General features: G+C 49.1%; 3 protein-coding genes across 3 annotated transcripts in view; 2 read left to right on the top strand and 1 right to left on the bottom strand.

The window, feature by feature from the left end:
* The window catches only part of AQP2 (aquaporin 2), a 14,367-nt gene extending 276 nt beyond the window's left edge, over positions 1–14,091 (bottom strand). The window contains exons 1-4 of the mRNA XM_038378772.2: positions 13,655–14,091; positions 4,350–4,514; positions 3,375–3,455; positions 1–1,393 (exon numbers count right to left, since the gene is read on the bottom strand). The exon at positions 1–1,393 is cut by the window's left edge and continues 276 nt beyond it. Of these exons, the coding sequence (XP_038234700.1) occupies positions 1,178–1,393; positions 3,375–3,455; positions 4,350–4,514; positions 13,655–14,017 (825 nt within the window). The 5' untranslated portion in view covers positions 14,018–14,091 and the 3' untranslated portion in view covers positions 1–1,177. The remainder of the gene's footprint in view (positions 1,394–3,374; positions 3,456–4,349; positions 4,515–13,654) is intronic.
* Positions 14,092–46,087: 31,996 nt separating this feature from the next.
* On the top strand, positions 46,088–81,537 carry FAIM2 (Fas apoptotic inhibitory molecule 2). The gene is made up of 13 exons (XM_043506635.1): positions 46,088–46,516; positions 50,081–50,270; positions 58,414–58,517; positions 59,275–59,339; positions 59,866–59,919; positions 63,323–63,373; positions 64,120–64,159; positions 65,536–65,573; positions 66,739–66,826; positions 67,686–67,781; positions 72,549–72,602; positions 75,723–77,970; positions 78,183–81,537. The coding sequence occupies exons 1-12, from the start codon at positions 46,502–46,504 to the stop codon at positions 75,870–75,872; spliced, it is 945 nt and encodes a 314-aa protein (XP_043362570.1). The 5' UTR covers positions 46,088–46,501; the 3' UTR covers positions 75,873–77,970; positions 78,183–81,537.
* An 18,469-nt stretch (positions 81,538–100,006) lies between these two features.
* Positions 100,007–105,814, top strand: BCDIN3D (BCDIN3 domain containing RNA methyltransferase). Its single transcript, XM_038378947.2, has 2 exons — positions 100,007–100,251; positions 104,437–105,814. The coding sequence occupies exons 1-2, from the start codon at positions 100,048–100,050 to the stop codon at positions 105,028–105,030; spliced, it is 798 nt and encodes a 265-aa protein (XP_038234875.1). The 5' UTR covers positions 100,007–100,047; the 3' UTR covers positions 105,031–105,814.
* The last annotated feature ends 33,882 nt before the right edge of the window (positions 105,815–139,696 follow it).

The raw sequence follows: 139,696 nt of genomic DNA on the forward strand, positions 1-139,696 counted from the left end.
CAGTGAGAATTAAGTTTTCCTTAGGAAAGTAACTAAAATAAATATTTTTTTAAAAAGAAAAGAAAATTGGTGATTTAAATGATATTGTTTGCAACTGACTCAAATCACATTTTAAATCAGTGAACTCTATCACTTTAGTTCAATCTACAGAGAGACAGGGCAAGTTTTTTGTTTTTGTTTTAAAACTATTCTGAATGGAAGAAGAGGCTTGGGGGGCAAGGGGCCATATTTTTAGTCCTGACATAGAACGGGTTAAGCCACCGCTGCTTTACCTGCCGGGGGAAATGCAGCCACCTCTGGGGTGGGATTTAAGAGCCTCACAAGGATGCCTGTGACAATTTAATAAGGAATAAGAAGGAGATTGGGCATACAGTGAATTAGACTTGGAGGCAAATGTCTAGGGAACAAGCTGGGAGATGGCTCTGGGGAATACAGAGGGGCTGTAGTTCTTCGTAGAAACATGGGAGCTGGCACACTGGAGGAACCAGCCAGATGAAGTTTATCAAAGCTCTCCTGATAGGATGGATGATGAGACGCTTGCTGCTCGTTACATGGGACACACTCCAGTCTGGGTCCAAGCAGCCATAGCAGTGAGAGAAGTGTGAGATACCAGGGGAGCGGACCAGAATAGGTAGCAATCTCCCTGCTCCATTAAATGGCAACAGTAATAAAAACAACGCTAATATATAGCGCTTTCAAGTGCTCAGCAAATGTTAATCCATCACGAGAGCTCAGTGAGGTGGGAAGTAGTATTACCCTCCTTCTACAAATGGGGAAACTGAGGTATGGAGAAAAGAAGCGATGTGCCAAATTACATTTGGTGGCAGAGATAGGAATCGGGCCCAGAGGTTCTGCCTCCTGGGGTTGCCATCCTGAGGCCGCTAGGGGTCAGTATGTTCTGTAGGCAGAGCCGATGTTTGGTTCAGGCAAGGGGTTGTTGACAGACCGTAAAGGTGGAAAGCTGGCAAGCATAGGGAAGGTTAAGTGAATTGCCCAGGGAATGGGGCACAGCTAACAACGGGAGTAAACCTTTTACGGCTCATTGGGGCAACTTCTGGCCGCTTTACTCTGCGGCAAACGTGGGGAAAGTGCATTTGTCACTCGTCCGAACGTGTGCTGGTCTAAAAGAGATGCCGGAGAACATGGCTAGCTCCTTTTGAAGCCCATGGGGGCTTAGCTAGACTTTCTCTGTCACCCCCCTTGGCAGAGTCTGCGGGGAGTGCAGCTCCATCGACTGCCTCCGGTGAACATCACGCTCTTCCCAGTCCTCCTCAGGCTCAAGGCCTTTGAAGATGGCGAGTCTTTCTGATAGGGTCTTGGTGTGTGGGAAGAGAATATAATTGTAGATCAGCGAGGCCACCACTGCACCAGCCAAGGGCCCCAGCCAGAAGACCTGGGCAGATGGAGAGAGAAAAAATAAGGCTTCCGAATGAGCTGCAGGACTCAGAAATTTAGCTGGAAATTGAGATGAACAGCAGATATTTATGGATCTGAGTCTGGTCTTCAAGCCACCTAAGCTTGAGTTCTCTCTGCATTTGGGAACCAACGGGGCTCAAAATTTGCCCATCGCCATAACCTTTTCATCCCAGTGGGACACATACATACATCTATATTTGCTTCATCTTGATCTCCGCTGCTGTTTGGACCCAAAACAGACCCTTTTGTCCGAACTACCATCCCCCAAGTGCTGGTGGTTCTGATAAAATGTATCTGAAATCAACCCTGGTTTTTTTAGTGGTTGGTTTTGTGGAACCAAGATCAAACCAATGAGCTTTTGCAACACTAAATCTAAGTCTGCTGTAAACTCTCTGTGCAGCCGCTCTAAACCGGTGAGAAAGCTCTCCCATTGACTTAATTAATCCACCCCCAACTTCTCATAGTGGTGCTTAAATTGGCATAAATTATGTTGCTCAGGGGACTGGCTAATTCATGCCACTGGAGTGACATAATTTATGTCGTCTTAAGCTGTAGTGCAGCCATTGCCCAAACCTGGTTTAGGGATTGTGATGAAACCAAAACTTTGGAAAGTGGTGCAGGTTTGTGGTTCAAACACACTACTGAGCATTTAACCTCTTTGGTTCTGTGCTCAGCTGTAGGAGGGACTGTGCTCTGCTGGGGAGAATAGAAGATTGGGAATTGTGACTCTTGGGTTTTCTTCCCAGCCTTTGTGGGGAATGTGGACCAGTGGTTAGATCAGGGCTGGGATTGGGAACCAGGACTCCTGAGTTCTAATCCCAGTTCTGGAAGGGAAAGTGGTCTAGTGGTTAAAGTAGGGAGGCAGGATTTCTTTTCTTTTCTCAGTTTGAGTATTAAATTGCTCTCTGATCTAAAGCAAGGCACTTCCCCTCTCTGAGGCTTGGTTTGTCCATCTGGGTGATATTGTAGTGATAGTGATATTACCCACCTTTATAAAGTGCTTTGAGATCTTTGAATGTTCATTAGATTGCATCAGTAGATAAGTGCATCAGTAGATAAGTACTAATTAGTATAACTTCAGTGTTATTTATTTAGTCACCTTAATCACCGTGGTGATTTGTGTAAAATGAGACTCAGGTGACCACCAAACTCGGTTTGATTTATGCAAAACCCCAGACTGAACCAATGCAGTTCTGCAAAACTAAAACACAGTTTCCACGTGTTCCAGGACTCTAGTTCTGAATCTGCTCTTGGCAGGCACATTTTCCTGGTCAACATGCAAAAGAAACATTTTTCAAGATGGCTGTTGCCTCACCTCTGACCCAGGAAGTCGATCAAACTCACAGACCTTTTGCTAAAACTTGCCAAGAATGAGCAAAGCGTCTCTTCCTCTACCCCTTTTCTGGTTCACTGAACACAAACCTTGGATTCCAAACAAATGCTGACCACATCTGATGGAAAAATTGAACCACGCTGGTTCAGACTAGAATTGGGAAAGATTAGTTGGATAATAACTAGAGTTAAAGTCTCTAGGTTTTGTGCTTACTGCCAACTCACATAGAACGAACCACATACCCTTTTCCTGTTGCAACTTAGCCAGTTGGTTAGGCAATTACAGGCTATGGTTTGCTGCATCTATTGCTCCCAATCTCTAGATCTTTCTTCCAGGTGGCAACCAGAGCCTGGTTTGGATCATATTATTATTACCCTTCTCACTGTCAAAATGCCAGCAGCTAGGCTGACTCTCGAGAGTTCTAGAAATATTGACGCGACAGTGCCCGGGCTAGAGTTGGGTCTCCTGGAATAAGAGATGACTCTTTCATTAAAGGTTACGTCATGTGATGAAACTTCCAGGAATACGTCCAACCAAAATTGGCAACCCTATGCACGGCAGCTTGTCCTGCCAAAACTGCACCCAGATCTGCAGCTATGAGGAATGCGGGGGGCTGAATTCTTACCCAATGGGAGCTGAAGTCTCCTACTATCACAGCTGGGGCGAAAGATCTGGCGGGGTTCATAGAGCAGCCGGTGTAGTGGATCTGGGGGGTGTGGGGGGTGAAAAAGGGGCACGGTTATTATTAACCACCAAACTCTTTCAGCAACAAGACTATTTTTAAACGCCTTAGCCTGTTGTTAGCATGCTTCGTTCATTGGCACAAGCCTTTAGTCCTCCAGGCAGGAAAAGAATGACTGGCATCTTTCACCAACCAGTTGTGAGCTAAATTCTCTCATTGCTCCTGCTGGATGGGGCTGGGCCTTGAGTAGCTGGGAATTTCCCTCCAGCTCTGGGAGCTCTTATGGAAAGCATGGTCTAATGGGTAAAGCACAGCACTGTTGCCTGCTCTCCTACACAGATGTTGGGCAAGTCTCCTCAATTTCTTCCCCTGTAATATGGAGATGATACTGACCTAGATCCAAAAGGGGGTCATTCATGTTTGCAAAGGGCTTCAAGATCCGTGGAGGGAATCTGCATATTAGTCTCTGCTGCATCTCTAGCTTGGGGAGTCTGGGGCTGGAGCGATCTATGTTGGGTATTTATTATTTGTAGTATTACCATAGTGCTTTGGAGTCACGCACATGACCACATTGTGCTAGGGACTGCGCAAACACAGAATGTTCTCCATTACTGTAGTATCTTAGCACCTCACAACCATTAACTGACTTAGCCTCACAACACCCCTGAGGGCAGGGAATTGCTACTCTCCCCCTTTGGGAAGGCACAGAGAGGCTAAGTGACTTGCCTAAGGTCACACAGGAAAGCTGTTGCAGAGCAAGGAATCAAAACCAGCTCCTACAAATCCCAAGCTGACACCCTAGTCACTGGGCCATTCTTCCTCTGCTTGGTAGAGCACCCAACCTAGTGAAACTATCTGGGACATAGGCATGCTTGTGTCATGGCTCTAAAATGCAAAAGCCAGGCCATTGTGTCGCACCCCCAGTAAGTGACCCACGGCGACAGAAAGGCCGATGGACAAGGCCGGAGAGCCGACATTATCGCTTCTCTGGTCATCGGTGGAAGCAAAAATGCACAGGACCAGCTGAAAGGTGAGGAACAGCTCGACGGTGACAGCCTGGCCTGGAGTCGTGTCGTTGTGTAGCTGAAACGAGAGGAAAGCAGCTTCTCAGTAATGAGCGCGCGCCCTTCCCCGGTGCTTTAGGAAGAGGAACAGCTCGCTGATTCAGAGACATCGAGATGGCTTGGTGAACTGGGCACAAAAGAAAACCATATGCGTTTTAATACGGCTGAATGTAAATGAAAACATCTGGGAGCAAAGCACGCAGGCCAGACTTACAGGGAAGGGGAGCTCTGTCCTTGGAAGCAGCGACTCTGAAAAAGATTTGGGGGTCGTGGTGGGGAATCAGCTGGGTCCGAGCTCCTCATGTGACATTGTGGCCAAAAAGGGCTAATGCCATACTAGGAATCACAGACAGGGGAATCTTGAGTAGAAGTAGAGACATAGGCGCCATAGAGACAGGGCTGGAGCACCTATGGGAAAAAATTAGCACCCACCGGCAGCCAGCTTCCCCCTTTTGCCCCCAGCGCCTCCCGGCCACCAGCAACCCTGCCGATCAACTCCTCTCCCTGCCGCCGACTCGCAACAATCAGCTGTTTCATGGCGTGCAGGAGGCTCTGGGAGGAAACGGAGGAGTGGGGATGGGGTGCGCTTGGGGGAGGGGGCTGGAAAAGGCGGGGAAGAGACTGGGCAGGGGCAGGAAGAGGCGGGGACTTGAGAAAAAGGGTGGGTGGGGTGGGGCTTGGGGCAGAGCGGGTGCAGGAAGAGGCAGGACGGGGGGCTTGGGGAAAGGGGTCGGGTGGCAGCAGGGGTGGAGGCGGAGCTGGGGTTGAGCACCCCCAGGGCCCAGAGGAAGCCGGTGCCTATGAATAGAGAGTTTATTTTACCTCTGTATTTGGCATTGGCAGGAGCACGGCTGGAATCCTGTGTCCAGCCCTGGCTCCCAGAATTCAGAAAAGGGCCAGGAGAATGATTAGAAGATTGGAAAACATTGAGATTAAGTGCTTTGAGTCTATCTATTTAGCTTGCAAAGAGAAGGTGAAGGGGGACTGGATTGCACAGTCTACAAGTATCTCCACGGAGAGCAAATATTTAATTGTGGGCTCTTCTGTCCAGCAGAGGAAGATCTAATGTGATCCACGAGCTGAAAGTTGATGCTCGCCCCGCTCAGACGGGAAAGAAGGCATGCATTTTTAATGGTGAGAGTAATGAACCCACTGGAACCATGTACCAAGAATCGTGGGGGATTCTCCATCACCGATCATTTTTAAATCAGGACGGATTTAAATATTTTGAGGGAAGTTCTCTGGCCTATGTTATCCAGAAGTTCAGATTAGATGATCACAAAATCTCCCTGCTAAACCCTGCCTGGTCCTCCATCCGGAAGGCTTGGAGAAAGTACAGCGTAAGTACAGGCTGTGTAAGCTGCTCCACAGCTCTGCCAAGGCACTTTGGTCTTACCAGCATCACCCCCTGCAGTCCCAGGTCCCCACACAGCCCAGCTGATGCCCTAGTATCCTGCTCTGCAAAATCCCTGCTCTGTCAGCCCTTCCTCCACTCCAGCTTTGTCAGTGCATCTCAGTCCTCACTTGTGCTCCTAGTCTGTATCCTTCCATCTCTGTCAACATATCCTCTTGACTTGCAAGGAACATAGGAACTGCCAGAGTGGATTGGAGTCAGGGCTCCACCTAGGTTTTTTTGAGCCCTTCAAAACTCCTTGGTCTCAATACTACCTTGTGGCAATGAGTTCCACAGGCTCATTGTGCATTGTGTGCAAGAGTATTTCCATGCATCGTTTTGCAGAGTTTGCTGCCTTTCTGTATCAGTCAAAAGTCTCCTTGTTCTTGTACGGTGCTATTCCCGTGCTGTGCCTCTTTTAAGGAGATCCTGCCAAATGTCTAGTAGTTGTGAGGTGTGCCGACAAGGACTCTAACGAGACCCACAAAATTCATGTCACTTGAGACCCGAGACAGTATTTGAAAAGTTCAACTGTCGGGAAATGAGAGTTTTATTTTTCAGAATGGTAATCACTTATTTGCTCTCTCTCTCTCTCGTACACACACCCGTACAATATGCACTTAGCATGTACAGTTTCCAGGTCAGCCTTTCCAAGCAGTCACTTCTGTGCTCAGCAATTGCAGTAAACCTAATCTGACCACACTTCGAGTTAATATCTCCAGTGTACGTTTTGCAATATAAATGGCAGTTCGTGTTTCCTTAATCCAATGTAAGTGGCGGTACCACTGGATGTTGCTGGTTAATTGACCAATTTGCGGTGCCACTGGCGCTCTGGGGTTGGCTGAGATCTTATCTATGGTCCAGCTATGCTGCTGGAGCCTGAGACATGCACTGTTAAATACTGAAATCTAGATGTTTTAGACAGAACCAGAAATTCCACCTGCAGTTTTTTTTTCCCCCTCACTGTATCACCTCTTTGCCAGCCAGGAAGGTTAATTCTGATCTCCATTGCGCTGGTATAAATCCAGGGATTGCATAACTCCGGATTTACACTGGCATTACTGAAACCTGGATTACACACTGCTGTCGGAGGTGTGACCACAGACACAGCTCAGCTAGCTTGGATCTAGTCACTAGAATAGCAATAGCAGTGACGTAGTAAAGTGGTCTTCAAAGGGTTAACTAGGTTATTCCCAGTACTCTGGGTTGGAGCCCTGATCCACTTCTCCCTTACTTTCTGTTTAGTCCATGGGAAGGTTTCCCCATCCCCCGCTTCTATTGTGATGCAGTTAAAAACAAAGAAACAAGTTTCCTGCCTGTGGTCCTGTGAGTCGACTGATTTTTGTTGCACTGAGCGGTCCCTTTACAAAATCCGGCGAGCTGGATTCTCTGCTATTGTTAGTGGCTCTAGCTATGTCCAAACTAGGGATGTCTGTCTACATGTGTGGCAAATTAAATCACACCTCTGATTGCAGTGCAGACTTTGTGCAGTCATTTCGGGAATGTGATTCCTAGTCAGACTGGTACAGCTCCTCCTGTCAAGGCAGTTCTACGGGTCTAAAAGTGCTTTATACCAGCATACTTTATTCCTCCTCCCTTACCGGAATGAGTCATACAGGTATGAGGATTTTTATATGGGCATAACTGCATTCACATTGGAGCAGGTTGCACTGCTTTCACTATGTCGGTATAGTTAAAGCAATGAACTTTTGGGTGTAGACAAGGCCTGAGAAGAGAAGCTAGCCCCCCTCTTCAGCCTTTTAGTCCAGTGTTGTCAACTCTCATGAGTTTGTCATGAGTCTCATGATAATTATTGTTTTCCTTAAAGCCCCAGCTCCTGGAATCAAGTGAGGATTTCAGCCTTTGTTCTTCATGAAAAAGTAAGTTTCTAGCTTCAAAATGTGACCCCCTAGTTCATCCCAAAGGCTCAAAAAGCAGAGGCCAAATAAAAAGAGCAGCAAATCTAGTATTTTGACTTAATCTCATGATTTTAAAGCCAATCTCAGCATTTTTGGTGCCCATGTCTCATGATTTGTGAGCATTTGGGCCTGGCAATACTGTGTTACTTACAAACCAGAGCTGATCCTTTCACCTCCCTGTGTAGCGTGAGGAGCTCTATATGTCACAGGCATGTTGCATCCTGGGGGGAGAGTGATAGAGCTCTGGAACGGCAGGCATCTGTCTGTGCCCAGGACAGCAAAAAAGAAAAGGAGTACTTGTGGCACCTTAGAGACTAACAAATTTATTTGAGCATAAGCTTTCGTGAGCTACAGCTCACTTCATCGGATGCATAGTCTCTAAGGTGCCACAAGTACTCCTTTTCTTTTTTGCAAATACAGACTAACATGGCTGCTACTCTGAAACCTGCCTAGGACAGGTACATGCAAGGAGCAGCGGGACGGTGCAGGCTTCTCCTACCTTGCTCACTGACCTGGAGGGGAGCTCAGTCCTGTAGTCCTTTCAAATGTGCAAAGCCTAGCTCTATGCATCCTTGCTGCTCTGGGTGATTTCATAGCATAAACACGGTGAGCACTACCAGAGGGCTCACGAACTATTTAAAGGGATAGTATGCTATTCCTACGCATGACAACAGCTGAGAGATGCTGTTAGCTTTCTGTCGGTCCTGACCTGGATTTGATTCAAATTCCTAGATCACTTGAAAAATACAGGGCCTGATGCTACTTGCCCTTGCCCTTGAGTAATCATTCACACTTGTATAGACTTTAAGGTCAGAAGGGACCATCATGATCATCTAGTCTGAGTCCTGCACATCGCAGGCCACAGAACCTCATCCACCCACTGCTGTAATAGACCCCGAACCTCTGGCTGAGTTACTGAAGTCCTCAAATCACGATTTAAAGACTTGTACAAAGGCTACTATCTATTTAAGGTACTTGTATGCCCCTCCATTATTGTACTATCCAAAGTCTTTAAGGTATTTATCCTCACAGTTCCCCTGTAAGGCAGAAGTGTGCTATTATCCCTGTTTACATATGGGGAACCTGAAGCAGAGTGGCTATGTGATTTATCTGTTATCACACAGAAAATCTATGACAGAACAAGTACTTGAACTCTGGTCTCCATCATAGGTCATGTTTTCTAGATCATTAATCATTTTGGTTGCTCTTCTCTGTACTTTCTCCATTTGTCCATCTCTTTCCTTAAATGTGGTGCCCAGAACTGGACACAATACTCCAGCTGAGCCCTAATCAGCGTGGAGTAGAGCGGAAGAATTACTTCTCGTGTCCTGCTTACAATATTCCTGATAATACAGCCCAGAATGAAGTTTGCTTTTTTGCAACAGTATTACACTGTTGTTTCATATTTAGCTTGTGATCCACTTTGACCCCCCGATCCCTTTCCGCAGTACTCCTTCCTAGGCAGTCATTTCCCAGTTTGTAGGTGTGCAACTGATTGTTCATTCCTAAGTGGAGTACTTTGCATTTGGCCTTATTGAATTTCATCCTATTTATATCCCTTGGCCCACGCTGCTTCCTGCGGCCCCCATTGGCCTCGAATGGCGAACCGTGGCCAGTGAAAGCCACGATTGGCCGAACCCGTGGAAGTCTTCCACAGTATTCTTGCCAGCAAGTTAAAGAAGTATGGGCTAAATGAATGGACTATAAGGTGGATAGAAAGCTGGCTAGATTGTCGGGCTCAATGGGTAGTAATCAATGGCTACATGTCTAGTTGGCAGCCGGTATCATGCGGACTGCCCCAAAGATCGGTCCTGGGCTGGTTTTGTTCAATAACTTCATTAAGGATCTGGAGGATGGCATGGATTGCACCCTCAGCAATTTGCAGATGACACTAAACTGGGAGGAGAGGTAAATATGCTGAAGCGTAGGGATAGGATACAGAGGGACCTAGACAAATTAGAGGATTGAGCCAAAAGAAATCTGATGAGATTCAACAAAGTCAAGTGCAGGGTCCTGCACTTAGGATGGAAGAATCCCATGCACCGCTACAGACTAGGGACCGACTGGCTCGGCAGCAGTTCTGCAGAAAAGGTCCTAGGGGTTACAGTGGATGAGAAGCTGGATATGAGTCAACAGTGTGCCCTTGTTGCCAAGAAGGCCAATGGCATTTTGGGAAGTATAAGTAGGGGCATTGCCAGCAGATCGAGGGACGTGATCGTTCCCCTCTATTCAACATTGGTGAGGCTTCATCTGGAGTACTGTGTTCAGTTTTGGTCCCCACACTACAAGAAGGATGTGAAAAAATTAGAAAGCATCCAGCAGAGGACTGGAACACATGACTTATGAGGAGTGGCTGAGGGAACTGGGATTGTTTAGTCTGCAGAAGAGAAGAGTGAGGGGGGATTTGATAACTGCTTTCAACTACCTGAAAGGGGGTTCCAAAGAGGATGGATCTAGACTGTTCTCAGTGATAGCAGATGACAGAACAAGGAGTAATGGTCTCAAGTTGCAGTGGGGGAGGTTTAGGTTGGCTATTAGGAAAAACTTTGTCACTAGGAGGGTGGTGAAGCACTGGAATGCATTACCTAGGGAGGTGGTGGAATCTCCTTCCTTTGAAGTTTTTAAGATCAGGCTTGACAAAGCCCTGGCTGGGATGATTTAGTTGGGATTGGTTCTGCTTTGAGCAGGGAGGTTGGACTAGATGACCTCCTGAGGTCCCAGAATATTCTATGATTCTACCATAAGTGGCAGGTAAACAAACCATCCCAGCCTGCCAGGAACTTACCCTGACAGGCCGCATGCCAAAGGTTGCTGATCCCTGCTTCAGACCATTTCTCCAGTTTGTCCAGATCATTTTGAATTTTAATTCTATTCTCCAAAGCGCTTGCAACCTCTCTCAGCTTGTTATCCTCCACAAACTTTATAAGTAAAAAGAAAAGGAGTACTTGTGGCACCTTAGAGACTAATAAATTTATTTGAGCATAAGCTTTCGTGAGCTACAGCTCACTTCATCGCTCACGAAAGCTTATGCTCAAATAAATTTGTTAGTCTCTAAGGTGCCACAAGTACTCCTTTTCTTTCTGCGAATACTGACTAACACGGCTGCTACTCTGAAAACTTTATAAGTGTACTCTCTATGCCATTATCTAAATCATTGATGAAGATATTGAACAGAACCAGTCCCAGAACTAATCTTTGCATGACACCACTTGATATGCCCTTCCAGCTTGATTGTGAACCACTGATTACTCTCTGGGAACAGTTTTCCAACCAGTTTTGCACCCACCTTATAGTAGCTCCATCTATATTGTATTTTCCTAGTTTGTTTATGAGAAGGTTATGCCAGACACTATCAAAAACCTTACAAAATCAAGATATACCACAGCAACTGCTTCCCCACATCCACAAGGCTTGTTATCCTGTCAAAGAAAGCTAGTAGGTTGGTTTGACATGATTTTTTCTTGACAAATCCATGCTGATTGTTACTTATCACCTTTTTATCTTCTGAGTGTCTGCACATTGATTGCTTAATTATTTGCTCCGTTATCTTTCTGGGTACTGAGGTTAAGCTGACTGGTGTGTAATTCCCTGGGTTGTCCTTAGATGGACACTATATTTGCCCTTTTCCAATCCTCTGGAATCGTACCAGTCTGCCATGACTTTTAGAAGATAATCGCTAATGGCTCAGATCTCTCCTCAGTCAGCTCCTTGAGAATTCTAGGATGTATTTCATCAGGCCCTGGTGACTTGAAAACATCTAATTTGTCTAATTTTTAACTTGTTCTTTCCCTATTTTAGCCTCTGAGTCTACCTCATTTTCACTGGTATTCACTATGTTAGATGTCCAATTACTACTAAACTTTTTGGTGAAAACTGAAACAAAAAGATCATTTAGCACTTCTGCCATTTCGACATTTTCTGTCGTTGTCCCCCGAGTCCCCACTGAGTAACGGGTTTACTCTGTCCTTGGTCTTCTTTGAAAAACTGCCAACTCTCTTGAGCTGTTTTTCCCCTTAGACTTGCTTCCCAAGGGCTCTTCCCCATCAACTGTTTGCTTAAGTCTGCCTTCTTGAAATCCATTATCTTTATTCTGCTGTTTTCCCTCCTCCCATTCCTTAGAAGCATGAACTCTGCCACTGCACGGTCACTTTCACCCAAGCTGCCTTCCACTTTCAAATTCTCAAACAGTTCTTCCCCATTTGCCAAACTCAAATCTAGAAGAGCCTCTTCCCTAGTGGTTTCTGTACCTTCTGAAATAAAAAAATTTGTCTCCAATACAGTCCAAGAACTTGTTGGAAAATCTAAGCCCAGCTGTGTTATTTTCCCAACAGATATGTGGGTAGTTGAAGTCCCCCATCACCACCAAGTCCTGTGCTTTGGATGATTTGGATGAGAATCTGGTCCAGGGATATCAGACTAGTTTACATAGCTGAGAACCTGATCCATAATGTTTTTGTTATTAGGGGCATGGTAAAGGAGAGTCCACATAATGAGAATGCTGGAGTTAACAGCTGTATTACCAACCCCAAGCATTAAAAGACACAAGTCAGGCCTCCAAAAATCATGAGATTTAAAAATATTAATATATTTGGGGTTCTTTTTGTAGCCTTTTAGTTTTTGAACTTTTAGGATACCCTAGGGTCATTTTCAAACTTTTCTTTGCAGCCATCAAGGCTGGAAACTTACAAGTTTTAAAAATAAAAACTGCCTCTCTCAAAATCATATGACTCCAGGAGCTGGGGATTTAAGAAAGACACCAAATAGCTCAAGACTTGCGATCAAATTATGAGACTTGGCAGTGCTGTTATAGATGCTTTTCTTGTCTTCCTAGGACAGCATGGGGCCAGATTCTCCACTGGCTTGCAACCTGGTGTCATTTACACCTTGCAAAGTGGATTCATAATGCTTATGTTCTGATTTTGTAGCTGCTTAACCTCCCTACCCCACCCTTTTCCCAGGTGTCAATGATGGCACAAAATGCAAGGCAGTGGAGAATCCGGACCCGATGTGTTAATGACAGGGCATCAGCTGAGGTTTCTAGGTACAACTCCCCAAGTTCCCTTGTTTTTCTGCCTGTAAGTCAGAGCTTTAATGTCTCCCTGTAATTTGATGTTGCACAGTGTACGAAACCAGAGTCAAATCCTTCTAACTTGTTACAGACCAGGGCAGGTGAGGCCGCGCAGTGGCACTGCCAGGGCAGGGGTCTCTACCGGACATTGTGATTAACCAGATGGGTCCGCTACCAGCCTTTGAAAGTAGAGCATTGAGTGGCATTATCTGATGCGAAGCAGCGATTGTATTTAAAAAAACCCGTCGTACCAACTCTGATGCCTGGGTGCCTGGAGTGGAACCAGCATCCTGGAAATACTGGCAAGACCTAACGTGGCAAGGAGACAGACTACATATTCCCACACCAACAAGGATATTGTAGAGGTGGTGGAATATGCTCCCAGAGAAGGATTAAGCATGGCAGAGCTAGGAACTCTGCAACATCTCTTATGTCAAAATGGCAGCTTGGCTGTGAATTTCATGACTCTTGTTGGTTGGTCTCATAGGCCGCACTGGGGAATGCTTAGAGTGGGGGGAATTGGGAGCCAGGACCTCCAAGTTTTATTCCCACAGCTAGAAGGAAGCATGGTTTAATAGTTGGAATGCAGTACTGGGTGTCAGGACACCTGGGTTCATTCCCAGAGGCAGGTTAGAGCAAGGGGGGTCTGGAAGGCAGGACTCCAGGGTTCTATTCCCAGCTATACATGACCTCGCTTGACTTGCCTTTGTTTCCCCAAAAGCCCTACCCATCCATCAATCCTTTCCCCCTGAGAGCTCATGCATTGGTGGAATCCTTACCCTGTTGGCGGCCAAGTGTCCCCGGATGTTCGGTGGGGTGAGCTCATGCAGGAGAGCTGCCCCGGCGACTGCCCCCAGAAGCTGCGCCACCACATAGAAGACAGCTCTGAGGAAGGAGATGTGAGAGCCTACCAGGCACGCCACTGTCACCGCTGGGTTGATGTGCGCCCCGCTGATGTGCCCTAGGGCCTGGACCAGTGTTGCGATGGCCAAGCCGAAAGCCAGCGAGATCTGCAGGACATCTGGGGTGGCCAAAGGCCAGTTGAGGGCAGAGCCCAGGCCAAAGAAGATGAAGAGCAGCGTGGCCAGAAACTCAGCAAAGACAGCCCGTGTGAAGGCTACGGAACGGAGCTCCCACATCATGGAGTTTGCCAGGAACGACCCTAAAAGCTGCTTGATTGCTGCTGCTGTGGCTGCTCCCTGCAAAGGTGCTGGTGTGTGAGATATCTATCTATATATGTCTATATGCAGAAAATCCAGGGATCTGCAGCTGAAGGAGGTGGGGTTAGGGTCTTTGGAAACCTGATGCTTTTTTTCCTCTTGTTCCAGCTGTATCTGGCTTCAAACCCTGCCCCCTCTATTAACCTGCGAATGTGGCATTTGCCAATTTCAGGTGCTTATAAATTAGCCTCGAGAGATTCCATAAAACACAAAGCTGAGCTGCGTTATTCCTTGCTTTTTACTACAGTCCCTCTTCCTGTGTCAGTCATTCCTTTCTCCCCTCTCTTCGCCTCCACTGGCCTTTTCAGTGGAGATGGGAGAATAAGGAAGTGGTGTTTGGGGGGAACTAGAGATGGGTCTGAACAGCTTGTCTCAATCTTGAACATCCTCAAACTTTGGAGTTTGGATCCAGGTCCGAATATCTATCTATCTATCTATCTATCTATCTATCTATCTATCTATCTATCTATCTATCTAATTGTTTTTGCTTTCTTTCTTTCTTGCTCCTCGCCATGTCCATCTGAAGTTTGGCAGGACTAGACCATATTTTTTTACTGGGCAGAACTAGAAGTCCTGGGTCCCCAAGCCCCAGAAGTTTGAGAAGTTTGAACACGGCGCTCGAGCTGCTCTTTGTGACTCTGGCCCATTGCTGCACACAACCTCTCGCTTTTTCAAAGCCTGTGTTAGAACACAAACGGAATGTGGTTGGTGGGGTGTAGCCTTGTCCATAACGGGCATTTGTGTATGTATCCATAAACCACCAATCAATTTGACATGGTTGCTGGTGTCTGCCAAGGAAAGACCCAGAACTGGACGGATACAGTGATGCCAGCAAGTCTCTTTTGCAGTGGCAGAATTGGATGGGGGCCCTGGACTGGGGGTGCCGCGGCTGAGGGTTGAGGTGCATTGGCAAAACTGTGCGTATGAGAGTCCAGGATTGGAATAGTAGGTTTGCATAAGGGAGACGTGTGGGTCAGGATTGCGGTGCATCTGGAGTTCTGGAATAGCAAGGGGCCAGGGGACTGTGGGTCAGGCCTGCAGTGCACTGGCAGAGACATGGAATAGCCCAGGATCGGCACAGCACTGGGGCCTCTGGATTGGGACTGAGCTGCATTGGCAGAGCTCGTCCTGCAAAGATGCATCTGTAATACCAGAAAGAAGCTGGAGTCTGAAAGAGCAACTATTGTCCTGGGCCAGCCATTCCAAAATCCCCACATGATAAAGACATCGGTGACCGCCACTAGATGCGTCTATAAAGAGAGATATAAACTCAATGGAGCTTGATTCAGCAGGCCTCCAGAGTGCATTATCTTTATGACCAAGGAATCCCTGTCTCAGAGTGCCCTACTGGTGAGGAGGGGTCAAAAGTACCAGGCAGAGATAGGACGAGGACTCTAAGAATGATTGGCAAGAAATTATGACCAGTGCAAATGATGCACCGTGGCTGGAGGGTTTAATGAACTTTTTAAAAGTTTCATTCAGAGTTGGGGGTGGGGATGGGGGTGGGGTGGGAAGGAGAATTGGAGGATTGAGCTGGTTCCTTTTTGGCCACCTGGGCTGACCTTCCCTCACCATGGCCTCGTTCTCAGAGTCACCATCACGTTTCCTGAGTGCATGGGCGTTACACACCCCATAATCGCCCTTTCCCTGTTGTTGCGATCAATTGCTCTGCTTCCTCAATGTGCAGGTAACGACTCAGCGTGTCTGACTGCTGAGATACTCAAGTCACTTACCACAATAGTCAACTACCCAGCTGTTCCTGGGGTATCCAGCATTGCTTTTGTTTGCTCAGGGATCCCGATGGCAGACATGGGTGATGCTGTTCTCTGTACCAGATTAATAGGATCATGCTGAACCACGGTGAACCCTACAGTTGCCAACAATGTATTTCAAAATGAAGGGACTATTTTCTTAGCACCTCTGCCTCATCCCACCTCCTGATATTATCATAATCATTATTATAGCCATCACCATTATTAATATTAATAATAATCATAATGAATATGCAGTGCTCACCTACATTCACCAGGGATATTTCCAGCTGCTTTTTGCTGGAACTTGTTGTAAAGAGATGAAAAAAATAAAGGCTGTCCCTTGTAATAAGAGATTGTTGGTGACCCTATGAGCAGTGCTTAATTTGTGCCAGGGCTGAGCCCTGGCACCTCTAGACTTGGCAGTTTATAGCCCCGGCACCTCTGGGCTTGCTGCATCAGTTATGTGTGTGAAAATTTCTGTTTTGTCTAAAAGCCATTTTTCATGGGAAAAAAAAGTTCAATGAAAAGGTTTTTTTTTTTTTTTTTACCAGCTCTGCAACAGATCCATCTTTATTTTCTATGGCTTGCTGAGACCATCCTAACCCATGCACAGGCTACACAAGTGAATGTATTCCTGATGGGCTTGGATTGATTTGTTGGGAACATGACACCGGTTCTCATGAGGTTTTGTTTTCTTCTTTCTCAAAGGCCGGGTCTGCCTTACAAAGTTAGATCAACGTAAGCCACTGTGCATCGACCTACTTCTGCACGTCTACACGTAGGTGCTAACTTTTATTTTTCCCCAGGGGTGCTCCATCCCCGATCTGACCCGAGGCCCCACCCCCTTTCCACCCCTTCCCCAGAGTCCCCACCCTTGCTCCACCTCTTCTTGCCCCTGCTCCAACCCCTCCCTAATGCCCCCACTGCTTGCTGCTCTCTGCCCGCCCCCAAGCGCCTCCCTCAGCCGCCAAACAGCCAAACGGACCACAGGTTGAAAACCACTGACCTGGGACCAACCTGTAGGGGAGAGAGCACATTCTTGTATGCTGTAGCACAGAGAACTTGGCGGTACTCAGTAAATAATATAATGATAGGCTATTATGTGAGATCATTAATATAAGCAATTAAACAGAATAACAATGGATCGCTCATGCAATTAATACTAACGAGTGGCTAGCAAGGTGGTAATTCATGAGTAACAGTTTGCTATTACAATTAATGAGAAGCAAAGCAGCATGAATTCTCTAAGTGCTTTTGAAAAAAGAAATCTTTATCGTTTGCACTTCCAAAGGGGGGTGCACCCAGGAGCCACCGCAGCTGTTGTCTCATCAGATGATCCAAGGTGTTTGTGCTGTGGATGAGTCTATATATGGCTATCAATGCAATGGATATAAGTTGTCTTCTGTCCTCGGATGTGATGGGTAATATTTAGGTGAGATACCGTAAGGACCAAACCAAACCTGGACCCATCTTGAAAATTTGGGATTCTGCTGGCACAAACCTAGAAGGTGACTCTCACTCCCCTAATTTAACGAGAGAAGGGAGTAGGCCAGTAGTTAAGGCTGGGAACTGGGCATCTAGGACTCCTGGATTCTATTCCCAGCTTTGTGAGTCAGGGTGCTCCAATCATTATTAATGATAATATGTTGCAATTTTCACCAATCTAACTTTATAATGGTGGTGAGTATCATTACTCTTCTTTTATAGATGGGGAAACTGAGGCACAGAGAGATGGGACTTTCTTTCATGCAGTGAGTCAGTGGGTGACTCAGGAGTTGAAACCAGGTTTACAAAAACTCCCAGTTCAGTGTTCTACCCCACTGTACCATGCTGCCTGCCTTATGCTTGCCACCTGGGGTAATATGAACACCTTGTTATTGGGTCACTGGGCTAGTGCTAGTAACTAGCCTGGATTCCCTAGGGCCGTGACTAGGAGCACACTTTCTCAGACAGCTGGAAATAGATCCCAGGAGTCCTGACTCCCAGTTCCTTGCCCTTTCTGCAGTTAGGCCATAACAAGGTTCTACCATTAACCCAATGGTCCAGTAGGGATAGCTGAGTTACTAATATAGCTGTGGGCCAATGGACCCATAGGCAACGACTCTGTGGGTGCTCTGGAGCTGGAGCATCCACGGGGGGGGGAATGGTGGGTGCTGATCACCCATCAGCTGCTCCCCCCGATCAGCACCTCCCCATCCCACCAGTGCCTCCTGCCCACCAGCAGCCCTGCTGATCAGTGTCTCCCCGTCCCTCCCAGTGCCTCCTGCCCACTGCAGATCGGAGGTGCTGGGGAAGGGGGAGTGGGGGAGCAGAAGTGAGAGCAGGGCGCGCTCAGGGGAGGGGGGTGGAGCAGGGGCCGGAAAAGGCAAGGCGGAGGTGGGGTCTGGGGGGAAGCGGTGGAGTGGGTGTGGGGCCTGGGGCAGAGCGGGGGGCTGAGCACCCCCCGGCTCAGTAGCAAGTTGGTGCCTCTGACTGGACCAGCCCTCGAATCCTGTAACTAGGTCAGCTGACTCCATTATTCTGACCAGTGAATCAGAAAAACTCCATATCAATGAGCCCGCTGATGCGTATCGCCGTTATCAGCTCTTAACTGCAATCAAACATTAATGCTTCTTATGAATGCTTCCTCTTGGTCTCTGACGTCTTGAGGGATGGGCAAGGGGCCGCTTGCTTCCTCCAACTGGCAGGGAATGAGGGAAACAGCCTGATAATGTGCTTTGTGCAAATTTATGTCTGCGAGTGCCCAGATTACTCAGATAGCCTGGCTTTGGGGAAAGCACAAACATCTGATGCTATCTCTTTTCCATGTAAAATACCTCAGGGGCACAAGGAATGGGATATTTATTGTATAAGTATTTGCTTTCAATTTTCCTGCTTGTATCCAATCATCTGGTTCCAGTGGTCTGCATGTTTGCTACAGCTCCTGCTCCCTGACTCTGTAGATAATGAAGGTCCTTGGTCCCTCCCACAATTTGCTCCTACTTCTCTCTGTCAAGAGCTGTGTAACAGTGCAAAGATAGCAGGCTATTTTTGACAGGGTTGTGCTTAGGGAAATGAGTAAAAATAAGGTATTTCATGGAGTCCCCCTCTTGTCTCTCTTCTGCATTCCTTTCCCTAGCATCGCTGGTTCTTTTTGCATCAGTGGAAACATCTTCTGCCTCTTGCCCAGTACTGTAGTTCCCCAATTCGGTGACTGTGACATTGCAGGTTCTTGGAAGAGCTCCACACCCCTCTTTAAAAATCTGGAGAACCCCATTCAGCAGGAATTACACATAGGCATTTCGACCGGGGAGACTTGAATGCATCTTGATGCTGTCTATGCCAGTCGTTTTCAACCTGTGGTCCATGGACCCATGGCGGGGTCCGCAGGTTATGTCTCAGGGGTCCGCAAAAGGTTGTCATTATCATAGAACAGCGGCCTTCAACCTGTGGTCTGCAGACACCTGGGGGTCCACAGACTGTGTCTAAGATATCATAGAGACTATCAGGGTTGGAAGGGACCTCAGGAGATCATCTAGTCCAACCCGCTGCTCAAAGCAGGACCAATCCCCAACTAAATCATCCCAGCCAGGGCTTTGTCAAGCCTGACCTTAAAAACCTCTAAGGAAGGAGATTCCACTAACTCCCTAGGTAACCCATTCCAGTGCTTTACCAAAAACATTTTTTTCCTAATAGCCAACCTAAACCTCTCCCACTGCAACTTGAGACCATTGCTCCTTGTTCTGTCATCTGCTACCACTGAGAACAGCCTAGATCCATCCTCTTTGGAACCCCCCTTCAGGTAGTTGAAAGCAGCTATCAAATCCCCCCTCATTCTTCTCTTCTGCAGACTAAATAATCCCAGTTCCCCCAGCCACTCCTCATATGTCATGTGCTCCAGCCCCCTAATCATTTTTGTTGCCCTCAGCTGGACTCTCTCCAATTTTTCCACATCCTTCTTGTAGTGTGGGGCCCAAAACTGGACACAGTACTTCAGCTGAGGCCTCACCAATGCCAAATAGAAGGGAATGATCGTGTCCCTCGATCTGCTGGCAGTGCTCCTACTTATTACAGCCCAAAATGATGTTAGCCTTCTTGACAACAAGTAGACTCATATCCAGCTTCTTGTCCACTGTAACCCCTAGGTCCTTTTCTGCAGAACTGCTGCCTACCCACTTGGTAGCAGTGCATGGGATTCTTCCATCCTAAGTGCAGGACTCTGCACTTGTCCTTGCTGAACCTCATCAGATTTCTTTTGGCCCAATCCTCTAATTTGTCTAGGTCCCTCTGTATCCTATCCCTACCCTCCAGTGTATCTACCACTCCTCTCGGTTTAGTGTCATCTGCAAACTTGCTGAGGGTGCAGTCCACACCATCCTCCATTAGAAATTTTTTAGGGGTTCACAAATGAAAAAAAGGTTGAAAACCAATAGTCTAAGCTATTCAGGAGGAAACTTATCTGGTATGTGGCACCATAGGCAGGCATTTGCCAAGGGGAAAACACCTTGTCTGTCTTCTCTCTTCATCCACTGAACCTTAATTCTGATCCATCTGAATGTGATGTGTCTGGTGAAGAGCCTTTTTACATTTGCAGAGTTAATCCAGAAATGGGCTGGAGTATGGGTGGATGGAGTAATGGAGCCATAGCTTCTAGGTGGGTTCTCATGACAGTGTCCTGAAATAGAGACAAAGGTAGTTTGCCCACAGGAAACCCTACCCCTAAAGAGAGGAAGGACGGTTCCCTCGTTAGGATGCTAGCCTAATTCCCTGCTCTACCATAGGCTTCCTGTGTGACCTTGGGCAAGTCACTTAGCTGTTCTGTGCCTCAGTTTCCCCATCTGTACAATGGAGATAATAGCACGGCCCTGCCTCACAGAGGTATTGTGAGGATAAAGACTGAGAGGTGGCCGTGGGTCATATAGTGCTATTAAAGGCAAGTATGCTTGCAACTTGAGCTGTGTTGGTCACTGATTCCTTGCTGACACACACAGGGTGGGTTTTGTTGAGTAGACAAGGCTTGTGCCTGTGTCATTCCCTGTTGCCTTGGTTGCTATTGATACCCGTGCAAAGCAATTCTGGCTCGCTAGCATTTCACACCCACTATGGATGGCCGTGTGCAGCAGCCCAAGGCGCAAGGTAGTGGAGAGTCAGACCTGGTGACTGGATCTGCTCCTTCGCTTCTATTTCCCTCCACGCTTTCTTCTGTCTCCGTCCTCCCGTTTTCTGGTTCCACCACAGGCGCCGACCTTTCCTTCTCCTTGGGCGTGCTCTCCCTCAGCTCCGCCCTGAGGCCCCGCCCCTTCCCCCAGGACCCTACCTTCTCTCCGCCTCTTCCTGCCCTTGCTCCGCCCCCTCCTCCTACCCACTGTCTACCCTCCCCCTAACCCTCCCCAAGCTGCCAAACAGCTGTTTGGCGGTGGCAATGCACCCATCAGGTTTTTGATGCACCCGATCAGCTGATGAGTGGGGGCGGTGAACAGCTGTGACTGGAAGGTGCTGAGCACTCACTATTTTTTCCCCATGGGTGCTCCAGCTCCGGCGTACCCCCAGAGTCGGCGCCTGTAGGTTTCCCCTACTAAGCCTGTGCCGAGTGATGTGCTTTCACTTGGATGTGCCGCTCGCAGCAGATTGTCCGCTGCTAACGCTTCCTGCAAGTGCTGTGCTGCCTGGCACCTCTCCAAGACAACTAGCCGGTTTAGGGAATAAGATCAAGCAGGAAAGCGGCTGTGGGAATTGGACTGTTCGGGCTACGGTGCAAGAGATGCACCTGGCGTTGCAGTGTAAGCACGGATGTGTTTATAATTGCATGCCACAATTGTAACATTGTTCTCCTCTCAGTTTGTTGGCACCAGGGGAGGAGAATAGCGGGAGCACAGTATCTCTTTGTTCTTTATGGAAAGGCGATAATCAGATTTATCCCCTATTGACATGCTGTATTAACGCAACACGTAGCCCAGGTCAGCCATGGAAAAAGTCAACAGTTTCTGTCATTTAAAGCCAAATCCTGAGTCCTGTAGGCTTCCACAGTGTTTGGTGTTCTTGTTTTAACAGTGACAGAAGGATTAATTCACCCCTGACTTACTTCAATAACTCCACTGATGTTGTACCTGAGGGTCAGCCAAGGATTGGGTCCGGTGCGTTAGCAAGACGCTTTTCTTTCCAACTCAGTAAGCTATAAGTCCAGTCTTGCATGCACTACTTGAGTCTAGGGCCGTCCCTAGCTATTTTGGTGCCCTACACAGCACCCCTGCAGGGGGCTGTGTGGGGCCCTAGGCCTCTATGGGGGGAAGCGGGGAGGGGGGCTGGCCCCAGGCCTCCACTGGTGAGTGCTGGGGGGCGGTTCCCCCCCTGCCCCCAAGCCTTGGAGCCAGGGGAGCAGAGCAGGCTGGGGCTGGGTCACTCCACTTTCCACAGGAAGTGGCCAGCCCCTGTCCCCCACGGAGGCCTGGGGCCAGCCCCCTCCCCACTCCCGCCCGTAAAGGCCTGGGGCCCCAGGCTGCTCTGCTTCCCTAGCTTCCAGGCTTGGGGGGAGGGGGAAACTGCGCCCCCAACACTTGCCGGCGGTGTGGCTGGGAGCCAGGGGAGCGGAGCAGGCTGGGGCCGAGTTGCTCCACTTACCACGCAATGAGTGCAGGGTCGGGCCTGGTTGCAGTCTTCAGGGGTGTGGGGGGAGGGCTGGGGCGGAGCAGGGGCAGGGAAGAGGTGGGGTGGAGATGGGGCAGGGGCCCTGGGGAAGAGCCAGAGCAGGGGTTGGAGCAGCATGCAGCTGCGCAGGGCACTGGGAAAAATTTGGTGCCCCAAATTTTCTGGTGCCCTACACAGCTGCGTGGTTTGAGTACGGGTAAGGATGGCCGTCCTTGAGTCTTTCTTGGTCAAGGTGATCAACAGCGCCGTATATTTGGAGTTGTGATCTGTAGCATGTTCTGGGTGACTGAGAGCTCCTTACATCAACAGTGCTGAGCTTCAGGAGCCATGAGCTTTCCCAATCAAGTAAGCTCAGTTTGGGTACTACGTGAGTTCTGCTAGTCCCCATCGCAAAAAAGATGTATTAGAATTCAAAAAAGTACAGACAAGGACAAGAAAAATGATGAAGGGAATGGAGCAGTTTCCATAGGAAGAGAGACAAAAAAGATGGGGACTTGTCAGCTTGGCAAAGAGACGACTAAGAGGGGATATGACAGAGGTCTGTAAAATCGTTAATGGTGTGGAGAAAGTGAATCAGGAGGTGTTATTTACTCCTTCTCAGAACACCAGATCCAGGGGTCACCTAATTAAATTAATCAGCAGCTAGTTTAAAACAGACAAAAGGCTGTGCTTCTTCACCCAACGCACAGTCAACCCGTGGAACTCATTGCCAGGGGATGTTGTGAAGGCCAAAAGTATAACTGGGTTCAAAAAAGAATTAGATAAATTCATGGAGCAACCAGCAATGGCTATTAGCCAAGATGGTCAGCGATGCAACTCCATGCTCTGGCTGTCCCTGGACTCTGATTGCCAGCAACTGGGAGCAGATGATAGGATGGATCATTTGATGATTGCCTCTTGTGTTCATTTCCTCAGATGCACCTGGCATTTCCCACTGTTGAAAGACAGGATACTGGGCTAGATGGACCAGTGGTCTGACTCAGTATGGCCGTTCTTATGGTATACACAAAGCATGGGCTAAACTCCCAAAGTCCTATCCCAGCCTGAAATGGCTTCAGTATACACTCTAGATTGGAATCATGAATCATAGAATATCAGGGTTGGAAGGGACCTCAGGAGATCATCTAGTCCAACCCCCTGCTCAAAGCAGGACCAATCCCCAACTAAATCATCCCAGCCAGGGCTTTGTCAAGTGGGGCCTTAAAAACCTCTAAGGAAGGAGATTCCATCACCTCCCTAGGTAACCCATTCCAGTGCTTCACCACCCTCCTAGTGAAAAAGTTTTTCCTAATAGCCAACCTAAACCTCCCCCACTGCAACTTGAGACCATTGCTCCTCGTTCTGTCATCTGCCACCAGTGAGAACAGTCTAGATCCATCCTCTTTGGAACCCCCTTTCAGGTAGTTGAAAGCAGCTATCAAATCCCCCCTCATTCTTCTCTTCCGCAGACTATACAATCTCAGTTTCCTCAGCCTCTCCTCATAAGTCATGTGTTCCATCCCCCTAATCATTTTTGTTGCCCTCTGCTGGACGTTTTCCAATTTTTCCACATCCTTCTTGTAGTGTCGGGACCAAAACTGGACACAGTACTCCAGATGAGGCCTCACCAATATCGACTAGAGGGGAACGATCACGTCCCTCGATCTGCTGGCAATGCCCGTGGAGTTGGATGACAACATCCCTTTAAGAATGTTTTTTCCCTTGGCAGACTGGTGGAGTTCATGGGTAGGGCATGGACTATTCTGCATAAGAATCTCTGGGGGACCAGTTAATAGAATAGCTTGTTCCTCTCAATCCATGAAACGGATAAGGCTGTAGACCAGGACTGCATGTTAAGCAGATTTTCAGATGAGATACACCCCTCCAGCCTTGCCAGTCCTTCTAAACAGTTTGTGCTCATTTGCTGCCTAGTCAGGCATGAGCCTTACTCCAGGTTAAAATCAAATTGCAACATCATTTCCAGGTGAGAGAAGCGAGAGCACGACCTCAGATTCACCCTGCTGCTGTGAATATACAAGGTCGTGTCTTTGTGAAATGACCTATAAATAATGAGCCAGCTCCCAGCTGACGTAAATCAGTGTCACTCCATTGGCTTTGATAGAGCAATGTTGATTTGCACCTGCTGGGGATCCGGACCAGTATTGGCCTTCCTCATTTAAATTGGTGTAAAAGAAAGTCATTGGAATCACACCAGTGTAAAACTGGGGTAAATGAGGGAGAATCAGGCCCACTAAATGAACGGCCCTGATTCCGATCTCATTGACACTGACGTAAATCAGGAATAGTCGCAGTGAAGTCAGTGGAGTTCCACCAATGTAAAAGTGGTGTAAGTGGACTATGTATTGGGCTTTAGATTTATACACATCACTTTCCATAGTGCATCTCCCTAACTTGGCCCTGAAGCAGTGGAATTCCACCAAAGTAGGTGGAGCTATATTGATTCACATGAAACAAGACTTGAGCCCTAAACTTCCACTCCTGCCAAAAGAGCCACTGAGTCTTTTAATGCCCCCACCTGCACCCAGTCTCAACTTTAGGTGGCATCTGGGGCGCTGGTTCAATGCTGTTTCTGACGTTTCCTTTATTTTACTAAATCACCAACCCCGCATGCATCTGGGCCTGGATTCGTCAGGGGGATCTCATGTATACGCAGTGACTGCTGCTGCTTAGCTTGCAAGACCTTAAGGCAATCAGGTCCCAGCCATGCTGGTGAGATGTGTTTTGATCTCGTAAGCCCTACATTGCCCAGGTCAGGAGTGGCCGACCTGGGGCTCCAGAGCCACATGCGGCTCTTCAGAAGTTAACACGTGACTCCTTGTCTAGGCCCCAACTCTGGGGCTGGAGCTACAGGCACCAACTTCCCAATGTGCCGGGTGGGGGGAGCCTCACTGCTCAACCCCTGGCTCTGCCCCAACTCCACCCCTTCCCGCGTCCTCCCCTGAGCCTGCTGTGCCCTCGCTCCCCCCCCCCCCGAGCCCCTGCACGCCACAAACAACTGATTGGGAGGTGCAGGGAGGGAGTGGGAGGCGTTGATTGGTGGGTGGTGGGGCGCTGGGAGCAGGGGCGAGCTGATGGGGGGCTGCTGGTGTATTACTGTGGCTCTTTGGCAAGGTACATCGGTAAATTCTGGCTCCTTCTCAGGCTCACATTGGCCACCCCTACCCTAGGTGTTCCAGTCAGTTATTCACTAGGAACTGAACTAAAGAGAAATGACTCTTGGGGTCTCTGTCCTACTGCACTACTGGCATATTGGGGGAAAAAATCGAAACCCAAGAGGCATGAACTTGCCACAATAGGGATCATGCAGCAGTTGAAGTGTCTTTCTGTTACAGGGGACAGACTAATCTTCTTGAGTTGTATATTTTAGTGGCAGTTGTATATTTTAGTGCCCCAGGTACTCAGGGCCTGCAGCTCATTGGCCCCCTTTGCTAGTGCGTTGCATGAGCACAGGTGCACACCTTTCCTCTTTTCATTTCGGCTTTCCTCCAGGTGGATGGAAACGCCCTGCTATACATGCTGCAAATTTCAACTCCTCACGAGGGCAACATCATCACGTCCTCTCTGTGGTGGAGCAGCTATCTTGCTGACTTTGCTGATACCTTTGTTGCTTTGTGGGTCAAATCCATCCCCCTGTCCTAGCTTTGCACTAGTCCAAGGGCATAGGACTTGACTATTCCCAATGTATGGGTGCGGCAGTATGTGTGTTTTCTCACGATCTGTGCTAGAGGTTTCGCTGATATGTGTATTGAGTCCATCGGCTACCCCGGGGGTGATTTGTCTGCTATCTCGTTATCTTTGCTGGTGGGGAGGGCTAGAGTGTGTCTAGTCACCATGCCTCTTAGAGGAGCTAGTTATCAAACCATCTTTGCCAAAGGGAACTGTTGGTGTGTGCCTAGACACAGTGTCTCTAGGAGAGTTGGTAGGTGTAGGATTGCATTTTTTTTGGTGTTGGTAGCTGTGCCAGGCAAAGGTGCTTGTTCACATGGCTGTTGCTAAAATCTCTCTGAGTATTGACTGGTTGGAGATCATTCTCACATGTAGAAAGAGGCGGATTTTATTATCAATGTATTGGACTTGCAGCCTCGCAGGTCACCGCCGCAGGCCTGTGATACACAGCATATGCTAGGGGTAAAGGTGCCCAAGGGCTTGGGCTGCTGGAAGTGGGGCAAGGCCAGGCAGGCCCCCCGGAAACCCTGGTTTAGAGGCCAGCCCTGCAGCCGTGGCAAGGAGGAGCAGACCTGACCGTTCAAGTTTGGCCCCCACTGTCCCCCCACTGCAGAGAGATACAGCACCGCTCACTTGATTTTGCCCCCTGTCATGACAGAGGGCTGCACGGCCAAACCTGAATGGGCAGTGGGGTGGCCAATACTGCTTCTGCTTGACATGGCTGTGGGGTCGGTTCCTGCACCCGGGCTTCCCCACCAGACCCTTGAGGCCTGCCTAGCCGCACCCTACTTCCAGCAGCCTGTTTCCCCCCTGCTGTGCCCAAAGGGCTCACTCAGCCTCAAGACCTGGTGCGAGTACTGGGAGTTGTGGTGAGTGCCTGTTTAGGGGAGCTGGACAAGAGAAAAAAAGTGGGGAGTTGTGCGTCCCGTGTTGTTCTGGGCCAAGGTGCTCAAAGCACCACAGGCCTGGCAGAAGTACTCTGAGAAAAACGAGGCTTACACACAGCTGTGAGTTATTGGCTTTACTGAAGGTTAGTGACTCACTCGCAACGGGGACTCCAAGCGTTGCAGTCACGGAGGCGGGGAACCCAGCACACTGTCTGCCTGGGACGGAGGCAGACAGGCAATGTTAATAAGCATTACACAAAAACAGCTCATGAATATAAAATTAGGTGCTTCTTAAAGGGGGGTTTGTACTACCTAGCGAAGAGCCATGCAAAGCAGCTGTGTCCTTCAAAAACTGTCTATCCTGCCATAACACAGCAGCTGTGTCCTTCAAGAACTATCTCCTACAATAACAAAGCAGCTATCTATGTCTCACAGTAGCCTCTCGACTCGAGAAAGCCAAAGTTCCCTAGCTAGGCCATAACAAAGTCTTCCGCAGTCCCTTACAAGTGTGAAAAATTTGTGGGGGATGCCCCCTGCCCATGTGAATTAAGCCTGGCACTGTCTAGGTCATTGCTGTTATCCTCCATGTCATAGCAAGGAAAGGGAGCTTTGTAAGTAACTTGCTTATGATCACAGAGTGAGTCAGCAAGGGAACATGGAGCAGACCTTCAGGGTTAGATGCAGGAATCACTGAATAAGATCCTGTTGGCTGTGTTATGTAGGAAGTTAGATGAGCGGATCACAGTGGTCCCTTCTGGCCTTAGAACCCAGGCATCCTGGATCCCAGGCCCTGCTCTTTGTGGATTTGAGCCTTCTGCATTTTGTAAATACTAAATAAGACTCTGCATGTATAGCACTTTTCCCCTCTCTAGATGCCAAAGCATTTTACAAAGCGGGGTAGCCAGCGGCATTCACAGAGTTGGTCAGGGATTTTTCGAAGAAACATTTTGTCACCAAAAAATACCAGTGCATCAAAACCGATACTTTTCGTGGGATAGCATCCATTCTGGGGAATTTCTGGTCTTGAAAAATGTTTGCCAACTAAAAAAAAAAAAAAGTTTCCAAATGTGCCGTTTTGATATTTTTGAAATGAAAAACGCCTGGTTTCCCGATTGCAAATGATTTTTCGTTTCAAAATGTAAAGTCATTAGATTTAAAACGTGCTTTAACAAAATGGTCACAATCCAGATGAAAAGTTTCAAAGCGATTGAAATGAAATGGTTAGACTGACCCCACCTGAAATTTTTCTCAGATTTTCAGTGTGTGAAAATTTTCGGGATTTCAACTTTTCATCCCAGTTTGGAGTGGGAAAAATGTTCACAGGATGGCTTTGTTTCCACCACTTGTCTCTGGGTCAAAAAAACAATGTTTCAGAGCAGAATTTGTTGCTCTTTCTCACCCAACTCTAGTTATTCTCCTTTTACAGATGGGGAAACTGAGGTACAGAGAGGTGATGTGACAGAGAGGTGACGTGAGGTTACACACGAAGGGCTAAAAAATTAGTTTGACCGAGCTACGTTGTTCAGAAATCCACATCCCTGAGTGACATAGTTAAGCCAACTTAAGTCCACCTATAGACATTGACCTAGGTACCACCCCTGAGGGAGGTGGATTTACTACAGTGATGGGAGAACCCTTCCTGTTGGCGTAGGTAGTGTCTACACTGAAGTGCTATGTTTTAAGTATAGACATAGCCATAGATCATTGACAGAGTCAGGAAGGGAACACCATCACCGCTGATCCCCAGGTACATGATCGAGCCTGTAGATCTCAGCTTTGTTTCTCATGGCTGTGTTTGCAGGCAGCTGGGGAATTCATTGTCAGCATTAGGGTTACTGCATGGGTTATGACTACTAGAAACAGGTGTGTAGGTCACCTCTTTGCACAGGTGAAAGTAAGCTGGTCTGGTCCAGCGTACTGGCAAGAAAGTACCGACTGTACTGGCAGGGCTGGTGATAGGGGGGAGAGGCAAAAGGGGCAGCTGCCCCGGGGCCCGGCGATATAAAAGGGCTCCGGGCTCCCGGCCCCCACTACCCCGCAGAGGTGGCTGGGAGCCCCGGGCCCTTTAAATTGACAGCCAAGCCCTGGGCAGCATGGGCTGGGCAGCGCTGAAGGGCTGGCTGGGGGATTTTGGCCCCGGCCCCGCCCCTTCTGCATGAGGCCCCACCCCTCCCAGGGGCCCAGAGCCACCCTCCTTGCCCAGGACCCCGGCCGCCCTGCATACCGGTATGTTTTCCTCCTTCCCCCCCCCCTGCTGCTGGTGATGGCTTATCTTAAGTGATCACTCTCCTTACAGTGTGTATGATAAAACCCATTGTTTCATGTTCTCTGTGTGTGTATATAAATCTCTCCTGTTTTTTCCACCAAATGAATCCGATGAAGTGAGCTGTAGCTCACGAAAGCTTATGCTCTAATAAATTTGTTAGTCTCTAAGGTGCCACAAGTACTCCTTTTCTTTTTGCAAATACAGACTAACACGGCTGCTACTCTGAAACCTTTCACCCCTGACTGTTTGTGTGAATGTGATTTCCCATTCACCCTGTCTGTGCTTCTGATTGTTGTCCTAAAAACACAAGAACAGCCAGATTGGCTCAGACCAATGTCCCGCTAGTCCATGTCTTCCAACAGTGGGGGTGCCAGATGCTTCAGAGGAAATGAACAGAACAGGGCAATTATTGAGTGAGCCATTTTCTGTCCTCCAGTCCCCACTGCTGGCAGTTAGAGGCTTAGGGACACCCAGAGCATGGGGTTTCGTTCCTGACCATTTTGGCCAATAGCCATTGATGGACCTGTCCTCCAGGAACTTACCTAATTCTTTTTTGAATCCATTTATACTTTTGGCCTTCACAACATCCCCGGCAACAAGTCCTGCTTTGAAACATGTATTTTTTTTTGATCCAGAGCCAAGTGATGGAAACAACACCAGCATGAGCCCTCTGGGTTTTTCTGAATTGTATTTTCAACACTGGCACCATTGTGGAAGGTTTAAAAATAAAACCAGAGGGCAGAGGTCCCTCGCTAAGCTGCTCGTGCTTACTCAATTGTCTGTTAACTCTTCAGACCCAGCAGGGCCTGTCACTGAGAGCTGGGAGCCTGTGCCATGATGAGAGAACAGGATTCACTCCGCAAATGGTGAAATCTGTCTTTTGCAAAGCTCTCTGGGGCCAGGACAACTAAAACAAAACAACCAGGTGCCTGGAGAAGTGACCTGTAAGCAAAATTAATATGAGCATTGCAAACATTTAGCAAAATGAATAAGAGCTTTGCAAATACCAGGGGGAAACAGCTCCTCTGAAGTTGCACCCTCTTCTAGATGCCAGGTTATTTCTGGCGCCTACGTCCTATTAATTATTTGCAATGTTCCTCTCGGAATTTTTCATCCACACACTTCAGTCAGCCTTGTAAAGTTAAAAGCTGGTCTTCTAAACAGATGTGCTCCTGTTCCTTTGGGAGAAATACCTTTCAAATGGCCTGGCGTATGCCCTTGGGCAAGGCCCTTCCCTTCTCTTTGCCTCAGTTTACCATCCCATCCTTTGTCTGTTCTTGTCTATTTAGATTGTAAGGGACTTTCATATTAGGTGTGTGCATACAGCTCCTGAGAAAAACTGGGCCCTGATCTCAGTTGGGGCCCTCCATAAGATGATTAAAATTGAAATAAATTGCCCACATTTACACAGCAGAATTGCGACTAGAACCCAGGTCACTTGATTCCCACTCCAGTATGGTAGTCAATAAGTGGCCTCCCAATCTGAACCACTCGTAGTAATGCAAGAAAGAGCTTTTAAAAATTGCTATGCGTTTTCTATGAACGGTAGCACAGATTTTTAAAGATATTTAAACATTGCAAGGCCTAATTGATAGAGGATAAGGGCTTGTCTACACAGGAAAATTAATCTGTATGAACTAAAGGTCTGAATTTAAAGTGGGTTAGTTAACCCACATTAAGCTCCAGTGTAGACACTTTTCAGAGTAGCAGCTGTGTTAGTCTGTATTCTCAAAAAGAAAAGGAGTACTTGTGGCACCGTAGAGACTAACAAATTTATTGGAGTGTAAGCTTTCGTGAGCTACAGCTTACTTCATCGGATGCAGTAGACACTCCTATTCAGAATTATAGGACAAAAACCACATGCTTGGGAGTTTAAATTCCTAACTTTGTTAAAATCATGGTTTGGCAATGTCTACACTGGCAATTGGATGACAAAACTTTTGTCTTTCAGAAGTGTTTACCCCGACCCCCTGAAAGACAAAAGTTTTGCTGAAGACAAGCACCAGTATGAACAGCGCTTTGTCCGTAGGAGCACTCTCCTGCCAACAACGCAAACGCCACGCGTGGGGTGTGGATTTTTTTTGTGGGCAGGAAAGCTGACAAACAGCGTCTATACGGTGTGACTTTTAGTGGGACAGCTGTAGCGACACAGCCATGGCGCTAAAAGTGGTGTAGTGTAGACATAGCCTCACTAAAGACACCGGATTTATGCAAAAACAATGAGGAGTCTTTGTGGCATCTTAGAGGTGATGAAGTGGGTTTTAGCCCACAAAAGCTTCTGCCCAAATGAATTTGTTAGTCTCGAAGGTGGCACAAAGACTCCTTGTTATTTTTCCTGATACAGACGAACACAGCTACCACTCTGAAATGGATTTATGGTTTATTTCAACAATCTGTAATTTATGACTCTCCCCACCCACCAGCGCTATTTTTTGTTTTATGACTGCAAAGGTGTCAATGGGCCACTTCATTTTGAATGGTCTGTAGAATATGTGTTAACTACTTATACTAAACAATCCCACCTTGTATAGCTGTGACACTCTGAATACCTTTCTGGGACCCAAAGAAGAATTCTGTATAGCAAGAAAGCCCGTCTCTTTCACCAACAGAAGTTGGTCCAATAAAGGATATTCCCTCCCCAACCTTGTCTCTTTAAAAATTAATTCAGATTGACTTTCCTGAGTGCCCCAGTGTGGACAAGCCCTACATTTTATTTTCAAAAGTGAGATAGGCCCCATAGGAGCCGAAATCCCATGGATTGTCAGTTTGGCTCTTAAGGGCCTAATTCTCTTTTGAAAATGAGACATAGGCTCCTAAATCAGTTAGGCATGATCGTGATGAGTGAAGCAATGTCTAAATACCTTTAAAAATCTGAGCCAGTGTCTATTTATAAGTTATGAGTGTTTTCCTTTCAGAAATTTTCCTGTTATATCAGCTGAGAGTGACTATCTATCTATCTATCTATCTATCTATCTATCTATCTGCAGCTCAATCCCTTCCATGCAGATGTATGTCACATCACAGCCCTCCCTGCCCATGGAATGGGGCCAGGGCGTGAGAAACTGGCAGGGAATGTTTGGAACCTGGATGCATCCTCACCTCTGCTGTGCAAATCTGGGACTGCATAGCCTCGGGCATCTGAGAGCCATTGCAGGATCGGTAGTCAGCCCATACATCCCATGACTATCCTTATTAATAATGGCAACAAAGGCAGAGTCATCATCGTCATCCTAATTTTGCTGGCGCCCAAAGGCCTTTGAGCCTTTCACAGAACAAGTCTAACGTAATTACAAAGATAAGGGCTGTGTGCCCGACTAAATCCCTCGAGAGGAATCCACGCAACAGAATGCCAAGCTGTAAATAAAGAAGGTGAGTAACACATGCCCACAAGCCTACAAGATCCTTTGGATGGAACTCCAACTTTCTACCCTGTTTTAAAGTGGAGCTTGATACATTTATGGATGGGATTATTTAGCCGGGGATTGTAGGATAGAAGGGGGTTGGACTCAATGAACAAGGATGTCCTTTCCAGTCCTATCTACCTACATTCCGATGCTCAAATGTAAACTGAGTCAGAGAGAATTAGACAATTTGTCTAGGGGAAGGTTCTATCCCTTTTCCTCTCCAGTTTATCCCTCAGGAGCAGCAGGGGATCTGTTCCCAGGTGCCAAGATGGGATATCTGATGACTCCTCCATCTCCTTCTGTGGAAAAAGGCATCGATCACGCAGCTCTCTATAGCCGGCACACTTGAAAAGTCGGATGAGCCACAGTGAGTAGCCCTCAAGTGTAAGGTAGTAAGGATCAGGCTTTCCAAAAGGCGGCCATGGGTTCAGAGAAGAGTCCTGAGAACGATCAAAGGATTAGAAAGCATACCGTAAAGAGAGAGACTCAAAGAGCTCAATCCATTTAGTTTAACAAAGAGAAGGTGAAGGGAAGGATGACTCGATTACAGCCCATAAGTAACGACACAAAGATCTAATAACAGGCTCTTCAATCTAGTGGAGAAAGGTCGAATGCGATCCCATGGCTGGAAGTTGAGGCTAGACAAATCCAGACTGGAAATAAGGTGTCAGTTTTTAATGGTGGGAGTAATTAACCATTGGAGCCATTTACCAAGGCTCCGGGTGGATTCTCCATCACGGACCCATTTTAAAATCAAGACAGGATGTTTTTCTAAAAGATCGACTCTAGGAATTATTCTGGGGAAACCTCATGGCCTGTGTTACACAGGAGCACAGAGTAGATGACCACAATGGCTCTTTCTGGCCTTGGAATCTATGAATAGCAGGATTGTGCTTAACACAGGTGCCCATAATGCATTATCCAGTGACCAAGGGAATTGGGAGCCCCACTCAGCTGACTTTCAGTGGGAGTGGGCTGTCTCCAAAGCAACCAGAAGAGTTGGATCCTGACTCCCTGTTGGCTTTCAAAGGGATAGGGGGGTAAAAATTTTCAAAAGTGCCGAAGTCCCACTGAAAGTCACGCCTTTCGGAGAAATACCTCTCCAGTGTGTACCCTTGGGCCTGTCCCCTCTCTGTGTCCTGGTTTCCCCTCCCACCCTTTGCCGTGCCCTGTCTATTTCGATGGTGAGCTCTTTGAGGCAGAGGCCTCATCCTGTGTCTGTGTGTGTGTACAGCCCCTAGCACAACAGAACCATGATCTTGGTGTGGGCCTCTGCAAGCTGTTTAAAATGGAAAAGAATTGCCCATGGTCACCTTCTGATTCGCAGTCCAATACTATGTCCTTGAGACTGCCAGTCTGAACTACAGGGCATTTAAATATAGATTTGAATTTTATATCGACAGCGTCTATTTAAAACCTGTCTTTCTTTCTCTCGCACCCAACTTCTGTACTTCTACCATGTTCCCTGCAGATTAATCCCTTCCATGCCGATGTATGCCACCTCAGTGCCATCCATGCCCAAGGGGAATGGGCCAGGGCAAGTGGCAGGGAATGATGGGAACATGGATGTATCTGCAGATCTGGGCCTTTGCAATGTCAGTAGCGTCTGAGAGCCATCACGTGATCCTTAGTCAGCCTGTCCGTCCCAGGACTGTCATTAGAGATAATGGTAGCAACAACAGAACCCTCATCATCCTTTTAATTTAACCCTATAGTTCCCTGCCGGTTTCTCACCCACTGGCTCTACTGTGGAATACTTTGAAAGTCAGTGGGACTCAAGCATCTGAATCATTCGGGGATGTCTACACTGCAGCTGGGCACGGGTATCCCAGCCTGGGTAGACAGATGCTGCTAAGTCTGGCTCGCTCCCAGATGCAGCATAGACCTACGCTAAGGTGCTTTGGCAGTTTAGAGACCACCAAGCTGCATTTCGTTGAGTCCAGGTGGAATGGCCTTGGCTTCTGACTATGCCAGAGTGAAACTGCCTCCATTCCAGGAACAAACTAATCCAGAGAGGAAAAGAAAACTCCTTCCCCTCAGTGCAACCTGCCCCCCATGCCGCACTGGTACAATTCTTGTCAACTTGCTTGCAGCAAAGATCAATGAACATGGCTACTGCTGAATATGCCAACTCTGATGATTTTGTAATGAGTCTCATGGTCATTATTCTTTCCCTTAAAGGCCCAGCTCCTGGAGGCAACTGGATAGGGGATGATTTCAGCCTTCATTCTTCAAGCAAAAATAAGTTCCTAGCCCTCTTGGCTGTGGAGAAAGCTTCCAAATGTGACCCCAGTGCACCCTAAAAGCTTAAAAAAAAAGCAGAAGGCAAATGAAAAGAGTAGCAAATCTAGGATTTTAACAGGTTTCAGAGTAGCAGCCGTGTTAGTCTGTATTCGCAAAAAGAAAAGGAGTACTTGTGGTACCTTAGAGATTAACACCTTAGTCTCTAAGGTGCCACAAGTACTCCTTTTCTTTTTGAGGATTTTAACACAATCTCATGATTTTAAAGCCAATCACACGATTTTTAGTAAGCCTGACTCATGATTTTTGAATATTTGGGGTTGGCAATACTGTAAATAGGACACTCCCATTTCCCCCCCTGGCATGCAATATTGTTTCCATCTTATCCAGGCTGGGTTTTGACCTTAAGACTTGCATGCCTTCTGCTATCCAGCCAGACAGCATTTCTACACTGAGATGGCGTGGCCATGATCTGATGAATATAGATCTGGGATATCACCAGCATGCTGGAGGCATCTTAAGCTGTGCTGTGGAATATCAGGTCTCTGGGGGCTTGGATTTGCTGTGGGCACTGAATAACAATGGTGATAATGCTCGTCGCTGCAGGGTTCCATAATGGCCGACCCAAAGGGCCAATGAGAAATGATTTAGCACTGCCAATTGCACCTCCCCAGAAGCAATGGAACCGAGCAAGTCCTGCCATCCTAATACACACCTGTCACCATCATGAGGTGTAGCAAAGGCAGCCAAAATGCAGCCTATTGCCAGCATGGACAGCTTATCTGGCATCCATCACTCAAGGAAGATCATCTGACATATAAGCTAACCTTTTCTCTGTCCCATCAGCTGAAACCAGATAGTATTTCATAGACATTGTCCTGTCCATGCAGGGATAGCCCGGAGCTAACTAGCCAGCCCCATCACTGTCATCTTTCCACCTCAAGGGAGGTTTGAGACTAGGAGACAATTGCACAAGAGAAGACCTTGACGGCACAGGCTAAAGGTTAGCATAGTTCAGCTGGGTCAGCAGTTTCTCTTCTATCATGTAGGGATCTGCAGATGTCTCATTCCTAGCCCACGTCAGCAGTCGATATGATATGACAATGTGTGCATTTTCCAGAAAGGAGCAGCAGAACCTTAAATTGCGTTTGGGGCGCTAATGGTTACATAGGGCAAGTCGATAAAAAAAACCAGCGAAAAATTAGCAAAATGTTTGTTGTTTTTCATTGATTGTTTAAAGAAGAATTTCTACTAGCTCCAGAGGAAACTCTGTCCCCCTCTACTTGCATTAAGTAGACCTTACTATCTATCTATCTATCTATCTATCTATCTATCCCCATGCACCCCATCTATCTAATCTATCTATCAAATTTCAGGGTTTATATTGTTGCCATTCCTACCGTATACTGTAGGCATGCAAAACCAGTAGCAATAGCAAACTCCCTCATGGACTTCATGGAATCTCTGGCCCTTCTCCATTTCTGAGGGATAAAATCTCTACTTGGGATATATCTGTTTATTTGTCTGGTTCGTTTGGTTGATTTTTTGTTACAGTTTTTGGGGGTGGGGTGTCTGATAGATGGGGGTGTCCTTGCTGTTCTTGGTATGGTGGAAAGGCTTTTTGGAGGAAGGTATCTACAGTATTTCCTAAAGACAGTCAAGCTCTGCCTTCACCCACTCTCCTCTGGAAGCTCATTCAAAAGCTGGATCTTTCTTGGTAAACAACGGTTCATAGAATCATAGAATCATAGAATATCAGGGTTGGAAGGGACCCCAGAAGGTCATCTAGTCCAACCCCCTGCTCAAAGCAGGACCAAGTCCCAGTTAAATCATCCTAGCCAGGGCTTTGTCAAGCCTGACCTTAAAAACCTCTAAGGAAGGAGATTCTACCACCTCCCTAGGTAACGCATTCCAGTGTTTCACCACCCTCTTAGTGAAAAAGTTTTTCCTAATATCCAATCTAAACCTCCCCCATTGCAACTTGAGACCATTACTCCTCGTTCTGTCATCTGCTACCATTGAGAACAGTCTAGAGCCATCCTCTTTGAAACCCCCTTTCAGGTAGTTGAAAGCAGCTATCAAATCCCCCCTCATTCTTCTCTTCTGCAGACTAAACAATCCCAGCTCCCTCAGCCTCTCCTCATAAGTCATGTGCTCTAGACCCCTAATCATTTTTGTTGCCCTTCGCTGTACTCTTTCCAATTTATCCACATCCTTCTTGTAGTGTGGGGCCCAAAACTGGACACAGTACTCCAGATGAGGCCTCACCAGTGTCGAATAGAGGGGAACGATCACGTCCCTCGATCTGCTCGCTATGCCCCTACTTATACATCCCAAAATGCCATTGGCCTTCTTGGCAACAAGGGCACACTGCTGACTCATATCCAGCTTCTCGTCCACTGTCACCCCTAGGTCCTTTTCCGCAGAACTGCTGCCGAGCCATTCGGTCCCTAGTCTGTAGCGGTGCATTGGATTCGTCCATCCTAAGTGCAGGACCCTGCACTTATCCTTATTGAACCTCATTAGATTTCTTTTGGCCCAATCTTCCAATTTGTCTAGGTCCTTCTGTATCCTATCCCTCCCCTCCAGCGTATCTACCACTCCTCCCAGTTTAGTATCATCCGCAAATTTGCTGAGAGTGCAATCCACACCATCCTCCAGATCATTTATGAAGATATTGAACAAAACGGGCCCCAGGACCGACCCCTGGGGCACTCCACTTGACACCGGCTGCCAACTAGACATGGAGCCATTGATCACTACCCGTTGAGCCCGACAATCTAGCCAGCTTTCTACCCACCTTATAGTGCATTCATCCAGCCCATACTTCCTTAACTTGCTGACAAGAATGCTGTGGGAGACCGTGTCAAAAGCTTTGCTAAAGTCAAGAAACAATACATCCACTGCTTTCCCTTCATCCACAGAACCAGTAATCTCATCATAAAAGGCGATTAGATTAGTCAGGCATGACCTTCCCTTGGTGAATCCATGCTGACTGTTCCTGATCACTTTCCTCTCCTCTAAGTGCTTCAGGATTGATTCTTTGAGGACCTGCTCCATGATTTTTCCAGGGACTGAGGTTTGTCTTCTGCTCTTGCATGCTTTGTTCTGGGCTTTGGGATCTGCATTGTCCCAGATAGGACAGTCTCAACGATCGATTAGTGTTGGAGTATTTCCACTGAAGTATATAGTCTACATGAGGTGAATGAGTTACTCCTCAGCTTCAATGAGGGTAGCTGGCCCCTTATTGCTAGGAGATATAATGTAGTGTAAAAATCTCTGAATGTTATTTAAGACACTGCAGTAGCCACATGGTTTAGAGAATGTGCTGGCATCTAATGTCATTTGCAAAGTATTGTTTTAAACAAAAAAAATAAATTTTGGAATAGATTTTCCAAGGCGCTCATCTAAAGTCACCCACCTAAATCTGTATTTAGGGGAGAATGCTTATTTAGTAAATATCTTAGGAGCAAACGTCTAATTGACTTTCAAAGGGATGTGAGCGCCTGTATCACTGATAACAATCCTTAGCTCTTATACAGAGCTTTTCAGCAGCAGCTTTCAATGTGCTGGACAAACTAGATCAGGCACATTATTCCCATTTAACAGATGGAGAAACTGAGGCATGGGGCGGTAAAATGACTTGCCAACCATCATGCAGTGGCCCATGGCAGAGCTTGGAATGGAAAGCGGGTTTCTGAGTTGCAGAGTTGTGCTCCATCCACTAGGCAGCACTGCCTATGCTTAGAGTATGTCTCCAAGGCTATAAAAGACCTGTGGCAAAGCCAGCTGATGAGCTCGCAAGGGCTCGCGATACAGGGCTATAAAATTGCAGTGTTTTGGCTCGGGCTGGAGCAGGGGCTCTGTGACCCCACTGGGGGGAGGGTCTCAGAGCTGGAGCCCGAATGTCTACATTGCTCTTTTTAGCTGCATAGCCTGACCCCTGTGAACATGAGTCAGCTGACCTGGGTTCGGAGAGGTTTTTATCCCGGTGTAGGCATACCCTTAGGCACTTTGTAAACACATAAGTGCTTTTGACAGGCTCAGCCTCAGATGCCTATAGCTAGGTCTGCTTTTTGGATACGCTGAGCACCCTGAACTCCAGCTGAAATCAATGAGAACAGCCAGCGTGCATCACCTCTGAAAACAAGGCCACTTATCTAGGTGACAAAATATGGGATTTGGGTGCTTCAGATGGTCACATATAAAAATATTGACTATAATGATCAATGGCTACATTTCAGTACATCGAGCCGAATTCTGCTCTCAGTTAACCTGGTGTAAATCCGGAGCAATGTGTATGCCCACAGAGTGAATACTGTGTGCAGTTCTGGTAACCCCATCTCAAAAAAGATATATTAGAATTGGAAAAGGCAACGAGAAGGGAAGCAGAAGTGGATGGGAACCTGGGAGGCAGTGACCATGAGATGGTCGAGTTCAGGATCCCAAGGAAGAAAGGAGAGCAGCAGTAGGGACCCTGGACTTCAGAAAAGCAGACTTTGACTCCTTCAGGGAACTGATGGGCAGGATCCCCTGGGAGAAAAACATGAGGGGGAAAGGAGTCCAGGAGAGCTGGCTGTATTTTAAAGAATCCTTATTGAGGTTACAGGAACAAACCATTCCCTTCTATTCGGCATTGGTGAGGCCTCATCTGGAGTACCGTGTCCAGTTTTGGGCCCCACACTACAAGAAGAATGTGGAAAAATTGGAAAGCATCCAGCGGAGGGCAACAAAAATGATTAGGGGGCTGGAGCACATGACATATGAGGAGTGGCTGAGGGAACGGGGAGTATTTAGTCTGCGGAAGAGAAGAATGAGGGGGGATTTGATAGCTGCTTTCAACTACCTGAAATGGGGTTCCAAAGAGGATGGATCTAGACTGTTCTCAATGGTAGCAGATGACAGAACGAGGAGTAAAGGTCTCAAGTTCCAGTGGGCCAGTCATGCAGACTTCCTATATGACTGTGGGCCAGTCATGTGATCTTTCAGCTCCTTCTCTATAAATTGGGTATATAATGATCCTTCCTGCTCCCTGTCTGGAATGAAAACTCTTCTGTCTTAGGGCCTGTCTACCCAACAAAGAAAAACCTGCATCTCGCCTATGCCAGCTGGCTCGGGGGTGCGGGGCGCGGGCTGCAGAGATGTTTCATTGCAGTGTACATTTCCGGGCTCGGGCTGGAGCCCAAGCTCTAGGACCCTCCCACGTTGCAGCCTGAGCCCAGGTGTCTACCCAGCAGTCAAACAACCCTGCTGCCTAAGGTAGCTGGCAAGGGCCGGCAATGGGTGTCTACTTGCTGTGTAGACCTATGCCGGGGTACTAACACGACCCCACAACCACAGTAGCTGAGCACCTCACAGTCTTTAATGTGTTCCTTCTCACAACACCCCTTTCAGATGGGGCAGTGCTTTTAGTCTCATTTTACAGATGGGAAACGGAGACGCACAGGGACTAGGCAGAGGTCATGCGGGAAATCTGCAACAGCTCAGGGAATTCAACCTGCGTTGCCCAAGTCCCAGGCTATCACGCAACTACTGCCTCATCCTTCCTCTTTCTGGGACAGGTTTCAGAGTAGCAGCCGTGTTAGTCTGTATTCGCAAAAAGAAAAGGAGGACTTGTGGCACCTTAGAGACGAACAAATTTATTTGAGCATAAGCTTTCGTGAGCTACAGCATCCGATGAAGTGAGCTGTAGCTCACGAAAGCTTATGCTCAAATAAATTTGTTAGTCTCTAAGGTGCCACAAGTACTCCTTTTCTTTCTGGGACAGTGGCTGGCTGCCTCTTGCTGGGCATTTGTAATGGACCTCGGCAACAGGCAAACGTCTTGCAAACACCTGACTGTGCCTGAAACTCCTTTTGCCATTTCAGAGACTTACCTGGGGGAGGGGAGGCTTTGTTTTTGTTTTGTTTTGCTTCTGAACCTAAGGCTGGCTGTAGTCTGCCACCTGTTGAGCCTAATCTCTTTAAAATCCCTTGACAAGCGGGTGAGGCTCCTTAGGGGAGGACAGGGATTTAAAAAGCCAGTTTGTAAGTGACCAGAGAAGCTAGTGATCAAGGAAGATTAAGAGAGAGCATGTGAGAGCCAGATCTACCCCCTGCCCACTCTCCAATCCCCCCACAAACCACACACAGGAACAAGCAAACAAACAAACCCCATCAAGAGTAAAAATAATACAGGCAGAAGTCCAGCAGCAGAGTGGAGGCATAAACTGTCCAGTTTATTGCACTGAAAGCAGCATGTATGATGCGTCCCTGCCTTGTGGGCAGGTGGCGTATGTATGACTTCAGTGCAAGCATTTCATGGACCTCAGAGACAGTGTTTGGGGTCTTGAGATCAGAGTGGCTGAACTGGAGGAGCTAAGGGAAGTAGAGGGGTTATAGACGAGACTTTCCTGGACACAGCAGAGGGGTCCCACTCCCAGTCTGACAGCGAGGATTATGAAAGTGTTGGGGAAGGAGAACATCCAGCGGGAGCAGAGGGAGGTGATCCCATAGCTGATGGTATGGTATTCTTCCAGATGATGTCACGGTATCCTCTTGCACTGAGGTTACCTCTCCCGGGAAAGGGACCCCTGTTATTAGGAAGAGACAGGTCATAGTCCTGGGGGATTTGATTATTAGAAATATAAATAGTTGGGTTTGTGATGACTGGGAGAACCTCATAGTGAATTTCCTACCCCCTCTTGAGACATCTAGACAGACTTAGGTGCCGTGCTGGTGAGGAGCTGGTGGTTGTGGTATACATATGTACCAGTGACATAGGGAAAGGGAGGCAGGAGATCCTGGATACCAATTTAGGCTGACAGGTAAGCAATTAAAGTCCAGGACCTCCATGGTAGCATTTTCTGAAATGCTTCTAGTTCCACATGCAGGGCCAGTTAGACAGGCAGAACTGCAGGGTCTCAAAAGCGTGGATGAGACAACAGTGTTGGGAGGAGAGATTTCGGTTTCTTAGGAACTGGGGAATCTATTGGGAAAGGAGGAGCCTATGCAGGAAAGACGGGCTCCACCTAAACCAAAACGGAACCAGATGGCTGGCATGGAAAACTAAAAAGGTCAGAGAGGCGATTTTAACCTAACGGCTGGAGGACAGCCCACAGGTGCGGAGGAGCACACAGTCTGGGGAGACCCATCCCTTAGGGGAGGATTTATTAAAGAGGATGCTCTAGATCAGTGGCTCTTAAACTTTTTTACTGGTGACCCCTTTCACATAGCAAGCCTCTGAATGCGACCCCTCTTGTAAATTAAAAACACATTTCTATATATTTAACACCAGTATAAATGCAAAGTGAGATTTGGAGTGGAGACTGACAGCTCACGACCCCCTGAGAGGTCCCAACCCCCAGTTTGAGAACCCCTGCTCTAGATCCTAGGAAAGAAGAGAGGATAGACGTTGATAAAGTACAGGTAGGAACTGAAGGAAAACAATCAAACAAAAACCAGTCCCATTGCAATTAAACAGCCCCTTAGCCCAAACCCTGCGAACCCGAGTCAGCTGGCACGGGCCCGCCGCGGGTTTTTAATGGCAGTGTAGACATACCCTGCGTTTCTCTCTGAAATGCTGGATTGTGTTGGCTCTTCCTCCTGGTCAGAACAGAACCGATCCCAAGGTAAGCATCCGAAAGCATCGTCTGATTTATTCCCGTTCAGCTGGGGCTGGAGAGAGAATCCGAACTTCCCCAGCTCCTGGGAGAATGAAAGTGCTTGAGGAACTTGCAGTTATGGTCTTTTCATTGATGCTGAATGACCCTGACAGGCTGTCACAGCACTTGTGATAACTCGGTCTCTTTCCAGTGGAATGGTGCGGGACACATCTGTACAGATGCCAGCTGTATACGGCTCAGCTGCATTCTTCCCTTGCCAGCTGACGGTGTCTTTTTTTTGTGTGGCCCTTTCATTAAGCCACCCCTTTGCAGTGACTGTAACCGATGCAGGCTTTTCCCCCTCCATGCCGACAGCCTGTTATTATCATGACCATCATTCACATTATTTAGATGGAGCCTGAAATGCGCCAGACTTTTTTCGGTGCAAACAGAGCAGACATGACTTCATGCCTGCCCAGAAAAGTTTGTGATCTAATTTTAAACATGATGAAAGAAGGTAGTGTGACAAACAACAGTTGGGTGGGTGGGAACAATTGAGAAAGGACAAGGGTTATGCCAATGTTCCCTCTAATTTTTTACATCCATGTGTGGAATGAATTTTGTTATGTGCACCAATATGGAGGTGATGTGTGGCGGGGGTGGGGCCAAGGGGTTTGAGTGTGGGAGGGGGCTCAGGGTTGGGGTGCAGGGGATGAGGGCTCTGGCTGGGGGTGCAAGCTCTGGGGTGGAGCCAGGGATGAGGGGTGCGGGAGAGGGCTCAGGCAGAGGGTTGGGTTGTCGGGGGTGGTGAAGGCTCTGGCTGGGGGTGCGGGCTCTGGAGTGGGGCTGGGGATGAGGGGTTTGGGGTTCAGGCTGCCCTGGGGCTGTGGCGGGGAGAGAGGACTCCCCCAGCCTTCTCTTGCTGCAGCAGCTTGGGGCCGGTGGAGAGGCGCCTCACTCCGGTGGGGCTGGGCTAGGCCAGGGGAGGGGCACCTCTCTCCACTTGCGTGGCCTTTGATAGCCAGCCGTGCGGTCGCACAGCTTAGAGGGAACTTAGGTTATGTCAATAGATTGTGTGGTTATAGGATGGCTTGATTTGATCTATAGGGACACTTTTGTCCCTGTGCTGGCCCCTGTCCTGGGACATCTGGGAGCAAATTCAGCCCCTAGCACAAGTCTCCTGACAATTGTGCCTGGTTTCAGAAGGAGCACAGACTTGTAAGAATGCCCTTGCCACTTTCAGCTCCAGCAGACCAGCCATGCTCTCCTTGTAGAAGATCTCTTGTCCTGGGGAAGGGTCAAACACCTGCCCTCTGTGCCCAATGCAGAGTCTGATGTTTCTTTCATGTTGGTTTTGCTGCAGAGTGACTGCAATGACTTCACAGAATCATAGAACTGGAAGGGACCGCGAGAGGTCATCTCGTCCAGTCCCCTGCACTCATGGCAATGAAGTTCCACCAGATTTACACCCGTGGACGTGAGGGGAGAATCTACAAAATTGGTCATAGACTTAAGCTGTTTGAGGCAAGCACTGTTTATTTGTTCTGTGTTTGTACAGAACCTAGCACCCTGGTGTCCTGATCTACAACTAGAGCTGTTGCTGTAACACCGACAGACCCCAATCGTTGGCAGGTAGGATTGAATCTGGGGTCTCTGGAGCTAAATGCGTGAGCCTCTACTGCATGCGCTGAAAGCCACATGGCGCTTAGCTACAGGTGTAGAACAGACTCATTAATCTCTCAGTGGTCTCGGTGCCCTAGACGGGACAGAACACCACACCCAAGAGGTGTGTGGGTTACACTGCTGTGCTATTGCAATACAAATAAATATGAACACTATTCTATTACTGCCAGTAATATGCCAATCCCCACCCACACCCCAGTCCTGGGAGACACCCAGAAGATGCATAGTATTGATCATAGGGATATACTTGAACTGTCCTGTGAAGCAACATGTTGGCCCTCATTTCCTCACCAGCTTGCACCTTGCAAAGCCGCTCACCCTAGGGCAGTGTACTGAAATGCCTCCAGATAAGAAGGGGAGCTTTTTCAGACCCATGTTGCACAAATGACCATACAAGGTGCACAGCTAGGGAAGAGAAGGCCCATTAAGATAATTAAGTAACACTCCCAGGAGTGCCTCTTCCTTTGTTTCCACTGCTTATAGGATGAAATTTGCAAAGATGCCTAAGGGAGTAAAATCCCACCCTTACATTTTCTGGTTACACTTTATATTAAAGTTCCCGTGACAAGGGTAAAAGTGCTGCAGAGTGGAAAGGGTTAACCCTGCAGCTAGTCAGCATTCCTCTCTTGAAACTTGTTGACAGAAAATTGGGTTTTCGGCTCAGTGTAATTTTCAGGGAAAATGTTTGCTTTCCTTGAACACGTCTGATTTTTTTGTTAGGAAAATGAAAGCCGAAGATTTCAGCTGGTAACTGATTTTTGGGAGGATGTTGGCTCAGAATGGTAGTTTGGGTTATTCGATGAAAGGGTTGGAGTTACCCCAGGGCAGCGACATAGCATAGGGCCACTGTAGACCACCGTATGCTGACCACTTGATGCTTACCTCTTCTGTTCATTCCCTCTGGGACACTTGGCATCAGCCACTGTCGGAAGACAGGATACTGGGCTAGATGGCCCTTTGGTCTGACCCAGTCTGGCCATTCTTATGTTATGTCATGCTGCCCCTGCTATACAGCCTTAAGCACTGAGGTCTTGTTGGGGTGGAGTGTGATGGGTGAAGCTTTGGTCTCACCCCGAACATTCCAGCTGTCCAGGTGAATTCATCTGGGTAGCCGATTTCATCTGTCTTCATTCAAACTCTGTTGTTTCTAATTTCCCTCCAGATGATCGATCATGTTAATAACAATCGCTTCTAATGCAGCAGGCCACAGAGCTGGGGCCCCTGAATGGGAGCTCCAACCCTGGCTTGTGAAATCCCTGCTGAATCCCTCCTTGCTTTACAAAGGTGGGGCTGAGTTGGGCATGGGAGTGGGGGCTCCATCCCTTGAGCTGTGGGGTCCATGACCCCCTGCCTGTGTCACAGAGCTGGGTCTGAGCTGGGTCGGTCTGTGTGGGGGTTTCACCCCGTTGTGGTGAAGTTCCTGATCCCCTCCCTGTGCCATAGACCCGGGTTTGAACTGGGTGCTTGAGTGGGGGTTCATGATCCCCTCCCTGGGTCACAGAGCCGGGGCTGGGGTGACACTGGAAGCGAGCCGCACCGGGGCGCATTTCACTCCTCGGTCTCACATTATAGAGCTTGTCTCAGGCCTTCCTTTGAGCCCGGAGCAGCTCAGGGGCAAATCAGAGCCTTTCACTCCAAAGCCGTCTGTCCCTCTGCCAACAGGGCAGGTGGAGACGGCATGTGCGACTGGCAGGGCCGCTGATTATGGTTGGACGTATTCCTGGGGGTTTCATCACATGACATAATCCTTCATTAAAGATTAATCTTTAATTCCTAGAGATGCCAGGACAATCCTGGAGGGCTGGTCACCCTAGCGACGGCATTGCAGTGCCATGGGGAATTACTCCCCTCCTTCCTCCCCCCCCCCGGGGCTGCGATTGGCTCTGATGTGATGTAGCAGAGAAAGAGATGCTGCAGGAAGAGCATCCCTTCTGCATCCCTCCTTTCCCCCATCCCCCCTCAGCTCCATCCTGGCACTTGCTGGGTGGATTTTGTCCTGGCACGTGATTGCATCCTCCCCCCTTTTTGCCTGGCTTCCTTCCCCCGTCCTGTGGAGTGGAAATGGTACAGTCCTTTCTCCAGCAGACTGGCAGCTCGTTGGATGTTGCTGGAACGTAAGAGCTGGCACGTAAGAGCATCAGCACAGGCTGGCTTGACTGCAGCGAGCAAACCTATCACCAGGCGGGCACAAGAGAGGCAAGAGGCGTCCTCTCTGCTGCTGCTGCTCCTAGTGCTCTGCACCAGGGTTGGTGCCCAAGTGTCGGTGTTCTGAGCAGCAGAGCATCATCCGTGAGGCACGATGACCCAAGGGAAGGTAGGTCGGGACCCGAACACCAGGCTAACCTTTCTACCCCCAAACTTTGCAAAGGGGGAATGGGACTCTTTAGGCTCAGGGAATAAAAATCGTAGTGTTGAGATGGAGCCGAGACCTGGGCGTCCTTCCACTGCCCAGCTGCACCGTGCATGAAGCGGGGTCCTATAACAGAAGGGATCCAGCAGGGAAATGGAGTGGAGGGTTATATCACCGGGAGGTTATAGGGTGAGTGTACCAATACAGTCTGTATTTGTGCATAGCTCTATGGTATCCTGCCCATGCCGAGTTGAGATCCATCCTTAGGCTTTGTGAAGGTTATTTTTTCTGTACCACCAGCAGGTTGGCTAAAAAGGAGAAGGTATAACCCCTCGTCCCCTGGCATGTAATCAATGGAATGGGGGGAGGGGGAAGGGGGTTGTGCTTTCCCACCCACCCACCCCTCCCTCGAGAAATCAGTTGCCATGGCAATGCAGCATCCTCTGGTTACCACATATATATAATCCTGGATGCTTCTTGGCTGCAGGATTCTCTCTGGCTGAGTTTTAGTTCTGAGCCCACACGGACGTGATGTGCTGCCACTGTATGTACCAGATCAGTGGCTGCCTAGATGTAGATGGTGGCCAGCGACCCCAGTATCTGTGCTGTAGCCCCATATGGGCTGGTTACATAACCCCCGGCCGATATGTATCCGGAGGTTACATAACCAGCAAGTGGTCTGTCCTGGGACAGCGAGATATGTTTTCTTTCTGGGTCGCTATGGCAAGGATGCTCCTTGATTGGCAGGGGGAGAGTCAGAGCCAGTATTCTGCATGCAGTCGGTACCACATGCTCTCTCCAATGGGATGCAGTGGGAGTCTGAATACAGGAGAGGGTAGATGCTGGGGCGGGTACCAGCTCCTTAGACAAGAAATCATTGCATGAAAAGATCATTTTGCAAGGACTCTCTTTCTCTTCCTCACCTTCCATGGGCTTTTCCCCCATTTGAATGAGGTCATCTCATCCTGGCTCATGTGGTGTTGATGCAATGTCTGCCATTGGTTGACCATAGACAGATGTCATCTCTGATCGGTTTGTACTGGTTTTACCTAGCTGGCGATTGGTTCTTGTTGTGCAGTGACGGATTTATAGTGGCTTTTTCTAGCCAATGATTGGCATTGGTTGAGTTCACCTGTCCCATCATTGGTGCGGTCTGAGTTGAGATTGCCAGTGACTGATGCACGTTGAGATGACACAACTAGTGATTGGTTGATATTGGGTTTATCTAGTTGTTGGCTGGTGCATATGGAGCAAGCTTAGCCTGCAATTGGTGCTTAGTGAGCTGGCGTAGTCTTTGAGTGGTGTTTGTGGATACATACCAAACTGTGGGGCTGGCATGTAATGGGCTGGTACCATCTGTAGCTGCTTTGCCCTGTATTATGCTCATTGTCTCTCTCTATACAGGTACATTTTTGGCTCTTTTATAATTTTGGGATTGTTTATGGGCCCAAGCCTTCTTCCCTTAAAGTCAATGACAAGCTATCGTTGATTTCAATTATACTATTCAAGGATATTATTTCAGCAACTAGGATGGTGATAGATTTATTTTAAAATTAATAGCAATCATACTCATAATAATTCTTACTGATATAGCACTTTTCAATCCCAGATTTCAGAATGCTTTGTGAACTCGGTGAGTAGCATTATTCCCGTTTACAGATGGGGAAACTCAAGCACACAGAGGGGATGTGACTTGCCCAAGGTCACCCAGCAGCTCAGAGCTAAAAATAGACCCGCGTTCTCCTGGGTTCTAGCCCAGTGCTCTATCTGCTAGGCTAGAATGCTTCCTATGCTGGGCCAAATCAGGGGTGGTGTAGGAATATTTAATCCTGACCCAGCACAGAAGTTATGGGCTTGATGCAGGAATTACTAGGTGCAATTCTCTGGCCTAGGCAATGCGGGAGGTCAGAACAGATTAACATAATGGTTCTCTCTGGCCTTCAAATCTATTATTTAAATGGTAGTTTCAAAGAAACTGCTGATGAAAGTGGATCTGCTTCATGTCCAATTGTACGGGCCCCATTTGGGAACAGAAACAGAAAGTTCCTGGAGTGCTGGCTTAGAGACTGATGACAGTGGATAAAAAGCACCTAAGGGCTGATCTACAAATATATTTAGGTGCCTAACTCCCATTGAAAGTCATTTTTGAAAATCCCGCAAGGCAGCTATCTGCATCTTTAGGTGTCTAAATGCCTTTGTCAAGTCTGGCCCTAGGCTACTTTCAATAGGACGTAGGTTCCTAAATAACTGAGATGTTTCTGAAAATTTTACTCAGTGTAAAGTATGGAGGCCACATTTTTCAAAACTATCAAGTAGAGCTGGTTGATTTTTTCTTGTCTAAACTTTTTCCTTGTGTGGGGGAGGGAGGAGATTTTTTTTTTTGACCAAAAGAAATTTTTCATGGGTAAAATGTTTGGTTTTTAGTATTAAAAAAAAAAAAAAAAAAAAAGGGGTGGGGTGGGGGTGGGAATGGTGGTTTCTTTTTCTTTGTCAAAGAAGTGAACTTTTTTTGTAGGAAATGCAGGGAAAAAATCAATTAAAAAATGTCCCATGTACATTAATTCACATTTGGCATCCAGCACTAGTGCCTAGTGATTTTAGGTGCCCACCATGAGACACCCTAAGGCAGTGAGACTCAGACTGAGGCTTGGGAGCCGCAAGTGGCTCTTTAATGTGTCTCCTGTGGCTCTTTGCAGCACATGATATTAAAACACTATGTGATTTAATTTAACCAATCAGGATGCTTTTACTATGTTATTAACCAATTGTAGTTGATAAAATAATAATATGTGGTCAGTCATTTAGCTATGAGAATAATAAATATATATAGTATATGAAGCAATGAATTCACATGACTATGGCTCTTTTGGGTAATGTTGATCGCTAATTTGGCTCCTGAACCCCTGAGGCCTGATTATCACTGCTCTAAGGGTTCTGATGGACAGAAGACTCTCCCTCAGCCATTTCCACTGACTGTGCCTCCTCTCAGACTCAGTTGCTTATAATTTATTATCCTCTGTCTCCTCCCTAACTGATTTACATCATCTATGTTTTTTTCCTCTCCTCCTTTCCGATCTTTCTATCCATGGTTTGCCCTTTCTTCTCTCCATTTCTCTTCTCCCGCTCCCCTCTTCTCTCCATATATGTCCCTCGTTGGCCCTCTCTTCTCCTCCATTTTAGCCTCTCCCACTCCATATCTGTCCCTCGTTGGCTCTTTCTCCTCCTCCATTTCCACCTCCTTCCACCTTCTCTTGGGATGGAGCCTGGCGTGAGGTTCTGTTCACCCTCCACTTTCCAACCCTGAATGTTTCTGAGCATACTGGACTGATTCACCCAAGGGCAAGATCCAAAGCCCATTGAAGTCGATGGGTATATTTCCAATGACGTTGATGAGCTTTGGATTAGGCCCAAACCACAGATGAGTTGCCATCTGTGAAGTGTCAGCTGATGGTTCCAGCTGTGAGGTTGTTCTTATTCCCTGTTGTTCTACTGTGGCTATTTTAATCCTGATTTCTCTTTGCCACACAGCTCTCTGTGAATAACAAGCCTCCTAACTCCGAGGGACAGCAGGGACAGGGAGAAAAGAAGGACAATGCAACCGCCCCCTCGGCACCCCCGACATACGAGGAAGCAACTTCAGGGGAAAGGATGAAAACGGAGGCGTTCTCCCCTCCACCGTCTGTGCCCCTCCACCCCAGCTGGGCTTATGTGGACCCCAGTGAGTATTCGTTGCCCTGCATTGCTGTGAAATTAAGTTTATTGTCCCTGTTTTACTGATGAGTGAAGCTGAAGTGCAGGGACTTGGCCAAGATCACAGAGCAAGTCAGTGGCAGAGCCAGAAATAGAATCCGGGATTCCTGAACCTCTGCTCAAATCAGTAGACTCCACTCCTTCTCAGAGCAGGGGATAGAATCTAAGAGTCCTGACTGCCACTCCCCTGCTCTAACCACTAGACCCTACTGCAGGGGTGGCCAGCCTGCAGCTCCGGAGCCACATGCGGCTCTTCAGAAGTTAATATGCGGCTCCTTGTCTAGGCCCCGACTCTGGGGCTGGAGCTACAGGCGGCAACTTTCCAGTGTGCCGGGGGGTGCTCACTGCTCAACCCCTGGCTCTGCCACAGGCCCTGCCCCCACTCCACCCCTTCCCACGCCCTCCCCTGAGCCTGCCGTACCCTTGCTCCTCCCCAGAGCCTCCTGCAGGCTGGGAAACAGCTGATCGGGAGGTGCGTGGAGGGAGGAGGAGGTGCTGATCGGCAGGGCTACCGGTGGCGGCTGGGAGTGGGGGTGGGGGCTGCTGCTGATGTATTAGTGTGGCTCTTTGGCAATGTACATTGGTAAATTCTGGCTCTTTCTCAAGTTCAGGTTGGCCACCCCTGACCTACTCCCTCTAAGAGTGGGGGATAGAACTGGAGTCCTGACTGTACAGCCCCTGGTAGGGCTGATTTCTTAGTAAGCAAATAGCTGGTTGTGTTACAGTGAATCTCAGGTCTTGTCTTTGGTGGCTGCATCCGACTCCTGGCTTGTTTGGGTTGAATTTCCAGGGGTGTGTGTGTGTGTGTCTATGGGGATTATTTCTGTTACATCCTGTAACTGCATCAGTAGGGCTCCGATGACGGTAAAGGTGCGTCCATGGAGATCTCCCGCTGCAGGGAAGCACGGGGCTACTAAGTCACTGGGCTGTTTATCTGGAGCTCCCTGATGACACTTGCGCCTTGACTGCCTCTGAATCTTTCTCCCACATCCCCTTCTGCCTCGGTGAACGTGTCCGTAACAGAGAGGCGATAAATAACCTGTAATTGCAAGTTACAAGCTTATACATACACTGGGGGATTGCTTTGATCTATCGACTCCAGACCCATGCAGTTTATGAGCTTGGCAGGATTCCCACGCTGCAGCTGTGTGCCCAGTTGTATGTGCCATAATATGGAGTCCCCCCCACATAGCCTCTCCCTGGCAGCTCCCTTGCTGGCCACCACGTTCCTGTTATTCCAGGTCCCTTTCCTCTTTCTCTGATTTCTCTGACCCCAGCCTGGCTGCAAGCTGGGGGATCCTATCCCCGGGCTGTGTGTGTGTGTGTGTGACATTGCATTGTGTTGCATTGACAGGCGCTATGTGATGTACAAAGTACCTAGAGGCAAACCTAAATGCACTGAGCGGTGCAAAAAGTTGTGGCTTGGTTTATTTTAGCACGGGAGGGCCAAACATTACCTGCCCTGCCCTTGAACAGGCAAGAGCACTGGGTTCAACTTATTAGCAAAGTGGCCAGATCCCAAGGCTCTCACACAGGTTAAATTCTCATTGACTTTGAGTGTTTGCCTTGGTAAGCAGTGAGTTAATGGGCAAAGCAGGGGAAGAAGTGGCAGCGACTGGGAAGTAAGGAGGGAACAGCACCGGCTTCGGCTTGTAATTTCCCCTGAGGGCGCTCAACAACCACTCAGCCCCAGGTCCCGCCCCTGCTCCACCCCTTCCCCCAGCCCTGCCCTGCCTCTTCCCACCCCCGCTCCACCCTGGCCCCACCCCGCCTCTTCTCCACCTCTTCCTGCCCCCTCCCCTGAGAGAGCCCCATCCCCGCTCCTCCCCCTCCCTCCCAGCGCCTCCTGCACATTGCGGAAGAGCTGATCACGGCAGGTAGGAGGTGCTGGGAGGGAGGAGGAGGAGTTGATCTATGGGGCCGCCGGTGGATGGGAGGCGCTGGGGGAGTGGGAGTGAGCTGGTTGCCAGTGGGTGCTGGCGCACCCGCGGAGTTGGCGCCTATGGCTTAAATGGAAGGATGGCCTAATGCAGGGGTAGTAAATTATTTTTTGTCGAGGTCCAAATTTCTTGGTCAGGGTATAGTCAAGGTCCAGGCTCCAGAGTAAATAATAATAATAAAAATAACAATAATGATAACAAGTAAATAAAAAGTTTTCCGGGTCTGTTCAAAAGTGTCTGGTGGTCCAGATTTGGCCCGCAGTCTGCCTACCCCTGGCCTAGTGTTTAGGGTGTGAGCCAAGGATCTGGGTCAAGTCCGTGCTCTGCAACAGCCTTCCTGGGTGATCTTGAGCAAGCCACTGAGCCTGTCTGTGCCTCAGTTTCCCATCTGTAAATTGGAGCTCATATATCACCCTCTGGAGCAGTGTTGGGAAGATAAATGCATTATTGATGGCGAGGGGGGATTTGATAGCAGCCTTCAACTACCTGAAGGGGGGTTCCAAAGAGGATGCAGCTCGGCTGTTCTCAGTGGTGGCAGATGACAGAACAAGGAGCAATGGTCTCAAGTTGCAGTGGGAGAGGTCTAGGCTGGATATCAGGAAAGACTATTTCACTAGGAGGGTGGTGAAGCACTGGAATGGGTTACCTAGGGAGGCGGTGGAATCTCCATCCTTAGAGGTTTTTAAGACCCGGCTTGACAAAGCCCTGGCTGGGATGATTTAGTTGGGATTGGTCCTGCTTTGAGCAGGGGGTTGGACTAGATGACCTCCTGAGGTCCCTTCCAACCCTAATCTTCTATGATTCTACAAGGCGTTCAGATTGCCGGGTAAGAGGAGCTGTATGAGAACCACTGGGAGGTGAGTTTGCAAGCCTGGATGACAGGGCAGGTGATAGTGATGCAAAGAAGGAGGAGAGGAGAAGCTCTTTGGGGAGATATGAAGCTGTGGTGCTTGACACTCTTGTGTGATGGCTGTGGCCAACCCAGCAGAGACAGAACAGGGCTAACCAGGTGAGTCTATACAGTCTGAGCTGGCAGCTGTAACAGACTCATGTCCTCTCTGGCATGGGTGGGTGGGCAGAGCCAGCGCTAGGCATAAGCAGACTAAGCAATTGCTTAGGGCCCTGAGCAACTCAAGGGGGACCCCATCTGCTTTTTTATGTCTTGCGGGTGGGGCCTCCCCCAAGAATATTCCTGCTTAAGGCTCCCAGTGGGCTAGCACTGCCTCTGGAGCCGGGGGCAGGGCACACATTGACAAGGTGGTTTAAACCTTTGGAACTCACTGTCACAGGGGGTATCCTTGAGACCGGGATTCTAAAATAATAGACCATTCATAACATGTGCACAAAATAAGAGAATTACAAGGGTAACAGCACTTCAGGCCGCAGAGCATATGACAACAGCTGTTCTTGCGGGCTCCCTGTGGACCGTATGGTATTGCCCAAGATGCTCCATGCAAGGTGGTGTTTTTCACCTTCCCATGATGCCGTGGGCATTAAGCCCACTGGTAGGAGCTGGGATACAGACTAGACAATTAATTGATCTTTAAATATTCATGGTAAACAGGCCCAATGGCCTGTGATGGGATGTTAGATGGGGTGGGATCTGAGTTACTACAGAGAATTCTTTCCTGGGTATCTGGTTGGTGAATCTTGCCCATATGCTCAGGGTTCAGCTGATCGCCATAGTTGGGGTCAGGAAAGAATTTTCCTCCTGGGCAGATTGGCAGAGGCCCTAGGGGGTTTTCGCCTTCCTCTGTAGCATGGGGCACGGGTCACTTACTGGAGGATTCTCTGCATCTTGAAGTCTTTAAACCATGATTTGAGGACTTCAATAGCTCAGACATAGGTGAGAGGTTTATTGCAGGAGTGGATGGGTGAGATTCTGTGGCCTGCTTGTGCAGGAGGTCGGACTAGATGATCATAATGGTCCCTTCTGACCTTAATATCTATGAATCTAGATGGTTAACTGGGTTTGGCAAATCCAGTCCCTGAGCTTGCTGTGAGTGACATTGGAGGTACATTGTGTAGCATAGGCTGGTGCTAAGATGTGGTACGTTGGATTATGGAGGGCTGAGTTGAATTTACCTGCACCCTGGATCTGAGGCCGAGAACAGAAGAGTTACTGGACTTCCAGCAGCGAGGACTGCAGGCTGAGGCATTTGGGAGACAGGGACTCAGGATCCTGGGTTCTATTTCTGGCTATGCTAAATGTTCCCTGTGTGACCTTGAGCAAGATATTTAGGCACCTACATCCCTCTCTGTGCTTCAGTGTCCTCATTTGTAACCTCCAGATGTTGAGACCTGCCTGCATCACGAGGGGACTGTGGAGCTAAATTCGGAATTGCTTGTAAAGATCATGGAGAGCTTTGGGTGGGCCGGGCTAGAGATATGCAATATGGCCTTGGTAGTCTCTTGGTAAACACTTCCTTCTCAGTGCCAGCGACTCTCTCCATTTCCCTCGGAGGGGCTAGAGAGGTGCAGTATGCTCTTAATCTTTTGGTAAACTCTTCCTTCTCAGCACCAGCCCCTCTCCAGGTCACCAGCGACAAGATTTTTGTCCTCGGTCCATACCATGATTATTATCAACAGTGCCATCAGCTTCCAGTCAACTCACTTATTGTATTTACATCTCAGTGAATTATGTGAGATTGATCAGCCTCTGGCATTCATGGTACTTCTCTATCATCATTGTCTCTGTATGTGTCTGCCTGCCTATGTATCTGTCTAATTATGGTATTTCTCACTCTGTCTACCTGATCTGATGTACAGTATAGGATGGACTAATGGTTTGAGCACAGAGCTGGGAGCCTGAGATGACTGAATTCTAAACTTGACTTGTAGTCCTGTTCTGTGCCTCAGTTTCCCCATTTTGGTTATCCCTGATCCTCTCTCACTAGATGGCATTGTCTAGTGGCCAGAACACTGGACTGAGACTCAGGATGCCCAGGGTCTATTCCTGGCTCTGCCACTGGCTGGCTGGGTGACTCAAACAAGTCACTTCCCCTCCCTCAGTTTCCTCATCTGTAAAATGGGGATAATGATACTGAACTCCTTTGCAAAGTGCTTTGAGATCTAGTGATGATAAGAGCTAAGGATTATTATTCTGCAACAGCATCACTGGTTGCCACGGCTACTGTTACATCACCTCCTGCCCCCTACTGTCAACTCAGTCATCCAGATAGTCCCATGAACCTGAGGACTTCCCTGCTCTTAACCTTCCCATATATCAGGGGTGACATTTGCTGCAGGCCTGGCTCATGTGCACTAAACCTCAATGATGATCCACGGGGCAGGTTTGGTTTTAGAAACATAGAAGAACCATAGAATCATAGAAGATTAGGGTTGGAAGAGACCTTAGGTGGTCATCTAGTCCAACCCTCTGCTCAAAGCAGGACCAACACCAACTAAATCATCCCAGCCAGGCCTTTGTCAAGCCAGGCCTTAAAAACCTCTAAGGATGGAGATTCCTCCACCTCCCTAGGTAACCCATTCCAGTGCTTCAGCCCCCTCCTAGTGAAATAGTTTTCCCTGTTTGTGTTTCCGTATAGGCAAAGAAGGCCTCTTAATGAAGAGCTCTCCATGCAGGTTGTTTGGGAAAAGGTGTAGAAGGCAGTAAGGGACCTGGGTTCTCTCTGATCTAGCTCAGTGCCAACTCACTCCATGACTGTGGGCAAGTCAGTCAGCATCCCTATGTGTAACTCACACCAGGGGCAGGGCAGAGGACCTCCTTGAAAAAGCAGCCCGTGCCTCTGGGATGAAGTTATCTCCAGGAAAATGGACTGTCACAAGAAGTGAGGCAGGCACCTGTTAATCTCAGGCCATTAGACAGCGCCAGGGGATTGCAGAGCTAGTTTAGCAGAGTGCTGTGGGTGACGGGGCAGATGCATCCATGTGGGAGTATTTAATATTCAGTGAAAGGTGAGGCTTCCAGCCATGGCTGGAAAGTTAGGGTATAATCTGAGGCCTCATGATAGCTATTAAAGATCCCATGACATAGTTCACCCCGTGTCTTGGCCACACTTCTAGTTTGGATTACTGGATTCCACTTCTATAAATTCGCCCCAGAAACAGGATTCTGCTCTCCCTCTTGTTTGCTATTCAACAACTGCTGCGCCCCCTCCCCCCCGAAACTTTTGAAACTTTCTTTTGATTTTATTTTCATTTTTGATTTTCATTTTGATCATTTCTTTTGATTTCATTAAAAAACAGTCCAAAAGCATGAAAAATGTTTTGATTGGATCGATACAAACCAATTTGTTCGATACAAACACATTTTTTCTTTTCACTTTTTGACTTGCCGAACTTTTTCAAAAAAGGTTCGTTTTCTGTCCGCCCTGACACATTTCCCTGCCTCTCCCCCGACTTTTCAAAAGTGCCAGTGAACCGAAAAATCCATTTGTCGCCCCCCTCTGCTGTCTATCCCCAAGCCACAGGATACAGCCCGATGGTCAGGTTATGGAGCAATCTTCAAGTGGACCATTGATCTCCTCCTGGTGGGGCAGAACTCGTCTGGGCTCAGTGGCATTCCAGCTGGTGTTCCGAAGTTAACAGCTCTTCAGTCGAGTTTGTTTAACCAGAACTGGGACACACTTTTTCTTTTCTATTTTTGAGTTATGGCTTCGTTAATCAACAGCTGCTTTTTTTTTTATTACAGTAGATTGTGACTATTTATGTTGTCACATCCGGCAACTCCCAAACTGCTTGCTTAACAGACTTAAAACTTTCCATGCTCTCAGTGCTCAAAGGGGTGGAAGGGGAAGGTTTCCAGAAAGGTGCTCCCTTTCTAACAGTTACAGACCGCAGAGAATACAGGGCCCAGTGCTCAGCTCATCAAAGGCCATTTTATGCCTCTCTGGCAATGTAAAGTGGACTCACAGTGGGTTTAAACTGCCCCCTGAGAATCTGCTTTTGTGGAGGGCTTCACCAGCTTAGGAGGTGGATAGGGAGCCTGGCCAGAGGACACTATGCTGTGACAATTATCTCTTTTTCAGAGCCTATAGGGAGCCATGAGAGGATAGGGTAGCCCAAAGGCTGCTCTAATATATACTGAGACTGGGCAGAGCCCTGCACTGTCCCACAATACAGAGTGCAATGGTGGCCTAACGCCCTCTCACCATGCCCAAGTTCAGGTAAAGATAATTGGGTGGGCAGCGTTCTCCAGGGCTCCCATCCGTGGAGTGGGTCGCTGTATGATGTAAGCATTTCTGTTCCAGGACTCCCTCTGTGAGCTGAGGCACAAGGGTGTATGGGCCATTTCTTCTTCTCTGGGACTCCCACCCAAATGTGGTACAAGAGAAAGTGACTTGGGGCTCATCCGTGGGGAGCATGAGGAGTTGCCTAGCTTGGCCTTGAGATCCCCATCCCCACAACATACAACAGCTGAAATGTCTCCCAGCAGCCAGTTTGTCCCACGTCCTGTTGAAAGGACTCTTTCCTTCTGCTGAACGAAAGATGCCAGGCAGGCCAGTCATGTCCCGCAGCTCCTGGTTGGCACCTGATTTCTCTGCCTCGGGGTGTGTTACAATGGAGAAGGAAGTCAAGCTCCGGAAGTGGCTCTGCATTAAGTCCTGCCCGCCCACACACTAGCGTATGCAGTTGTTGCAGGGAGCATGCTATTGCTCCGATCCTTTCGGGCCAGGGCAGGGCTTGTGGTTGCAGCTCCCAGGACATCTGCACCTTTAGTTCTACTCCTCTGCAGAGTGGCCCTTAACACTGTTGGAGTGTGGACAGCAAAACACTTGTGCCTCTCAGCTAGGAGCTCCTGTGGAAGAGTCTTTTCTTCCCTTGCCCTTTCCTTCGGTCTTGATTTGTATCTCAGGCCAGATGTGGACTGAGGTAGGATCTGAGCTCAGGCAGGATCAGGAGGCAGCGGATAATTCAGAGTCAAAACCACAGGAAGATGTCCTTGATATGGTTGGCTGGGTAGGAAGATCAAGGGCTCAGGAAGACAGGGTCTAAGCTGGGATGCCTAGCGGAAGTATCTCCTTAGGCTGGCGGTCCAATGTGTGTGGGAAATCTTGAGGTTTGTGGGGGTAATCCAGGCCTACTATAAACTTTAATCCACCCCTGGTTTCAGACAACACCCCAGTGCCCCCTGGGGAAGAGGCAGGGCACAGCTGGGGTGACGAGCAAAGCTGGAAGGTGGTATCTGATGTGCCTTTCTCTTTCCAGGTGTCAGCCCAAACTACGGCAGTGGAGGGTACCCAGGGGACACGGAGCTACTCACGACCTTCAACTGGGATGACAAAAATGTGCGCAGAGTGTTCGTCAGAAAGGTACCACCTGGGACAGCCTCCCAAGCTTATGTAGGGATGCGCCAAACCCGGGCCGAAGCTAATGGGCCCCAAGAGGAGGCGGGGAGGCAGCGGGGGAGAATGAAGTAAGAAACAGCTGCACGGTCCCAGCCAGCGCAATGATGCGCTAGCCTGGTGCAGGGCTTGGATGGCTCAGGCTGGAGAGACCCAGCGAGCGCCGCGCTGCAGGGCCTTAATGCTAACGTCAATCGGGACACGTTCAGATCTGCATCTGAACTGCCTGGCTTAGGCCCACCTCTGCCCACTGTGGAGGGTGAGCCCCGAATGGTTAATTAACGGTGTCGTATTGGATCCTGGTGATACCGCAGGGCCGTCTCCATCATGCGTTTGGAACACATGTTCTTAAGGAGTATTAGGGCAGCAAAATGATTCCTGGGCCAGATGGTGTAAATCAGCATATCTCCATTGAAGTCAATGGACCTGACCCCCAACTGGGGTAAATCTGTGTAGCTCCAGTGAAGTCAACAGGGCCAGATCCCAAGCTGGTGTAAATTGGTGTCGCTCCACTGAAAGCAATGGGCCAGATTGCCAGTTGGTGTAAATCACACAGCCCAGTTGATGTCAATGGAGCCACGTACGTCACCTGAGGAGCCGACCGAGGATTTCCATCAGCGGAGGATCCAGCCTCCTTCCATAGGGGAGCATGGGGGCAGAGTCTGCCTCTAGCCAGGCGTGACTGTGACCCGCACTGACAAGATGCTGTGGTTTCTCGTTTCAGGTCTATGCCATTCTTATGCTCCAGCTGTCTGTCACAGTCAGCATTGTGGCTCTCTTCACCTTCTGGTAGGTTTCTGAGTTAGCAACAATCCTCAGCTCTGACGTCTTACTTGTGCACATGGGTATGTTTTCCTTGGGTATCGGTCACTCAGGTCCTTGAGTAGCTTTCACTTGGTCATTATCAGTTATTTGGTTACCTGGATAACTTTCCCTTGAGTGCTGTCTGTCACTCAGATACCTGGGTAGCTTTCCCTTGGGTATTAACTGGCATTGGTACCCGTGTATCGTTTCATTAAGCGTTATCTGTCACTCTGATACCTGGATATTATTCTCTTGAGCATTATCAAGTCAGTCCCAGATATGTGGGTATCTTTCCCTTGGGGAGTAGCTTATCTATACTCAAGTAAGCAGGTATCAGGCTCCCTGTAGCTCGGATAACTTAGTGTTTTGGGTGCGCATAGATCAAATTACATTTAGGATTAATAATAGATCACCATCACTTGAAAAAGTTCAGCGACTTGACTGTGAAGTAATTGCTGTTCCGTGTCCCGTGAATGACCCCCCCACACTTTTCTGTCTCTTTCTCCTGCAGTGAGCAAGTCAAAGGTTATGTCCAGTCTAACCCAGCCTGGTACTGGGCTTCCTAGTAAGTATCTAATGCCTTTTCCCATTCAGAAATGGTAGAGCAGATTGCGTACGGCTGAGTTTATTTGGAGGCACTTTTAGAGCCCGCTGCTGCATCTGAACACCTACCCCACGTGCAGGAGAGGAAATTCACCTTTGAGACGAGAACAAACATGAGCTTGTGAAAAACAAGAAGTGTACACAGGAAACCTAAGTGTAACCTTAGCTGGAGTGTTTGCTGCAGTGCTGAGATGAGTGCAAACAAAACACTTCACGCTATCAAATGTACTGCAGGGCACTTTAAACAAAATATTGTTAGGTCCCACCAGGCAGCCAGTTTCAAAATATCACCGGTGTTGTTGAATTCAGTCGAAGCCAGAGCTGAGAGGATTTTCCAAGCTGCAGAGTGAAATGTTCAAAAGCGCCCAAGTGGCTTAGAAGCCTGACTCTCATTGACTTGAGGTCCTAAGTCACTTAGGCACTATAGAAAAGTTTACTCATAATCTATCACTTTTTAAATTGATGAGAAAGACCAGGTGGCAAAATTCCACAGTGCCTTCACAAACAGGAGGTCAGACTAGATCAGAGGTGGGCAAACTATGGCCCGCGGGCCACATCTGGCCCGTGGGACCGTCCTGCCTGGTCTTTAGCTCCTGGATGGGGAGGCTTGTCCCCGGCCCCTCCCCTACTGTCCCCCCATCCCATGTCCTCACTGTTATTTTTAGTGAGCCAGTTAGGTCAAGCTAGTGTGGGTATGTCTACATGAGCTGCAAAATCACATCCCTGGCTGCTTACATGTGCTTTGCCTGTTGGCATATTGGGGCCAGATCCTCAGCTGGTGTAAATGGAAGTCAAAGATGCACAGATTTACACCAGCTGAGGTCTTTTTGTCTGTCAGTCATTAAAGAATGCAACAAGTATAAAGGAGGAACTGAAAAGTACGTATGAGTCTGGATTGGAGTGCACTGGATTCGAGCTCAGATCCCACCCATGGGGCATGCTGAACAGTCATCCGGCCTGAATAATCATGGAGAATGTATCTTTTTAGCTGAGCCCTTAGGTGTTAAAAATATTTGCCCATGCAAATTTCCTGTGTCCTCTGCAAGGTAGTGTCTGCATTCTGGCAGCTAATTAAGCAGGTGGAGTGTGAGATGCAAATGGCCATTAACAGGCCACGCTGAACCTGTTTCTTGTTAGTTCACACCCAAAACCCAGAGATGAGAAACTAGCTTAGAGAAAGTTGGAGAAAGACCCAAAATAGCAGCAGAAGGAGGAAGCTGGTGATGATGCAGTGTTCATGCCCTTAAAGGATAACATGTTCTCCTTAGCACTGGGAGCAAGGTTTGGTAGATCTGGGAGAGCCCCTTTTGAGAAGTGTGGATTCAGATCATGTTCCAGATCTGAGCTTCTAATTAGACCCACACTTGTTATCAAGGCAGGTTCCCCAGATATCTCTCCAGCTGCCTTTCCATCTCCTGGCTTCCTCATTTGTCCATATTCTTCCCTCGCAATTCAGGGAAAGTGTCTGACGCCAGTCAGTGTTCTTTTGCAACCACTACTTTGGGGAAAGGATCCTGGATCATGGGACTTCTGCCTTTCCTTTCCTTTCCTTTCCTTTCCTTTCCTTTCCTTTCCTTTCCTTTCCTTTCCATCCATCCACTCTACTTATCTATTCTTTCTTTTCTTCCTTCCTTCCATTCACCCACACATCATGTCTCTCCGCTATCCATTCTATTGATCCTGTTGCTTTATTTATTCCCTCTGGGCCTGATTCCCATATAAACTAAGAGCCAGTTAAACTGCTCTGGTGGTGGAAAGGTGCCTTACGGTGGTGTGATTGTAAAGTCCACCCACTTAAAGGTCCCTTTATACTGCCAGAGAGGCAGAATGAGGCCTGAGGGTAATGAGAATCAGGCCCTCTCTCTCCCCCTCTGTCTGTGGGAAGCCTCCTTCCACTCTTCCATGATTATTCCAGTCCCCAGCACTTCAGATCTATCAATGGCGCATTTATCAAAGACTTTGAGGTTTGCCTCCCCATTCACGTTCCTTATTCATTAGACACATGAGCAGCCAGTTTTCTGATTACCATCAATGCCTTTGGAACCTGCCTTTTCACCTACCAGTGGGTTGCCTCAGGCACTAGGGGTTATTGGTTTATTGTTACAGGATAGCTGTCGACCCTGTGGAAAAACACAGGGCCATGTGATGCTCTGGGGAGGGATGGAGGATCCTTTTATTGCTGGGAGAGGGTCAACTCTCTGGAGATGGTCAATTCTGGAGATGGTCAACTCTCTGGAGGTGATCAAATCTGGAGATGGTCAACTCTCTGGAGGTGATCAAATCTGGAGATGGTCAACTCTCTGGAGGTGATCAAATCTGGAGATGGTCAACTCTATGGCAATTTGGCTGCTTGGTTTGTGGATCAGTTTATTTAGTTGGGGATTGATCCTGCTTTGAGCAGGAGGTTGGACTAGATGATCTCCTGAGGTCCCTTCCAACCCTGATATTCTATGATTCTATGAATAGGTTTTGGGCTGTGTGGGGTATTCTCCTCTCAGATTCTTTTTCCTGTTGAATTTATTATTAATTATTATTATTATTACTTACTTATGTATTATTGTAAAGGCAGGAGAGTCTGGTGGTTGGGGCACTAACTTGGGATTCAGGAGACTTGGGGCTGAGTTCTTGCCCTGCTACAGACTTCCTGTGTGACCTTGAGCACGTCAGATAGGCCTAGATCCTCAAAGGTATTTAAGTGCCTAACTCTAGGAGCCCAAATATACCTCTGAGGATCTGGGCCTTCCTCCCTCTGAGTCCCAGTTCCCCTTCTGTGAAATGGGGGTTTATAGCACTGTCCTGCCTCAGAGGAGTGTTGCACTTGGACACTAGGGCAATGGATGCCATACAAATACCGTAGGGTACATCTACACTGCAAAAAAAACCCACGCCAGTGGTGAGTCTTGGAGCCCAAGTCAACTGAGTCAGGCTCGTTCTCCGGGACTAAAATAGCAATATAGACATTCAGGCTCAGGCTGGAGCCTGGACTCTGAGAACCACCCCTCTTGCCGGGTTTCAGAGCCCAGGCTCCAGCCCAAGCAGGAATGTTCACACTGCTCTGTTGAGCCCCGTAGCACAGGTCGAGTCAGCTGACCTGGGTTCTGAGACGTGCTGCCGTGGTGCTCTTTCTGCAGTGTAGATGTACCCTAAGAATAGGTCTTAAACCTCCTCCTTTCTCCGATCTGGATGGTAAAGCCATTTCCCAGGGTGTTCTAAGGGAGTTCGGCTGTATAGCACCCTGGTGTGTCAGTAGCAAAACACAGCAGGAACAATCAAGCCCGAGAGTGCTCCCTCTCCCATGTCAACCGCGTTCAGCACCAGGTTCTTCCTCCGTCACCCATCCTTTGTGTCTCTCTTCTTTCTCACAGTGCAGTGTTCTTTGTGACATACTTGATCCTGGCTTGCTGCTCCGGACCCAGGTAAAATACTTCCTTCTGCTTTAAACAACCCAATGAACTGACGTACTGGTGCTTTCCTATCATGGCTCAAATCCCGTATGTTCCTGACTCATGGGCTGCAGCACAAACTGTACATACCAAAGTTGTATCTCGGAGCAGACGCAGCCCAGATTCTGCATTGTCTGTAGCAGAGGGGTTGCAGTCATGTCTGAGTGCTGCGTTATAGCAGAGGTAATGCAGTTATGTCTCCTTGCCAGAGATTCATGGGGGCCATGTGCTCCTAGGCAGCAGACATGATGCAGTTGTGTGCTGATGCACGGAGCGGTCGTGTGTTGGTGCATGGCGTGGTTGTGTGCTGATGCACGGAGCAGTTGCCAGTTGCTGCATCCCAGAGCTGCAACTGGGTAGGAAAAGTCTAAGTTGGATTGTAACTGTAATAGCAGAGGTGATGCTGTTGTATCTCGGTGATGCACCGCCATAGATGCCGTTTATTATTATACGGTGAAAACACTGCCATCTTGTCCCAGAGCTGGAGATTCCTGGTTGCTTCACTGTAATATAGCGGATCCATTTGTGTTGCAATGTAGAAGTCCCCTGGGCACAGCGTTATAGTTACCCAGGAGAATTAATGTTGCTTGCCTTAACGGCATGTGCTGCACATATAATTAATTATGAAATTCACATTATGCAACACCTTATGCAATGCCTTTAAACCACTCTGCTCTTTGGATAGTGTTGCTGACTGGCTCTTTTCACCTCACTTGCAGGAGGTACTTTCCATGGAACCTGATCCTCTTGAGTATCTTTGTAAGTAATGTACCTGCACAGTGACTGCCCTGCCCTTTTGGAGTGTCGTCAATTTCACAGAGATTAAGGTGTCCAGAAGGGACCATTAGGATCATCTCGTTCACACAGGCCGTAGAGATTGGCCCAGTGATTGCTACCTTAAACTCAATCCCTGCTGGTAGAACTAGATAAATTGAGATGAAGGGGGGGGTCTGAAAAAAAAAAACCATTTAGGAGGAGGCAGGCCCAGTGGGGCAGAGGGGTATCTGGGTCCCATGCAGTCATGTGGAACTATGGAAGCATCATTCTTAGCCCTATGCATTGGGATGTGCCCTCTTAAACCCCGCTTGTGGGCTTTACCCTTAGAAGGTTAGCATCCATCATCCAGAAACAGTCTCCATTGGGGCACCTGTTAAAGAGGGTTCGCTGCCTTCTTGATCACGCTGGGTGCCACGACTGAAGGAACTGAAACACGTCTGCAATAAATGGGTGCCTGTCTCTGGACGGAGCCGAGCATCTGTCCATAGTAAGCGAACGCAGCTTGCAGCACCGCAGTAGCTGAGGGGGCGGATAGGGAGCAAAATGGGGCCAGATTCAGGAACGCCAGTTTCATCTTGGTTCCCAGCCTGTGGGATTGCAGCACCACCCCATCGCAGCTGACAGCTCCAGTCTCTGGGTCAGAATAGCTTCTGCTGCCCCTCCGTGACTCCTAAGTGGTCCACATAACTAGGGTTGCCAACACGATCATATTTAAAAACTGGACACTCCAGCAGGAGTGCCGGAACCTGCCTTGCCCCGCCTTTTCCTCCTGAGGCCCCACCCCTGCCCCACCTCTTCCCCCCAAAGCCCTGTCCTTGCCCCAGCTCTTCCCTTGAGGCCTCACCCTCGTCCACTCCTCTTCTCCCTTCCCCCAGTCACTCGCTGCTTTTCCCTTCCGACCCACCCCTTTCCGGGTCAGGATGGACTTGCCTGCCGAGTCGGGGCTGGGGGCTGCAGCCACCCAATGAAGGCAGGAGGCAGCCCTGGATGAATAGGGGCTGAAGCGGGTGATGACCGGGTGTCTCTCCACCTCTCCCATGTGCAGTAACTGGACTGTGGGTGTCTGGTCAATAGATCTGACCGGACACTATCAGGTCCCCTTTTCAACCTAACTTTCCAGTTGAAAACCAGGCACCCAGCCCACCTACATGTAGCCTCACCACTGGGATAGGCCTGGATAAAGCCTACAGCCTTAGTGGCCAAGGGAATTGGAAAGCCTTCTGCAAGACCACCATTCTGCCTTCACCCCCTTGCCTCCATGAAGGACAATTATGGGACATCTCTGAGTAATTATTCATGGAGTAACTAAGTGCATCTCCCAGTACTAATGGTTTCTCTTTCTCCCGCCCCATCCCTAGACTCTCTCCATGTCCTATCTCACTGGAATGCTCTCCAGGTAGGTCAATCCGTTGGGCATCAGATTTCTTTTCCTTAGTTCGACTCCACGTCCCAGCTCTTCTCTGAAGCCCCCTGCCTTGGCTTCCCACGTTAGAATGATCTGAGCGACACCGGCCCTTTGCTCCTTTCTGAACTGCTAACATAGCCAAGCAAAACCTGACCCTTCCTTTGACACCAGCTGCAACTTCTGGTGGCAGCCGGTGTGAACTCCATGTGTTTTGCCAACAGCTGGCTGTGGGGAAGCTCAGATCAACTCCAGCCCCAGAGAGAGCCCGACCGTCACCATGCGTTGTTGCAGGGGCATTGGCTTTTGGGGAGTCCACTGCCATTCCTGTTGCGGCATTTCCAAGCAGGAGGTGCTGTCAGGAGTGGGGTGGGAATGCTGGCTGTGGGGTGGCTCAGGGCTCTGCCATTCCCATCCTTTCCCAGCTGCTGTGTAGGGAGCAGAAGCAGTGTCTCTGGGACAGTCCCGCCTCTCTTAGTGCAAAGCACAGAAGGACTATTAACAGATCCAGGCTCCTGCTGGAACAAAGAGGGATAGAGGGAAGCAAATTGCAGGCTCAAGGCTGGCCAGTCTTCTTCTATCTATAGCAGAAGGAGAATCCACACATCAGTCATTTCTCAGGCTTTTCCATACCTATCTAGCCAGGAACCCCCACTGTTTATGCAAAAAGAAAAGGAGGACTTGTGGCACCTTAGAGACTAACAAATTTATTTGAGCATAAACTTTTGTGGGCTACCGCCCACTTCATCGGATGCATAGAATGGAACATATAGTAAGAAGATATATATGTACACATAGAGACAACATGAAAAGGTGGAAGTAGCCATACCAACTGTAAGAGGCTAATTAATTAAGTTGAGCTATTTTCAGCAGGACAAAAAAAAATTTTGTAGTGAGAATCAAGATGGCCCATTTAGATAGTTGACAAGAAGGTGTGAGGATACTTAACATGGGGAAATAGATTCAATATGTGTAATGACCCAGCCACTGTTTATGGGAAGTGCAGGGTAATCTCAACCCTGGTGCTTGTTTGCCTGACCCTAGCACCCTTGCTTTATCTGCACACCTCTGCTAAGCCCCCAGAGCTCCTAATTAGCTCTCTCCTTCCATCCATTTGTGGGATCTAATTAGAAATGGGGTTTCCGTGTTCCTTTTGCAGCTATTACAACACCACGTCAGTTCTCTTGTGCCTAGGGATCACAGCCTTGGTGTGTCTTTCCGTCACCATCTTCAGCTTCCAGACCAAGGTGAGACTATCCCAGCCTGTTGGGCAGGGAATGTATCTCAGAGCGGGGAGGGAGATCTCGGTAGGGAAAGAGGAGCTGACATTCATACAGCAAATGATTTGGCCAGGAAGTATGGATCTGGGAAAGCGGCTAAAGGCCATGGGGGTGTACAGGAGGGAATGTCTGACAGGGATGGGGGTTGTAGTATGGGTCCTGGGGGGTCTTGGATTTTGGGTGCAGTGGAATGACAATGCTGAGGTGCATAAGGATTGGATATAGGTGGGGAATAAACTGTATAATAATTATAGGATTTGGAGCTATAAGGTCCAGAGTGTGATGGGTGCTAGGCTACAGGATTTGGGGTGTAGGTGGGGTATATTGAGTCCTGGGCTATAAGGTTAAGGGTACAGGATTTGGGGTAGGATGAGTGCTGGGCTATAGGAGAGGGTTTGGAGTATAGGTATGGGTATGAAGGGTGCTGTGTATAGGTGGGGTCTGATGGGTGCTGGGTAAGGGGGTTGGGGTCGAGACAGGGTCTGATGGGTGCTGGGTATGGAGTTTGGGGTCTGGGCGGGGCGTGATGGGTGCTGGGCATGGGGTTAAGGGTCTAGGTGAGGTCAAAGGGTGCTGGATAAGGGGTTTAGGGTATAAACAGGGTATGATGGGTGCCAGGTTTGGGGTGTAGGTGGGGTCGATGGGTGCTGGGTATGGGGTTTGGGATATAGGTGGGTTAATGACTGACAGGGTGATGTGTGTGATGCTGGATGAGTGGCTGGGCAGGGGGCATGAAGGAGCCAGCACCTCATTGCTGAGTCCTGCCCTATCAGCCTGCACCTTGCCCCGAGCCAATCAAACCGACAGCCCCTTTTTACCTCCACAGTTTGACTTCACCTCCTGCCAAGGTGTCCTCTTCGTCATGCTCATGGTGCTGCTCTTCAGTGGGATCATCCTGGCCATTCTCCTCCCCTTCCAATACGTAAGTGACCTCTTCTCTCTGCGGACCCCAGGCCGCTCCCATGGTGCCTCCTCTGCAGGGAGGATGTGCTTGCTGCTCAGCGTCAGATGAGGATGGCCCGTGGTGCAAACCACGATGCAGCCTGATTCCTAGTTAGGAAAGACAACCTCTCTTATTTGGGCGTGGAGGTTAAAGGTGGGGAAGGACCTCCCTCCCCAACTTTGGCTGCTTCCTTCTCCAAACACCGGGCTAAGCTCATCCCTTGGAGTAATTTGGATGCATCTCCTGCTGGAGTCAACAGGTTCTGATCTCAGTTACAGCTGTGTCTACCCAACGGCGTCACACTGGATTGACACCAACGTAACCCCGATCAGAGTGACTCCAGGGGTACGTATGTGATCTGAGCAGCGAAATATTTCCCTCTAGCGGCCCGTAAGTGGGTGTGTCCCTCTAGCTACCCATCAGTGTGTACATAGGCGCTGACTCCGTGCGCGCTCCGGGGCTGGAGAAAAAGATTCTGGGTGCTCAGCACCCACTGGCAGCCCCATGGGTCAGCGCCTCCCCCTCCCGCCCTGCTCCTCCTGCCCACTGGCGGTCCTACCGAACAGCTCCTCCCCCTCCCTTCCAGTGCCGCCCGCCTGCCGTGATCAGCTGTTCCGCGACCTGCAGGAGGCGCTGGGGGGAAGGGGAGGAGCGTGGGCAGGAAGAGGCGGGGGAGGGGGCGGGAAGAGGTTGGGCAAGATGGGGGCTTGGAGGAAGGGGTGGAGTGGGGGTTGGGCCTGGGGCAGAGTGGGGGTGGGAGGAGGGGGGGCGAGGTGGGGGCTTGGAGGAAGGGGTAGAGGCGGAACAACCCTGAGATCTTAGTAAGTCGGCACCTATGGGTGTGTATGTCACTATTGCTACCTATAGCTACCCGTAAGTGGATACATCCCCATAGATGCCCATAAGTAGGTGAGAAGTGTGGGGCATCTGGGCACAGCGAGGCTCGACAAACGAAGTGACGGCTCAGGGTGATAAATGAAGACTCTGAGTGAGCCGGAACCCACAGTAATTTGCCCCTTTATCAGCATTTTCCAGTCGCTGTAGAGTTTCCACTGAGGATACATTGCTGAACGAGAGCTCCTGCTGGGAGGGGGTGGGCGGAAGCAGACACAAAGGCTTGGAGATTGGGGGCGCCGTCACAATCAATCGTGTTAATAATCGGGCCACCAGGAACTGCAAACAGCTGAGCCGCCAAACCTCCCATGCGTCAGAAACAGCTGCCAAGTGCGGGCGAAGGCAAAGGCAAGGAAGACTGGGGAGTCGCCCGGGGTGTCCTATCAGGGAATGAAACATTCCAGCTCCCCACTCAGAAAAGGGCCGGGGAAAGAATTGCTCCAAGCCACTGTCCGTTGGTGTTGCTGATTGGTTCAAACCGACTGGTGTAAGATTGGAAGCTCTGTGGGGCAGGGCCTATTTTATTGTTCTGCGGTTGTCCAGTGCCTAGCCCCGTGGGGTCCTGGTCTGTGACTTAAATGCATATAACAGTAATGAAAATAATGAATAACTCCCCGATATCCAGTCCTGCAGCGCCCCTTTCTCCTCCCCACAGGATCTGAGTAACTCCCCCTGAACTCCATGGAGTGACTCTGGATTTACACCAGTGTCACTGAGTAGCAGCGACTTGAACTGCTTTGGGGAAAAAAAATCCCCTCCCCACCCCTGCTTTGCTACTGCAGAGTTGAATAAACAGCTAAACCTTTTAAATCTGGAGCTGAATATCAGCTTAGTGATTGTATTCAGAAAAAGCTAAAGTGCTAGCACAGATAAGCTCAAGAAATTGCCCGTAGCTCATTGAATACAAGCTGGGAACTGAAGGAGGTGACAGGCAAGCCAGGTGTTGTGGGCAAATGTGATTCACTGTATCTAGCCCCATCTGGGGGCAGCAGTGTGATACTAGACTGGGTCTCAAGAGACCTGGGTTCTATTCCTCCTGCTAGGTGATCTTGGGCAAGTCACTTCCCTGCTCTGTGCCTCTATTTCCCCATCTGTAAAATGGGGCTAATGATCTGGCCCTCCTTTGTAAAGTGCTTTGAGATCTACAGTTTGAGAAGAGCTAGCTTATCATTATACATCTAGTTTTCTCATCTAGTCCCATACACATCTATCTAGCTAATTTTTCTTCCTATGCACTGAACCAGATTATGTCCTAGGGATTTTTGGGAGTAGCAGCCCGGAATACCTGGAGGTTCAGGTCTCCCCCCCACACCCCTAAATCCTCTAAACTATATAAAGCTCCATTCCCTTATGGGTGGATTTCAGCCGTCAAAGATGGACATGGGGGACTTACTAGAAATGGCCCCAGTGCCGCATTTCAGACTGTCCAATGTTGAGAAGTGGTGAGTAGAGAGCTGGGGTTGTGGTTCAGGTCCACCTCGAAAACTAACACCACATTGGAGGGCATCAAGACTGGGATTTTCAAAGTACCCTAAAAGAGTTAGGCACCCAAATCCCTTGAATATCAATGGGATTTCAGTGCCTAACTCCCTTAGGGTATGCCTACACTGCAGTTGGAGGTGTGATTGCAGCATATATAGACATACCTGAGCTAACTTTAATCTAGCTAGTGCACGAACCAGTTGCAGTGAAGCTGTAGCAGCACAGACTTCAGTGTGGATGAGCTGAGTACGTACACATGGGCCCAGATTGCACAGAACCCCATGCAGCCGTGGCTCCACTGGTCCCTGAGCTAGCTGGATTCAGGTTCGTTCGGGTTCGTCTGCGTATGTTGTAATCACTCTTGTGACTGCAGTGTGGACATGTTTGGAAACCCAGCTCATGTGTTTACAGTCCCTTTTGGATTAATGCCAGACAACCCCTCCTCATTCGGCCCAAACCTCTGCCCTTTGTGCCTTGCCTGGGAGTGGCACTGAGCCTAGGTTGACACTGGAGTAACCGATAACGAGATCTGCTCCAACTGAATTAAAGGATTTGTTCCTTCCTGGGAGATTGGGTTGGCTGAAAATGATGACCTTTGTCCTGGTGTCACCGAAGCAAAAGGTACCAGGGGGTCCTGATTCCCATTCTTCTGCTCTAATGACTGCACCACATTCCCCTGCCCGAGCTGGGACGTGAAGGCAGGAGCCCTGGCTCATAAATCAGCCGCTCTAACCAGTCCAGCACACCCCACTCTTAAAGCTTGGCTTAGAACCCAGGAGTGGGTTTCCTGTTAGCTGCTTTAACCACTGCACCATGCTGCCCCCTCAAAACTGGGTGTAGAACCCACATTTCCTTGTGCCCAGTTACATGCTTTAATCACCTTCCCTTCTCAAAGCTGGGAATGAAAGCCTGGAGTCCTGATGGCCAGTCCGCTGGTCTAACCATGGCACCACACTCTTCTTCCCATTCTGGGAACAGAACCCAGGAGTCCAGAGGCCCAGTCAGTGACTCTGACCCTTGCCCTGTATTCCCTTCCCTGGGCAGGGAATAGAACTCAGGAATCCTGATACTTAGGCCCCTGTTCTAGCCACTAAAGCACTGGCTACTGATCAGTGTGTTTGAATAAAACCAGCAATATCCGAGGGCCACATGTGTGGATTATTGTCACGCTCACCTACCTCGCCACCCTCCCGCCATCACCCCTTTGCCGCCATGTTTTCTGTCTCTTTCCGCTCCAGTGGATGCTTCTGGCACTCGACGCTGTTCACCAGCAGCAAAGGTGTTGGTTGTTCCCGACCGACATCCTGCTAAGGGTGGCAAATAACGGTGATTGATTGCAATGTGGGGGAGGGGGTGCTGGCATCCCAGCCTTTGGCGTCTTGTTCTCCATCCAGGAGCTTTTATTTTGCAATTCTTCGGCGCTGAGCGCTCAACGGACACTGGGAAATGTTGACAAAGGAAGATGTTGTCCAGAGTCTGGCAGCCTCCATTAATCACTTTGGGGGCTGCAGTTGTTTACCTGTATCCGACTGGGCTCTAGCGGCTGACCCAGGGTTCCCCAAGCAGCTGGGCACGTTCCTCTAGGCTGGAGACGGCTGCGTTCATCTTCGATCGCAGCTGCTTTAAGCAACTGTCAGCACTGGCCTCTGAATGGAACCTGTTCTTTCTTGGAGGCCACGTTCTTTAGCTCATGACTTGAGGACATGGAGCTACGAAGGCCAGTGATTTCAAAAGGGGCATCTGATGTGGGATGTCTCAGTGTGAGATGCCATGGATGGCAGAGCGTTCGCCATGCCAGCTGAAATCAATGGCAGCCTGAGGCATTGTGGGGGCACAATGTGGGGGCAAGCAGAGGCACCCCCAATAATCGTCAGGGGCACAGAACTCCTCCGGCCCTGGGGGTAGGAGGCAAATGGGGAGAGTGAGCTCCTGCTGGGGCAGTGTGTGTGGGAGGGATGGATGAGGGAAGAGCGAGCTCCGACCAGGCCTGAGGGGTGGGAGGGGAAGGTCCTGCCTCTGAAAGTAAGCTCTGGGTGACTCAAGTTGGGCACCCAAAATCCTGATCCATGTGGTCCTTTTTCTAACTGTAAGGCCTAGGTGTGTGTGAGATCATGCCACTTCTAATGGGTCATTGTGATCCTTATGTCACTGGCTCTGTGCTCAGTGTGGTCTAGTGGTTCACGTGCTGGTTTAGGAGACCTGGGTTCTGCTCCCATCTCTGCCACAGCCTTGCTGGGATACTGTGGGCCAGTCTCTGTGCCTATGCTTCTTTCCCAAAACTGTGTCCTCCATGTTGTGAGTCAAGCCCTCCCTTCTTGCTGGTCGGGTTTCTCCCTAAAGCTGACTGGTGTATTTGTATCTTTCCTTTAGGTGCCGTGGCTCCATGCTATATATGCTGTGCTGGGTGCAATTGTCTTTACGATGGTAAGTGGCGCTGAATCCCAAGGAATGGGAGCTTGAACTTGGCCAAATAAATCAATCAATCAGGTAGCAAGTCGCCCGTCCCTTGCAAGGCAAGACGGGCCTGGGGAAGGAGGTGGGGTGTTTGTACTGAAGGAGGTGGTGGTGGTGGGCTTTGTACTGCAGCGCAGCGGGGATGTGTTTCGGACTTTCCCTTCAGAAGACTTTCATGTCCAAATGTGGATGACAAATAACAATCCATGGGATCATCTGGGCCTGGTCCCTAGCGTGCCTGTGTCTTTACCACCACATCAGGGCAGCGTCTGGCCTGGCTGGTGGCCCTGATTTAAGGCCAGTCATGGTATGGAATAGCAAAGGGACTGAGGTTCATCAGCAGAGCCGGGAGAGTAGCTCAGGATGGAGGGGCCTTGGCAAAGCGGTGTGTATCTCTGGGGGTGAAGCGGTCAGGACTGGGGCAGGGAGGCAGCGAGGGGGAAACTTGCTGGTGACGGAGCAGGCTGGGAGGAACTCTGCAGAGTTCCAAGAAGCAGAGACCTTCAGTGTTGCCCAACAGGGGCAGGAGAATGATTGGTTTGGATATTGATTGGGAGTGGGAGCTACAGCTGGACCTTCGTTACCTTGAAAGGGGATCGAACTTCTAAATGTCCTGGCTGGAGGGGGACCCAGACCGAGACGGGCCACTCTGGGGCCAAGGAAGCCCAGTCACAAGGGGGCGCTGGAGGGAAGGGCCCCCTACAATCCTGCATCCTGCCCTAAGGTGGGGCCCTTGACAAGGGACACTAGCAGAGCTGTAGGTGCGGGCAGCCCGAGACTAGAGTAGCAGGGTGTGACATGGGGGCAGGATGGACATCACTTGGCAGAGCCATGTGTAGAATTTAGGACTGAGATAGCAGACGGAGAGGGGTGCCCTATTGCAGCCCAGGGAGGTGGGGGTGGTGCCAGAGCTGTGGGTCCCATGCAGAACTCCCTGCCCCCACTCCCGAGGCCCCTACCCTTTTGGGTCAAAAATACTTGCTTTATTACACCAAAAACAAACGCTGGACCCGTAGACGAGGGAGCTTCCAGGCAGCTTATCGAGCAAGTGTTTCTCCAAAGCGTACATTAGCAGAGTCACGTTTGCTGTTCGGAAAGCAGGAAGCACCCGCCGAAGGTGCCACCCCAAAAGGGGGGGTCAGGAGGACAGCTGCCTTGGGGCGAGGCCGTGCCATCTGGGCCTGCGGGAAAATACAATAGCAGTTGAGAAATTTTTTTAATAGCTAATAAAGTCAGTTATGAAGAACTCAGATGTTTTACGATCGCCCTGTAAAATGTGCCCAGGGTTAAATGGAATATAACTGGCTCGTAAACTTATACAATCAGATCCTCAGCTGCTGAAGCCGATGGACCGGGCCTCTAGGGTCAGTTATTATTTCTGTCACAGAAGTCCTTAGGAGACCCAGACCCCATTGCGCTTGGCATTGCATCTTCACACACGCTGCCCCAAAGAGCATAGTGCAACCAGTAAAGGCGCAGGGATGCGGTGAAAGTTGATAGACGAGACAGACGTAAGGTGGTAGGGGGAATTGGAGGCTCAGAGACAAGCCCAAGGTCACACAGGTTAGCAGCAGAGCCATTCAGGTCCCCGATTTCCCACCTCCTAGACCGGGTCCCCTCTCTGTGCCGTTTGGCAAAGTCACCGTGCAGGGAGGGGAAGGGTATAATTCTTTATAGCTGTAGCGTGACTGCACCTGGAATGTTGTGCTGGGTTTGGGACAGCACGTTACCACACGGGTATTGCTCAAGTGGAAGGAAATGCAGAGAAGAACAACAGAAACAATCCTGGGGCTGGGGGAAGGGACTCGCAAGGAAGAATCAGGCTCCTTGGCCAAGCAGCGACCAAGACAGGGCTGCGGGGGTGAGACGATGGAAGTCCCTGAAGGTAGTTAGCACCAAGGAATCGCTGGGGGTGGGGTATAACTGGGAGGAATGGAATGAAATTCAGAAAGGAGGTAACTTCAGCATAAGTTGCTTGACCATGAGACCTGTCCTGCTGTGGAGTTGTCACGCCAGGGGACATGGCCAAAGCTCCGTGGGTTGGAACCTGCAAACTGGACAAGACAGAGCCCTCGGCTGTACGTGATGTGGCTCGGGGCCGTGTCACTGTGGTGAGAGAGGGCAGCCCTACTGGGTGCAAAGGCAAAGGCACTGGCCCGATGGCATGTGAGCTGCCCTGGGGTTATCAGAGAAGTCCGTGGCAGAGGTGGAGCGGAATCAGGCAAAAGTTTAGTAATAACCTGAAACTCAGGACAGGCTCATAGAAACAGTTGCTTAAGGATTGCAAAGCTTAGGAGGTCATGAGTTTCAGTCGTGAGCCTGCAGGGTCCCTGGTTCTAGGCCCCCCTCACCCTTGTCCCCCTGGAACACAGTGACCCTGATGCTTTCAGTCACTCCAGTCCCCTTCATCTGCATGTCACCTTATCTGCTGCTGCTACCAGACTCTAGCAAGCTGGGTGCGTGCCAGGGTGGCACTCAGGCAAAGAGCTTTAGCTGACTAGTGACTGGCTGCTGTTTAGCCTGGAAATTAAGATTGGGTTCTCAACTCCCACCCAGAGAGAACCCTCCCTCCTTATCCTCAGCTGGAATTGAATTGCCCAGCGCTATGGGCAGGGCTGGAGTGAAGCCAGTTTGGGTCACTGTTGTGACCTGCTTCCATGAGCCATACTGGGAGCTGCATCCTTAACAAAACAGCGCATAATTCCTCCTGCATCTTCGACCACCTTGGGAATAATCCAATGCACTGCAGGATAATGGGCTGGTAGCCTGGCCAAATCTCCTTTTGGAGTGTAGCAATATCTATCCATCCCCCTACACAAGTCACCCAGCAGACCAGTGGGAGAGTAAGGACTTGAACTCAAGTTTCCTGAGTTCCCATCCACTGCTTTGCCCACTGGGCCATGCTGCCTCTCCATGATAAAGTTTTGAAGTGTTGTCATGGGATGGTAAACAGCAGCTGAGTTCCACCCAAGAACCAGCTGCATTTTAATAGTGGGTATAATTAAGCAATTCTCGTAACTGTTGATTGGGCTCTCCTATGGCAAGCATGCGATGTCTTTGCGGGTCTGTTTTCCCCCTCTCTCCCCTCAGTTCCTGGCATTCGACACGCAGCTGCTGATGGGGAACCGCCGGTACTCACTGAGCCCAGAGGAATACATCTTCGGAGCCCTCAATATCTACCTGGACATCGTCTACATCTTCTCCTTCTTCCTCCAGCTCTTTGGCTCCAGCCGGGAGTAAGTGCAGTGAGAAAGCGTCTGTCCTCGCCCGGCGAAACAGAAAAATGTTTAAAAAAAAAAAAAAAGAGGGGAAAATTATAGCCAACCTTTCTGGTCCCTTTGCCAGCTCCATTCCATCTACTGAGCAACCCCCCTGGTTCCTTCTGCAGCTTGTACATATGCTGTTAACCCTTTGTGACCCAGAAAGCAAACTGGAGTGGAAATGCTATGCTTCCTCCCACCCCCTGAAACCAAACCAGAGCAGGGTCGGTAGTGCCGGCGGGGCAGAAGTCTGAGCTCTCCCATTTGCAAAGGTTCCCCTTCTGGCTTCGGCACATTATTGCATGTAGGCACCTTACTCTGTGTGCTGCTGAGATGCAAAGCCTGGCTGTGAAAGGGGAAAAGATGGGGGGCTGGGAATTTGTTGGGGTCCCGGCAGGCAAACCAGCAGCTGAACAAAAGAAGGGAGTAAATTAGGGTTCCAGGATTGCATTGGTATCCACCTTCCCGCCTCCGTGCACAATCTGAGTCATGTGATTCCAGTAGAGATGCAGCCCAGAAGTGAATGGCGCCTCTTGGCAGTCCCATCATCCACCTGCTGCGAGAGGAGCGGCTCTCCATCAGGGTCAGCCCCCTAAGAGACATCCCCAGCATCCTCCAGGCCTTCCTGTATCTCCTTTCTACCAGACCACAAAACTGAGAACCCCCTTTCCTCCCATAATGCCTCCCAGGCCAGGCTGATCACTGATGTGAGACTCACCTACCCAGCCAGCTGCCTCAGGGGATGAGTAGATTGGAGCTGTCTAAGGGATGGGCCCCAGGCGGGATTGCAAACAGGTGTCAAGGGGTCATGATACCAGCTTTCCCTTTCTATATCACTAAATGGGGAGGGAGGGTGGGTCCCAGTTAGATCTTGGCTAGATGGGAGCCAGGTCCTGGGGTCCCAGGATGGAAAAGGTGGAGAAGCACCAGCCTATGCAAAGCCAGGATTCCTGTGTCCCTGGGGAAGATGGCGAAATTGGACGAAGACCCTAGGGACTCATTAGTGTCCTTCCATAACGGCTTCGAACTCTAGATGCTCCATCGTGCAGTGCATCTGGGGTCACCACCACCACAAATGCAGTTGTATTGCTTGGTGAGCATGCACAGCTTGGAAGGGCAGAGAGGTGTCTGCACCACACCCTGGTGGTACTGCACGGATGCCCCCACGCAAGCTCCCCAGGCTGCAGATTGGACAGCAGGTGCTGGAGAGGTCTTCTTTCTAACTACTGGAGAGCATCACATCCACCAGCAGGGTTGGGTGGCATTAATGCTCTTGAACAAGATTCCCTGACCCCCCTCCCTCCTCCATCGCAGCAGGGCAGCAGAAGGCTCCTTCTCCTGAGGCGATTTCTGAGATGCTGAAATTACGGAGCTTGTAACATTAACATTGACATTACATGAGTCACCCAAGAACAGGATGCCAGCTGCAGACCCCCTAAAGCTGGATCTCCATGCAATTGCGAGGCCTGCTACGTGTGAGCTGGCACAAAGCATGATGAGCCGGATGTTTCTCGCACTACCCTTTGCTGGTGAGCAGATGTTTCATCACCTCTCCACAGAAGGCACTTAGTACTCAAGGAACAATAGCTGACGTGTGGCCTGTCGCCAAGGAGGCAGGGTCTGATGAGTTCTGCAGGGACATAACCAAATGAAGTTGGACCAAATACCAATATCCCCGTTTAAAAAAGTCCATTCTACCAGCGTGAATAACGTGGCAGAGGAGCTGATCTAGGGTTATCCTGCCCCATTGTTGCACGTTCAGGGGAACCCAATGCAGTTTTGAAGAAGGAAACTGAGGGCTACACCCAGGAGTACCCAAGAAGTATCCACATCATTTAGTGAGGGCTACCCAGGTGGCATTTCGAGAAACCACTTGGAATAGAGTGCAGGTCTTAGCATGCTTGTGACAGGTTGTAGGACCCTGAGGACAAAAAGAGCTGTCCTGCTGACTCATCCTGGAAGCTAGATCAGGTGGATCCTATTAGCCTCAACCCAGGATATAAAAGGGATTTTTGAATGTCTCCCTGAGACAGAAAAAGCACTAGGGTCAGGAACAGAGGAGATCCTTCAGGGAGCAGGTTTCAGAGTAGCAGCCATGTTAGTCTGTATTTGCAAAAAAGAAAAGGAGTACTTGTGGCACCTTAGAGACTAACAAATTTATTGGAGCATAAGCTTTCATGAGCTACAGCTCACTTCATTGGATGCTGTAGCTCACGAAAGCTTATGCTCAAATAAATTTGTTAGTCTCTAAGGTGCCACAAGTACTCCTTTTCTTTTCTTCAGGGAGCAGTCGCAGAAACAGCAAAACTCATCCGCAAGCTCTGGTGAGAAGTTTCTATTTGTTGTTATTGACCTTAAAGGTAGAGGGGACACTAGGAAAAAGGGTAAGTTTGGACTTGAGCCTGGATGTGTGAGGAGAAAAGAGGGAATGCCCATGCTGCTGACACAGAGTGGCACCCTGAGAAATGCCCGCTATCCGGATGGATCACTGAGGACTACCCAAGAACCACCCAGGTGGGGCTCTCTCTCACAGAACTAACTGAAATGCCAGGTAGTGAAAGCAGCCCCTTTGCTATTCAGCTATTCAAGACCTCATTTTCAGCTCCCCTGCCCTCCAAGCTGGGCCCTTTGGATGCCTCTAAGTGCACCAGTATCTTTCCATCTTTGCCCTGTTAATATCCCCCATTTGGAAATCAACCGGCTAATTAACGGTAGGGCCCCAGGCTGAGATAAGATAAGAGGCATTTAACGCTTATTTAAAAGGCGATCTTTCTCCCGATAGGGCCCTTTATCTGAAATCTCCCTGGGAAGACCAGGGCATGTGCGTCAGCAGTTTGCTTCTAGCCATTCTAACCCGCTGGAGGGGGAACCTGTGCCAAGATCTCCATACTGTACATTCCTTCTCTGCTGCTGACCCGCGTCCCAGGCGTGCACACGCCTTCCACACGTGCCTCGGCCCCACGCTGGGCGAAGCAGAGGAAAGTTACTGTGCGCAGGGTTGTAGGAAGTAAATCTCGTGCTCCTTTACTGCACCTCTGCTGATCCCCCGTGTTCAGAGATGATCCTGCTCTTCCCACACCCCTGTCCCGCCCGGTTCCTTATTGCCTGATCCAAGGACATCACTTTTGTACACATTCAGGACACAGCACGGGCACTCTACCAGGGGGATGGAAGGCTCCCTCTGCAGGGACTTAGAGACGCTGCAAAGTGCAACCCCTCTGAGCTTCACAGCGGCAATGGGGGAGGGTTGATGGTGTCGTTCTGGATTTACAGCAATGGGGACAGAGAACAGGATTTGGCCCTTCTGGGTTGTATGTCGACATGTCAGTTGGAGGTGTGGTTGCAGCTCGGGTAGGCATACCTCTGCTGGCTTGAATCTAGCTAGCGGGGTTAAAAATAGCAGTGAAGCCCCAGCAGGGTGGACCCCGGCACGGGCTAGCAGTGTGAGTACCTATCCTGGGTTCCAGGTGGGCTTGAACAGCCCGTGCTGCTGTGTCATTACCGTTGTTTTTAGGTGTGCTTGGTGGTTGAGGGCAGGCCTACCTGCCACCATTACAGTATAGACTCAGGCTGGGTCAGGATCCTGAGAGATCTGCCGGCAGAAAGTGGCAGCTGTTTCCTCAAGTTATACTTCTTTGTAATAATAGTTAGCACTTACCGTCTTCAGAGCTGTTTACAGACATGTAGGCCAAAATCATCAGCAGTGGCCAGTGAGTTTTATTATTATTATTTGTGTTGCCGTAGCCCCTGGAGCTCACAGATCAGGACCCCATTGCTAATGGAAGGTTAAAATGCTAAGAGTTTGATTCCCTTACATTCTGGGGAGATCAAAATAGCAGAAGAGATAAAGTGCTGGCTGCAGAAGCTTTCCAAGCCGGGACCCAGTTCACCATGGCCCTGCAACATGACTCTTCATTTACACCAGTGCAAAGTGGGCATGAAACGCAAGTGTAAATGATGACACATGGTGCAGGTTTAGCAGAGAAGCAGGCCTGACTGCTACCAGTTGAAAGGAGACAGCTGGGTTCATACTGGTCCCAGTACAATTTGCTTCTTAACATATTCGCCCTGCCTGTCTCCTTGAGAATGAGTTCTTACAAAAGACAACCCCTAATCCACAGATTCATTTATTTATGAAATCCCTATGGCCTGCAAAGGAAGCTGAAAATAGGCTGTTATATATTGTAGCAAATCCATGATCACATTGGCTCTTCCTAGATGTTGCTGCACTGCACGCAGTGGCCATTTAGAACTTCACAGTGACAGTAGGGATAGACCATGCATCTTTCTAGTCCAAAAGCCCAACCCACTGGGTGAAAGGAGAATCTCCATTAGATGCTGTCAGTATAGGGCCTATGACACACAGATGAATTATGTTTCTATCTTGTAGAGTGCGGTGGTGCATGTATATATTAGCTGGGTCAGTGCAATATCTTGCACAGGATGCTGCAACCCTTAAAACAATATAGAGAGGAGAGTAGAGGAAAGGAAATAAGTGCCCTGACAAAGAAAATTATTGAGCACTTGGAAACAGGGGACAGATGGTTTAAGGGATGTGGGAGAAATTGTTTGTATCCCCCTCACCCATTCCCTATTTGAACCCCCTCTGCAAGGATCTTAGCAGAAACTGAAAACATTTTCCCTCATTATCTATCCCCAGACAGCTACTGCAGAAAAGGGCAAATGCTTCCCTCTGTACCTAGGCCAGGGCTGATTTTTGAGGTGTTAGCAGCCTCCTGAGTTGCAGTCTTCCGGCCTGAGAAGGATCCGGATGTGGATAGTCACATACTTTAGGGAAAAGTCCAGATCCAGGTCCAAACTTTGCAGCTGCCTCCTGTCTCTACAATGGGTTGAATCAGAACCCTGAATCCAAATGCCTCCTGGACTTTGGGTGAAATTTGGATCTGGCTCCTGGTCCAAACTTTGCCCCCCCTCTCTACAAGCAGCTTGATCCAGATGCCAGGTATACTTTGGGAGAAGCCCAGATCCAGATCCCAACGTGGCCACTTGGCCCAATCTCTTCTGCAGTGTGGAGTGATTCACCTTTCACCACCAAGGCCTGAGTTGCTACTACTGCAGTGGAAAACACCTGCATGGCACCTGCTAGTCTCTCTCCAGGGGAAAACAATTAAACCAGAATAGCTTGCTGCCCCTTTGTGTTTCTTGGTGGAATTGCAGGGGCTCCCATCCTTGCATGTCCCATCTGTTCCGGTTGCTGCTGTCACTGATGCTGTTTAGCCTCCTCTGTGGGTTTCAGCCGATCCAGCTCTCCAAGCAAGGGCCCGATCCTGTTCCCCGTTGAAGCCAGCCGCAAAAGTCCCTGGCGCTCAGATACAACAGGGATGAGGAACACGTTAGCACCGAGAGGGACGAAGTCTCTGTTGGTTTCAGTGATGCAGGATAGGGGCCCTCAGGGAGACACATCAGAGGGCCAGGGCTGGGTTTTCCCTAGGGGGGCTTGGGTGATGCGGGATTGTTTGTCTCCATCCATACAGCTCTCCTTGCTCTGTACTTGTTCTCTAGCCTCGAAATCCCAGCTCCACCTGTGACTAGTGCACTCCTCCCTCCTTCCATTCCTTTGATTTCATTGTAAATAAAATTTTGTATTTTCTCTGGACATTGCTAATAAATTGTTGCAAAACTGGGAAGATCCTTGTTTTTCTTTCTGGTGGAGGCTAGGGTGGAGGCAGAATAATGTACAGCAGGCTTTGTAGATTAGTTGTTTTTTTGTTTTGTTTTTTTTTAAGGCCAGAAAGAACCTTTAGATCATAGATTCTAAGGCCATATGGGACCACTGTGATCATCTAGTCTGACCTCCTGTATAAAACAGGCCAGACAATTTCATCTACTTACTCCGGGATTGAGCGGAGTAACTTGTGTTTGACTAAAGCAGCTCTTTCCAGAAAGGCATCCAGGCTTGATTCGAAAACTTCAAGAGATGGAGAATCCACCATGGCTGTTGGTGGCTTTTGCCCAATAATCACCCTCAGTGTTAAAACAAAGCGGGCCTTATTTCTCATTTGAATTTGTCTGGCTTTAACTTCCAGCCATTAGTTTCTGTTCTGCCTTTCTCTTCTAGACTAAAGAGCTCTTTAGCAGATGATATTTTTCTCCCCCTGAAGCATAGGCGCCGGCTTCCTCCAGGCCCAGGGGGTGCTTAACCCCCCCACTCAACCCCAGGCCCTGCCCCTTCCCCCACCCACTCCACCTCTTCCCACCCAGTTCTAGCCCCTCCTCCCAAGCATGCCCCATCCCCACTCCTCCTCGTCACTCCCAGAGCCTCCTACACACCACAAAACAACTGATCGCAGCAGGCGGTAGGTGCTGGGAGAGAGGGGGAGGCGCTGATCGGTGGCGCAGATTTTTTTCTTAGAGACTAACAAATTTATTAGAGCATAAGCTTTCGTGAGCTACAGCTCACTTCATCGGATGCATTCCGATGAAGTGAGCTGTAGCTCACGAAAGCTTATGCTCTAATAAATTTGTTAGTCTCTAAGGTGCCACAAGTACTCCTTTTCATTTTGCGAATACAGACTAACACGGCTGCTACTCTGAAACCTGTCAGATTTTTTTCTGTGGGTGCTCCAGCGCTGGGGTCGGTGCCTATGCCCTGAAGGTATGTATGCACTAACCAAGTCGCCTCTTCTTTTGGATAAACTAATTGAGCTCATATATATATATATATATATATATATATATATATATATATATAATTTTATTCTCATAGCAAAATGACTGATCAAGAATTATTATTTTATCAACTACAATTGGTTAATAACATAATAAAAGCATCCTGTTAGATTGGTTAATAGTTAAATCACACGGTGTTTTAATTTTTTGTGCTGCAAGGAGCTGCAGGAGACATTAAACAGCCACTTGCGGCTCACAAGCCTCAGTCTGAGTACCACAGGGGTGTGTGTGTGTGTGTGTGTGTGTGTGTGTGTGTGTGTGTGTGTGTGTGTGTGTGTGTGTGTGTGTGTGTGTGTGTGTATGGGTATGTTTTGCAGTTATTAAATGTGAAACCTATCATGGGACAGAATTCCTAGAAAAGCAACTGACCTGGGTCATTGCCATATAAACATCATTCTATCCATCACCATATATGGGAGGGATAATTAGGAACTCTCCATGCTGAAGCCGGTTATGCTCCTCAACAGAATAAATTGCTGATGACTCAGGCTGCTTTCGACACACATGGCTTCTTGAGCGGCAGTGCTAAGTGAGTTCGGTTTCACCCTTGTTGTGCCAAACGCAATGTATAATAGCCGATGATTCTCAGTGAGGGAAGGTGCATGCCTGGGCTCAAAGGAACTGCCATCTGGGATTGAAGCAGTGGTAGATCCTATGTCTGACAGAGGCCAGTATTAGCTGGTTCAGAGGCAGGTGCAAGAAATCCTAATATAAGTTAAGGGGTACCCTGTCTACTGGATTCCCCCTCAATTAGAGGTTGGTTTACACCCGCAAGCATGAGGGCTTATATCACTGTGCACTGAGGGGTGTACTACCTCGAGACGGCATGGTATGGAGCCGACAGCCAAGAGAGCTGGGGTGCAGTCAAGGAGCCCCCAGCTCTGGGCTATATAAATTGGAAAAGGAAGCTGAGCAAGGAAGGAGGGAGTAGGAGCCATGCTGGCTGCTATAGGGTGCAAGCCCCCCGGTCACTAGCCTGACCTGGGCCCTCGTGACTTTGTTCAGAGTAGAAGTTTGGTTGCTCCAACTCAAGGCTCTGTGGTAAGGACCCTGTGATCTGGGTTCAGCGGCTCCTCCCCTGGCGTGACACCGAAGGGAAAGGGAGAAACCTGCCTGCTCAGTTTGTTAAACATAAAATTACGGCTACACTGTAATTAGACGCCCGTGGCTGGCCCGTGCCAGCTGACTTCGGCTCGTGGGGCTTGGGCGAAAGAGCTTTTTCACTGTGGGGTAAAGGTTTGGGCTGTAGGACCTTGCGGGGTGGAATTGTCCCGAAACTCAGGCTTGCAACCAGAATGTCTACACTGCAAATAAAGACAGGTTTCAGAGTAGCAGCCGTGTTAGTCTGTATTCGCAAAAAGAAAAGGAGGACTTGTGGCACCTTAGAGACTAACACAAAGTGAAACTATTTCCCCATGTTATTTCTCCCCCCCACCCCACACTGTTCCTCAGATGTTCTTGTTAACTGCTGGAAATAGCCTACCTTGCTTGTCACCATGAAAGGTTTTCCTCCTCCCCCCCACCCCGCTGCTGGTGATGGCTCATCTTAAGTGATCACTCTCCTTACAAAGAAAAGGAGTACTTGTGGTACTTTAGAGACTAACAAATTTATTAGAGCATAAGCTTTCGTGAGCTACAGCTCACTTCATCGGATGCATTTGGTGGAAAAAAAAAGTGTTTTTTTTTTCCACCAAATGCATCCGATGAAGTGAGCTGTAGCTCACGAAAGCTTATGCTCTAATAAATTTGTTAGTCTCTAAGGTGCCACAAGTACTCCTTTTCTTTTTGCGAATACAGACTAACACGGCTGCTACTCTGAAACTCTCCTTACAGTGTGTATGATAAAACCCATTGTTTCATGTTCTCTGTGTGTGTATATAAATCTCCCCACTGTATTTTCCACCAAATGCATCCGATGAAGTGAGCTGCAGCTCACGAAAGCTTATGCTCAAATAAATTTGTTAGTCTCTAAGGTGCCACAAGTACTCCTTTTCTTTTTACTGCAAATAAACAGCTCCTTACCGCAAGCCCTGTGAGCCCGTCAGCTGGCACAGACCAGGCACATAGTTTTAATTGCAGTGAAGATATACCTGGATCGGTGGGCAGCGATTGATCCAGCTGGGATAAATCTAGTCTAGATGTGATAAATCGACCTCCGAGAGGTGCAGGCGGAGTCGACGGGGAGCAGCAGCAATGGACACACCACGGTGAAGACATCACAGTAAGTCGATCTAAGTACGTTGACTTCAGCTACGTTATTCTTATAGCTGAAGTTGCGTAACTTAGATCGATTTTTCCCCCCTCCCCCTCCACCCCCCTAGACCAGGGCTAAGAGAACTAGGAACTTTGCTAGATGGGATTGGTTCACAGGCCTTCTTAAAAGGAACCTGGGTTTTTTTTGTTAATTTGTTTTTTGCCTCCCCTTTCTCAGATTCTCTATACGCTTCTCCATTTTTATTTACTCCTATTCAGTATAACAGTGGATGGTCTCGTTTGCCACGGAATTCTCCAAACCTTTTCGAATCTTGCTGTGCTTTAGTTCACAATAGCTTAGGCCTGTGCTTCTCAACCAGGGATACATGTATCCCTAGGGGTACACAGAGATCTTCCAGGGGATACATCAATGCATCTAGATATTTGCTTAGTTTTACAACAGGCGACAGAAAATGGGCACTAGTGAAATCAGTGCAAACTAAAATTTCATACAAACAGTGACTTGTTTATACTTCTCTGTATACTATACACTGAAATGTAAGGAAATGAACTGGAATATGAATATTGGAATATTTTCTAATTGTATGGTAAAAATAAGAACGTCAGCGATTGTTCAGTACTTGTGCGCTCTGACGCTTTTGTATTTTTATGTCGTTTTTAAGTGAGGTGAAAGTTGGGGGTACACAAGACAAATCAGACTCCTGAAAGGGGTACAGGAGTCTGGAAAGGTAGAGAGCTACTGGCTTAGGCCAATGAGTTCCATTGACAAATTGAAAAGAATTCCTTAAATGCACAGAGCACTTTTCATCTCAGAGGATCCAAACCCCCAAGGCACTTCCCCCAACCTCTGAAATGCAGCTGCCTCTGGGGGTGGAAGGTAGCAGCAGTCTAACTAGCACAGAAAATGCGTGACAGAAAATGAGAACAATATGGAATCCAGCTGAAACTAAAGGAGAAAAGGCATGTAAGCAGGATGCAATGACCAGCATTGCCATTGGTTAAGGAGAAATAATACCAACATGCATATAGCAATAATTCATTGATTAACTGAACCAGTCCTTGGGAATAGGCCCTGAGAAGAAAGGCAGATCCTGGGGGATTTGAGAGAAGCTGAGTGAGTTGAGAAGGGGAACATTCCATTCGAATAACTGGATGCCATCTGTTAAATCTGGATTTATTGTGATTAATACAACAGGAGCATCGACGAGCCCTAACCAGGTTTGATTCCCCCCCTGTTTGTCACTTGATCCACCCCCATGCTGAGACTGCATGGGCTTTACCACTCCAATCTGTGATGCTAGTGTGCTTAACATTCCCGTAACATGTAGATTTAAGCATGCATTATACTCAGGGGTTAGTTCTTGTATGGGAAGTTAGTGATCCTCTACTCAAGCTCCGGGAAGGTTTTCTTTGCTGCCATATGGCCTGATTCAATGCCCCCTGTAACCACTGGGGTCCAGATCCTCAAAGTAGGTATTTAGATTCCTAACTGTGGTTGCTTTCAGTGAGAATTAGGCACCTAAATGGTCATTGGATTAGGTTTATAGGGACCTGAAATCCTTGTATGGTGTGGCCACACTTTGTGATTTCCCCTAACCTTCTTCCCCTATGTGATGGGGCATCTGCTCACACTGGCCCATAAGGGGTTAATAGAGCTGTAGGGAGCCTGCACAGGAGACAGCCAATTAGAGATGGGCTGCGAGGAGCAGCCAATCAGGGCCAGGCAGGCCCATATAAAAAGGGCTGCAGGGCAGAGCAGCTTCAGTTGCTCCCTGGAGCTTGAGGATGAGGACTTGCTGCTTTGCAGGAGGAGGAAAGATGGTACCTTGGACAGAGCAGTGCTGGGCAGGATTGGGGAGTGAGAGCAAACTCCTGGCTGGCTGCTAAGACTAGCATAGAAAGGCCTGGAGATAAGAGCAGAGAAGGTGCTAGGGCTGTGGGGAAGTGGCCCAGAGAAGTAGACTGTGGGGTTGGAGGGAACACAGCACATGGCTGCCATCTACAGGGTCCCTGGGCTGGGATCTGGAGAAGTGGGTTGGCCTGGGTCCCCTCCCCCTACCACTGAGGAAGCGGCTGGCCTGTCAGACTGCAGTACTGTGCCCCAGAAGAGGATGCCACGGTCCTTGGAGCAACACAGGTCCAGAAGCAGAAGTGACAGTGGGCAAGACACCACCGAGAGCCAACGTACCAACCTGTGGAGCTGGTCTGTAAGATGACCATCAGGAGGTGCTAGCATGGTGAGTCACACCCTAACTCCCACTTCCAATGGAAGTGGGCTGTGGAAAAATAAGCCACATCAACTTTCCCTGCTGCTGAGCCACTAATGTCAGGAGCTTTAGCTATGTGCTATATAACTTAGCAGGGCCTGGTATCTGGTAACTACAATGCTCTAAATATTCTATGTTCTAATATATTATATATTTGTAGGAATTCCTAGAAAAGCAACTGACCTGGGTCATTGCCATGTAAACATCATTCTATTCATTAACATTTATCTAGGAGGGAAACTCTCTGTAGTGAATCTTCTTCTGATCCTCAACAAGAAAAGGAGGACTTGTGGCACCTTAGAAACTAACAAATTTATTAGAGCATAAGCTTTTGTGAGCTGCATCCGATGAAGTGAGCTGTAGCTCACAAAAGGTTATGCTCTAATAACTTGTTAGTCTCTAAGGTGCCACAAGTCCTCCTGTTCTTTTTATGGATACAGACTAACATGGCTGCTACTCTGAAACCAGATCCTCCACAGAATCAATTGCTGATGACTCAGGCTGCTTTCGACACTTGGCCTCTTGACAGGTTTCAGAGTAGCAGCCGTGTTAGTCTATATTCGCAAAAAGAAAAGGAGTACTTGTGGCACCTTAGAGACTAACAAATTTATTAGAGCATAACCTTTTGTGAGCTACAGCTCACTTCATCGGATGCAGCTCACAAAAGCTTATGCTCTAATAAATTTGTTAGTCTCTAAGGTGCCACAAGTACTCCTTTTCTTTTTGGCCTCTTGAGTGGCCTTAGCTCAACTTCACCCTTGTTATGCAACCATTAGCTATAACAGCAGGTAATTCTCAGAAAGGGAGTGTGGGTGACCTGGCTCATGGGAACTGCTGTCTGGGATCAAAGCAGTGATAGGATCCTATGTCTGACAGTAGCCAGTAGCAACTGCTTCAGAGAAAGTTGCAAGAAACCCTAACGTGAGTTAAGCTGTCTTCGGGGGTGGATTCTTCCTAACCCTCTCAGTTAGAGGTTGGTTTATGCCCTGAAGCATGAGGGCTTATATCACCATGTGATGGGGTGTACTATCCCTAAAAGGTACAGTCTGGAGCAAAGTTCCCTCTAATTTTTGACAGGCCATGTGGGCAAAAAATTTCTTCTGTGCAAATTGTTTTGCTTCTGTGCAAACTTTTGTGTGAGTGGTGTTTCGCTGTGTGCGCAGGGTTTAGGATCTGTGTGCATGTGCACAGCTTAGAGGGAACAGTGGTCTGGAGCAGATAACCCAGGCAGCTGGACCGCAATCAAGGTGCCCCTCGCTCTGACCTGGGGGCTGGGCTATATAAACAGGAAGAAGGAAACTGAGCAAGGGAGGAGGGACTAGGAGCCATGCTGGCTGCTATAGGGTGCAACCCCCCAGATCACTAGCCTGACCTCGGCCCTCATGCCTTTGTTTTTCAGAGTAGAAGTTTGGTTGCTCTGACTCAAGGCTGTGCGGTAAGAGCTGTATGATCTGGGCTCAGCGGCTCTGCCCCTGACCTGATGCCAAAGGGAAAAAGAGCCTGTCTGTGCACTTTGTTTAATAATAATAAGGGCTGAATGTACAGTGACACAGCGACATCAGTAATGCAAAATCCCACGCCCCCTTAGAGACATAGCTATGCTGGTGTAGACAGCGCTTGGTCGACGGAAAGAATTCTTCCGTTGAACTAACTACCATCTCTTAGGGAGGTGGATTAACTACAGTGACAGGAGAACCCCTCCCGTAGCTGTAGTGAATGTCTACACTCAAGCACCACAGTGGCACAGCTTTAGTTTGTTTTAAGTGTAGGCATAGTCTAAGAGAACTAGGAATTTCGCTGGCTGGGGTTGGTTAGGAGGCCTTCTTAAAGGGGATATGTTGGTTTCTTTTGCTAATTTTGTTTTGGCCTCACCTCTCTTGGATCCTCTACACACGTCCACATTTTTATTTCCTCCTGTGTATTCTAATCTTCCATAGATTTCAGAGTAGAAGCCATGTTAGTCTGTATCTGCAAAAAGAACAGGAGTACTTGTGGCACCTTAGACTAACACATTTATTATAGCATAAGCTTCCATGAACTACAACTCACTTCATTGGATGCATAGAATGGAACATGTATACAGATAAGTTGGAAACGGAGTACTTGTGGCACCTTGGAGACTAACACATTTATTTGAGCATAAGCTTTCGTGAGCTACAGCTCACTTCATCAGATTGGAAGTTACCATACAAATTGTGAGAGACTAATTAGTTAAGATGAGCTATTATCAGCAGGAGGGGGAAAAAAAAAGAACTTTTGTAGTGATAATCAAGATGGCCCGTTTAGACAGTTGACAAGAAGGTGTGAGGATACTTAATTTAAGGAAATAGATTCAATATGTGCAATGACTCAGCCACTCCCAGTCTCTATTCAAACCCAAGTTAATGGTATCTAGTTTGCATATTAATTCAAGCTCGGCAGTTTCTTGTTGGAGTCTGTTTTTGAAGCTTTTCTGTTGCAAAATTGCCACCCTTAGATCTTTTACTGAGTGGCCACAGAGGCTGAAGTGTTCTCCTACTGGTTTTTGAATGTTATGACTTCTAATGTCAGTTTTGTGTCCATTTATTCTTTTGCATAGAGACTGTCCGGTTTGGCCAATGTACATGGCAGAGGGGGATTGCTGGCACACTGGTAGATGTGCAGGTGAACGAGCCCCTGATGGCGTGGCAAATGTGATTAGGTCCTATGATGGTGTCTCAAACCTTTTCAAATCCTGCTCTTGTTCTCAGTCACAGATGGGCCATAAGCCATTGTAGGCAATTGCATCACAGCATTGCCTCCATAAACATATCAAGTTCAGTCTTAAAACAAGTTAGGTTTTTGCCCCTACTACTGCTCTTGGAAGGCTGTTCCAGAACTTCACTCCAGCTTTGTTGATGAAGTGAGACCCAGTTAGCAGAACAACACCTTGTTGCGTAGTGAACTCTAGTCATCAAAGTGAGATTTAGGCCCAGATTTTAACTTCAGAAGTATTTAGGCACCTAACTCTCCCTGAAATTGATGGGAGTTATGTGCTTAAGTACTTTTGAGGATCTGGGTCCGCACATCTGGAGTGAGACCCAAACACCAGAGCAAGGCCCAGTTGCCATATTGCCAACCTCAAATGCTCAAAATTAATTAGCCAGACCCCCCAAGCATCATGAAATTGGCTTAAAACTAATGCAGTTTTTCAAGAATAATAAGTTTGGAGTTTTACTTATTCAACTCCTGGTTTCTAAGCCTTTAGGCTGCACTCTACATTTTCAAGCTTTTCTCTACAACCACAAGGACTAGAAAATTATTTTTCATTTGCAATGAAAGCTGAGATTCTATGCAGTCTCTTGAGGCTGGGAGCTGAGGCTTTAAGAAATTCACCAAATATCACAAGATCCATGATAAAATTGCGACAGTTAGCAACAGTGCGGTTGCCATAATAAGACCAAAGTAAGGCTTTACGGTCACCTGAGTGAGCCCTAGCTCTCCGATTGAGACCTAATGGCTAGAATAAAGCCATGTGTACACTACCGCAGTAAGTTGACACAGAGGCACTGACTTCTGCTCACACTGGTGGGTGCTTGACCCTGACTCTGCCCCTACCCTGCCCCCATTCCAACACCTTCCCCAAAGTCTCCGCCCCCTCCCTGCCCCTATTCAGACTCCTTTCCCAAATCCCTGTCCCAGCCCCACCTCTTTCCTGCCTCCTCCCCTGAGCGCGCCACATTCCTGCTCCTCCCCCCTCCCTCCTGGAGCTTGCTACACCCCTAAACAGCTGTTTGGCGGTGGCAAGGGCTGGGAGGTAGACAGAGGGGTGGGGATGTGGTGTGCTCAGGGGAGGAAGTGGAGGTGAGGTGGGGAGGAGAGCTTGGCTCCCAGTGGGTGCAGAGTACCCACTAATTTTTCTCTGTGGGTGCTGCAGCCCCAGAGCACCCACAGAGTCAGCGCCTATAAGTTGACCTACGCTATGCAACTCCAGCTACATGAATAATGTAGCTGGAGATGACATACCTTAGGTTGAGTTAGCACAGGGTCTACACCGCATGGGGTTGACGGGAGAAAATCTCCCATTGACTTACCTTACTCTTCTCGTTTGGGGTAGAGTATAGGTTGATTGGACAGCGATCTGCAGTTGATTTGGTGGGTCTTCACTACACCTACTAAATCGGCTGCGGGCGGATCAGTCTCCGAGCGTTGATCCCAGCTGTAGTGTAGACCTGCCCTTAAGTAGGTCTTCTGGTTGCCCAGCCTTTCTGAAATCTAGGCCCCTAGTGACTTTTGAATCAGAGGAATGCAAAAATGATCAATAACTAAAAACTAGATCAAGGAGAAATTTTTTTGGCGAATAGTAAATTCACCAAACAATGCATTTTTCAAGGCATTTGAAACACGTCATTAGTTCAGGTCAAATTTGGCAGTTTCAGCTGAAAAATATTTTGGAAATGACAACCATTTTGACAGTTTCAAAACAACTTTTTCAGGCTAGAAAAAATGTTGATTTGAATCAACATTTGAAACGTTTTGTTTGACCCACATGGATTTTTTTTTTGCAGTTTTTCATTTAGTTGAGAAAAATAAAAAATTCTGCTTTACTTTAAAGTGAACCACATTTCCCCCCCTCCAGTGGTTCTGCCACTGAAACACAAAATCAATTATTTGCTCAGCTCTTCTGAAACCTTTCAAAGTTGCCCATGCAACTTTCCTCTAAAATCCCGAATGCGACATCAACTAACGTACACAATGCTATGATTTGGAGCCAACTTTTCTCCAGCTCTGGTTTGCGTTGATTGGCAGATCCATACTTGCAGCAATGTAACCTCACTTTCTTTGGCAGGTTTCAGAGTAGCAGCCGTGTTAGTCTGTATTCGCAAAAAGAAAAGGAGTACTTGTGGCACCTTAGAGACTAACAAATTTATTAGAGCATAAGCTTTCGTGAGCTACAGCTCACTTCATCGGATGCATTTGGTGGGAAAAAAAAAAGTGGTTTTTTTTTTTTCCACCAAATGCATCCGATGAAGTGAGCTGTAGCTCACGAAAGCTTATGCTCTAATAAATTTGTTAGTCTCTAAGGTGCCACAAGTACTCCTTTTCTTTCTTTGGCACTTCTTTGATTCTTCATCGTTTTTAATCTCTGCTGCCAAAACCCTAGATTAATGATCTGCCCACAGTAATTTGAATGCCATTCTAATTATGGCTGCCAGGGGATTGATCTCTTGCCATATACTTTGCCTGATTCCTTCCTGCTGTGTATTCTGCAGTTCATTCCATTCGACACTCTTCTGCTTGCCCTCATTTCTCTGCTCTTCCAACTACTTTTTTCATTTGAAGAAATTTTACCTGCCCTTTTGGTCAGTTACAATGATTGCTGTTACCTGTATCGTCTATAGATTGCTGGGGTAATCTACCCTAGATTTTTTTCACCAGGACTCTGAAATCCATTCCAGATTTTTCCACTCAGCCCAGTGCATGCTGGAGCAGGACTCTGGGAATACTCTGTGGCAGAGTAGGGAGTGGGGCGGATTGACCTGGGAATGTTGCATGGGAGCTTTACTGGGACTGTCTGCATTGGTGATGGGGATATCGGGGTATAACTTCACTTGTGGGACGATACCTGAGCCCAGGAAGGGGGTTGGGGCTAGGTGACACCTTCTGCCCAGGAAACTGGACAAAGGCTGGAGGAGGATCTAGGAGGATGCTGGGGGAGATGGGTGGAGGGGGTTTCAGTTTGGAGCTGGCTGGGGAAAGAGAGGGAGGCCCAGACCTGGGGTCTGGCCTCCCTGGCCCCAAGATGGACCTGACTGAGGGGTCCTGTTTCCTGTACCTACAAGCTCTGTTTTGGTCTGTTCCTGCCGTCAAATAAATGTTCTTTGTTACTGGCTGGCTGAGAGTCACGTCTGACTGCGGAGTTGGGGGGTAGAGGGCCCTCTGGCTTCCCCAGGAGCCCCACCAGTGTGGACTCGCTGTGGGAAGCACACAGTGTAAAGAGGGGATGCTGAATGCTCTGAGGTCAGCCCCAGGAAGGTGGAAGCTGTGTAAGCTTCTTGCCCTGAAAACAGTTTGCTCAGAGAGAGGAGGCTCCCCCAGCGTCCTGACTGGTTTCCTATGGAGCAGTTCCTGAGCATCGCCCAGGAACTCTGTGACTGCCCCCCCCCCCATTGTTCCTCAGACGTTCTTGTTAACTGCTGGAAATGGCCCACCTTGATTATCACCATAAAAGGTTTTCCTCCTCCCCCCACCTCCTGCTGGTAATAGTTCATCTTAAGTGATCACTCTCCTTGCAGTGTGTATGATAAAACCCATTGTTTCATGTTCTCTGTGTGTGTATATAAATCTCCCCACTGTATTTTCCACCAAATGCGTCCGATGAAGTGAGCTGTAGCTCATGAAAGCTTATGCTCAAATAAATTTGTTAGTCTCTAAGATGCCACAAGTACTCAGGATCAGTAAAACTCAGAATTATAAATCCCTCTCCAGTACTGTATTTCAGTGACTTGATTATAGGCGCTCCCTTAGTAGCCTGGCACACAATAGTTGTTGCTACTGTTTATTGCCAGTTTAGCTTTTTGTCCTCCTTGTCAATTAGCCTGGCACAAGGAATGATGGATTTGTGATTAAGGCACCAGTTGGGGCACTCTGACTTCAATGCCTCGCTCTGCCACAGATTTCTACTGTGAGCTGGGGCAAGTCATGTGATCTTCCTATGGTGGAATTCTCCATCTGTGAAATGAGGATAGTTATGTTTCCTTTGTCTGTCTTGTCTATATAGATTGTAAGTTCTTTGGAGCAGAGACTTGCTCTTACAATGTGTTTGTAGACAACACGCTCCAAGGGGCAGTGCCGCCCAGAGGATTCAGGGGGCCTGGGGCAAAGCAATTTTAGGGGCCTCTTCCATAAAGAAAAGTTAGTTTTGCTGCCCCAAGTGGCGAAGAAAAAAAAGAGAAGAAAAACCCAAGTCATGCCACTGAAGAAAGAGGACAGGAGGACCTGCCGCCGAATTGCCGCAGAAAGACTCACGCCGGATTGCCACCAGAATTGCCCCCACCCTGTCTGCGGGGCCTGGGGCAAATTGCCCCACTTGCCTGCCCCTCTGGGTAGCCCTGCCAATGGGATCTTGATTGGCATTTTTAGGGGCTATGTTAATACAAAATAATAAATAGTAATTGTCATTTGCTGTCTCTCCAAGCACCTACATCCTTTTTTAAAGCTCCCCTCTTTTCCCCCAGGAAGCTTCCAACTCTGTTCTGCTGGATCAGAAATTCAACTCCCTGGCCCTGCAAGATATCTCACCACCATGGCTAAAAACCCTGGATGTGTGCCACAGAGATGAGATTCTATTTCTGTAGATAAAAAATCTGCTACTTCTCTCCCACAGCAGAACAAATTATTTAGCTTCACTTGGTGTTTGCACAATCTCACTCACGCTCTTGGTGCCCGAAAAGTATTGTCGTAAGTAAAATAACCAGTAATAAAATGATTCTAGTAATTAGTGTCTTGGCCCCTGGTGAGGAATGCAATAATCCCAAAGTGTAGGCCAGTAAAATCACGGCATAGCACCATCATTTATTATTGCATCTCTGACCTACAGCAGTCAGGCATAAGCCACCAGAAGTGGAGCTGCAGAACCTATGTGATAATGTTGGCAAAGCTGCTAGTTATTTTACAGGAATGCTGTCACCTGCTGGCAAGACCTTGACCTGACAATGCTGCCAGATCCACTTGTGATGCAAAACTGATCATCTCATCTATCAGCCTGCATAGTTCTCTATCCATCATGACAACACCTAACTCTTATGTAGTACTGTCTATCCATAGAACTCAAAGCTAAGGGTTCTCCAGCTGTATGGGCATTCTTGATCAAGGCCATTGCTAGCGATCCCGGTGAATGTAAGGTGTGATATTTGACTTCCACATCAGTTACTTATGAAGTGAGCTGTAAATCACGAAAGCTTATGCTCAAATACATTTGTTAGTCTCTAAGGTGCCACAAGTACTCCTTTTCTTTTTGCAGATACAGACTAACACGGCTGCTACTCTGAAACTTCCCATAAAGGTGTAGATGTATTTTTAGGGATGACTTGTCCATCTGAGCCATTGGGCTGAATTGCCAAAGGATTTTTTTTTTTGTAGGCACAACATTAAGGGGCACAACATTCAGGGGGCTGTTTCTACTCAAGTAGGTCTCCACGCTATTTATCGGATTTTGATAACACCGTTCATCCTAGTAGCTGTTCAAGGCCTGCAAAGCTCTGTTCACAATGGATCCAGCAATTCTCTCCCTGTTTCTAAATCATGAAATACCCCCTTATCCCTCTAAAATGTGGGGCATAAATAAAATAGCTGGTGATGTGGCATGCCATGAAGCTTTAATTGGCACTAGGTTGAGGTTGGTTGACCTGCCTGACACTATAGAATCATAGAATACTAGGGTTGGAAGAGAGCTCAGGAGGTCACCTAGCCCAATCCCCTGCTCAAAGCAGGACTAATACTAACTAAATCACACTTGCATTTTCTCTACTTGTGACTATTGCAATCATCCCTCGCTCACTGTAATGGAAAAATTATCTCTCCCACACAGCATAGCGTGACTTGAAGACGCTTCCTAGTTAGGAGGCGGTAACTATCTCCTGGGCAAAATGAAGTGGGAGGCCATAGGCTCCAGTGTTTACAGGAAATGAGTTCCAAGATCTACTCCAGTCTCTAAAAGAAAAGGAGTACTTGTGGCACTTTAGAGCCTAACAAATTTATTTGAGCATAAGCTTTCGTGAGCTACAGCTTACTTCATCGGATGCATCTCACGAAAGCTTATGCTCAAATAAATTTGTTAGTCTCTAAGGTGCCACAAGTCCTCCTTTTCTTTTTGCGAATACAGACTAACATGGCTGCTACTCTGAAACTCCAGTCTCTGATGCTACCTTGCTAGTTAATAATTAACCCACTAATTATTAATTAGCATTAGTTACCCAGTCTTCTCCTTGCTCTGGAGCAAGATTTAACCCCACCTCAGGGAGTACATTCTCTTGACTCATATTTGAAAAAGAATCATAGCCACTGAGTTTAGAGAAGGAAAACTCCTAGCAGGCCGCTTCCGTCTGCCACTGCATGGCACTGGATTCGCACGTGTGGGCCCGGTCACAGGATTGGGGCCTAATTGCTTCTTTCCTTTTGATTACCTAGTGCACTGCCTGTCCTTTTTAGGCCTTGCAAGCAGCTGCCCACTGCCAGAGTGCAACAGCTGCATGGACCCCTACTGAAATCAGTGGGTTTTAGCTCACAAAAGCTTATGCTCAAATAAATGTGTTAGTCTCTAAGGTGCCACAAGTACTCCTTGTTCTTTTTGCATAGGTGCAGTGATTCAGCTGCACAGAGCAGGTTGCAAGATCAGGGCTTTAGCCTTTAAGCTCTTCAAGACAGTCCCCACCTTGATCTTTGGGTTTGCATAGCAGTGAGCGCATTGTCAGTGCCAAACAAGTAGCAGCTAAACAAAAATCAATCAAGGGAGCGATGCAGAATCTCACAGGAAAGGCAAAATCCTCCAGCATGCAATAGGGCTAGGTTAAAGTTTTCAAATTTGAGTGATCAAAGGCATCTAAAATCTATATGTAAGCAATTCATTCAATGTGCTGGTTGTTTTTTTTTGTTTTTTTTTTTAAGGTGTTGAGTGCTCCCGTCCACTTATTTAGGCACCTAAATATGGATGGATGTGCTTCACTGAAGTCTTTAAACCATGATTTGAGGACTTCAATAGCTCAGACATAAGTTAGGGGTTTGTTACAGGAGTGGGTGGGTGAGATTCTGTGGCCTGCGTTATGCAGGAGGTCAGGCTAGATGATCATAATGGTCCCCTCTGACCTTAAAGTCTATGATTTTGGACCCCCAACTTTGCAAAACCTTGGTTTGAATACTTTTACTGACAACCACTGTATATAATACTTTGCTGAGGGACAGACAGCTCGATTAGCACTTTTATTTTTAACTTTCAGTGCCACCATGTGGGCATGTTTATACACTCATTTGTAGGTCATAATCCAGAATGCCAAAGCATAAAGATTCATTTAAGGATAATGTCAAACACCATGTACATTAGCAGCTGCGTCACTTTTTTTTCATCTGAACCTGTACAGCTTGGGGGTGAGAATTTTACTGGGACAGGGAGCGAGGAAGTGGGCTGGGGTGACGTGAGGGGGGTTTTAAGCCACAATGTTCTCTACCCCGGTAAAATGTACAGGGTGTTATTTCCTCCTAACTCCAGCATCCATGATGCTACCTGCTCTGCCACCTCTCCCCACGTCTTTGGACCTCAGTCTACTTAAACAGTGTGTAGGGTGGCCCAGTGATTAAGGGGGCCTGGCCTTTAGCTGATGGAAGGTGGATTCTATTAGGGGGCTTATTCCTTCACCCACTCGCTTCCCTGGTCCTTCTCACATGAACAGAGAGCAACAATACCCAAAGTCCAAAGGTGCAAACAATTCAATGTTTATTGGGGTGAACTTCCAGCAAGCATGATTCCAATGTCCTTCCTTAGTGTCCCCCTTACCAGCTCTGACACTACAGAGCCTTCCTGTGTCCCTGTTCCCATTCCCCCCCTTCTAGCAAAACATGATTCCAATTCCCCCACCCTCATTCTCTGTTCCTATTCCCCCTTACTTCCTGATTGACTGCAGACTATATAATAAAATTTAAGTTCTACTTAGCTATACCTTAACCAATCATTTTACTGAAATTTAACTCACCAGTCCTAACATATTGCCAATTATATCCCACCATCTTAATTGGTTTACACCCAACAAAAGTAATTATACAGTAAACAGAAACAATCATAGAACTAGACAGAAATTATACAGACAAACAATAGGAAAATAGGACTACAGTGAGAGAACAACAAAGAAATGAGGATTTTACATCCCAGCTATTGATAGATGAGTTCTTGCCAGACAGGATGCTATCAAACTAAGTTTCCTTTTACATCTTCTAGGCTCTTCCCTTTCTCTGAAGGAGATAGGCATTATCAGGACAGGATTGTATTCCTAACAGCCCAATAGCACCTTATTTCAGTGTGACTGGTGAGGATGTGACCGCTCCGCTTCCCAGCTTCTGGCTGCCTCTGAACAGGGCCTCAGACTGTCACAAAAAGAAAAGGAGTACTTGTGGCACCTTAGAGACTAACAAATTTATTAGAGCATAAGCTTTCGTGAGCTACAGCAGTGAGCTGTAGCTCACGAAAGCTTATGCTCTAATAAATTTGTTAGTCTCTAAGGTGCCACAAGTACTCCTTTTCTTTTTGTGAATACAGACTAACACGGCTGCTACTCTGAAGACTGTCACAGTAAGAGAAGGCCCTTATACTGGCAGACAGTGATTTTGATTCTTGCTTTTATACCTCTATAACTAGCTAAGTGACAAGAATACATCTAAATTCTTAAAGTATAGACCTTTGCAGACATGCCTGAATATGTATATCCTAACAGAGTCTAGCACTGACTTGCTATGACAGGTCACTTCCCTGCTCCACACCTTAGGGCTTATCTACACATGGCATCAGTAATGTTGTATGTGGGCACTCTTATTCTGGAACATGGAGTTCTTCAGGAATAGCTATTGTGCTTTAAATTCATAGTTAGTACCCATTATGTCTCTGGCGTTTAGGGCAGCAACAAAGCTCTTCCACTCCTGTCTGTTTCTGGCATGTCTTTCAATGGTTCCTCAGCTGTGCTCCGGGTTTTTCAGCTCGGCTTCCACAGCTCTTCGCCATGTTGTTTTCGGGCGGCCTCGTTTTCACTTGCCTTCAGGTGACCCTCTTATTGCTATTCTGGTAATGGAATCCATTTCGATCCAAAGCACATGGTCAAGCCATCTCCAATGCCTCCTGGGTAATGATAGTGCTCGTATTTGCTTGGCTGCACTGTGTGACTAGGTCTTAGTTTGAGCTTGTTCTGGGCCAAAAGAGGCTTTTTTCTGAGGCAGGTTGTATGGAATGAAGAAAGGTTGGACATGTCATACATTGTCATGCTCCAGCATTCTGCACTATAGTGTTGAAAGTATGCATCTGCTCTGATAAATCTTGGTTTTGGTGTTGTGTTTTGATGATTTCCAGATTGTATTTAAACTCCTGAAGGTGGTCCTGGCTCTATTGATTCTGTTCATGCTCTATCTTAATTTAATTTTAAAATTAACTTTCAGGTGTAGACAAACTCTTACTTTCCCTTCTTTGCCCTTTGTCTGTCAGTCTATTTAGAATGTAAGCTCTTTGGAGCTACGACTGTCTCTTATTATGGGTTTGTCTACACAGAAAGCTAATCCAGAATAAGATAGCATGTGAATTTAAAGCAGATTAACTATTCCTTGTTAACTCTGTGTGGATGCCCTTATTCTGGAATAAGAGTGCCTTGTTCCATATTAGTTTAATTCAAGTGAGTTAAGCTAATTTACAATAAGGAATTTTTGTTCTGGGAATAAGAATGGAGTAACCAATCAGGAACATTAGTCTGGAATAAGCCCAGGTGTAAACAAGGCCTATGCATGCTTCACACAGTGAGACCCTGCTCTCTAGGGTGACCAGATATCCCAATTTTATAGGGACAGTCCTGATATTTGGGGCTTTGTCTTCTATAGGTACCTATTACCCCCGGCCTCCGATCCTGCTTTTTCACATTTGCTGTCCGGTCACCCTACTGCTCTCCCTTGGGTTTTGTAGGTCCTACAGGAATAGAAACAATAATAACCCAGGGCTGGCAGGAAGTCCTATAAAGAGACCAAAATCTGGGCATCATAAAGCCTACATTTCCCATTTCAGCAGCACAACTTCCAAAGATGTGTTTTGCGGGGAACCCAATTACTGCTGCACAGGGCCCGGCGGCGCTTTCCTCCCCACCGCCTTCACCCCTCAGCCTCCCCCGCCCTCGCGTCTCTGCTCGCGCACGCGTAGCTCCGCCACACGGAACCTTTCTGCCCCCGGCCAGAAAAGCGTCGGCGCTTGGTACCCCGCCGGGCGGCTGAGCCGAAGGACCGGGCAAGATGGCGGCCCCCATGAGTGAGGGGGCCGAGGGGATGCCCAGCGGCTGCGAGCCCGGGGCGGCCCCTTACGGGAACTTCCCCAATTACTCCCGCTTCCACCCGCCCGAGGGCCGCGTCCGCCTCCTGCCGCCGGCGCTGCTGGGGCGGCTCTTCCCCGCGGGGCCCTCCCCGCTGCTGGGGCTGGACGTCGGCTGCAACTCGGGGGTAAGAGGCCGCCCGGGGCGGGGGGCCCTGGGGTGACGGTAACACGGGATGGGGGGAGACGTGAGGGAGGGGGGCCGAGATAGCATGGGGGGAACGCGGGGGAAGCATGGGGGGCAATGGACTGGGGATAGCACGGGGGAGGGAAAACCAGGGGGTAGCATGGTGGGGCAGTGCCCGGGGGCAACGTGGGGGAGGGAAGACCAGGGGGTAGCATGGGGGGTAGTGCCCAGGGGGCAACATGGTTAGGGAAGGCCATTGGGTAGCATGGTGGGGCAGTGCCCAGGGGGCAACGTGGGGGAGGGAAGACCAGGGGGTAGCATGGGGGGTAGTGCCCAGGGGGCAACGTGGGGGAGGGAAGACCAGGGGGTAGCATGGGGGGTAGTGCCCAGGGGGCAACGTGGGGGAGGGAAGGCCAGGGGGTAGCATGGTGGGGCAGTGCCCAGGGGGCAACGTGGGGGAGGGAAGACCAGGGGGTAGCATGGTGGGGCAGTGCCCAGGGGGCAATGTGGGGGAGGGAAGACCAGGGGGTAGCATGGGGGGTAGTGCCCAGGGGGCAACATGGTTAGGGAAGGCCATTGGGTAGCATGGTGGGGCAGTGCCCAGGGGGCAACGTGGGGGAGGGAAGACCAGGGGGTAGCATGGGGGGTAGTGCCCAGGGGGCAACGTGGGGGAGGGAAGACCAGGGGGTAGCATGGGGGGTAGTGCCCAGGGGGCAACGTGGGGGAGGGAAGACCAGGGGGTAGCATGGTGGGGCAGTGCCCAGGGGGCAATGTGGGGGAGGGAAGACCAGGGGGTAGCATGGGGGGTAGTGCCCAGGGGGCAACGTGGGGGAGGGAAGGCCAGGGGGTAGCATGGTGGGGCAGTGCCCAGGGGGCAACGTGGGGGAGGGAAGACCAGGGGGAACCATGGGGGGTAGTGCCCAGGGGGCAACGTGGGGGAGGGAAGACCAGGGGGAACCATGGGGGGTAGTGCCCAGGGGGCAACGTGGAGGAGGGAAGACCAGGGGGAACCATGGGGGGTAGTGCCCAGGGGGCAACGTGGAGGAGGGAAGACCAGGGGGTAGCATGGTGGGGCAGTGCCCGGGGGCAACGTGGTTAGGGAAGGCCAGGGGGTAGCATGGTGGGGCAGTGCCCAGGGGGCAATGTGGGGGAGGGAAGACCAGGGGGTAGCATGGGGGGTAGTGCCCAGGGGGCAACGTGGGGGAGGGAAGACCAGGGGGTAGCATGGTGGGGCAGTGCCCGGGGGCAACGTGGTTAGGGAAGGCCAGGGGGTAGCATTGGGAGTAGTGCCCAGGGGGCAACGTGGAGGAGGGAAGACCAGGGGGTAGCATGGTGGGGCAGTGCCCGGGGGCAACGTGGTTAGGGAAGGCCAGGGGGTAGCATTGGGAGTAGTGCCCAGGGGGCAACGTGGGGGAGGGAAGACCAGGGGGTAGCATGGTGGGGCAGTGCCCAGGGGGCAACGTGGTGGAGGGAAGACCAGGGGGTAGCATGGGGGGTAGTGCCCAGGGGGCAACGTGGGGGAGGGAAGACCAGGGGGTAGCATGGTGGGGCAGTGCCCAGGGGGCAATACGGGGGAGGGAAGACCAGGGGGAAGCATGGAGGGTAGTGCCCAGGGGGCAACGTGGGGGAGGGCAGACCAGGGGGTAGCATGGGGGGTAGTGCCCAGGGGGCAACGTGGGGGAGGGAAGACCAGGGGGTAGCATGGTGGGGCAGTGCCCAGGGGGCAACGTGGGGGAGGAAAGACCAGGGGGAAGCATGGGGGGTAGTGCCCAGGGGGCAACGTGGGGGAGGGAAGACCAGGGGGTAGCATGGTGGGGCAGTGCCCAGGGGGCAACGTGGGGGAGGGAAGACCAGGGGGTAGCATGGTGGGGCAGTGCCCAGGGGGCAACATGGTTAGGGAAGGCCAGGGGGCAGCATGGTGGGGCAGTGCCCAGGGGGCAATACGGGGGAGGGAAGACCAGGGGGAAGCATGGGGGGTAGTGCCCAGGGGGCAACGTTGGGGAGGGAAGATCGGGGGGTAGTGTGGGGGTGGGGCATGGTGGCGCAGTGCCCAGAGGGTAACATGAGGAAGGGGCAGTGCATGGGAGTAGCATGGTGGAAGGGGAAGATCCTGGGGTAGCATTAGGATTGCCAACCCTCCCGGATTGGCCAGGAGTCTGCCAGAATCGGCCATGATCGCCCGGTGGCTACTGAAACCAAACTGGGAGATTTTAATAGGCCAAAGTCCGGTTGGCGGTGCAGCAGGGCTAAGGCAGGCTCCCTACCTGCCCTGGCTCCGTGTGGCTCCCAGAAGCGGCCGGCATGTTCAGGTCCTAGGCGCAGGGCCAGCCAAGGATTCTCTGTGTTGTGACCCAGCCCGAGCGCCGATTCCGCAGCTCCCATTGGCCGGGAACCACTGGAATCTAGTTTTGCGAATCTAGTTTTGCTTTCTTTTGCCCTAATGCCTGAAAGTTGAAACAATGTTTTGGGATGAAATGAAATGACAGCTGTAGTCCTGACCACTTGTGGTTATTTTAAAATCTCATGGTAATTTTCATAAAGGCTGGTGTTTTGGCAGAATTTTAAGGCTCCTACCTACATTCTATTTCTCTAAATTCCCCCTGAATTTTACCTGGAATATTCTTTGAGAGAGAGATTTTTTTGCCCTGACCTGTGTGTAGATGTGGTGCATTCTACTCCAGAAGTGGCTGTTTTTCTTTAGTACACAGAGAAATGATCCAGTGTATAAGTTGGACCTGGCTTTAAAATGGCATTTGTGGATAAAGAGGACTATATTAGACTGAGAACTGTATTAAAAAAAAATGCATTTGTGTAAAAGTGCTACTTTCCATTCTGCTTTGGATGCATTTGTGTTACAACCATAACAAATGTTTCTTAATCTCCTTGCATTATCTGAGGGATAAGTGAGTGATTCTAGACCTCATTTCAGATGAGCGTTCAAGAGATCAACTAAACATCTGGTCATAAGGCCAGTGTCTAAAACAGGGGTTCTCAACCTTTCTTTCTGAGGCCCCTTCCCCCCCCCCCCAACATGCTATAAAAACTCTATGGTCCACCTGTGCTGCAACAATTTTTTTTCTGCATATAAAAGCCAGAGCCAGCACTGGTGGGTAGCAATCAGGGCAATTACATCGGGTCCTACGCCACAGGGGGCCCTGCGAAGCTAAGTTGCTCAGCTTCAGCTTCGGTCCTGGGTGTCAGGGCTCAGAACTCCAGGCTTCAGAACTGTGCCGCATGAGTTTGTCTTTCTGCCCTGGACCCCAGCGAGTCGGACACTGGCCCTGCATGGTGGACCCCCTGAAACCAGCTCGGGGGCAGGCCTGGACCCCTGGTTGAAAACGGCTGGTCTAAAATACAGAAGCCAATGGGGAAATGTTTGATCACTAGAGGGGCACCGTATCCCTACATAACCTAATACTCTCTTTACTTGCACACTAGAGCTAAACACAGCTGTGTATATTCCTTGGTATCATATCATTTGGGAATTTCACCAGCAACTTTGATGGTAGGAGACACATTCAATGGGACAGCCTGAAAAAGGAAATGGAAGGGAAAGCCCTGACAGTACCCATCTTATGGCTTTATAAATATTTTTCCATAAGTAATTAGGAGGAGGAAGTGCATTATTATCAATATGGCCTTCTAAATCTCTATTCAGGTTATTAGAGACTTTCCGAGGCTTATCTAGAGAGCCAAATATAGCATCCACCTCTCCAAAGGAAGGGGGTATTCAGCAAGATATATATTGGTAGAACTAAGCTTCCCCCATAGTAGTTAGGGTAGGATCCTGGGTGTCAAGGGACCTGGCTTCTGTTCCTGGCTCTGCTGCTGATTTGAGGCATGATTCAAAACCCAGCTGAATCAATGGAAAGGTCCTTGCTGTGTGATCCTGATTAAGTCACTTTAATGCCTCTAAAATGGGGATAACGCACAGGGAGGTTGTGAGGCTTGGATAATGAATGTCTTTGAAAGCCCTTAGAGATCTTCAAATGGAAAGCGCAGTGACATTTTTTTGTCCTGGTTCCAGAAAGGATGAATCCATCAGTGGGTTGCCCTACTCTGCTGGACTTTGAAACCTCAAGATAAATCTGAGACCTGATCCTTATCTCCGTGGGCCCGTATACCTTGGTGATCTGTTACTGAACAGGGCATGCTGAATGAATCCATGCTGTTTTTCCTTCTGCAGGAGCTAAGTGTTGCTCTGTACAGACACCTCCTTGGTCTTCAGAAGAACGAGGCCAGCCCTGATCAGCCTGTTGTTGGAAAGATCCTAAACCTCCTATGCTGTGATATCGATGCAGCACTGATTGAGAGAGCTGAGCGATGCAGTCCCTTTCCTAGCTCCATCTCCTATGCCACCCTGGATGTCATGGATGCTGGTGCCCGGGAGTTATTCTTGAGCTCCTATCTGAGCAGGTTCAGCCGTTCCACTTTTGACATTGGCTTTTGTATGTCAGTGACCATGTGGATCCACCTGAACCACGGGGATGATGGCCTGGTGGAGTTCTTATCCTACCTTTCATCTCTGTGCAAGTACCTGCTTATTGAACCCCAGCCATGGAAGTGTTATAGAGCAGCCGCTCGGCGCCTCCGGAAGCTGGGTAGGAACGATTTTGACCACTTCCGCTCTCTTGCCATCAATGGAGACATGGCAGAGAGGATAACTCAGATCTTAACCGAAGACGGTGCCATGGAACTGGTGTGCTGCTTTGGAAGCACAAACTGGGACAGGAGTCTCTTGCTTTTTAAATCAAAGAGATTGACTCAAAAGCAACTCTGAGAAAGGGCAGCCCTGTGCCTGATATAAAAATCATCCTGCACCCATGCAGAGGGGGTGGGGGAGAGGGAGAGAGAAGTAATGGTCTGAACATAGAACTGGGAGCCAGGAGCTTCTGAATCTGCATCTCTGATCTCGCGCTGATTCCTCTCACCCCTCTCTGCCTCAGTATCTCCATCGGCAGAATGAGGATGATGATTGTGACCTATCTCTTGAGGTGTTCTGTTAAAGTGCTTTTGAAGATAAAAAGTGCCATATAAGTTCTTTGTACATACACAGGTTATTTCATGGAAGGACAGATTTTGTTGAATTAGTTGGGGGTCGGTCCTGCTTTGAGCAGTGAGTTGGACTAGATGACCTCCTGAGGTCCCTTCCAACCCTGATATTCTATGATGGTGCCTTTGCCTTTCCCCAGGGGGTTTTAAGAAAGGAGAACAAAAATACACTTCCATTTATCACATGTGATAATCCGTTTCTCGCCTCATGTAGTATTTTATATAGTTCTGTTTTATGACTGCGCTTCCGAGCTGTTTGTAAGTGATAACTGATGGACAGTTCCAAAAGGGGGTGGATTTGGCTAGCGTTAAGAGCCGTTCAAACAGTATCAAGGCATCTTTGCTGCCATTTGTCTCATAAGGAAACTTCAGCAGTCCGCCAAAGTGTGTGGACTTTGATTGTCCCATGGAATGAAGTTTTTGTGGGGCGTGTATCCATATAATTCTGTAACAAAAGTGAGAGCTCTTTGATAAATAATCTTGAGATAAACTTTTTTTTATTTTTAATCAAACATGCATTTTATTTTTTCTCATCAAACTTTCCACTCAACCAATGAGTGTATCCAATTACATTTTAGGAATCAAGGGTTCTGCTAATGGAGTTTATAGTACAATTGCATAATAAAAGCAATGCCTTTGCCTGTATATTAGTCATAGGAAGATCATTAATACTTCATGAAATCAGGGGGCTTGGTTGAAATATCTTACTTTAAATTAATAGGAAAAAACTATATTTTCAGGTAAGACAGCTCTAATCAAATTTAAAAAGCCTTAAAATGTGGGAAATACAGTTAAGGAATTGTCAAAATATTTTTTTTATATCAAGAAATATTTCAATGCTTTTTAGCAATTCTACGTTTCATTTTTTCTCATTACATTTTCTTTAATGATACTAATGATTTTCAACATATTTCCAATCTTAGCTCTTTTTATTCTTCTATGTATAATAAAGATAGTAAACATTTCTAGTACTTTTGATAATTAGTAAGATTTACATGTATTCTGAAAAAACTGATTAAAAGTATCTTGTTTAATTATAATTTGCACACTTCTTCAAAAATTTTAGGTAGGTGCAAGTTGTAAGGTACTCAAGTTACATGTTCCACTGTTTTCTTACAGTATAGTTGGAGTTAAACCTGGGTATGTATTGTAAGTTATTAGTATCATTAAAGGAAATGTACTGATATAAACAAAGAAAGGGAAAATTGACTGCATTGACACAACCTTGCACTAGGAGGAATTCTTGTCTCACTTTTAATGCAGTTTGGCAGGATGCCACAGTTTACATATCTATATGACACTGGCTTTTTTTTCCTTATTGGAGCGTTATAAGTGACAGTATAATTGTGTGTGTAGTGCATTAAGAAACCCATAATGAGCTTAAATTTTAAACCAAGCCCTGTGACAGCCATACACAGCCAGCTAGAGAGTTCTAAAGGCAAAGGGTGAGCAAAACTAGCTGTTGGAATCTCTGAATAATTATTGGCAAACAAAGGTATATTTCCTTTTGAAGACATGGATGGGCAGGGATCACACAAAATCCTCATGGCTAATGTTCAAAGGCATCCATCAATTGCTGTCAATCATAATAGTTTTCGTTAAATTGTTGCTTTCAGAAATACAAATTTGTTCAAAGAAAAAGTGAAGTAATAGTAATTGACTGTTATAAAACCTCCTTTCACCCAGCAATCCCCAAATCTCTCCCATGCTCTGGTGATCACTTTGCCCCCCACTAAAATGCAGCGACCCATGAGGTTGAACCTATGAGGTGTAGTGCACAATTCTAGAGCACAGCTTAGGACAGAGTGAAGACCACTGTATCCAATCAGAACTCCAAGGAGAAGTGGGGAGGTGATATGTAGTTACCCATGCTGGCCCATGGTCAGCACCTAAAGCAGTGGACGTGTTATTCCTTGACTTTAGCAAAGCTTTTGATATGCTCTCCCACAGTATCCTTGCCAGCAAGTTGAAGTACGGGCTGGATGAATGGACTATAAGGTGGATAGAAAGCTGGCTAGATCATCGGGCTCGATGGGTAGTGATCAATGGCTCCATGACTAGTTGGTAGCCAGTATCAAGTGGAGTGCCCCAGGGATCTGTCCTGGGGCCGGTTTTGTTCAATATCCTTATTAATGATCTGGAGGATGGCGTGTTTGCAGATGACACTAAACTGGGAGGAGTGGTAGATATGCTGGAGGGTAGGGATAGGATACAGAGGGATCTAGAGAAATTAGAGGATTGGGCCAAAAGAAATCTGATGAGGTTCAACAAGGACAAGTGCAGGGTCTTGCACTTAGGATGGAAGAATCCCATGCACTGCTACAACCTAGGGACGGAGTGGCTAGACAACAGTTCTGCAGAAAAGGATCTAGGGCTTACGATGGACAAGAAACTGGATGTGAGTCAACAGTGTGCCCTTGTTGCTAAGAAGGCTAACAGCATTTTGGGCTGTGTAAGTAGGAGCATTGCCAGCAGTTCGAGAGACGTGATCATTCCCCTCTATTCGGCATTGGAGAGGGCTCAGCTGGAGTACCATGTCCAGTTTTGGGCCCCACACTACAAGAAGGATGTGGAAAAATTGGAAAGAATCCAGTGGAGGGCAACAAAAATGACTAGGGGGCTGGAGCACATGATTTATGAGGAGAGGCTGAGGGAACTGGGATTATTTAGTCTGCAGAAGAGAAGATTGAGGGGGGATTTGATAGCTGCTTTTGACTACCTGAAAGGAGGTTCCAAAGAGGATGGATCTAGACTGTTCTCAGTGGTAGCAGATTACAGAGTGAGGAGTAATGGTCTCAAGTTACAGTGGGGGAGGTTTAGGTTGGATATTAGGAAAAACTTTGTCACTAGGAGGGTGGTGAAGCACTGGAATGGGTTACCTAGAGAGGTGGTGGAATCTCCTTCCTTAGAGGTTTTTAAGGCCTGGCTTGACAAAGCCCTGGCTAGGATGATTTAGTTGGGGATTGGTCCTGCTTTGAGCAGGGGCTTGGACTCTGTGATCTCCTGGGGTCCCTTACAATCCTGATAGTCTATGATTCTAAAGCTAGCAATAAAAACTGCTGTTCCATAAAGTTCTGTGTGATTTTTTTTTTAATGGACAGGGGGCTGGCACATCTCACTTAATAAACAGCCTTCCCAGTTTACAGCACCTCTCCTAGCATCATGCCGAGGCCTTGTTTCATTGCTGACTCGGAGACCATGACTCGATCACCAGCCCTACTTCCTGTAGTACCAACTGTGGCTTTTGCTTGGAGGGAGGTCTTCAGTCCGCATAGACTGACCCAGCCCTCATACCATCTCCGTAATTCGGACCTCTTTTTATTCCACTTAAGTGATTCGAGCCTCCTACAGAAATCCATGATTCGTTCTGATGTCCTAGAGTTAAAGAGCCCACTAGATTGTCTGGCTTGTCACAGGCCATGAATGCCCTCCTGCACTTGGATGCTAAACCCAATAATTGAAATGAGCTGAAAATATTACAGCTCCCAGGAGACTGGATTAGATCATTATTTGCCACAGGCAGAGAGTAGGAGGGATCGTGGTGCACCAATGCTTGAGTCCCCTGCAATGGCAGGTGATCGATTACATGAGATATACCCTGATAATTGTGGAAAGTGACCCACATCCACAGACTGCAGAAGAAGGCAAAACCCCTGAAGGTCACTGCCAATCTGATCTGAGGGAAAATTCCTTCCCATACCCATGCATGGCAATCAGAACCTGTGCAGGTGAGCAAGAACCAAGCAGCCACCGCAGAGCCCTGACTCACACTGCTCAATATCCCATATCCAGCCATGGCCATCCCTGATGCTTCAGGGGAAGGTGATTTTAAAAGCTCTCCCAGAATACAGGGGGAGGAAATATCCCTTCCTGACCCCTGCTAGTATCTGGATAAAACCTTGAAGCATGAGCTTTAGGAGTATAAGACATAAATCAGAAGTGAGCCCTACCCTCCACCATCACAAGCAACCCCGTCATACAATTGCAATAATAATTTTGTGGCTGCTGTATAAAAGCTACACAGTTTCTTTTCTGTGTGACTAGCAGGAAAATATTTTAATCCCAGTAACTGGTCAGTAGTAGTATGGATTTTCAGTCTCCAAAGAGTTAACTTCCTCTACCCCTTGTCCTATGGGGAAGTCAGCTGGGCAGAGTGGTTGGATTGTGAGCCCCAAAGGGCTTGTTTTATTCCAGGTAGCTAGATCCTCCAGCTTTTCAGTGTGGAGTAAACAAGTTTCCACAGCTCATTATTATTAATCTTGTTACAACAGATTTTAAAACGTTGACAGTGTTAGCTATTGATGGGGGGTGGGAAATGAATCTGCCATCTCTTTCCCTAAAGAGTCAACCCACCCCTCAGTCTCTCTGCCCTAGGTTTTTCTCTAGTGCCTATCACCTGGGTAGTTAAGGGCACGTCTATAGGTACAGCGCTGCAGTGGCGTAGCCGGACTGGTACAACGGCGCTGTTGCAGTGTGTGTGGTGAAGATGCTCTGCGCCAAGTGGCGGAAGCTATGTCGGCGGGAGAAGCTCCTGATGGTGTGGCTAAAGTGGTTCGGCCCTATGATGGTGTCCTTTGAATAGATATGCGGACAGAGTTGGCGCTGGGGTTTGTTGCAGGGATAGGTTCCCGGGTTAGTGTTTCTGTGGTGTGGTGTGTGGTTGCTGGTGAGTATTTGCTTCAGGTTGGGGGGCTGTCTGTAGGCGAGGACTGGCCTGTCTCCCAAGATCTGTGAGAGTGATGGGTCGTCCTTCAGGATAGGTTGCAGACCCTTGATGATGTGACCTAAATTGTCCAGTTGGTGGCGCTGATGCACCACACAAGCCTGGCTCTTGGAAATCTATTTTAGTTTAAGCTTATGCTCAAATAAATTTGTTAGTCTCTAAGGTGCCACAAGTCCTCCTTTTCTTTTAGTTCAGTATTTGCTGCTGCTCCTTTTTTTTCTAGCGTTTCTCTCTCTCTCTCAACCTTTCAGATCAGGCAGATACAAGGTTCACAGTACAACAGGTAGGCGGGGGAAAGGAAGGAGAAGCGGCTCCCTCCTCTGCAGCGCAGCTCAGGCTCGCTTGCTCTGCTTCCCGGTTACCACTGCAACCCCCCCCACCCCCTGGCCCCATGGGATGATTTGTATTCTTAGCCCACCAAGAAACTTCTGGAGAGCAATGTGCCAAGACGGTGGCAGGAATTAGCCAAATTGTCCATCTGGGGATACTTGCCCTCCACTCCTCTGAAGAGACCCCTGGCCCATGCTATTTCTCATCTTCTCTGTGATTCCCCACCTGGTTTCATCCCCTTTGTGGATGACACAGTACAGTTAGTCTCTAAGGTACTACAAGTCCTCCTTTTCTTTTTGCGAATACAGACTAACACGGCTGCTACTCTGAAACAGTACAAGCAGCGGGTTTAGATGGATTCATAGGGGCCTACACCAGTGTGAATGGGGGGGTAAGTCCTGCTGCATTCAGTGGAATTAACTCTGGATTTACATCAGTGGGGCTGAGATCAGAATCTGGTCCAATACAGTTTGAGTGTAGGGATGGCTCAGAAAGGCTTGTCCACATGCATACGCATGTATTATGCACAGGAACGTGCTCACGCAAGAGCAGGACCGGTGCTCAGATTGGTCACAGCTGGAGATGAGAGAAATCTCTGGACCAAAACTCTCTCTCTCTCTTCCCCCCAACCCAACCCCCCCCGGCCAAAAAAGCAGATTTGCTGACGTAGCCGGTTTTCCCTGTTGTTCCTTTAAAAAACAAATGAACGTCGGAAGAAGTCAAAAAGTTTGGTTTTGACAGATTCTAAACGAAATGTTTTGATTGGGGGGGAGGGTTCAAAATGAGTTTTCATTTTGAAATTTCTTTTCATTTTATTTTTAAAAATTCAAAACCACTTCCCCATGTTCAAAATAAAAGTGACGCAACTCTGTAGGAACGTGTCCATTTAGGGGGAAAAAAATTGAAGAAAAGCCTTTCGGAAATTTCTTTTTGGGGGGAAACTTTGAAATTCTTTGTTTTTGTTCAGACTCCGCACAAAACTAATTTTTGAAATCCAATGAAATGGAAGTTGCGGCTCCCACGCAGCTTTACGGGAATGTTCAACTCTGGGGTCCAACAGCAAGAAAGACCTAGTGCATCCTAACTGCCGTGCGTACAGAAGGCTCTGACGTATTTTTATGATGATACTCTCTTTGCTAGCACTTTCCCACTGGGGATTCCAAAGTACTTTAATTATATGACTCTCCTGAGGTAGCAAAGTGAAATTAATACTAGCTTGTGCTGGCCTAGCACTTTTTCTTCCTCAATGTCAAAGCCCTTTGCAAAGGTGGGCCAGTATCATTATTCCCCCATTTTACAGGTAGACCCACTGAGGCACAGAGTGGCGCCCAAAGTAGCAGGTTTGTAGCTGCAACTCAGGAGCACTAGCATCTAGTATCCTGGTCTAACCATTAGACGGTGAGGTCTTGATCCCCACGAGGGTTGTGAGCAGATGTCGGTGGGTCACAACCACTCTTTTCCATATTACTGAAGATGAGGGTGTCATAAAATCATAGAATATTAGGGTTGAAAGAGACCTAAGGAGGTCATTTAGTCCAATCCCCTGCTCAAAGCAGGACCAACACTAACTAAATCATCCCAGTCAGGGTTTTGTCAAGCCGGGCCTTAAAAAACTCTAAGGGATGGAGATTCCACCACCTCCCTAGGTAACCCATTCTAGTGCTTCATTGCCCTCCTAGTGAAATAGTGTTTCCTAATATCCAACCTAGACCGCCCCCACTGCAACTTGAGACCATTGCTCCTTGTTCTATCATTTGCCACCACTGAGAACAGCTGAGCTCCATCTTCTTTGGAACCCCCTTTGAATATCAAATCGCCCCTCACTCTTCTTTTCTGCAGACTATATAACCCCAGTTCCTTCAGCCTTTCCTCGTAAATCATGCGCCCCAGCCTGCTAATCATTTTAGTTTTCCTGGCTAGATAGGAAAGGGGGCCTTAGGTGTCCCAGGATGTACAGGGAGAGGTTGGTAAAGGAAAAGATTGAGAACCGCTGCACCAGACCATGCCTTCTCTCCGACCCACCTCCTTGTAATATAGAGCAGCAGGTGGGCGGGAGGGGGGAAAGAGGGGACGAGGAGGAGTCAAGACTGTAGGAAGGTTAGGTGTCCTGTGCCTCCAACACCCATGTGCAGGGGGATCCCTCCATGCATGGATCATGTGTGTAAAAATGATACCAGCCCACCTTTGCATTGCATTGGGGGTGGGGCAGGGCGGGAGTAAATCATGTGGTCGCCCCACCAGCCTTGCGGAGATCATGTAGAGCAGGTGACTCAGCCTGGAGCTATGCCCTTCTCTCTGAGGCGGGGGCTATCCCTGGAATGGGGCTCTGGAGGCAGCTGAGGACCTATGTCCCAAGGGACCAGGGTTCGGGGGGCACTGGGGCTGTGGTGCTGGTGTGGAGGCCTCTGTGCAGATGGTTCTGACCAGTTGTAGAACTAGGGGTGAGGGGTGGGGGGCAAACTCCACTTCCCCTGCTGGAACAACACAGGGGAATTAGGGGAAGCGTCTGGCTTTGTCCTTTTCCTAATCCTCTCGCTAGTACCCCCCACAGTTTTGGCTTTGCGTCCTTATCCCTGATTTACAGAATGGGGTAAAGCAAGGTGACCGCAGAGATGGCCACATCCTGTCCCAAACCAGTGGGTGGTACGGCTGGGGGGGGGCCACCGCAACACAGCTGCGCTCCACCCCTGGCGGTGGGCCTAGCCATTGCTGCATAAGTGCTCTGCCAGGCGCCCTGGCGGACAGTTGCACTGTTAAATGCAATTTGTTGTTGTTGCCATGCGACGTAGCCTCCCTGTGACTTGGTTTCCCCATTTACAAAATGGAGCCAATACTTCCCACCCCCTGTCGGGGAGGTTTTTTTTTTTGGCAGTTTAATGGTCTAATGTTTGCAAAGCATTCTGGGGACTCTCAGCTGAAAGGTGCTGGAGAGCGTCACAAGCTGGTTTCAGAGTAGCAGCCGTGTTAGTCTGTATTCGCAAAAAGAAAAGGAGTATTTGTGGCACCTTAGAGACTAACAAATTTATTAGAGCATAAGCTTTCGTGAGCTACAGCTCACTTCATCGGATGCATCCGATGAAGTGAGCTGTAGCTCACGAAAGCTTATGCTCTAATAAATTTGTTAGTCTCTAAGGTGCCACAAGTACTCCTTTTCTTTTTACAAGCTGGTTTATCATCTCCATTTGCAGGCACTTTGAAGCATAATTACATTTTACACCTTCAAAGTGCTTTAACTAATTAAGCCTCATGCCACCCATGGGTGGCAAGTAGGAGGTTCATTATCCCCATGAGGGCGAGAGGGAGAAACCAAGGCAGTGCGGTGAAGCCACCCCAGCGCCAAGGAAGGAACTGGGATTAGAACTCGGGTTTCCTGGTTCCCAGGGTCCAGCGGCTGTGGCATGCCTTTGACAAAGGCAGAAAATGGAAGTGCTAGATGCGTGTTAAGAAGGGATGTGTCTGTTGAACTTTCCCTTTATGGCTCATAGCAAATGGTCCCTGATTGTGGAGCCTCTAGGTCAGGGGTGGGCAAACTTTTTGGCCCGAGGGCCACATTGGGGTTGCAAAACTGTGGAGGGCTGGAAAGGGAAGGCTGTGCCTCCCCAAACAGCCTGGCCCTTGCCTCCGCCCCCGCCCCCTGACTGCCCCCTTCAGAATCCCCAACCCATCCAACCCCCCTGCTTCTTGTCCCCTGACCGCCCCCTCCCAGGACCCCTGCCCCTAATCACCCCTTGGGATCCCACCCCCTACCCAACCCCCCCTGCTTCCTGTCCCCTGACCCCTATCCACGCTCCTGCCCCCCTGACAGCCCCCCCAGGACTCCCACCCCCATCCAATCTCCATTTGCTCCTTGTCCCCTGACCATCCTCTCCTGGGACTCCCCACCCCTAACTGCCCCCCAGGATCCCACCCCCTTATCCAACCCCCCTGCTCCCTGTCCCCTGACTGCCCCCCCAACTCCTATCCACACCCCGCCCCCTTACAGGGACTCCCACCCGCTACCCAACCCCCACTGCTTCCTGTCCCAATTGCCCTGAGCCCTATCCACACCCCCGCCTCCTGACAGGCCCCCTGGGACTCCCACTCCCAACCCTCCCTCTTCCTCATCCCCTGACTACCCCATCAGAACCTCCCGCCCCCTTACCATGCTGCTCAGAGCAGCAGGAGCGCGCCGCCGGGCCAGAGCCAGCCGCACTTCCTGGTAGGAGCGGTGGGCCAGAGCGCGGCCCGCGCAGCGGCATCGCTGTGGGGGAGGGGCCGGGGTGAGCCTCCCTGGCCGGGAGCTCAGGGGCCGGGCAGGACGGTCCCTCGGGCCATAGTTTGCCCACCTCTGCTCTAGGCCATTAGAATATGGGCTGGTAAGGCGTGGGTGGCCATGGGGCAGCTGGGTTTGTAGTGTTGCAGAGATGCATCATCATGGTCACTCGTTTAACAGTAATAGCTGTCAGTCCAGCGGCTCCCTGTAGGGGATCAAGATCCAGTCATGATGATGACTCCAACCCCTATGTGTCAAACTGGATCAGACATAGCTACTGTCCTGCCACGTGGGGCAAATCAAACGACTGTTGATGGATCAGTGGCAAGCTATGTGAGTGTCTTTGCCTGGCTGGATAGAGGAGTCTTGTGGCTGAAATAGAAAGAAACCCGAGAATCTTCTGGCCTTGTGTCTAGAGCTAGTTGGAATGGTTTTTTTTTAATGCAGAAAATTTTGACCTTTTGGTTGAAAAACTGAAAACCCACACTTTTTTGGTTAAAAACTGGAAAAAAAAATCAGTTTTGGGGGGGATGAAAATGGACAATTTTGGGGTGCAACCTGCTGATTTTCCACCACGAATTTTCATTTTTCAGATTGAACATTTTTTGGAACGGGCACACCTCCCAGGAATGTTTTTCTTTCCATTAGAAAAAAAACCCCCATGTTTCAACAGACAATTTCCAGCCAGCGCTAATTACGACCCTAGTTTAACTCTTGATCTGCAGTCACCCTCCAAGCTCTCTTCTGCGGGCCAGCCTTCACAGCCTTGGAAATTACTTGGAAACCACTGGTTTCCTCCCCTTGGGGCCTGATGTTTAGAGGCGACAATCTCCCGCTGCGTTGGTGTCAGCTGGGTGCTTGTGGAAGTCAAGTCGCCTACTGGCTGATCCAAGCATCATCTCAGGAAACTGCCACTGCAGCTACCGCCGTGATGAGCTGGATGGAGATTGGATAGGATAGAAGCTTTCCAAGGCATTATGCATATGAGAGGAAGGATGGTCCAAAGGTTTGATCCTGAACACAGTCAATTCCCTGCTCCAACATAGGCTTCCTGTGAGATCTTGGCAAAGTCCCTCGGCCTCTCTGTGTGTTAGTTCTCCAGCTGTACAATAAGGATAACCCTTCCCTACCTCGCAGCTGGGCTTTGTGGGTGACTACGTTAAAGATTGGGCAACGGGTGGTATTTGAATACCAAGGACGTAGATACAGCGTGGAGGAGCTGCTTGTTCCCTGACCAGCTAGCTCCCTCAGGTCCCTGTATAGACAGAACTCAGCTAACCCGGATTTCTGATCAGCTTGTTCGCTGGCTTTCTCTGAAACAATTGTGTGAGCTCAGCATTGTGCTCAAAAATAAGAGCTGCTCAGTCACAGAAATGAGGTGCCAGAGAGGCAGGATCAAATAAACCTAGGTCATCTCTGGCCGGGGTTTGCCCGGCCAGTTCTTAAAAGCCTCCAGTTATGGGGATTCTGGTCACCTCCAGTGCCATGGGCATTGGGTTGATTCCCCCTGAAGAAAGAAGGCCAAAGTTCCTGGGTTCTAGGATTGCCCTTTAATTAATGCCTGGGTGGATCAGTAGCAGCACCATTGAAGTATGTGGAATTACCCAGCATAAAGGAGAACAGAATGAAGCTCTGTGAGCCCAGGCAGGGAACAAGGGTTGATGCAGGAACCTGTCTGATTAGGAGACAAATTCCTCACCCTGACATGGGACAGAGGGAGATGTGTGGACAGCAACCTGGGGAAGGTTATCTTTGAAAACTCGTGGCGAACGGGGGAAGTCCCGGATGACTGGAAAAAGGCTAATGTAGTGCCCATCTTTAAAAAAGGGAAGAAGGAGGATCCTGGGAACTACAGGCCGGTCAGCCTCACCTCAGTCCCTGGAAAAATCATGGAGCAGGTCCTCAAAGAATCAATCCTGAAGCACTTAGAGGAGAGGAAAGTGATCAGGAACAGTCAGCATGGATTCACCAAGGGAAGGTCATGCCTGACTAATCTAATCGCCTTTTATGATGAGATTACTGGTTCTGTGGATGAAGGGAAAGCAGTGGATGTATTGTTTCTTGACTTTAGCAAAGCTTTTGACACGGTCTCCCACTGCATTCTTGTCAGCAAGTTAAGGAAGTATGGGCTGGATGAATGCACTATAAGGTGGGTAGAAAGCTGGCTAGATTGTCGGGCTCAACGGGTAGTGATCAATGGCTCCATGTCTAGTTGGCAGCCGGTGTCAAGTGGAGTGCCCCAGGGGTCGGTCCTGGGGCCCGTTTTGTTCAATATCTTCATAAATGATCTGGAAGATGGTGTGGATTGCACTCTCAGCAAATTTGCGGATGATACTAAACTGGGAGGAGTGGTAGATACGCTGGAGGGGAGGGATAGGATACAGAAGGACCTAGACAAATTGGAGGATTGGGCCAAAAGAAATCTAATGAGGTTCAATAAGGATAAGTGCAGGGTCCTGCACTTAGGATGGAAGAATCCAATGCACCGCTACAGACTAGGGACCGAATGGCTCGGCAGCAGTTCTGCGGAAAAGGACCTAGGGGTGACAGTGGACGAGAAGCTGGATATGAGTCAGCAGTGTGCCCTTGTTGCCAAGAAGGCCAATGGCATTTTGGGATGTATAAGTAGGGGCATAGCGAGCAGATCGAGGGACGTGATCGTTCCCCTCTATTCGACACTGGTGAGGCCTCATCTGGAGTACTGTGTCCAGTTTTGGGCCCCACACTACAGGAAGGATGTGGATAAATTGGAAAGAGTACAACGAAGGGCAACGAAAATGATTAGGGGTCTAGAGCACATGACTTATGAGGAGAGGCTGAGGGAGCTGGGATTGTTTAGTCTGCAGAAGAGAAGAATGAGGGGGGATTTGATAGCTGCTTTCAACTACCTGAAAGGGGGTTTCAAAGAGGATGGCTCTAGACTGTTCTCAATGGTAGCAGATGACAGAACGAGGAGTAATGGTCTCAAGTTGCAATGGGGGAGGTTTAGATTGGATATTAGGAAAAACTTTTTCACTAAGAGGGTGGTGAAACACTGGAATGCGTTACCTAGGGAGGTGGTAGAATCTCCTTCCTTAGAGGTTTTTAAGGTCAGGCTTGACAAAGCCCTGGCTGGGATGATTTAACTGGGACTTGGTCCTGCTTTGAGCAGGGGGTTGGACTAGATGACCTTCTGGGGTCCCTTCCAACCCTGATATTCTATGATTCTATGATTCTATGATTCTAAGGGGAAGAGTGGAAAGGGGTGGCAGGCTGGCTTTGTAGACTCAAGGGGTGGGAGCCAGGGCTGGTTTGGTTTGGACTAGGGATTTCTGCCTGCTGGAGGGTTAGAGCTGAACTTGTCAAAGAGCAGACATGGGAAGGAAAATGATTTTAATACGGTGCTTGTTTAACATGTGACAACTACTCCCCCCTCTCTTGATCCCAGCTTTCTTGACAAATAAAGCATTGGCAATGCATAGGTCAATTAATTCAGCTCCTGCCGGACAGCCCAAGCTGGCTAGAGGTGTAATATTCAAGTTTGGGAAACAAGAATCAGCAAAGACACCTCTGCTGCTCACCCCCTGGCAAGCAGCTTCCCCTCCCAGCCCTGGCAAGCAGCTTCCTGTAGCTGAAGGCTTGGTAGCTTGTTGCTACAAGCTCCTCATGGCAGAGGCTACAGTTCTCCTGTGTTCTGCTTTATGGGCGTGATTTCCCTCATCGCTCTGGGAACAAGTTCTTCTCATTGCCAGTGATTAGCTGAGGAGGTTTGGGAGCTGCTGACCCATATATCTCCTCCTGCCTGGAAGGGATGTGGAGCATGGGGACCCCTTGAGCAGTCAGCCCCCCAACCCCCACCAAATCACCCAGATGTGCGCTCAGAAATACACACATATACGGTCTTCCCCCGCCCCTGAGCTGGTTGGGATTTTTCCAACAAAACATTTTTTTCCTGCTGGAAAATGGTGATTTGTCAGCCCCAAAAGGTCTCACCGGAGCGTATCGGTTTTGACAAAGTTTTCATGGGGATGGTTTCTCTGGTCACGAATGGAATTTTTGGTCAAAGCCGGAGCGCGAGAGATCTCAGAACAGCCAATGGTTTGGTAACTTTCATGTGGGAAAGCCAGATTCTCAACCCCCTGCTTTGCCTGACGCAGAGCAGGGATTTGAACCTGGGTCTTATGCATGCCGAGCAAGTGCCTGGGTCATTATGGGGCGGGTTGCTCTTGGCTCTGTGTTTTGGTGAGAACTCTGGGGAGGTCTCAGTTTCCTCCTGATTAGGGAAAAAGCTGGTTCCTACCCAGCTCAGACTCTCCCTCCCCGCTGCCTGTTTTTGTGCCACCCCCTTGCAAGACTCCGAGATGATTAAAAGTTACCAGTTGAGTGAATGCCTGGAGGGAGCGAGCTCCCCTTTCTAATGCTAAGGGAGGCCGCTGCGGGACAGTGGCTGGGGCGCTTTGCTAAGATCTAAGTGTCATGAGTTCTGTTGCTACCTCTGCTGCGTGACTTTGGACAAGCCGTTCCTACTCACAGCACTACAGTTTCCTCCCTCTTTATCTCAGTGGGACGGGGAAGCGGATTTGCGGTTGCAAAGTGCTTGGAGATCTCGGGATGGAAAGTGTTACGTACAGACCCGATCCGCAATCCATGGGAAGACTTCCACTGACTTCACTGGAATTCAGATCAGGCCTAGAAGCTAAGGACTGTTATTGGTTGCCTTGATGTTTGCCCCAGTGCCGTGCAGAGATCTGAGTCCTTAGGTCCTTCACAGGGAAGTTGGATTCTTTGGGGCTGGAGGGGAGGTCTTATTACAAGCAATAAGTTTTGCAGCATTAGTTCTCAAAGCTCATGTGCCAGAGTGTTAGCTCATTGCCACGGAGCCAGCATGTCAGGGCAGGATTCTTACTAGAGCTGATCGGAGAATGCTGGTTCCCTCCCCACCTCGTGAGGTCTCGGAGCTCAGGCTCCAGCCTAAGCCAGAATGTCTCCACTGCAATTTTACAGCCCTGCAGCTCGAGCCCGAATCAGCTGACCCAGGCAAGCTGTGGCCATGCCAAGGGTCTTTGATCTCCGTATTGATGTGCCCACACCCTCTACTGAAACGTGAGCTTTTTGATTCATAAAACAGAAATGTAGACCTGGAAGGGACCTGGAGAGGCAGATGTAGTCCAGCCCTCCACGCTGGGGTGGATGAGTGTGTATGTTTCCCATGTCCAGGCAAGTGCTATGCCACCAGGCCACAGAAAGTGAGTCTCTCTCTATTTCTTTCTCGACCCTTTGCCATGAAAACATCATCAAAACATCTCTGCAAAATGTTTTAACTTCAATGAATCCATATATTTCAGTGAGAAGGAATGTCATGGAGAGTGTCCCAGCCAGCTTTAGTGCTTACTCCTTCGTGCACAGCAGGGCACAATTTGCTAGGTTCAGCATCTATGTGTGTGTGCATGCGCAGCAGGGTGAGATGGCCACCCCCGGAGCAGCTAAGATTGCCCCCTAGGACAGGCAGGACTTGCTGGGCCCGTAACCAGACCTGGCAGGAGAAATCCTATGGCCTAGTTCCTAAAGGGGGATCATAGTTTTATTGCTGTGCTTGTAAGTTACATGGCATCCACACAAGTGGATTTGGTGTACCTGGCTGTTGGAGTGTTGGCCATTCTTGGCCTCTTGTGTGTGTGGGGGGCGGGGGTCAGCCCAGAAACACTGAGGTCTGCAAAGGGCAGCAAAGATGCTGAAACCCAGAGATAAGAATCCGGGTGCCTGAATGAACATGCTCATCATGCTGCAACAGGCCTGCCTTCCCCAGGAAGAACAAGCTGCGGATGACACATCAAAGGAGAGGGGTAGATCTGTTGTCTTCGCTGCTGAGATCAAAAGAAAGAAGCAGGGCGTCTCCTCTCCTGGTTGGAGGATGAGATTTCTCAGCTCCTGCTCTCTGTGTCCCTTTAATCTCAGCTACATCCCAGAAGGGCACTGTTTCAGGTGTGTGGGTGAGGTCCTTGTGCTTTGCCCCTTGAGTTGTCCATTATTTCTGTTCTGCAAGGGAGGATATCTCAAGTGGGATGCTCTTTTGGGGAAGAATTTTCCCTTCCTTGGTGCCCGGAGAGTGGCATCCATTGCAGAATTGCATGGGGGGTGCAGTGGAGGAATGCAAAGCTCAGAAATAATTTACAGGGCCGTGCACATCATAATGAACCAACTGAGAAATGGATCTGGCATGAGCATAGAGGGTGCCAGGGTAATTATTCATTGACCATAGACGACAGAAATGAAGGCCCGTGCTCTGGTACTGTTTTTGAACTGCAGAGCTCCTTGCTGTCTCGCTGATGCATTTCTCCCTGCTGCTTCTCTGCTGGGAAGATGATCCAGAATGTGAGTTCTGCTCTGAGAGTTTGTGTCACATGATGTAGGGTGCACAGTCAGGTCTTAAAAAAGCACAGACCACAGAGACACATGAATTAGCAGGAGCATTTTCAAAAAGTTGCAGTGACTTTTCAGGAATATGTGCAGTGAATATTATAAAAGTTCTTGAAATTCCTAGGGCTGATACCTAGAACCAACACTGCATTCTCTGTTCTGAATTTCCCAGAGCAGGTGTCTAGAACCAACATTTCATTTTCTGTTATCCTGAAAGTCCCAGAGTGGGCACCTAGAACCAACACTGCATTCTCTGTTATCCTGAATTTCCCAGAGCGGGTATCTAGAACCAGCATTGCATTATCTAGGCCCTCTCTGGGGCACATCACAGATTTCTCTCTGTTTTCGGATTTCAGCAGAATGCTTTATCTGCAAGTTCCAAACTTTTTCTACCTAAAACGCACATTCCAGTTCTGCTGTAGCGTTTCCAGTGTAGACTTAGCCTGAGCTGCGTACAGGTTGGGACAGATTGTTAAGCAGAAGGGGTAACGCTTGGCGTAGGCAGGCACATGAAACGAAGTGGGAAATTGGGGATTAGCTTGTTATGCATAATGGGTTTGAAGTGGGCAATTAAGGGTAGCCGGCAGTGAGATGTGTTACAAATTGTTGTAATGAGCCATGAAACCAGAGTCCCTGTTTAGTCTAGCATTTTTGGTGTCTAGTGGAGTTATGAATTGAAGTTCTCAGGTCGGCCATTTGAAGGTGTTGTGCAGTTTTCCTTTGAGGACAAGGACTGAGAGGTCAGCTATGGAGTGATCACTCTGCGAAAAGTGTTTTCCCGTGGGCGATATAGGGTTTTTTGCAACTTTTATCATTTTTCTGTATGAGTTTGTTTGCAAGCATTAGGATTGTCTGGTTCCACCCACACAGTGGTTGTGGAGCATTTGCTCCCCTGGCTGAGGCGCACCATGCATTGTGATAGGCACATGTGGGACCCATGAATCGTGAAAGGTGTGTTGTGAACACCGTTGCATGGAGCTACGCCTGCAGGTTCGGCTGCTGTCGTCCTGGCAGAGTCTGGTGCCGCTATGAGTCGGTAGGTCCTGTTCTGTGGGGTTGTTCTGGGCTTTGCAATCAGTTTCCTTCACCTGAACAATACAATGGAACCAGAGTCCTTAGTTGCTCTCTGGGCTGTAGCGTATGGAGCTAAGAGGGGTGTAAAGACAAGCAGGGTCCTGTCAGGCCATTCCCCTGGCAAGATTCCCAAATGATTAGCTATTAACCCAAACACAGTGGGCTTCGCCTGGAGGGATAGGTATAAATGGGAGACCTAACCCTGCTGCGCCGTGTTCTCTCTGGTTCTGCATTTCTGACTGGCGTGTCACCAGCAGAACGTGTCCGTTCCCTGCCAAGGCTGCAGGCCCTGGCTGGTATCGGCTCTCTGGTTTGTGTGTGCATGTGTGAGTTATTTTTTCCAACAACAGAGACCAGCTTCAGCTGGTTTGTGCAAAGTACTGACTTCAGGCGTCCGGGGGAGTGGGTGGCTGGCTCATGGGGGGTATGTGTGTGGGGGTTGGGGGGTGGAAGGCTCTTTAAAGGGTTACAAGTAAAGTTACTAATGAAAATATTTGCAAAGGTTTCTTATTTTCTTTGCAGAGTTAAAATGAGCAGAGTAAAAACACTGCACAGGACAGAGGAATGAACTTTGGCTAAAGGGTGTAGCTCTAAACCATATCTGTAAGGTCCCAGGTAAATGTGTTTGCATGTGGCATACACACTGTGTGTGTGCGCACACGAAGTGGATCATGCGGGGTGTTTGTGTGAGAGCATGTGTCCCTCCCTGTGTGTGAGGTGTGCAGCCACATGGAAAAAATCAGCTACCATGAGTGGCTGCAAAGCACGGTCAAGAAAAGGGTCCAACACTTTCCATCCTACATGGCAGCTGTTATTTGAGGCACTCAAAGTACATTTTACAGCTGGGAAAACTCAGACACAGATGAACTATCACCAGTTTACATCCAATACATGACAAATATGTTGGAGGTAGTGAGAGAGTCAGTCCTGAGATTGGTTACAATATATTGGGTCCTCTACCAGAGGGCATTGAAGGGCTCTGATGGAAATCGGCGGTAGAGGGGGCTAGAACCTACGCCCCTTGCTCCCATCACTAGACCTCTGTTCAGTCATGGGTCTCAGACAAATGTTCCTGTGTGTTTCCACTGGCTATGACCACTTTGCTCCTTCACTAGCTATGGGATTCTAGTGCACCCAAAGCAGGGTGCTTATTTGCATACTGTTACCCAGAAGGCATTGCTAGCTCCCAGAGAGCAGCCACTGTTAAAACAAAATCATTCTGTGCTCCTGCTACATAATGGAGGGATGTGTTAGTGGGGGACTTGCAGCTTCCTGAGGGGATGTGGTGGGTTCTCCGTTAACCGAAGTCTTTTAAACCAACATTGGATTGTCTTCCTAGAAAATATGCTCTAGCTCAACCACAAGATGTGGGCTGGAGGCAGCCTCGCTGGATGAAAGTCTGGGGCCTGTGTAAAGCCGGGAGGTCAGACTAGATAATCATAATCATTCCTTCTGGCCTTCAAATCTATAGATGAAATCATGACCATGGAATTTGGCCAATGACTTCACTGTAGTAGGATTTCGCCTTTGATAACTGAGAGGTGAACGTTCTCCTCCAGGGAAATCCTAGCTGATCCACTCGGGCTGAAATTTGGAAGGATCGGGCCTGATACTGTCTCAAACTTCAAGGACAACAAGACCTGGAAGCTCTAAAGACACTCAGATTCAGATTTTTTTTTTTATTCTCATGCAGATGAGGTGACTCCCAACGTTTATTTATCGACGACATTCTCCTTGTGTTTCCCTGAACCTCTCATTCCTAGGTTGGCCATTTGAGTCTAGCCCAGGTGAGTTGAGAACCCAAAGCCATTTCTGTCTGACAGCTGTTGGGTGAAGTGAGGTTGGCAGGTCTCAGCCTTGTTCCTAGTGTCCCCCGCATGCAGTGTGGCTCTGGCCTCCCTAGACCACACAGGGGTTTATGAATCTGCTGCTGCTCTTGTGCTAACAGAGTTGGGCCTCCTCGTTCAGTCCGTGTCTAGATCCCGAGGCTCCAGGTTTGACAGCTGCTGCCAACCCACCTAGGGGGTGCTAAGAGGCCCTCCTTGCTGGTAGTCAGTACAGGCAAGCCAAGGACTGTGAATGAATCCCCATAACATTACACCCTGTCAGGTCTGGCGCATTAGCTTAGCAGGGGGAGGCGCATTAGCAGGGGGAGATGCATATCTAGGACAAATCCTGCTGTCAGGGAAATGCTAGTCACCGATCAAGCTGATTTGCTGATGGAGACGCTTTGAAGCCTGGAAGATTCTCCATAGGTGTCTAAACCAGGGAAAATGGGTTAGAGCCGCCCGCTCCTGCTGCAGTCACCCCACTCCCAGAGCTGGGAGCTCGCAGCTCAGCAAACGCAAAGGGAAATGCAGGGCAGGGCTCAGGGCCCGCCCCTGTGCTGGGAACTACGCTGACAAAAAAAAGAAAGAAAAAAAACAAACAAACCAAAAAACCCCCCCAGAAACAAACCCTTTGGGCCAGGGTGGACCAGCCTCTGAGGAGCATGAATTCTCCCTTCCCAGGGAGGTGGAAAGGGAAGCGAGAGGCCTTGGGCTGTCAGTGTTCTCAGTTCTCCTGCCCAAAGACCCCTGCCTGTACAGAGTTGAAGAGTTGGATCATGGGGCTGTAGACCGTACAGCAGTGTTTGCATGGGGTGTGTGTGTGTTGGGGGGGGCATGGCAGGGGAGGGAAGCAGGAATTGGGTACTGGCACCCAATTTGGCTTCTCCCCAGAGCATGCAATGACAGGGGGGTAGCAGAAATCACACCCAAGCTAAGCCTGCTGTTACCCAGTGCATTGCCTTGGCAAACTCTGGGTGCATTGCTAATAAGGAGTAGCTCAGTCAAGAGCCCCCAACTTACATCTGCTTCCATGGGAGCTGAAGGCAACCTTGCACCTTGCAGAACTCGGCCTGTGGCATAATAATCTTGTGGGAGTGGATTATAGATGCAACATTCACACCTGGATTCGGGTCTGGATTCCAAACCTCCCTCTCCCCTGCTTGCAGAGTTCTGGAGCAGTTGGATCAGGGGGAGGTGGAAGGGTTAGGGCAGCTGATTATCAGGATATGGGCTGATTTCGAAATCTGGATCCAGAATTGAGGCCTGATTCTGCTCTCGCACCAGATTAAACCGGTGTGACTCCATTGACCATGGTTCTGATCGCCCTTGCAGTGGTGTAAATCAGGAGTAACGCCAATTAAATCAGCAGGACGGATCCTCAGCTAGGGGAAATCAGGGCTAGGCTGATCTGCACCAGCTGAGGCTCTAGGCTGTTGGAGGTCTGCTGATGTAAGGGGGATCGGAATCAGGACCAATGACATCACTGGAGTGACTCCTGACTCTCTGTCCAAACTGCTTCTTGTAACAGAAGTGAAAATGGTTTTGTTCTGTCTACTCTAGCAGCTAAACTGTTTTTAACAGCAGCCAAGGGGTACATAAGAGACTCACTGCCAACAGCAGGTCCTCTCCTGGTGTAGGTAGGCCCTACAGCCTGAGAGGAATTCACTGTGCTTGCTGAATTAGCAGCTTTCCCTATCACTGCTCCTTCTACTTTGCAGCGGCCAGAACTGGCCCTGAAGCCTCCCCTCTCTTTGCTTCTTGCTGGCCATAGCTGAGGCCCTGCTCTCGGTATTAGGGTGTTCAGGGGTCTTCTTGCATGTCAAGGTGGTGGAATGCTTCTCTCCATGGGCCAGACCATCAGCCGCTGTAAATTGGTGAAGCTCCGTTGACATCCATGCAATGTTACGCCCCGCTGAGAGTCCGGCCTTAGACTCAAGGAGGAAGATCTTGTGCCCACTCACGAGCTCATGTGTGTGCGCGCACCCACACACAAACTCACACTCAAAGATGAAATGGCCCACCTTGATTATCACCATAAAAGGTTTTCCTCCTTCCCCCCCCACCCTTACTGCTGGTAATAGCTCATCTTAAGTGATCACTCTCCTTACAGTGTGTATGATAAAACCTGTTGTTTCATGTTCTCTGTGTGTGTATACAAATCTTCCCACTGTATTTTCCACCGAATGCATCTGATGAAGTGAGCTGTAGCTCACGAAAGCTTATGCTCAAATAAATGCGTTAGTCTCTAAGGTGCCACAAGTACTCCTTTTCTTTTTGCGAATACAGACTAACACGGCTGCTACTCTGAAACCTTTCTTTGCACACTTAGACCCGTGGGAACTAGGGATATACACACAAATATGCCCACACCCCAAATCACGCATGTTGTCCCTGGCAATCCAACATGCATAAGATTTTTTGCAATCCCAGGCATAGTCCCCAACAGCCTATAATCTCCTGCTCCCTGTACTTGTGAATTTATGCTTCTTAAGATCACTAGCTGTGTTTTAATAACTGGTGTCTAGCTGTTGGAGTCACCCACTTCCAGATGCTATCAAGAAAGAAAAACACTTAAGAGAGCATTCAAAGATGACTGCGGAGGGAGGTGATCTGTAAATGGTCCTGCCCGCTGTGTCACAACATTCCCACCCCATTCCTCGCATGGCAGGGATAGTTTGCAACAAAACACAGGCTTTTTGGCACACTGCGGAGAGAGCAGCACAAATGAAACACGTGTCCGCTCACAAGCCAGGGGCCCAATTCTGTTCCCACTGAATCCGGGACAGGAGGGGGTTTGCTACTGGGAACCAGAACAGACCTTCAGATGATCAGGCCTTTCTAAGACCTCACATACACCCAGGTGTTCCTAGTTGCAACTTCTATGGAGGTCCAGATTCTGATTTCACTAGGGTAAACCAGGTTTCAGAGTAGCAGCCCCAGACTCCAACGAGAGACTGCTGAATTGGAATTAATTTGCAAACTGGATACAATTAACTTAGGCTTGAATAGAGACTGGGAATGGATGAGTCATTACACAAAGTAAAACTATTTCCCCATGGTATTTCTCCCTCCCACCCCACCCCCCACTGTTCCTCTGATATTCTTGTTAACTGCTGGAATTAGCCTACCTGCTTGTCACCATGGAAGGTTTTCCTCCTTTCCCCCCCCTGCTGTTGGTGTTGGCTTATCTTAAGTGATCACTCTCCTTACAGTGTGTATGATAAACCCATTGTTTCATGTTCTCTGTGTGTGTGTATATAAATCTCTCCTCTGTTTTTTCCACCAAATGCATCCGATGAAGTGAGCTGTAGCTCACGAAAGCTTATGCTCTAATAAATTTGTTAGTCTCTAAGGTGCCACAAGTACTCCTTTTCTTTTTAGGGTAAACCAGGAATAACTCCACTTCTGTCAATGGAATTGCACTCAGGTAAGCAGAAGAACTGGAGTCACTCCTGATTTACACTGCTGCACTTGAGAGCAGAAGCAGAGTCATCAATGGAGTCAGGACCCAGATCCCACCAGGTCTCTTCCCTGCTTTCAGCAGTCCATTTCCACTAGCACTTTCAACCCCTGTCTAAGGTACTTAGGTGGTCCCAGTCATCACAGTATCTTAGCAGCTCCCAGCCCCATGAGGTAGGACTGTGCTATTGTGTCCATTGTACGGATGGTGAACTGAAGCCAAGAGTGAATAAGTGACTTACCCAAGGTCTAATAGGGAAGCCTGTGGCACAGCAAGGCACTGAATTTGGTTCTCTTCAATCGCTGCAAGCAGCAACGGGACATTTTCCAATTGTGGGCCCACAGCTCCATTGGAGTCAATGGAGCGATACTGATTGACCTTCGCTGAGGATTTGCCCCTGAGATAGTAGCTGCTCTTCCTAAGGGCCAGCCTGAGCTCTATGCACCCTTGATGTTCCAGTGCATGGGCCCTTTGCACAGGGGCGAATTTCACTCTGTAGAGCTCGATCCTGCAGTCCCACCTTGGAGCTGCCAAGAGCCCACCAGCGGCCATTCAAAGCCCATGGGAGCTGCCAGTGCTCAGCCCTTCTGTGCAGTTGCTCAGCACCTTGCAGGATTGGGGCCAATCTCTGCAGGGTACCTGGAGACACTTCCTGCCCGTGTTCTACATAGTTGCGTTGTGTAACCTGCAGAACATGTTCCACGTACATATGTGGGTGAGTCCCCCCGGGGGCACACTAAACTGGGTGCTCAGGCTGGAACGTGCTTGTTAGATGCTGGTGCGATTAACAAGGGCTGGGAATTGCTTCTGGAACACGGACACATGGGGTCTGCAGTTTCATCTCCCTCCCTCCAAATGCAGAAGGACCCAGTGCCTCCCTCATCTTGCTACACTGAAAGCAAAGTATGGGGAACCAGATGCTAGGGAGCAATTCCTGGTGGGGGGCCAGGTGGCCAAGAAGTGATGTAGAAAGGTTAGTCTGGGTCCAACGCGGGCCAGAGTTGCCGGTGATGTAAACAGCATTGCCAGATCCGAACCAGGAGTCAGGGCTTGCGCCATCATGAGACTGGCTTAAAATCATGGGATTCAATATAAATAATTTGGGGGTCTTTTCCTTGGCCTTCTATTTTTTGAGGCTTCACGGCTCATGTTCTTAAGCTTTTCTCTGCACCCACATGTGCTAGAAACTGAGGCCCCAGCTTTCCTGGGTTCTCACCCCACTGCATGGTGGAGAAGTCACCATGGAGAGGCAGAGAGCCGAGCTGGGATGGGAGCTGGCCGGAGTCACTCCTCCTCCCGCCATCAGTGCAGGAGGTGAGGCAAGGCACATCAGCACTAGGGGAGGCCAGGAGCACGTGTAGCAGAAGAGACCACACTCCCTTGCGCTGGGAAGCAATCCGACTCATTAGCACAAGCCTGACGTCCTTGCATTTGAAGACACCAGTCTCCCTTTGCACCGGGAGAGACTGGACACCCTTGGACTCAAGGCGGCCAGTCTCCCTTTGCATCGGGTCGGACTGACTCCCTTGCACCGGGGAAGTCCAGCCTCCCTATTGACAGTTTCTCCAGCGTGTGCAGCCTTGCTCCGGCTAGTCCAGCTCCAGGCCCTCTGCGGTGGGTGACTCACCCTGGGATTCCTCAGCTGTGAGGTGGTTCCTCTCCCCTACCGCGCGCTGCCCCCCCCCCCTGGTGTGTGTTTAATATTGTTCAAAGCCCTGAATCAGAGGGTGTGGCCCCCAATCTCCCAAACACACAGGCCGCGGCAGGAAAGAAGCAAGAGCCTTTCTCACTGTGAGATGAATACCTAGCCCAGCGCCTCCAGGGCTCTGCCAGCCCAGCTGTCCAACCCCACAGCACCCAGACCCCTGAGCGCTTGGGGTTTGCTCCTCCTTAAGTCGCTGTTTTGGAAGGAAGGTTGATTTTACCCCTCTCTCGACAACAGCCACCCATTTGCCCCCTTGCGCCCCGCTGCACAGTCTCCGTTCCCACGACTGGGTCCTGCAACGGCAGCTGAAGTTCCCTGTGACTCATCTTGCCTAACCTTCAATTTCAAATACTTTCTCCACCTTGCCCTACCCGTGGCCGCCGCCCCGGTTCACCATGCCCCATATCCTCTCTGCTCGGATGGCAGCTTCAGCCTGGGGGACTGGAGGCTACTGCTGGGGCCCAAGTGCCCACTTGAACCCCACCACCCATGACACCACCTCTATGTCCTTGGCTTGCTGTGACCCACTGAGATAGCTCTGACTCGATCCTGGGTTTATTCTTGAGTTGTACCTGGAAGAGACAAGTGAAATGGGCAAGGTTGCAACACACTTGGGGCCGCTGCTCACTCCTGGTCCTACATGGAGGCTTGGGCAGTGGGGAGGGTACTGGCTAGGTGGTTAGGAGACCCGGGTTCTATTCCTCTGCCTCTGACCAACTGGGGGCCTCGGGCAAGTCGCTTCCCCTCAGCGCAGCCTCCTGTCCTTTGCCTGCCTTGTCTGTTGCCCCTGGTGGAAGGTGAAGCTGGCTTCCCAACATGCAAGGGAGTATGGACTCCTCCAATGCCTGGGTGTCCAGCCTCCCTTGGCCTGGTGAGAGCTGCCTCTTGCTTTGAGTTTGCACAATGGGGCCCTGATCTCAGCTGGGGTCTGTGCAGCACCTCGCACAATGGGGCCCTGATCTCAGCGCCACGCCATCCCATGGGGGAGGCAATTACAAAGGGCCAGCGCTTGGGCGACTGGGCCCTGCCTTCCTGTTGCCTCCAGAGACATGAAACCCTCGCCACCCACACTAGCAGCTCCACACCTCTCTGCCCCCTTCCCCCCCCACACCAAGGCTCTCCAGGGTACACATGGGCAACGGGCATTACCCAGGGCTGGCCCCCTCTGCCCACGAGCCCCTCTCCCATGCAGAGGCTTCTTTCAGGCCTAGCTGATGGACTGGGCTGGGCAGGCTGTTCAGGGGCGGCTGCTGCTGGGGTGTGTGTGTGTGAGAGAGAGAGAGAGAGAGAGAGAGTGCCTTGGCATGTCTTCCGGCAAAGGTGCAGGGTGTGTGTATGTGTGTGCGGCGTGGGCTGACACAACCCCTCTGGAAGCCGTCCCGCTCTTTGGCAAGGCAGGACGCTGCGTCTTGGCGGCACAACAAGGGTTGTGGCGCTTCTCAGAATTTCCTGGGCTCGCCCGATCCGTGCCCTGGCATGCAGAGTCACGGCGGGCTTGGTGAGTGCATTCCTGCGGCAGCTGCAAGGCCGGCGCCGGGCCCAGCCTTGCAGCTGGGGTCGGAGTCCCCCAGGCCCGGGCTGGTGGGCAGAGGGCGCCGCGCGGTGCCCTGGGAGAGCCGTTCCAGCAGTCGCTGGGGCATGGAGGAGCCAAGACCCCCTGCTCTTTGCTCGAACCTGCCTTCAGTGGGGCAGCATGGCAGGGGCAGGGGGGGAACAGTCCTTTAGTGCATGATCCTCAGTCCGGCTGAGGCTTCGGTGTAGCCCATGCTCCTGCTGAACCAGAGCCGGGCCCCAAAGTATCCCCAGCCCTGACTGAGCGGCTTTCCAGCTGCTCCATGCAGGACTCCACGCACATACACACACCTGCAGGGTCTTCCTTCCCTTCCCCAGTGTGGCCCCACTGTATAGCCCCATAGTCCCATGCTGCGCATGGCCGTCAAGGCGGCCTGGACAGCCTGGGTGTGGGAAGGAACAGAGACTCGGTGAACACTCCTGGCACTGTGCTCTTCCCCAGAGCCACAGCACCCCTGCCTGCTTGTTCCCCCAAGGGGAGCCCTCGGCTCTTTGCAGGCCCCAGCCGAAAAGCTGAGCCAGCCACAGGCTACCTGGACTGCTGCCCACGCCCGTCAGTAGCTGGGGAGTGTGTGTTTGTGGGCGTCAGTGGGGAAGGGGGCCATGCAGAGGGTTGGATGTCCATGCGGATGCGGAGGGGGGGTCAAGAGGTGGTTGCTGAATGGATGTCTAGGCCAGGGGGGCAGCTGAGAGGCAAGAACTGAGGCAAGAATAGCAGGGGCCTGCAGGTCGGGGTGCGGGCAGCTGCCGAGATGTGTGTCCGTGTGTGTGTATGTGTGTCCGGTGAGGCAACAGGACTGGAGCAGTGATTGAGGTGAAGCTGCAGAGATGAAGTTGGGGAGCTCAGGGCTGGAACTGGGGGGATGGGGGGCAGGGTAGCAGGCCAGGCTTGAGGGTCATTGGCAGAACGTTGTGTGGGGAGTGCAGGACTGGAAGCTTCAGTGGGCAGCTTCAGGGCAGGAGTGAGGGGCACTGGCAGAGCTGTGTCGGGGAGCCCAAGGCTGTTGTACGGAGGCTGCAGGTCTGGAGTGAGATGCGGTGTGGGGGCGGGAATGCTGCTGTTTGCCTGCCTATCTCCAGCCTTTGCTATCATTCTGTGCTCATTGCAAGGTTGGGTCCTCCCAAAGTGCTTTGTGGCCTGACAAGGGTGTGAAATACCGCCTGCCTCGTTTATGGCCGGACCAGCGTCCTTGCTGGGAGCTGCGCACAGCTGCAGAGCTTCCATTGCCCCGAAGCGGGATCGAAACACTCAACCCCCGCTGGACAGGGTCAGGCCCACTGGTTACTTGGCCCTGTGACAATTCAGCGCCTCTCGCACCACGGACACCCTTCTTCGCAGATCATGACATGCCTTACAACCAGGGCTGCCCTCCGGGAGTCCCGAAGCATGGCTGTGTGCACGGAGCAGGGTTTGGGGGTCGTCCGTTCTGCTCCCAGTGCAGGGCCTGGTGGGACGGAATTAGGAAGCCTGGCTGAACGGCAGCTGTGGTGCTTATGGCTTGCAGACCCTGCCAGCTCAGCCGGGCCTGAGCAAAGGACCTTGCCCTGGGTGTTGCAACCGCTTGGCAGGAACAATGTATGGAAAACACCCAGCCCCATTGCCAAGGGGATGGAGTAGGTTCTCCTAGGCTGTAGGGTGAGCCAGAGACCGATATGAGGGCTATTCACCCCTGTGCAGAGCCCCCCAAAACTCTGCTGCAGCACTAAGGACTTCAGTGGTGCCCAGGCCTCATGCTGCAAAGGCGGGGCGGGGGGGCTTTAGACAGAGCTGAGGCTCCCCCACTTTTGGCTCATGTCCTGAACAGAGGTGAGCTCCAGAAGTTCAGCGGTGACCCCCTCCGCCCCCCTCCCCCCAAGTCCTGCATCCCTAGGTTCAAATCCCCACACCTGGCTAGGCAGGGAGGGGAAAACGTCCCTGGCAGATGATCCAGGTCTCAGTGCTGAGGTGTTTGCATTCCTCGGCTGCTAGGAGAGACAGATCGCCTTATACGGGCAAAAAAAAAGTCACTCCACTTGCTCCACCTCCTCGGCAGAGGGGGAACATGTCTGGAATGGTGCTGCTGGACCTGTTGCCCTCCCTGCCCTTCCCCTGGGTCCCCAGCGAGGTGCCCTGGAGGACTTTACAGCATTTTTACAGTGAGATTCTCCACCCAGACACACGTTAACTGAAAGGGCAGGGAAGGAACAAAGGGGAGCCGGGGTGGGAATCCCCTGCTACATAGGGAGATGGGGTAGAACAGCTCTCTAAGGCCATCTCTCGGCCTCCTTTGTCCCCTAACACCGTGACCAGCACCTGACAAGACAAATCAGCCTGGCGCTGAAGGCTACCTTCCCATACCTGTTCCCTGCAGCTCCCTGCACTGGGAATGGGATTGAAGGCTAATCTAGAACCCTGCCCCCCTTTTCTAACCCCGGGTGTTCCCTGACAGCTGAGTTGCTAAGGGTTAACCCTTTCGGCTTCCTGAGGCTGCTGCTCTGACACTGACGACAGGCCGTTTCCAATCTCTTTGCAATGTACCCCTTGTCCCGTGGGGATGCACCCCCACTTTGGTTTGCATATTGCCCGTGGGCCTGTAATGCAAGAGTAGATTGGAATAGGTTGCATTGGCTTTAGGCCGGGAATGGGCTCAAGCGGGCGAGACTGCGTCAGGGTGGGTGAGAACAGACTGGACTGAGTCTGGAAGGAGTGAAACTGGTTTAGGTTGGCGAGGAATGTGTGTGGAGCAGAACTCCATGTGGAGCAGAACCTGCTCCAGTCTGGCCCCAATCTAGCCCACTTAGCGATGTAAGAAGGGCGAGGGCAATCCTCTCTGCCACCCCCCCCCATGTTGAGAACCCCTGGGTTAGAGGACAGGATCCGGTGTGAATAAACGACCCTGCAACGTACTGATTTGGCGTGGCCTTGGTGAGACCGGATTGGATTGGCTTGGAATGGATGGAGCTGTGCTGGTTTCAGTGATCCCGGGCTGGATTGCATGGGATTGAACTGGATTGGAATGGTTTGCATTGGACAGGACTCTTGTCCCCCTTGCCTATATGAGCTGGACCTTGAGAGTTTGCTCTGTCTCTGCACAGACTGGGCTGATCAGTTTGTTATATTTGTGGAGGGAAAAAAAGCCGTTAGAGGAACCAGAAAGCAGCTCCCCGGGCATGCTCGCCGGGCAGCAGGTAGAGGGAGTCTAAAGGCTGGGCCTTTCAAGGAATCTATGAGAGTTAGATGCCCTGTTGTGAAGGGATTTGGGCACCGAAAACCGTTTGGGGTTTACTGCTCCCAGCCTCAGGGCTTTCATTCCCTGTGGACCATTCTTAGTGCATTCTTGTGTAACTGGGGCAGGGCCAAGCCTATGGTTTTTAATAGAGACAAATGGCCGATATTCGATGTGCTCATTTGTCTAGAATCCAGAAAGGGTCTCAGGTCTTGTGTAAACTAACCTCTTGGCTCTAAGCACAAACACCAACCTGTGCTTTCAGCGCTTGGATGACTCACAAGTACCTCTGCCAAACACCAAGGAGTGGGAAACAATTGGTTCATTCATTTGATCCAGAGGAATGTGTCTTGGTGTCATTGGTCCCGCTGGGAATCAATTTCCCTGCTCACAGCAGAGACAGAGGGTGGATTTCTGGGTTTGAGGAATGGGCAGGGGAAGAGAGGGATTGTGCATGTGTGTAAACATCATAGGACTGGAAGAGACCTCGAGAGGTCATCTAGTCCAGTCCCCTGCACTCAAGGCAGGACTAAGTATTATCTATCCCATCCCTGACAGGTGTTTGTCTAACCTGCTCTTAAAAATCTCCAGTGGTGGAGATTCCACAACCTCCCTAGGCAAATTATCAACCAATCTAGGGCTGCAAGAGTTACAAGAATGTAAATGGTTGGTTTCAGAGTAGCAGCCGTGTTAGTCTGTATCTGTAAAAAAAGGAGGACTTGTGGCACGTTAGAGGCTAACAAATGTATTTGAGCATAAGCTTTCATGAGCGACAGCTCAGCTCATCGGATGCATGCAGTGGAAAATACAGTGGGGAGATTTATATACATAGAGAACATGAGACAATGGGTGTTACCATACACACTCTAATGAGAGTGATCAGGTAAGGTGAGCTATTACCAGCAGGAGAGCGGGTGGGCGGGGGAACCTTTTGTAGTGATAATCAAGGTGGGCCATTTCCAGCCGTTGACAAGAACCTGTGAGGAACAGTAGTGGGGCGGGGGGGTGGGGGGGAAGAATAAACATGGGGAAATAGTTTTACTTTGTGTAATGACACATCCACTCCCAGTCTTTATTCAAGCCTAAATTAATTGTATCCAGTTTGCAAATTATAAATAGAAAAGGAGTACTTGTGGCACCTTAGAGACTAACACATTTATTTGAGCATAAGCTTTCGTGAGCTACAGAATGCATCCGATGAAGTGAGCTGTAGCTCACGAAAGCTTATGCTCTAATAAATTTGTTAGTCTCTAAGGTGCCACAAGTACTCCTTTTCTTTTTGCGAATACAGACTAACACGGCTGCTACTCTGAAACCAAATTATAAATGTATTCCATCTGGGCTTCAGCTCTGGGGGTGCAGTGTGGTCTCGTGGTTAGGACACTGGCCTCAGGCTCTCTGGGATCTTTTCCTGAGTCTGCCACTAATGATCTTAGGCAATTTGCCGTTCCTGAGGCTTTCCCCCATAAAATGAGGACTAATGATACTGACTTGTCTTTGTAAAATGCTCTGTGGTCGGCAGGTGAAAAGTACTAGATTGTAAGCTGGACAGTGCCTAGCACAGATGGCTTGTTCCTAGCAGCCCCCACTGCATAAATGTTATTTTGTCCCCTCAAAAGGTTGCTGTGTCACTGGTACAAACAGCAGAAGAGTGTGTGCACGGTAAACCCAAAAAGGGACTCCTTGTAAGGGAGGGATCTGTCTAAAGCCCATCCATCACCATAGTGTCCGAGCATCTCACAACACCCTGGGAGGTAGGGCAGCATCATTATCCCCCTTTGATAGATGGGGAAACTGAGGCAAGGAGGGGCTAAATGACTTGCCCAAGAGCCCAGAGGAAGTCAATGGTAGATCAGGAACCTGAACCCAGTGATCTTAAGTCCCAGGAAAGGGCCCTCACCACTGGCCCACTGTTGTTTCTCTTCCTGTACTGGGGGTGGGGGGCAGGGGGGTTTCCACTTTGCAATTATCCATCAAAGCCTAGAGTTAGTTCTAATCCTACTTGATACTTATGGGCACTAACAGGCTTATTCTGAAGGCAGGGACTGTGGGGTGAGGTCACTTTTTGTGCTCTGTTCCCATGCCCCACCTATATGTTTCTGAAAGACTTGGACCCGGAGGTAGCTGTGGGGTTGGGAGAGGGTCAAGAATCTAATCTCTCCACATTTAGCAGCTTTATTTGGATGCATATGAGAGGATCATGCTACAGGCTCAGGGAGGCTGGTTTCCCTTCCCACCAAAGCTCAGGGTTGACGGAGGGCCTGGAACATGGGCTGTGAAGTGCTGCAGTCTGCATCCAGTCCTCCAAATCCTCTTAGGTACACTTGCACTGACCACACCTGGCCACTAGGGGGAGCCTGATGCTCACACTTAGACGCACCTTTGCACCCAGAGACAGCATTGCCCAAGAATGCAGCTATAGCTTAGATGTGGTCTGGTGCACTGACTCCCCACGCCTGAAAACATGGGCCGAGCCCTGATATTTCCACTCGGATCTGCCTGGGCACATCCTCCAGATTCCTTTCCAGATGGTGCTATTCAGAGATGAATATTTTCCCGGTGATCTCCCACAGAAGTGGAGTTTTATTTGTCTCTTGGTTCAGCCACAATACCCTGCCTAGCGTGTCTTCCAGAAGCCGGGGCACTGTCCCTGGCCTTGGGAGGTCCCCATCCCTTGCACTGGGCAGATGGTACAAGTCCTGTCTTTGCCTCCAGCCAAGGTCTTCAGGGAGAGAAACCTTTCCCAGCTGAGACTGAAGTGGCTTCTACAGTGGAGTAGCGGGGTTTGAAATGTCAGTAAAGGGAAGTTTGCAGTGTTGTGATTGCCAGGTTGGTCCCAGGATGTTAAAGAGACAAGGTGGGTGAGGAAGCCAAGCTTTCAAATTTACACAGAGCTCTTCTTCTGGCCCACAGTTTGTCTCTTTCACCAACAGAAGCTGGCCCCATACCAGACATTACTACACTCAGGTGCCTCTTTGGTAAATAGAAGGCAATTTACAGACGCCAGCAGGCCAAACAAAGTCCCTTCCTAGGAGTTAGACCTGTATGCTCCTGAGGAGCCAAGCAGGAGCAGGGCCGATCCTTCAGTCTATTCTCCAGAGCTGTGTCAATATCCCTAGCTGACACAGTGCTCGATTGGACAATCAAAAAGATACAGTCTGCATCGTCAAAAGGCATTTAGGCGCCAAACTCCCATTGAAATGAATTGAAATCTGGTCCCCATCATGGAGTGCTTAAGAGCTAAATTTTGGGCCAGATCCTCAGCTGGTATAAGAGGAGCTATGCTGATTTACTCCAGCTGAGGCTATCTGGCCCTTAGAGTCGGCAGGAGAAGCAGGGATAATGGCATGGAGGGGGAAGGGCAAGAATCAGAGCAATAAAGTTAGACTGACTCTCTCCAGGCTTGGGCACATCACAGTGGGGCTGTCAGTTGTTATTCCTTCCGTCGGAAGAGGCCAAAGATGAATTAAACTGCCTCCCACCCCCAGTAAGGTCTGTTTTATTCTTCCCATTGCAGATGGGGGAAACTGAGGCATAATTAGAGCCGAGACCTGCCGAAGGTCACCCACTGAGTCACTGGAAGACATGGGAACCCGGGAGTCCTAATTTCCAGTCCCCTTCCTGGCTTCTTCCAGACCTAAGAATAGAACCCAGGAATCCTGACTTCGCTGTTGCAACCACTAGACGTCACTCCCCTCTCAGACCTAGGAATAAAACACAGAAATCCTGAGGTCCAGTCCTCTGTTTCAGCCCTGTTCCCTCCCACAGCTGAGACTAGAACCCAGGCGGCTTATCTCCCAATCCCCTGCTTTCACTCCTAGACTCCTGTCTCCTCTCCACCGTCCAGCTCCCAGGAGGCTGAGACACAAAGGGGTGTCAAGTAGCAGAGGGGTAGCCGTGTTAGTCTGGATCTGTAAAAGTGGCAAAGAGTCCTGTGGCACCTTATAGACTAACAGACGTATTGGAGCATAAACTTTCGTGGGTGAATACCCGCTTCATTGGATGCATGTAGTGGACATTCCCAGAGGCAGGTATAAATATGCAAGCAACAATCAGGCTAGCAAGGGAGGCTGGCCCTAGGAGCAGACCCTGTCTTACAACACAGAGCCGTGGCTGCTGGCAGAGACTGGGATGCTTACAACCCTCCCATGATCTCACGTCTCAAACTGCCCCCATTTCGCCCAGAGTCAAATGTGCAAATCCACCCCACCCCTGCCCTCCAAACAATTAGCTATTTCTTCCTTTTTTTGGAAATACGACCTTTTTCATTCCGTCTCTCTGCAGCACCTCAGCCCCACCCTGCCATCGAGAGAGGCTGGTGCTATTCAGAGCTTGGTCATTAATCCTCCAGCTTTCATGCACCCTTCATTTCAGAACACTTCACACAAGCCCTGCTTTGTTCTCGGCTGGCTGGGCTGGAGGCGAAGGGCTTTGCCAGATTCCACCTCTAGGGGGAGCCCTGCACCCAGGTACAATATTTGTAAAGCTGGAGGGACTCCACCCAAGTCAGGGTTGTGGCCGCCGGGGAACTGACAGCTGGATCCCATTGCAAATCCCTCAGGTCTAAAATGTGGGGAGCTGCTTCTCCTAGCCAGCATTGTTTTCTCCTCCTCTTCCTCCTCCATTCCTGGTCCTGGCCAGGGTGGGGGGAACTCAGAGGATGGTAGTGGGTTCACCCAGAATTATGCAGGTTCTTCCGCGACCTCCATCTCCACAGCAAGACGAGCCCCTCGCAATTGTTGATGGGCCTAATTCTGAAGTCACTTTATGCCAGTGTAAATCAGGAGATGTTTCACTCGTGTGCTAGGGAGGCAGCGTGACCTAGTAAATACAGCATTGATCTGCAACTCAGGAGAGCTGGGCTCTCTTCCTGGCTCTGCTGATGGGTGACCTTGGGCAAGTCATGTCACCCTTCCGTGCCTTAGTTTCCCTCGCTGTAAAAGGAGGATAATGATACTGATCTGCTTTGTGAAGTGCTTTGAGAACAACAGATGGAAAGTGCTGTATAAGAGGTGTTATTGTGGTTATCTTGGGAGGAGAATCAGGCCCAGGGAATCCCTGGGAGATCAGGAAGGATGACCATCTTATTGGTTCCATGTGCTACCCCATCTATCTGGTGTCCCTTGTCTTATACTTAGCTTATAAACTCTTTGGTTCAGGGACCATCTTTTTGTTCTGTTTGTACAGTGCCTTGCACAATGGGATGCTGGCCGTGACTAGGGCTCCCAGATGCTACCACGATACAAATAAAGACATAATTGTTCTCACCCTCATTTAACAGATTAGAAACGAAGGTACAGAGAGATTCAAGAGCTAGATTATCATGTTTAAGATGTCCTTGTGGCACCTTAGAGACTAACAAATTTATTTGGGCATAAGCTTTCATGGGCTATAACCCACTTCATCAGATGCACGGAGTGGAAAATACAGTAGGCAGGTATAAATATACAAGACATGAAAAGATGAGAGTTGCCTTACCAAGTGGGGGTCAGTGCTAACAAGGCCAGTTCAATCAAGGTGGATGTGGTCTATTCCCAACAGCTGACAAGAAGGTGTGAGTATCAACAGAGGGAAAATTACTTTTTGTAGTGACCCAGCCACGCCCAGTCTTTATTCAGACCTAATTTGATGGTGTCAAGTTTGCAAATTAATTCCAGTTCTGCAGTTTCTCGTTGAAGTCTGTTTCTGAAGTTTTTTTGTTGAAGAATGGCCACTTTTAAGTCTGTTCTTGAGTGTCCAGGGAGATTGAAGTGCTCTCCTACTGGTTCGTGAATGTTACAATTCTTGATGTCTGATTTGTGTCCATTTATTCTTTTGCGTAGAAATTAGACATCAAGAATTGTAACA

Source organism: Dermochelys coriacea, chromosome 20, assembly GCF_009764565.3.
Source record: "Dermochelys coriacea isolate rDerCor1 chromosome 20, rDerCor1.pri.v4, whole genome shotgun sequence".
Lineage (NCBI taxonomy): Eukaryota > Metazoa > Chordata > Testudines > Dermochelyidae > Dermochelys > Dermochelys coriacea.

Bases quoted from the DNA above. Each gene is read 5' to 3' on its own strand.
- BCDIN3D (XM_038378947.2), top strand. From the start codon at position 100,048: ATGGCGGCCCCCATGAGTGAGGGGGCCGAGGGGATGCCCAGCGGCTGC. The intron at 100,252-104,436 runs GTAAGAGGCCGC...TTCCTTCTGCAG, and splicing joins ACGTCGGCTGCAACTCGGGG to GAGCTAAGTGTTGCTCTGTA.
- FAIM2 (XM_043506635.1), top strand. The intron at 66,827-67,685 runs GTGAGACTATCC...TTACCTCCACAG, and splicing joins TCTTCAGCTTCCAGACCAAG to TTTGACTTCACCTCCTGCCA. The intron at 72,603-75,722 runs GTAAGTGGCGCT...CTCTCCCCTCAG, and splicing joins GTGCAATTGTCTTTACGATG to TTCCTGGCATTCGACACGCA.